Genomic DNA, 144,179 nt, shown 5'->3' with positions numbered 1-144,179 from the left:
GGGGATCGAAACGTCGTCGACAGTTTTAACAGTTCTGCAATATATCCATTGAGTTTATTTTTATTGCATTTACTGTTTGTCTAATCTTGCTTTACTATTTAACTATTTGCAAGGGACAGGTGGCTCCAATGTTTTTTGCCTGTTATTGTTTGTCTCTTCTATCTCTACTTTTCTTTACACTGTATGTTGGTTCACTCTAAGATAGGTACAGGCTTGTACCCTATCAAATGTTTAAATTTGGCCCTTCTCAAGGTCATCTAATTTTTCATTGTATTGAATAAAATCTCCTGACCCGGCTGGGTACAGGAATTGCAGATATAGTACTGATCTAAGTCTATAACTTCATTTTTGTGTTCAATCAAGTTAGCCTTAGGACCCTTGTTTTTTATAATAATTGCGTGCCCATGGTCCGAAGGTATCCATTGGGTTCCCTTGTTTAAATTAAAAAGATTTGAGCGCAAATGCTGGTGTGCAAGGGCTCCAAATAGTTCGAACCATCCTGGTTTGGGTCCCCCTAGTACTTCCTTTCCTTTCTTTTTTCATTTTTTCATTTTTTTCTTCTTTTGTTTATCTATAGAACTTCTTCGCTTTCACTCAAGAAACGCACCCAGTATGTCAGCCCTTGCACCTCTATACACAGATGACTACATAAAGCAATTGTGTTCTGGCCCTTCATTGTTGTCAGAAAACTCAGAAGTCCCCAGCCAAGCTAATACTACACTCCCCGAACAATTGGAAAAACTTAGGAAAAAACAGGTGCGCTTGCAACTAATGGTCCTGATGCTAACAAACTACCTGAAGGCTGATGTGATTTCTTTAGGCTTGCAGGTCCGAAATATACCAGGTATCTTTACAGACAATCCTAAGTACACATCTAACTTTAGTTATATAGGAACGACTTGTTCCCGTCATTGGTTAGCATTAGGCATTGACATCGCCACTTAGACATTGAAATCACTTGAAGTGGAGATCTCTGATATTTGTAAACAAATTCAGGACTCCGGCACATCCACAGAAACCAAAAAACTTTAAGAACAGGTGGACAAAACAATCGCAGATTTTCATAGGATTGAACAGAATATGAAGTCAAACAAGATTAAGAAAGACATAAAATCCTATAACATTGAAACAACGTACCCATACTTACACAAGGATTTTTATCCGAACAGGGCATATACCAATCCCCAGCAGTATAGACCTTGGGGCAGGTTTAATCGGCGCCAGAATCTGGTGGGGTTTTCAGATACCTCAGCGGAATCGTCAGACAATTCTGACGCAGGTGAGGGGAGTAGTACCAACAGACGGGGAGGCGCACATCAGAACTTTAACTCTTTTTTACAGAGAGGCCAACAAGAGACACCACAAAGGGGACGGGTAAAGAAAACCCAAAGATGGTTCAACCCCCCGGGAGAGCGGAGGACCAGGAACAACTATTACCAGTGGTAGGTACCCTTCCCACACAGGTAGAAACCATCCCTATCTTTAACCTTTCCAACTATTCACTGGCAGAGGATGAGTTGTCTCTGCTCAAAAAGGGACTGACATTCGTCCCCACAATTCCACCAAACTTCATGGAGATTCAGACCGAACTCATGAAGTTCTTTAGGCGTATTCGACTTAAAGCATTTTTTCAAATCCACCCCCCAACTGAGACCAAGGCCCTCACTCCATTTCGCCCCCCATCTACTTTCCTTCCATCTTCTAGCATGATCCCGCCAGAAATACTCACGTTTGAAAAATTGGTTTTGAAGGATCTCTAGGTCCTTCAACACAAAAAGAGGTTTACTCCTTACAACATCACACTTAAGGAGAAACAAGCTATAAATTCCTTGAAAACTAATGACTCCTTGGTCATTAAGAGTGCAGACAAAGGAGGAGGAATCGTTATACAAGCACTCGATTCCTATACTGCAGAAATCCAAAGGCAGTTAGACAATAAGGAACATTACTTAAGACTAGCATCCAACCCAACCAAAGATATCCAGGAACTAATACGCAAGGTTACATCTGATGCTATAACCGAGGGTTTTCTTACTAAAAAGGAATTTAATTGCCTAAATGTGAAAAGCCCAAGAACACCTGTGTTATACACGCTCCCGAAAGTCCATAAAAACCTGACTCTGCCACCTGGACGGCCAATTGTCTCTGCTTGTGGTTCGGTCTTGGAACCACTAGGGGCATTTGTAGGCTTTTTTGTCACGGAATTTGTACCATCCACTCCTTGCTACGTTCGAGACTCCATGTCCATGATTAATTTGATCGAACATCATCCCTTCGACCCCACAACCGATACCTTGTGCACTATGGACGTGGAGTCTTTGTATACAAATATCCCCCAGATTGCAGCCCTGCAGGTTATCCAAAAAACCCTTGACACACGTCCTCGCCCGCATGCCATACCCACTTCATTTATCCTACAGCTTCTTGAACTCTGTCTGACCCGAAATTTTTTCACATTCAATGGTCTCTTTTACCAGCAAATAAAGGGGACCTCCATGGGCGCAATTTTTGCCCCAAACTTGGCCATACTTTTCATGGACGAGATTGAGAGGCAAGTAATCCTAACATCGTCAAACCCTTTTTTCTCTGGGATCATCATGTGGCGTAGATACATTGATGATATCTTCATGTTATGGAGGTATGATACCAATGACCTACGCCACTTTCTGCACTGGATGAATAACAACTGCTCTGGCCTTAACCTTACACTCACATCTGACAAATCCTCCATAGATTTCCTGGACCTCACTATTTTCCATCAGGAAGGGGTACTTCTGACTCGGTTGTTTAGGAAACCCACTGAGCGAAATACACTCCTAGAATATTCGAGCAACCACCCCAGGGCCTTACATGATTCCATCCCCTTTTCCCAGTTCCTTAGAATTCGGAGAAACTGTTTGTGTAGGGAGGATTACTTCAGAGAAAGCGCCATTCTGGCCACCAAACTCAGAAACAGGGGCTATCCCAGAAGAATTGTTAAAAATGCTCTTAAGCGAGCATGGTATCGTCCACGTGAGACCTGGCTAACCCCTACCCCCAAGAAAGATCAAGACAGGATAGCCTGTGTGACCACATTTTCCCCATTGTCAAAACGAACTTCGGAAAATGATATTGCACCATTGGCCAATCATCAATGCTGGCACTGTGGAAATTGAGCGACCAATGTTCGCCTTCAAAAAAAGTAAAAACTTGAAGGATCATCTGGTCCGCGCAGCTCTCCCTAGCCCAACTCACCCCTCTACTCTTGAAGCTGTATGGGGTCTGTCCCCTATTGTTGGACATGTTAAATGTGGTTGCTGCAGCGTGTGCGACTTAACTATTGAAGGCAAATCTATGGTATTTAACAATGTTACCTTTAAAAGCAACACCTTGTCCAATTGTAATACAAGTAATGTTGTATATCTGATCCAGTGCCCGTGCAGTAAAGTCTATGTTGGGCAAACATCACAGAATGTTAAGACACGCATTTGCCAACATAGAAGCCGCATTAGGAGCCAAACTCCTAATGCACCGCTAGTGGAACACTTCGCTAATGCCAACCACAGCGAAGACGACATCCGATGGACTGTACTGAAAGCCCTGAAATTGCCACCAAGGGGTGGTAGCATGTCGCATTTACTGAATAAAGAAGAACTGAAATGTATAATCATGCTGGACTCAATTCAAAATGGACTACATCGCACAGAGGGCTGGACTGCCTGTCTCTGATTTCTATAAGGGACATTTTCTATCAAGTCCATAACACCCAGCAGGACTGAACTACTACGCCACGAGCAGGAATGTTCTATGCTCCTTGCACTTTCCCTTATATTGTAATGCCAATCATTTGTAGTTCTTAACTGTGTTTATTGTGTTTCAAGAGCAGAAAACTTTGTTTTTAAAAGTATATATATTACTGGCTCACTCATAAGCACGAAAACGGGTGGCACGGTGCCTTTTATTAGCACGACACTTTTCATTAACATAATTGTCACTATTATCACCATAGGGCTAGGTCTCTAATACAACCCCACTCCAAAATGGCCGCTGCATGCATCCCCGTCAATTCAAGTCCCCTTTCGCTTTCTACACTCCACCACTTGCTATTTTGCACACGGACTTCCGGCTCCACAGACTGCTCCAACGGAATCTCGTGGTGCCTTGGTGACGGACCATTGTGTCCAACAACGCTCGGCATATTGTCCGATTGTGGAGATTGTCCGTGTTCATGCTATCAAACTTAGAAAGGTAAGCAGACAATGGATTACCGTAGTTGAGAGCAAGACCGGCTCCTTGCCAACAGCTCTAGTTTAGAGCAAGATCGGCATTTTGACAACTGCTCTGTTTGAGAATCCCTTTATTGCTATTCTTTCAGTTAACCGCCGCCCAGCAGTGGCACCTGTAATCAAGTGGAGAACCATACTCCTACACGAAAAAACTCCCTTTATCAGGAGGACTCCCATCCGGTTTCAGTTCTCCTGGATCCCCATTTTAATATAGAAACCCTAACTCGAGGTAATTCCCTTTTCTTGCCGTGTCACATCTCCCAATTTGAAGACGAGCATGTTACTCAACTATTATTATTCTCTCTAGGTGCCAAACGAGTCGCTTTGAGCAAGCGCCAAGCGGCCAATACTCAGACAAGGCCTGGTCCACTCTTAATCCGGGACCTTGCCAGGTCAGCATACTAGCTCAAGCCCCAGCACTGCGCCGTTTCGGTAATTCACCACCTTTATGCGCACTCACCTTACAGTACTATATAAGGTGTCTCAATTCGCGATGTGGGATCTTATATACGTAGCATTATTGCCCACTGACCTATCTTGGTGCAAATCTATCACGCGCACGTTCACAACTCACGCATGAATCTTAATTTAAACCATTGCGACGTGCTCAAGCACCGCCCGATATCAACATGGCTTACATAACGCAACGAACTTCGCCACTAGCCCGTGCACTCTGAATTTTAATCACCGGCACTCAGCACAACGATGTGTCTTCCGCCACTGGTGCCAACAACTGTATATGCTGATTGGTAATGTTTTGCTAAGTGTTACTGTACGCAGAACGAGAGTTAAGCATGTGGTGCACTCAGGAATCTGGCTAGACACATGGAGCACGTTTTAAATAATCCTTGTAATTTGAGATTTTTATCTCATATTGTTGTTTCTTTTTCTCTCTCGTCCTTTATTTCTACAGGCGTGTTAACCTAAAACAGGCAACTAATTACAAAGTCCTGATGATGATCCCGGTTCATTAGGAGCCAGGGGATCGAAACGTCGTCGACAGTTTTAACAGTTCTGCAATATATCCATTGAGTTTATTTTTATTGCATTTACTGTTTGTCTAATCTTGCTTTACTATTTAACTATTTGCAAGGGACAGGTGGCTCCAATGTTTTTTGCCTGTTATTGTTTGTCTCTTCTATCTCTACTTTTCTTTACACTGTATGTTGGTTCACTCTAAGATAGGTACAGGCTTGTACCCTATCAAATGTTTAAATTTGGCCCTTCTCAAGGTCATCTAATTTTTCATTGTATTGAATAAAATCTCCTGACCCGGCTGGGTACAGGAATTGCAGATATAGTACTGATCTAAGTCTATAACTTCATTTTTGTTTTCAATCAAGTTAGCCTTAGGACCCTTGTTTTTTATAATAATTGCTTGCCCATGGTCCGAAGGTATCCATTGGGTTCCCTTGTTTAAATTAAAAAGATTTGAGCGCAAACGCTGGTTTGCAAGGGCTCCAAATAGTTCGAACCATCCTGGTTTGGGTCCCCCTAGTACTTCCTTTCCTTTCTTTTTTCATTTTTTCATTTTTTTCTTCTTTTGTTTATCTATAGAACTTCTTCTCTTTCACTCAAGAAACGCACCCAGTATGTCAGCCCTTGCACCTCTATACACAGATGACTACATAAAGCAACTGTGTTCTGGCCCTTCATTGTTGTCAGAAAACTCAGAAGTCCCCAGCCAAGCTAATACTACACTCCCCGAACAATTGGAAAAACTTAGGAAAAAACAGGTGCGCTTGCAACTAATGGTCCTGATGCTAACAAACTACCTGAAGGCTGATGTGATTTCTTTAGGCTTGCAGGTCCGAAATATACCAGGTATCTTTACAGACAATCCTAAGTACACATCTAACTTTAGTTATATAGGAACGACTTGTTCCCGTCATTGGTTAGCATTAGGCATTGACATCGCCACTTAGACATTGAAATCACTCGAAGTGGAGATCTCTGATATTTGTAAACAAATTCAGGACTCCGGCACATCCACAGAAACCAAAAAACTTTAAGAACAGGTGGACAAAACAATCGCAGATTTTCATAGGATTGAACAGAATATGAAGTCAAACAAGATTAAGAAAGACATAAAATCCTATAACATTGAAACAACGTACCCATACTTACACAAGGATTTTTATACGAACAGGGCATATACCAATCCCCAGCAGTATAGACCTTGGGGCAGGTTTAATCGGCGCCAGAATCTGGTGGGGTTTTCAGATACCTCAGCGGAATCGTCAGACAATTCTGATGCAGGTGAGGGGAGTAGTACCTCCAGACGGGGAGGCGCACATCAGAACTTTAACTCTTTTTTACAGAGAGGCCAACAAGAGACACCACAAAGGGGACGGGTAAAGAAAACCCAAAGATGGTTCAACCCCCCGGGAGAGCGGAGGACCAGGAACAACTATTACCAGTGGTAGGTACCCTTCCCACACAGGTAGAAACCATCCCTATCTTTAACCTTTCCAACTATTCACTGGCAGAGGATGAGTTGTCTCTGCTCAAAAAGGGACTGACATTCATCCCCACAATTCCACCAAACTTCATGGAGATTCAGACCGAACTCATGAAGTTCTTTAGGCGTATTTGACTTAAAGCATTTTTTCAAATCCACCCCCCGACTGAGACCAAGGCCCTCACTCCATTTCGCCCCCCCATCTACTTTCCTTCCATCTTCTGGCATGATCCCGCCAGAAATACTCACGTTTGAAAAACTGGTTTTGAAGGATCTCTAGGTCCTTCAACACAAAAAGAGGTTTACTCCTTACAACATCACACTTAAGGAGAAACAAGCTATAAATTCCTTGAAAACTAATGACTCCTTGGTCATTAAGAGTGCAGACAAGGGAGGAGGAATCGTTATACAAGCACTCGATTCCTATACTGCGGAAATCCAAAGGCAGTTAGACAATAAGGAACATTACTTAAGACTAGCATCCAACCCAACCAAAGATATCCAGGAACTAATACGCAAGGTTACATCTGATGCTATAACCGAGGGTTTTCTTACTAAAAAGGAATTTAATTGCCTAAATGTGAAAAGCCCAAGAACACCTGTGTTATACACGCTCCCGAAAGTCCATAAAAACCTGACTCTGCCACCTGGACGGCCAATTGTCTCTGCTTGTGGTTCGGTCTTGGAACCACTAGGGGCATTTGTAGGCTTTTTTGTCACGGAATTTGTACCATCCACTCCTTGCTACGTTCGAGACTCCATGTCCATGATTAATTTGATCGAACATCATCCCTTCGACCCCACAACCGATACCTTGTGCACTATGGACGTGGAGTCTTTGTATACAAATATCCCCCAGATTGCAGCCCTGCGGGTTATCCAAAAAACCCTTGACACACGTCCTCGCCCGCATGCCATACCCACTTCTTTTATCCTACAGCTTCTTGAACTCTGTCTGACCCGAAATTTTTTCACATTCAATGGTCTCTTTTACCAGCAAATAAAGGGGACCTCCATGGGCGCAATTTTTGCCCCAAACTTGGCCATACTTTTCATGGACGAGATTGAGAGGCAAGTAATCCTAACATCGTCAAACCCTTTTTTCTCTGGGATCATCATGTGGCGTAGATACATTGATGATATCTTCATGTTATGGAGGTATGATACCAATGACCTACGCCACTTTCTGCACTGGATGAATAACAACTGCTCTGGCCTTAACTTTACACTCACATCTGACAAATCCTCCATAGATTTCCTGGACCTCACTATTTTCCATCAGGAAGGGGTACTTCTGACTCGGTTGTTTAGGAAACCCACTGAGCGAAATACACTCCTAGAATATTCGAGCAACCACCCCAGGGCCTTACATGATTCCATCCCCTTTTCCCAGTTCCTTAGAATTCGGAGAAACTGTTTGTGTAGGGAGGATTACTTCAGAGAAAGCGCCATTCTGGCCACCAAACTCAGAAACAGGGGCTATCCCAGAAGAATTGTTAAAAATGCTCTTAAGCGAGCATGGTATCGTCCACGTGAGACCTGGCTAACCCCTACCCCCAAGAAAGATCAAGACAGGATAGCCTGTGTGACCACATTTTCCCCACTGTCAAAACGAACTTCGGAAAATGATATTGCACCATTGGCCAATCATCAATGCTGGCACTGTGGAAATTGAGCGACCAATGTTCGCCTTCAAAAAAAGTAAAAACTTGAATGATCATCTGGTCCGCGCAGCTCTCCCTAGCCCAACTCACCCCTCTACTCTTGAAGCTGTATGGGGTCTGTCCCCTATTGTTGGACATGTTAAATGTGGTTGCTGCAGCGTGTGCGACTTAACTATTGAAGGCAAATCTATGGTATTTAACAATGTTACCTTTAAAAGCAACACCTTGTCCAATTGTAATACAAGTAATGTTGTATATCTGATCCAGTGCCCGTGCAGTAAAGTCTATGTTGGGCAAACATCACAGAATGTTAAGACACGCATTTGCCAACATAGAAGCCGCATTAGGAGCCAAACTCCTAATGCACCGCTAGTGGAACACTTCGCTAATGCCAACCACAGCGAAGACGACATCCGATGGACTGTACTGAAAGCCCTGAAATTGCCACCAAGGGGTGGTAGCATGTCGCATTTACTGAATAAAGAAGAACTGAAATGTATAATCATGCTGGACTCAATTCAAAATGGACTACATCGCACAGAGGGCTGGACTGCCTGTCTCTGATTTCTATAAGGGACATTTTCTATCAAGTCCATAACACCCAGCAGGACTGAACTACTACGCCACGAGCAGGAATGTTCTATGCTCCTTGCACTTTCCCTTATATTGTAATGCCAATCATTTGTAGTTCTTAACTGTGTTTATTGTGTTTCAAGAGCAGAAAATTTTGTTTTTAAAAGTATATATATTACTGGCTCACTCATAAGCACGAAAACGGGTGGCACGGTGCCTTTTATTAGCACGACACTTTTCATTAACATAATTGTCACTATTATCACCATAGGGCTAGGTCTCTAATACAACCCCACTCCAAAATGGCCGCTGCATGCATCCCCGTCAATTCAAGTCCCCTTTCGCTTTCTACACTCCACCACTTGCTATTTTGCACACGGACTTCCGGCTCCACAGACTGCTCCAACGGAATCTCGTGGTGCCTTGGTGACGGACCATTGTGTCCAACAACGCTCGGCATATTGTCCGATTGTGGAGATTGTCCGTGTTCATGCTATCAAACTTAGAAAGGTAAGCAGACAATGGATTACCGTAGTTGAGAGCAAGACCGGCTCCTTGCCAACAGCTCTAGTTTAGAGCAAGATCGGCATTTTGACAACTGCTCTGTTTGAGAATCCCTTTATTGCTATTCTTTCAGTTAACCGCCGCCCAGCAGTGGCACCTGTAATCAAGTGGAGAACCATACTCCTACACGAAAAAACTCCCTTTATCAGGAGGACTCCCATCCGGTTTCAGATCTCCTGGATCCCCATTTTAATATAGAAACCCTAACTCGAGGTAATTCCCTTTTCTTGCCGTGTCACATCTCCCAATTTGAAGACGAGCATGTTACTCAACTATTATTATTCTCTCTAGGTGCCAAACGAGTCGCTTTGAGCAAGCGCCAAGCGGCCAATACTCAGAAAAGGCCTGGTCCACTCTTAATCCGGGACCTTGCCAGCTCAGCATACTAGCTCAAGCCCCAGCACTGCGCCGTTTCGGTAATTCACCACCTTTATGCGCACTCACCTTACAGTACTATATAAGGTGTCTCAATTCGCGATGTGGGATCTTATATACGTAGCATTATTGCCCACTGACCTATCTTGGTGCAAATCTATCACGCGCACGTTCACAACTCACGCATGAATCTTAATTTAAACCATTGCGACGTGTTCAAGCACCGCCCGATATCAACATGGCTTACATAACGCAACGAACTTCGCCACTAGCCCGTGCACTCTGAATTTTAATCACCGGCACTCAGCACAACGATGTGTCTTCCGCCACTGGTGCCAACAACTGTATATGCTGATTGGTAATGTTTTGCTAAGTGTTACTGTACGCAGAACGAGAGTTAAGCATGTGGTGCACTCAGGAATCTGGCTAGACACATGGAGCACGTTTTAAATAATCCTTGTAATTTGAGATTTTTATCTCATATTGTTGTTTCTTTTTCTCTCTCGTCCTTTATTTCTACAGGCGTGTTAACCTAAAACAGGCAACTAATTACAAAGTCCTGATGATGATCCCGGTTCATTAGGAGCCAGGGGATCGAAACGTCGTCGACAGTTTTAACAGTTCTGCAATATATCCATTGAGTTTATTTTTATTGCATTTACTGTTTGTCTAATCTTGCTTTACTATTTAACTATTTGCAAGGGACAGGTGGCTCCAATGTTTTTTGCCTGTTATTGTTTGTCTCTTCTATCTCTACTTTTCTTTACACTGTATGTTGGTTCACTCTAAGATAGGTACAGGCTTGTACCCTATCAAATGTTTAAATTTGGCCCTTCTCAAGGTCATCTAATTTTTCATTGTATTGAATAAAATCTCCTGACCCGGCTGGGTACAGGAATTGCAGATATAGTACTGATCTAAGTCTATAACTTCATTTTTGTTTTCAATCAAGTTAGCCTTAGGACCCTTGTTTTTTATAATAATTGCTTGCCCATGGTCCGAAGGTATCCATTGGGTTCCCTTGTTTAAATTAAAAAGATTTGAGCGCAAACGCTGGTTTGCAAGGGCTCCAAATAGTTCGAACCATCCTGGTTTGGGTCCCCCTAGTACTTCCTTTCCTTTCTTTTTTCATTTTTTCATTTTTTTCTTCTTTTGTTTATCTATAGAACTTCTTCTCTTTCACTCAAGAAACGCACCCAGTATGTCAGCCCTTGCACCTCTATACACAGATGACTACATAAAGCTATTGTGTTCTGGCCCTTCATTGTTGTCAGAAAACTCAGAAGTCCCCAGCCAAGCTAATACTACACTCCCCGAACAATTGGAAAAACTTAGGAAAAAACAGGTGCGCTTGCAACTAATGGTCCTGATGCTAACAAACTACCTGAAGGCTGATGTGATTTCTTTAGGCTTGCAGGTCCGAAATATACCAGGTATCTTTACAGACAATCCTAAGTACACATCTAACTTTAGTTATATAGGAACGACTTGTTCCCGTCATTGGTTAGCATTAGGCATTGACATCGCCACTTAGACATTGAAATCACTCGAAGTGGAGATCTCTGATATTTGTAAACAAATTCAGGACTCCGGCACATCCACAGAAACCAAAAAACTTTAAGAACAGGTGGACAAAACAATCGCAGATTTTCATAGGATTGAACAGAATATGAAGTCAAACAAGATTAAGAAAGACATAAAATCCTATAACATTGAAACAACGTACCCATACTTACACAAGGATTTTTATACGAACAGGGCATATACCAATCCCCAGCAGTATAGACCTTGGGGCAGGTTTAATCGGCGCCAGAATCTGGTGGGGTTTTCAGATACCTCAGCGGAATCGTCAGACAATTCTGATGCAGGTGAGGGGAGTAGTACCTCCAGACGGGGAGGCGCACATCAGAACTTTAACTCTTTTTTACAGAGAGGCCAACAAGAGACACCACAAAGGGGACGGGTAAAGAAAACCCAAAGATGGTTCAACCCCCCGGGAGAGCGGAGGACCAGGAACAACTATTACCAGTGGTAGGTACCCTTCCCACACAGGTAGAAACCATCCCTATCTTTAACCTTTCCAACTATTCACTGGCAGAGGATGAGTTGTCTCTGCTCAAAAAGGGACTGACATTCGTCCCCACAATTCCACCAAACTTCATGGAGATTCAGACCGAACTCATGAAGTTCTTTAGGCGTATTCGACTTAAAGCATTTTTTCAAATCCACCCCCCGACTGAGACCAAGGCCCTCACTCCATTTCGCCCCCCCATCTACTTTCCTTCCATCTTCTGGCATGATCCCGCCAGAAATACTCACGTTTGAAAAAATGGTTTTGAAGGATCTCTAGGTCCTTCAACACAAAAAGAGGTTTACTCCTTACAACATCACACTTAAGGAGAAACAAGCTATAAATTCCTTGAAAACTAATGACTCCTTGGTCATTAAGAGTGCAGACAAGGGAGGAGGAATCGTTATACAAGCACTCGATTCCTATACTGCGGAAATCCAAAGGCAGTTAGACAATAAGGAACATTACTTAAGACTAGCATCCAACCCAACCAAAGATATCCAGGAACTAATACGCAAGGTTACATCTGATGCTATAACCGAGGGTTTTCTTACTAAAAAGGAATTTAATTGCCTAAATGTGAAAAGCCCAAGGACACCTGTGTTATACACGCTCCCGAAAGTCCATAAAAACCTGACTCTGCCACCTGGACGGCCAATTGTCTCTGCTTGTGGTTCGGTCTTGGAACCACTAGGGGCATTTGTAGGCTTTTTTGTCAAGGAATTTGTACCATCCACTCCTTGCTACGTTCGAGACTCCATGTCCATGATTAATTTGATCGAACATCATCCCTTCGACCCCACAACCGATACCTTGTGCAGTATGGACGTGGAGTCTTTGTATACAAATATCCCCCAGATTGCAGCCCTGCGGGTTATCCAAAAAACCCTTGACACACGTCCTCGCCCGCATGCCATACCCACTTCATTTATCCTACAGCTTCTTGAACTCTGTCTGACCCGAAATTTTTTCACATTCAATGGTCTCTTTTACCAGCAAATAAAGGGGACCTCCATGGGCGCAATTTATGCCCCAAACTTGGCCATACTTTTCATGGACGAGATTGAGAGGCAAGTAATCCTAACATCGTCAAACCCTTTTTTCTCTGGGATCATCATGTGGCGTAGATACATTGATGATATCTTCATGTTATGGAGGTATGATACCAATGACCTACGCCACTTTCTGCACTGGATGAATAACAACTGCTCTGGCCTTAACTTTACACTCACATCTGACAAATCCTCCATAGATTTCCTGGACCTCACTATTTTCCATCAGGAAGGGGTACTTCTGACTCGGTTGTTTAGGAAACCCACTGAGCGAAATACACTCCTAGAATATTCGAGCAACCACCCCAGGGCCTTACATGATTCCATCCCCTTTTCCCAGTTCCTTAGAATTCGGAGAAACTGTTTGTGTAGGGAGGATTACTTCAGAGAAAGCGCCATTCTGGCCACCAAACTCAGAAACAGGGGCTATCCCAGAAGAATTGTTAAAAATGCTCTTAAGCGAGCATGGTATCGTCCACGTGAGACCTGGCTAACCCCTACCCCCAAGAAAGATCAAGACAGGATAGCCTGTGTGACCACATTTTCCCCATTGTCAAAACGAACTTCGGAAAATGATATTGCACCATTGGCCAATCATCAATGCTGGCACTGTGGAAATTGAGCGACCAATGTTCGCCTTAAAAAAAATGTAAAAACTTGAAGGATCATCTGGTCCGCGCAGCTCTCCCTAGCCCAACTCACCCCTCTACTCTTGAAGCTGTATGGGGTCTGTCCCCCATTGTTGGACATGTTAAATGTGGTTGCTGCAGCGTGTGCGACTTAACTATTGAAGGCAAATCTATGGTATTTAACAATGTTACCTTTAAAAGCAACACCTTGTCCAATTGTAATACAAGTAATGTTGTATATCTGATCCAGTGCCCGTGCAGTAAAGTCTATGTTGGGCAAACATCACAGAAAGTTAAGACACGCATTTGCCAACATAGAAGCCACATTAGGAGCCAAACTCCTAATGCACCGCTAGTGGAACACTTCGCTAATGCCAACCACAGCGAAGACGACATCCGATGGACTGTACTGAAAGCCCTGAAATTGCCACCAAGGGGTGGTAGCATGTCGCATTTACTGAATAAAGAAGAACTGAAATGTATAATCATGCTGGACTCAATTCAAAATGGACTACATCGCACAGAGGGCTGGACTGCCCGTCTCTGATTTCTATAAGGGACATTTTCTATCAAGTCCATAACACCCAGCAGGACTGAACTACTACGCCACGAGCGGGAATGTTCTATGCTCCTTGCACTTTCCCTTATATTGTAATGCCAATCATTTGTAGTTCTTAACTGTGTTTATTGTGTTTCAAGAGCAGAAAACTTTGTTTTTAAAAGTATATATATTACTGGCTCACTCATAAGCACGAAAACGGGTGGCACGGTGCCTTTTATTAGCACGACACTTTTCATTAACATAATTGTCACTATTATCACCATAGGGCTAGGTCTCTAATACAACCCCACTCCAAAATGGCCGCTGCATGCATCCCCGTCAATTCAAGTCCCCTTTCGCTTTCTACACTCCACCACTTGCTATTTTGCACACGGACTTCCGGCTCCACAGACTGCTCCAACGGAATCTCGTGGTGCCTTGGTGACGGACCATTGTGTCCAACAACGCTCGGCATATTGTCCGATTGTGGAGATTGTCCGTGTTCATGCTATCAAACTTAGAAAGGTAAGCAGACAATGGATTACCGTAGTTGAGAGCAAGACCGGCTCCTTGCCAACAGCTCTAGTTTAGAGCAAGATCGGCATTTTGACAACTGCTCTGTTTGAGAATCCCTTTATTGCTATTCTTTCAGTTAACCGCCGCCCAGCAGTGGCACCTGTAATCAAGTGGAGAACCATACTCCTACACGAAAAAACTCCCTTTATCAGGAGGAATCCCATCCGGTTTCAGATCTCCTGGATCCCCATTTTGATATAGAAACCGTAACTCGAGGTAATTCCCTTTTCTTGCCGTGTCACATCTCCCAATTTGAAGACGAGCATGTTACTCAACTATTATTATTCTCTCTAGGTGCCAAACGAGTCACTTTAAGCAAGCGCCAAGCAGCTCCTCGAAATACTCAGAAAAGGCCTGGTCCACTCTTAATCCGGGACCTTGCCAGGTCAGCATACTAGCTCAAGCCCCAGCACTGCGCCGTTTCGGTAATTCACCACTTTTATGCGCACTCACCTTACAGTACTATATAAGGTGTCTCAATTCGCGATGTGGGATCTTATATAAGTAGCATTATTGCCCACTGACCTATCTTGGTGCAAATCTATCACGCGCACGTTCACAACTCACGCATGAATCTTAATTTAAACCATTGCGACGTCTTCAAGCACCGCCCGATATCAACATGGCTCACGTAACGCAACGAACTTCGTCACTAGCCCGTGCACTCTGAATTTTAATCACCGGCGCTCAGCACAACGATGTGTCTTCTGCCACTGGTGCCAACAACTGTATATGCTGATTGGTAATGTTTTGCTAAGTGTTACTGTATGCAGAACGAGAGTTAAGCATGTGGTGCACTCAGGAATCTGGCTAGACACATGGAGCACGTTTTAAATAATCCTTGTAATTTGAGATTTTTTTCTCATATTGTTGTTCTTTTTCTCTCTCGTCCTTTATTTCTACAGGCGTGTTAACCTAAAACAGGCAACTAATTACAAAGTCCTGATGATGATCCCGGTTCATTAGGAGCCAGGGGATCGAAACGTCGTCGACAGTTTTAACAGTTCTGCGATATATCCATTGAGTTTATTTTTATTGCATTTACTGTTTGTCTAATCTTGCTTTACTATTTAACTATTTGCAAGGGACAGGTGGCTCCAATGTTTTTTGCCTGTTATTGTTTGTCTCTTCTATCTCTACTTTTCTTTACACTGTATGTTGGTTCACTCTAAGATAGGTACAGGCTTGTACCCTATCAAATGTTTAAATTTGGCCCTTCTCAAGGTCATCTAATTTTTCATTGTATTGAATAAAATCTCCTGACCCGGCTGGGTACAGGAATTGCAGATCTAGTACTGATCTAAGTCTATAACTTCATTTTTGTGTTCAATCAAGTTAGCCTTAGGACCCTTGTTTTTTTATAATAATTAACCATGTTGAGTCACGTGTGAGAGTGCTAAGAGAGTAGACTGGTGATAAAGTCTAAATATGTCTAACAGTAACCTATTAAGTGTTTATTGAGCTGGTATCTCTTGTCATGAATACAACGAATACAAATATGCAGTGGGGTAAGTGATACTGATCCATCACAGCTCAATGTGCTTTAAAACAGAGGATAACAATATTCCTTGACATTGGAAGGTCATGAATTATCTAGGCAATTCTTCAGGACCATATGAACCTAATCTACATGAGAATAAAACATGCATACGTGCCCAATCGTACAGTCACCCAACTAGGGTGGTGAAATTAACACATTACATAGGCTAGTTGTAAATAGACAGACTGACCCTAATGGGGCAAGACAATTGTACCTTAGGTGCTGTAGAGGGACCATGCTAGCTGCGGCATGTCCAGCATGGGAAAACTCTGGTGACCTACCCTGCACTGCAACACTGGAAGTGCTGAAACTTGACCAGAGTGGCCTTATGGCCATACCATCATTTCATGACCTCCTGCCTGGCTTCTAGATTTTCCTGGGCATTCCTCCATCTGGCTACGGACTGCCAGCATGTAGGTCAACAAGTACTGGGGGGACTTCTTGGGAGCTTGCTCCCAATCCTCCTTCACCAGACTGAGAGGACCTCCCATGGGGTGCCCCTACAGAGGTACAAAGGGGGTGAAGCCAACTCCCTTCTGTCTTCCCTGTGGTCGAACAACAGGCATGGTAGGAGGATGCCACTAAACTTCTGCCTTTACTTCTAAGGGATGAGACCATACCATCTTACAAGGGTTTCTTTAATGGGGGACTTCCTCAAACTGTCCCCCTTCTCTACGGAGAGTAGGGCATCCCTTCGCTCACTAGGGATATGCTTACGGAGGCTAGCCCTACAATCCTCCTCAGGGATTCTGCGCATCTGTAAAGCCACCCATAGTCTTTAAACCACTTTTCTATATTATCCCCCACAACAAAGTCAGGCACCAGACCTTTAGGAATATGAACCCTCTTGTCTCCAGAGGGCCCTGTAGACATGCTGCCACCAACATTGATGGGCTCTGACTGCCTGGTCTTGATGTCCAGCTCTTTAAGACTCAGTTTGAGAGCCAACAACATTTTTCTGTCCTCCATGGCCAGTTTTTCCTACTCTAAGGCTCTCGCAGCCCTGTTTTTAGGGCTGGTTTTAGGGCAGTGTGACCAGTACCACTGCACCAGGTGCTGACTTCAGGTGGGGGAACTGTGTTTGCAAGTATATTAGGGTTTTAAAAACATCTGCTGTTGCGTTCCCTGCCGACAGCAATATTTAGGCAACAATAAAAATATCAAGATAGATCTGGTGATTAATGTTCTTTCTGGAGAGAGATCATCAGAGATTTGTCTAGTAGAAGTTTTGATTCATCGTAAGGTGGCACAGAGGGTTAACATGCTTGCTGCAGAGAAGGTGCACCATGCAGACCACAATGTGCATATATTGTAAATAGGTTGGTGGGTTTCTGCTTTTGTCAGAGAAATCCTTTTGTTACTTGCAGTTACAATCCTAATATAGCACAGTGAGTTATTAACTGTCATCAAAGCGCTGTATGCAATCTGCAAGGTGTAGGCTAGAGCATTACGATTTCTTCTCCAGTCTTTCATTGTCCTCATTTTGAAAAAAGGGTTAATTTGGGTTGTAATCAATTCTTGTTATTAAAGAAAACTCCCAACCATGATGTTATGTTTAAAATTCTGAGTTGTTGATTTCTAGACCAATCATTCTTAAACTATAATGCCTATCGGTATGGATGACATGCTACTCCTACACCTTGTAGTCCTCTCTCTTATGTAACATTTTCTATACACTGATTTACGCATGCATGATTGATTGTCTCTGTGTAATGTGTGTGATGTAAAGTGCCCTGACACCCTACGCTGGTATGAGTGGCACTATAAAACTCATTAAATACATCTGCGAGAGACAAGTTATGGAGACTTGATGGGTATTGTTAATGGGTGGTTGTGAGGGAATCTGTGGCAGAGGTGGTCATTGGAGGTTGCCAACTAACATTGTTACACTGGATGCGAAACATCCATTAGAACGCAGTCATTACAATGACCTACCTTTACAACGGAACTGTTACACCGCATCTGCCTTTACATTGCATGCCATTACAATGCATGCCATTACAGCGCATGTCACTACAACGCATGCCATTACAACGCATGCCATTACAATGCATACCATTACAATGCATTATACGGTAGTAATGGAGATCTTTTTAGTATTAGGGTGGGTATGGGTTTTGGGGTACATGGGAATAGTAATTTTTACCCCTACACTACCCAACACTTACCCTACTGTTGCCCTAAAAGTATTATGTGTTGTAATATGTGTTGTAATGGTATGTGTTGTAATGGGATGCGTTGTAATGGTAGTTTTTTTAACACTTCTTGGGAGAGCAGAAGGACCCCAAAACAGAAAGTGGTGTCCCTGGAGATTCATGATTACAATTGCAAGCACATGGATAGGTGCAGCAGCACAGAGCAACAATACAAGCATCCTCTCTGAGAAAAAACCATATACAGCAAGGCCAGTGACAAGGCAGGAAAGGAGCATCTGCAGAAGCTAAAGGTTTCTGAAAAGGAAATGTACATCATCATTGAGGAATGCTGCAACAACCATGAACAGCTGTTTGGGAGGGCATCTCACATTGTCCCGGAAGTGGACAAATGCAAAATATGGCGAGAGATGCAGCAGCGCATTAATGCCCTGGGTGTGGCACACACGTCCCTGGATGACATTAAAAAAAGATCATGCGACCTGCGCTCCAGGGCCACGCAGAAGGGGGGCAACACGTGTGAGGTACTGGGTTTTTAAGAACCGGTACAGAACCGGTAACCCAGCGGTGTCAGGGTACACCCAGAGACCTCGAGTCCTTCCTGATTCAGACCACAGAAACTCAGAGTCTTCTAGGTGAAGTCAAGGATCGATTTTATTGGCTGCAACCAAGGTAACAAGTGTCCTAGAAGTACAACACACGGGAAGTATATTCTCAGGAGACTGCTCGAATTCACAAAACCAATCTTCTCTTTTTATACAAAATATTCAGCTTTAGGCAAACATTCTGGAATTTACAATATCCTATTAACATTTTCTCGTTACAAAGGAAAAGCAGAGTCATGATGACATGTCCATATTTCACTTCATCCAGCCCAAAATAAATTACCCGGCAAGGTCCGGTAGTTCCATCAGATATCAGTGGACCCCCAATAAAACCAGGCACCTCCCCATCATAAAGCAAGTGAGAGGAAAGATGTGAGCAAGATTCGGCAGGGTGTGTGTGCGATAAGAAGGTTTTATGGCTTGTGGAGCCTTGATGTTATCTTGTTCGGCCACTGGGAGGGAACTGACCTAACAGGTTCGGCCTCGGGCCATGGTTCCAACTTGCACAGGTCATAGGAAAGTCGATTAAGGTGTGCGTGTCCTTTTGGGATCGAATCTAGCTGGATTAAGGCCTATGTAAAGGGCAACTCACAAAATGGCTGCCATACATAAAATGGAAGCCGAGGGTTCAGAACGATAATGGCGATTTCGAGGTGAAATCGTCACTCGAATATGCTGAAAATAATTGTACATAGTGTACTCGTCATTTTCGGTCTTTTGATACCAAATTCGTTATGTTTCGACGAAGTTTAATTCTCGAGTCCAGAATTATTACACGAGTCCAGAATCATCAGAACCACAAACCCTCGTTTTGCCCTTACATAGGCAATTAATCTATCCTCATGCTAATCTGAGTCCAGATCTATATTCCTAAAGTCATTGAGATGTTGCTGTAACATCATTCTAGTACTTAGCTCGTCTCTTGATACAGGCTTCCTTACACATGATGTAACACAGAGGCCACATATTGCAGGAGCACACTGTACGCATAGACAGAACAGGAAAAGAATGGCTAAGACCATCCCAATGACCATCAGAATTTTCCATCCCCAGGCGGATATCAGTTCCCAGAACCATCCCATTAATGACCAATCTCCTTTATCCACATGAATAGATTCGGAAATCTTATGCAGTTTAGAGATGGCCTGGTACACTGTTGGAGCGTTATCAGGGATGAAAACACAGCAACTCGATTGGATCAATCTGCACACCCCACCTCTGTCTGCAAGTATGACATCTAAAGCGACCCTGTTCTGAAGGGTCATAAGTCGATCCGACTGGAGCTAAGCAGGCAAGTTACTAAGGGCACCAGCAGTTTCCATCACAGTGGATTCAACCACCCTTGTCAATTGCCTTATGTTCCTGTTGTTAGCCATCGGTCCCCAGAACGGCAGAAACCCCTTTACGAAGTCCCCAAATTCTTGTCCTGCAGTGTCTTCTTGACTCAAGGCACCTCTAACTATCCTCGTCTTGTGGTAATCTGCCGCTGCTGTGTAGGTGGAAGGCAACAGGAACGAAACAAAACATGAGCCCGAAAAGTCAGGGGGCAACCATGTATAGGCTCTATCATGGCAGATGAAATAGGTATCCTTAGCTGCTAAAAACGGAGGGGAAGTCTGGGCTGCAAAAACATACATTTTAGTGCAGATACTCTTCCCTAACTGAGCTCTGGGATTCGTGCCATTACCTTGCAGACACAGATGACCCTGATGGGGTACAATCCAAATCGGGGAAGATCTTTTAGCTTGCTGTTTCTCACTCAGAGTAGCTCCATATCCAGTCATGTTCCATCCTATGTATACTAGTGTCTCATCTCTCGGGATAGTCTCATAAGAAATACCTTCCTTAATCATGTCTACTATACCCTTGACTAGAGCACTTTTTCTAGGATTGTCTGTTACAGAGCGCAGGGGGTAGACTTCATGCGCATATATGAACATTGTTCTGTATGCCCACACAGAACCATTGTGGCTGAAAGGCAGGACCAGATAAGGGATACCTTTATCTGTTGTGTGAGGCATAAGACCACACACCCAGCAGTTAGTTGTGTTCATTACAAGTTGGTGTTGGTGCAGGAGCTGAACAAAGGAGTTATTAATGAACTCTAATCTCCTAGCTGATTCGTGTCCAGGAAGAGGTTGAAAAGAATGTGGGGAAACAGTAGAAGGGGGAGGTATAGGTGATGAAGTGGGTGTAAATGTTACTTGAAAAGAGAACAAAACATAACTTATTAGAAATATCATTACACTGAATAGCATGAAAATGCACAATATCAAAAAACTTTTCTTTGTCATGATATTGCAGATCCTTGTTTTAAAGTTCGTTTCCTTGGCAGGTCTCTCCATCTCGGAAAACTCCATCCTCTCTAAAGTGCTGCCCGCGACGGGAGGTTGATTCTGCTAAGGAATGCTTCTGTCAGTCCAGGGCAACTCGCTTAGACCAACCAGAACTGCTGACCTAACGTTGTCAGCTGCACTCAAAAGACTTTAAGCAATCGCGGCCCTAGCAGCGGAACCCGGATGGCGGTTCAAAAAACAAAAATAAGCACGTTTTCTTCAGATGGGAGAGCTGCACTTAAAAAAAGTACTTGGAAGGAAAAAGAATTACTTTATTTGTCCATAGGTCTCGGCCTCAAATTGTACCGTTGTTTTCCTGGTATGGTGTGATCCTGAAACAAGAGTTCAGGCTCTGTAGTGTTCAATCGCTTTGATGGTGATACTGCTGGTTGCAAAAGTTCATCGCTCTCTTGTTCAGTCAGTGTTCCTTTTACACGTGCGTCACTGAAGGGTAGGAAGCGTGGCACGGTCTCCGTTTCGGAGTCAGCGACACCCTTCTGGACCCACTGGTCATATGGCAGAGGCAGGGGGATCCGTTTGCAGTGGATCCCATGGATCCAGTTCGCCTTCCCCTCCACGCGAACGGCTGATCTTGTGGAAAGAAGGACGAGGTGCGGTCCCGTCCACCTGGGCTGGTCGTTCTTCGTTCTCTGGAAGTTCTTAACAAGAACCCAGGAACCAGGGTCAATGGCGTGACCCGGAGTCTCAGAGACCGGAGGCAGGGTGTCGTGAACCTGTTGATGCAAAACACGCAATTTAGCTGTCAATTCATACAGATAATCAAGCAAAACAGGGTGTTCAAGTTCGCTGAATTTGGTGGGTCTAGGCACTCCCCATATGTTGGCTGGCCGGCCAAAAACGATTTCGTAAGGGCTAAGTTTCACTCGTGAATGCACAGTCATTCTGGTGGACAGGAGTGCTAAGGGTAGAGCATCAGGCCATTTAAGACCTGTGCTCGCTTGAATTTTGGCCAGTTTTAACTTAAGCGTGCCATTGTAACATTCTACTAATCCAGCTGATTGGGGGTGATTTGCAGCGTGGAACCTCTGTTGGATGCCTAGCCCTTCACACACTCTTTTCATCACTCGACCCACAAATTCACTTCCATTGTCACTCCAGACCATTCTAGGCATTCCGAACCTGGGGTAGAACTCTTTCACAAGGGCTTTCGCTGTTGATAAGGCAGTGTTGTCTTTTAGGGGATAGGCTTCTACCCATCTTGAGAAGGCACAAACAACAACGAGTACGTATTTTAAATTGTTGCACCTCTCCATGTGAATGAAATCTAGCTGCAAAACCTCAAATGGATACGTAGGAGGTGCAAAATGACCAGCTGGAGTTGGGGTTCCCCTACCAGGATTGTGTTTCAGACACACCATGCAATTCTTGACGACATTCTCTGCACACTTGGGAATCCCTGAATTCTGCCATACTGGAGCCAACAACTTGCAAATCCCTTTCACGCCATGAGCCATTGTCACCACTGCCAGCACATATGCATCGGGTAACAACCATCTCTGATGCGCTGACAATTCAACCCAACAACCATTTGCATCCATTTTACCCGTACTTTCTCTCCACGTGCTCAACTCTTTCTCTGTGGCCTCAGCTTGAATGGACTTCACACTCTCTATCGTGTCTTCACACATTCCAACATCAACAACCCATCTTGCCGGACCTGCAACATACATTCGGCTCATTACATTCCTTGCCGTTTCTTTCGCGATCTCATCAGCAAATGCATTTCCACGACCAACATCATCAGTCACCTTCTTATGAGCACTACATTTCACAATCGCCATTTGCAGAGGCAAGGTCAGTGATTCAAGAAGCTCATTCACCAACTGACCATGCTGAATCTTAGCTCCATGCGAAGTCAGGAATCCACGTTCTCTCCACAATCGTCCAAAACTGTGAGCCACACCAAATGCATACTGACTATCAGTGTAGATAGTCACTTTCATTCCTTCAGACAACACACATGCTCTCGTGAGTGCAATTAATTCTGCTGCTTGAGCTGAATTATGTGGGACACGTGCAGCCTCAACAATTGTATGCAAAGTCGTGACAGCATATGCTGCAGTCGTGTCACCATTCGGGAGCTTGAAGCATGAACCATCCACCCACAATGTACCATCACATTCAGCAAGAGGAGTATCGGACAGATCTACTCTCCCTTTCGTCTCTTCCTCTGTTCTAAGAAAACAATCGTGCTGTTCTGAAACACCTGATTCCTCTACAATTGGCAACAATGTGGCTAGGTTTAAAGTATTGCACCTTTTTATGTGCACATGATTCGCTAACAATGTTAATTCGTAACCTGACAATCGAGCACTAGTTAAGTGCTGTGTCTTGGTTCTATTTAACAACGTGTCTACTGCATGTGGGACCATCACGACTAGTGTATTATTCATTACTAGACCAGCAGACTGTCGAATAGAAACAGCTGCTGCCGCTGCGGCTCTTAAACAACTTGGCAATGCTCTAGCTACCAGATCCAAAGTCGACGAAAAATAGGCGCATGGACGCTGCCTACCTCCAAACAACTGAGTCAACACTGACAATGCACAACCCTCTTTCTCGTGGACATACAATGTGAAAGGCTTACTGTAGTTGGGGGTACCTAACAGAGGAGCCGAACATAATGCTGTGCGTAATTCAGAAAAACTTTTTTGACACTCTTCAGACCAAGGAATGGGATTGGGTGTATTTTTACACGTTAATGCCACCAAAGGTTTGGCTAATAACGAAAAATTCGGAATCCAGTGTCTACAGTACGATGTAATGCCCAAGAAAGCACGCACTGCTCTCTGTGTTCTTGGCACACTCAATTTCGCTATTGCCTGAATTCTTTCTGGGGTCAGTTTCCTTCCCTCCTTCGATAAGAGGTGACCTAAGTAGGTCACTTCTTGTCGGCAATATTGCAGTTTGGAAAGTGACACCTTGTGATGCAAATCACACAGATGACGCAACAATGACAATGTGGCTTCTTTGCAGATTTCCTCAGTATCCGCAGCAATGAGCAAATCATCCACATACTGAATAAGGGCAGCACCTTCAGGTAAAACAATTGTATCAAGCTGTGTTTTTAGAGCTTGACTATATAATGACGGACTTTCACAGTAGCCCTGAGGAGCGCGTTTAAAGCGGAAGCTGCGTCCTCCTAAACTGAAGGAAAAAATATCCCTGCTCTCCTCAGCTATCGGGATGCTGAAGAAAGCATTCTTCAGATCGATTACCGAAAACCAGGTGGCAGAAGCTGGAATCATAGTCAATAAAGCAGTAATGTCGGGGACAACTGGAAATTGTGGCACAACTATTTTATTCACAAATCGGTACACAGGTGGCTGAGAGGGATCAATTCGCTTTAAAACAGGCAGAACAGGACTATTGCAAACGTTGCCTCGTGTTTCTTCAATGACATCTTTTCCAATTAGATCGTAAACGATCGCTAGCAAAGCCTTTTCACCTTCACTAGAGATTTTGTATTGGGGAATTCGTGGCATTTTAACATTGGCTTTCAATGTTACAACATATGGTGGTATTTCTAAAAGACCCACATCATTAGGACCAGTAGCCCAAAGAATATCAGGCAGAGATGATAATTCGGTTGGAAGGTTGTCCCGTGACAAATACATTGGAGAAACCACTTTCTTACCCAGTGTAAGCTGTACTCCAGAAGGAGAACAATACAAAGTCACATACAACCTTTTTAACAGATCTAATCCCAGCAAGTTTTCACCACAACCTGTTCTCAGAATAAAGGGTGCTTCGAATTCACAAGGACCAACAGAAAGAGACAACCGGGGTGCCAGAAAAACCTACAGAAACATTAATTTCGCCAGACAAAGGTGCGCCAGGGAGTTTGGAGTGCATAATAGAACTCTTTGTAGCACCAGTATCCAACAGAAAAGGTTCTGACACACCTGATGTAATCACCTCAACGTATGGTCCATTCTGATCTACTGGAACTGAAACAACTCCCTCTCTTTGTCTATGGCTGTCCTAGCAATCATTACCTTCCCAATGCTCATCTTCTGTATAGTAATCATCCGCATAGTACTGAGCTGTCCTACCAGCTGCGTTATTCTGCTGATCGAATCTATTCATAGAATTTTGAGGTGGAAGGGGACGTGCGTTTTGGGGACGTTTCCACGTCCTCTACCTCTAGATGCTTGCTGAACACCACGACCTCTTACACCAGAAGCACCATTTGCACGCTGTAGCAAAATAGGGCAACTATACTTGAAATGACCCTCTTCCTTGCAATACGAACACTGGTTGGGGCCTACAGGGACACGGGGTTGAGTATACTCGACTCTTTGTGAGTTCCTCTGATACTGTTGAGGCTGCTGATAATTATTTTGATAGTTATTTTGGCTACCATTATTCTGACCACCACCACCACGTGGCGGATATGCTTGCTGCAACAAAACCTTCGTTTTCAGCTCTTTTGTTTTCTTTTCTGCTCTATCTTTCTCGTCTTTGTCTCTATTTTCGTAATATTGTGCAGTAGCCAATAACTGTGCTGAAGACGAAACTGCCCAAGAACTCTCCGAATCTTTTAACTTTTTACACAACTCTGGAAGCAGATTGTGCACGAATTTATCGACGAACAAACGCTGACCACCTTCTGTGCTCATATCCTGACCACTGTGGTCGACAAATGTTTCTTCAAAACTGGTGAAGAAATCTGACACTGTTTCATCTTTCTTCTGCTTACATGCAGACAACTTGTCCCAATTTACACGTATTGCAGGCATTATCGTTTTCATGTAATCGATTATTTTACCAGGCAGTTCAGCTACTAGAGGCTCAGGTTTAGCACCACCAACTTGTCGGGCATCCGCAGCGGTAATATTAGCCCATGAGCCACCTAACTCCTGATCATGATCTGTATGACGAATTTTACCCCATAAAGGCTGTGGAACAACGTTCCCAAATAACATGTCGATATCGGCCAAATTCATGATACATGACCCAGCAGTCTGTGACAACTCTTTGTAATACCCTGCAGGATTTTTACGGGGATCAGGTAATGTCTGTTTAAGGGCTAAAACTTCAGCTCGTCTCCATGGGACATGTACCCACACACGCTGAAAGTGTGGCAGAATAGGTGGGTCAGCAGTTGTGTCACCCTCTCTCCATTGTGGAGGAACCTCTCTCATGGGATACTGTCGCGCCTTTTTCCTACCTTGCTCAAATAGCGACTGAGAAGGGCCCCCCTTACTCCGATATGACAACAATATCTCAACTGCTCTCTCGACATCGCGAACTACAATCATGCCCTCTGCGAAATTGAACCACACACCACACAACTCTTGCGGGTTATATTCCAGATCATTGTCTTCCAAATCCTCACAGAGAAAAACACACATTTGTTCAAAAACGTATCTCTGTGTTGGTGCTTCCCATTGACGGAAGACCTCCATGACAGACTCTACATCATACTTTACGGTGTCCATAACCCATTTATGCGCTAAACGATTCAGTGAATCTCTCTCTTGATAGTCAGGCAGTTGACTTCGCAACTGTCTTCGTCCCATGTTAGGGGTCGTTTTAGGCGACCCGAAAAGAGGTGAGAAAATATTAGTAACAGTGTTGGCCATTCTCTGTCGAACGGAAGGAGAAACTGACGGGAGACCGGGTGCAAAAACAGGGTGAGATAAGGCAGGGGCAGAGACAATAGCAGAGGAAGCATCAGGAGAAATAGAAGGTGCACTAGGCAAAGTCGTAGAGGGAACATTAGGAGAAGTAGAAAGTAAACTAGGCAAAATCGTAGAAAGTACAGGTGAAGCAGATGTGGTCGGTGGGCCTGGAGGAGGCTGCACCGAAGGAGCAGGAGCCAGCAGAAGAACAGCTGGTGGGTGCTGTGGAGGAACAGGAGGCACAGCAATCACAGGTTGCGCAACTAAAGGTTGCGGGGGTGCCGTAGCATTTTGCGCATAGGGAGGTGGTGAACTTAATAAATGCGACATTAAGGGATCTTTATCAGGCCCTTTTGCTGCATCTTGCTGAGTAGGTGGCAAAATTGGATAGCATTTATCTATTACCATTTTACGTTGCCTGTGCAACTGCTCACTCATCTGTTCTTCTTCATTGTCTTTAAACTGCATAGCAGCTTGCATTACTGAAATTCCCCCTTCTCTCTTATTTTTCTTTGCTAATTTGATTTCCTTTTGTTTGGCCTCCTTACGCCATAGGCGGAAAGAGTCAAACATCGCCGGCCGGGCTTTCTTTTTAAAGAGTTTTACTTCGAGGTTATCTAGGATTCTGGTATCAAAGCTACCATATAGGGGCCATTTTAAAACACCATCTTTTCTTGTGTATTTGATCCACACTTCATTGTATGTGATGGGGCCTACCCCATGTTTCACATATAGCTCGTAAGTTGGAGTTCCAACCGGAGGAACCGGACATGAGTCCTCCAATCGGGAGTCCCTATTATTACAACCAAGACAAAACAGATTTCCAAGTCTAAGACCAGGCATCTTCGCTCTCTAGTCTAGCTCCAAACTTCAAAGGATTATCGATTACGATATTTCTCGTGAATACACGAGTCCTTCGGCTTTGGCGCTTGCAAGCTCCAAAAATTATCCCAAAGGATACCCAAAACGAAGGACCAACTAAAGACTGGGAGACGCTCCACTTATAATTAACTGAGATATCGATGACGTCACCAGAAGACTCGTCTTAATGTTTCGCTCTACCAAACTTCAAGGGTCCAAATCAGGGCGATAGCCAGGGCAGCAGACCTTCGTAGCCGTCGGGAAGCGGGGAACGTCGCAGCAAAGACCTTTGGACCACGTCAACATGCAGGGGTCGATGAGGTGGTTGGCCGTCCTCCGGAATTTTCACACGAAGCTCCTCACGAACCTCTGGCTGGGCTGGTACCACTGGAATCGAGCCCCACGTTGGGCGCCAGCTGAGGTACTGGGTTTTTAAGAACCGGTACAGAACCGGTAACCCAGCGGTGTCAGGGTACACCCAGAGACCTCGAGTCCTTCCTGATTCAGACTACAGAAACTCAGAGTCTTCTAGGTGAAGTCAAGGATCGATTTTATTGGCTGCAACCAAGGTAACAAGTGTCCTAGAAGTACAACACACGGGAAGTATATTCTCAGGAGACTGCTCGAATTCACAAAACCAAGATTCTCTTTTTATACAAAATATTCAGCTTTAGGCAAACATTCTGGAATTTACAATATCCTATTAACATTTTCTCGTTACAAAGGAAAAGCAGAGTCACGATGACATGTCCATATTTCACTTCATCCAGCCCAAAATAAATTACCCGGCAAGGTCCGGTAGTTCCATCAGATATCAGTGGACCCCCAATAAAACCAGGCACCTCCCCATCATAAAGCAAGTGAGAGGAAAGATGTGAGCAAGATTCGGCAGGGTGTGTGTGCGATAAGAAGGTTTTATGGCTTGTGGAGCCTTGATGTTATCTTGTTCGGCCACTGGGAGGGAACTGACCTAACAGGTTCGGCCTGGGGCCATGGTTCCAACTTGCACAGGTCATAGGAAAGTCGATTAAGGTGTGCGTGTCCTTTTGGGATCGAATCTAGCTGGATTAAGGCCTATGTAAAGGGCAACTCACAAAATGGCTGCCATACATAAAATGGAAGCCGAGGGTTCAGAACGATAATGGCGATTTCGAGGTGAAATCGTCACTCGAATATGCTGAAAATACTTGTACATAGTGTACTCGTCATTTTTGGTCTTTTGATACCAAATTCGTCATGTTTCGACGAAGTTTAATTCTCGAGTCCAGAATTATTACACGAGTCCAGAAACTTCAGAACCACACGTGTGCGTGAAGTCCAAGGGACAGGAGGATCCAATGTATTGGTACCATCTACAGCAGAGGCTATGGTGGAAAGTACCCTGGAGAGGAAGGCTGTGGTTGGATTTGGGAGCCTCAATACATCTCAACCTCCACCAAACCCTAGTAAGTGTGAAATGTGTAAGGTATTTTCAGGTTCACCTCCAAAGCCTGCTCTCCGCATGCATGCAAAACATCCACATACAAATCGTCCATCCACACAAAACAAAAATCACAGATGGTGCATTATCGGAAAGTTATTCAGTGATGTAAACAGTGTAGTTATGGACTGATATGAGCTGAAAAGCAATGCAACACCACTGAGATAGTGACTCACATAATTTTTTTTCTATTTACATTTTGCCACAAAGAAACACCTCTCGGGGAGAGCAAAGTGCAGATGACACTGAAGAAATCCTGGATCAGGTCCAGATGGAAGAAGGGCAGGATGATGACCATCAAGTGTGCTTAGTTGTTCTGAAGTCCCGGCTACTGCTGCATCGATGTCAACACAGGCTTGTGTTAGTGAAATACCAGCACCACAGCAGCCAGCACCATAACGACATACTCCCCTAACCAGGGTCTGGCTGGTGTGCCCAACTCAGCAATCAGGATGGCGGATGCAAGCAAGCCTGCACACTACCCCCCACTCCCCACCCCCATTGGAGTAGCCAATCAGGTGGTGTTTGGTGGCCTGGAACAGGCGATGTTGAGGATTCAGTGCCTGCAACAAAAACAAGTCTGGTTGATGAACCTCAAGCTGAGCCAGGGATTCACATACATAACACAACAGACGGCTGAGAACCAGTGCCACATTGAGCAAAAAATTGATGCCCTTACAGGGGCTATTGGGGCACTGTGCAAAGAATTATCTGAGGAGCGAGGGCAGCAAAGGCGTTTGGAGCACAGCAGGGGACACAGGATGGATGCTCTGACCAGGGCAATTGGGAGGCTAGTGCAGGCAACCACTCAACACACTAAGCGCTCCCTGGGTCTTCAGGTGGAGATAGACCACTACAGTGGTGATAGGGCATGAGGGCTGCAACAGATCACAGCAACAGTGGAGACAATGCAAACTAACATGTTTGCCAGTGCGGGGTCAACAGTGGGCACAGATAGCGAGGTTTCCAGCTGCAGTCGTATGTCTCCTGCGGACACACCAATGTTGCGGAGAAGCAGCAGCCGCCAGGCCAGAATTCCAACTCACAGGTCCACCCATGCTGACCGTTTAGGTAGGAAGTGACTTGTTGGCACTAACATGAAATTCAGTGGCCCAACTTCTGTGCTAATTTTGTTGTGCTGCAATCACATAACATTCATACTTTTGTTCAGTTCTGCGTTAGGAGATGGACATGCTGTCCAGATTTTGTTTGTGAAAGCTTGCATAATAAAGCTAAAGATTCATAGTTGAAATCACATTTTGTATTGTCATTTGTAGGGGGCAGTGTGAAAGTGGTTTGGGCATACCTTGCAAAATAATTGTTGGCTATCTGGTCCCTGCTCCTTCTACCATCTGCTGCAGAGCTTCCCTCCCTTTGCTGTTGAGAAGTGGTCCTAGGTCATCCTCCTCCGAATCTGAATCAGACACATCCATGGGCAAGCCACCCCTGCAGGCCATGTTGTGGAGCATGGCACATGTTGTCACTATATTGCAGACAGTCTCAGGTGCATACTGCAAGGCTCCACCACTTATTGTGAAGGCACCGGAAGCGCGATATCAGAATGCCAAATGTGCACTCAACGGAACTGGTGTGCCTATGTGCCATTTTGTACGGCCTCTCATTTGGGTTGTTTGGGGACAGGTACGGTGTGATTATCCATGGCCGCAGGGCATATGCACTGTCACCTGGTAAGGTAAATATGATGTTGAGACAACATGCAGACAGACATGAAAGTGCCAATACATTTCAGTGTGGACATGAAATATGAGTACCTAGGGGGTATCCTTCATCAAAGTCACCTCTTTCTAATTTATGTTATATGCCACTGTGCATGAAGATGTATGAGTCATGGGTGCTCCCAGGATATTTGGTCACAATGTACGTGGTGATGTTGTTTGCATCACAGACAACTTGAATGTTGAGGGAATGTGTGCTTTTTCTATTACAGAATATGTATTCAATGCGAGATAGAGGACATGTGGACACATGGGTACCATCTATGCACCCAATGACCAGTGGAAACCTCGCTATTCTGTAGAATTGCAGTTTTGTTTTTTCGGGTTCCACATAATCCCTGGGCAGGTAGATATGTTGATGTATGTGGTGGAGCATGGCATCTAGGAAATTGTGGAAGAAACATGAATGCACACTCTGCGACACACCTCCAGCCACTGCAATTACATCTTGGTAGCTACCAGTGGCCAATAGGGTGAGGGAGCATTACACTTGCACATGTGTGGGGATTGTATTGCAGTGCTGGGATCTGCTTTCCAGTTGTGCCTTCAAGTTGTCTATTGGATCTAGGATAACAGTGCTACTCATCTAGTCCTACTCATATATCTCTTCCTCTGCCTTATCAAATAAGGTTAGCCTGACTCTGAATATCCTCTCCTGTCTCCGCTGCTGAGCAGCCAGTATCCACATCCTCCCCGCTATCACCTACAGGGCAGCCAATGTGGAAAGATTTCTGATGCATTCTGGGCCTGTTTTTACAAGTTGGGCCTGGTTACCACCTGTTTCTTATTCATGGTAACTTGCATGCGCAAATGGGCCATCTTGCGCATGGTTGCTATTTGCGACTGGTCTGTACATTGTGATTAGCGAGTCGCAACTTGCGTGCCGCTAATTTGGAGACACAAATATTGGTTGCTTTTATTGGTAGTCGATATTCAGTGGCATCGAAAATTTGGTTTTGAGAGTGCCTGTCGCACATTGTGTACGGCCGATTTTGCATGCGTAAATCAGTTTGCACCGATTTTGCACTTGCAAATTGGCTGTACTGATAGAGCGTGGGCTCACCTGCTCATTTTACCATGCTCACCTGGGCCCATAAAAAAACATATACACTTTGAACAGGTAAACTTACGCTTAACCAGATTTTAACCTTTTAGGACCTATACCTTTGACTTACCAAATCCTAGTCACCAGTACCTAGAGTCCTAAGGGATCAAGCGAGTTAGCAAGAAAATAGGTAGTAAATAACAATCCTTGTATAAAATAAACACAGTCTCGGGAGAGGTTTAAACACTTTCTCTATGTAAATTCTTAAATGTCAGAGTCCATACTAATTTAGTCAAAACTTGTTCAATTAGAAAGAATATGATTAAAGCAAATTATGTGAAAATATTACGAGTCTTTCTTTAAGCACTGAAACACAGGAAGGGTAAAAAAAAGGAAACAGTACAATGACATACCCACACTATTTCATATTTACCTAGAATGGTGTGAAGACCAACCCTGGCCACGGGCTGGGAAAAAGGACAGAACCCCGATAGTGCAGGTGCCAGCAGGATAGCACAGGTGCAAACCAGAATCAAGACAGTTATGGACCAAATTGAAATCAGGACAGGACCACCGCAGGTCAGGCCGGCACCCAGAGCTAAAGTGCAACGCCAGCGTCACACCCCTCTCTGCAGTTAAAAGTCGGACCTTGATTGGGTTATCGGATTCCTCCCGGAACCCCGATTGGATTATCGAATCTTCTGACAGAGTGCTCCACCAGCACCTCTGCTATCAATCCCTATTGAGTGCGTTGGGTCAGTGACAGGTCAGCTATTCAGACAAGTCGGACAATCTAGCTAGCTACGCCTACCTTAGATATACCATTTTCCAGGGCAGTGTACCACCCCCCAGTGTTGCAAATTCGTGTATTCACGCAATTTGATTGGAAAAAAGAAAAGGAGAGGTCGTCACACCATACCAGTTATGAGTTCATTTGATTCATTATTCAGATTTACGTTCCCTCCCATAATTTTATTTTCCCATGCACTTTTATTCCACCCGGCAGTGAATGTATCAATATCAATAACATTGTATTATACATTTGTACAGTCCGGCTTCCTCTTGTGGGTTGAGAGGTCAGTCTCCCAGGCACATCTTCTAGCAAGTTAAGACTTGGCTGGATTTCAATGTCAATGATTCAGGGATTTGAGCTTTTCTGCACAGGCACAGTTCCTCCAAAGATGGAGTTCAGAAGTACATGTCAGGCCCAAAGTACGATACATGCAAAGTAGAAGAGAAACAGTTTTAGAACAAGAAATAAATTAATGCACTCTATACCACTTATCTCTACTCTATTCCCATTACTTCATTTTAACTATGGCATTAGTTATTAAGCAGAACGAACAACTTAGTAAAAGCAATAGTGCAAGCGTTAGCACATTAACACACAGAGTAGCCATCTTAGTTCTAGTGCGCAGAAGCAAGAATTCCCCACCAAGCAGAGAGAATACGTCATGTCACGTGAGTGTGACTGACGCATGCACAGAACGTTCCCACGTTGTGGTGACCATTTTAATGCATTTGGATTACAGTTAGTAAAAGCACATAGGAAAGTTTCCCCTATATGCTAAAAATGTTGTGTGGTGCAATTATTAGCAAACGAAACATATAGTGTGCATACCGGGTGCGAGTCGCCCTCCCATAAAAGACATGAAACAAGTTGTTGTAATAATTCTTTTCTGGTCTGCTGCCGCCGGAGCTGTGGGAGAAGACAAAGAGGGTTAGTTGTGCCTCCCCCGAGGTTTTATACCCTCGGGGGAGGGAAGGACGACCCTGCCTTACTGACGACTCGGAGCCCCCGTGATAGGCTCACTTGCACAAACTTTACTGGCTCCTCCCTGTCCTGTTGCTGCCTAGAGGGCATCCCAGCTGGCTCCCAACCCGGATGCCCTCTAAGGGCGCCACGCCCCTAGGAGCGGGTGGCGCCGTCATTGGTTAGCATATTATATGCTATTCTGAGAGGATTGAATCCAGGCAAGTCGCTTTACGTGCGCAACCTTGCTCCATCAGTACACCTGGCCCTTAGTCTTTTTCTGAGTGTGTTAATATGCTTTAAAAGCGGATGCAACAGTGTCAAATCTTTTCAGCAATGCTGTTAAAGAGATTATAATCTCTGGACTCATCTTTGTGAAATAAAATGGTGAAACCGCTATGGCATAAACTTTCACAGGGATTTGTGGTGAAGAAAAGGATGAGGGCAGGGTGGTTATAGTCTTTCAAAAGTGACATTTTCTTAAAAATGTCACTTTACTTTTATTGAAGCTTCCTAAAATAAATCATTAGCCCTATACGTGCCATATGCTCGACTCTGTACCAGTCAACAGTAAATCTGGAATGGTATGGATGGAGCCAGGCAATAGAGACCTAAAATATAACTAGCTTTTCAGTTACTCTAATTCATGAAAGTTTAAACGGAGACAGCACGCAATCTGAATTCAGGCTAAAGGTGAAAGATGAAATGAAATCCGAAAGAGCCACCGTAAAGTTCTGAGCTCGTCCAAGTGAATCACTAGCAGCCTGGAGCCTGATGGAATGAATGATAGGCCCGAAGATGAGGACACTGCGAGTCTGAGTGAAACGCACACCTCACTGCACAGTGATGAAAAGTCATCGAAGCACTGCACAGAATGCAGGCTGGCCGCCACCTTCTACAGCCCCAGCGATGGAATGGCGGCAAGGCAGGTACAAAAGAGATTCACGATATACAATCAGTACTAAAATTTAGTTTTATATTACAATCCTTGCTAAATATAGAAATCAATTTTTTCATATAAGTAGGCGACATTTTTGTAAATCATAGCAATATCTATTCAGTATTTTATATTATCATCTTTCTAGATAAAAATGTTCAATTAAATATTTGTAAGGCGATTAGCACAGTTGTAAGTTCGAATTGCGCTAAATAACAGGTAAAGTACTCGATTCAAACTCATTACTTGGAAATCATACCAGATGTCAAGAACGAGTTTTTAACCGAGCTATCTTGCCTTTTTCCTTTCCTGGTTTATTGTTGCAGAGCACTGCAACGCTTTGAAATGTAGGGTTTTAAAAAGCTCAGGGACGCTCCAGATGTCAGGGCACCCGAAAGCACGAGTCAATGGTGCAGGAGACTGGTATTTGAAACACTTCATCTCCTCGTTCTTCTGACAAAAGTACTTTCAGATTCTTTCTTGTTTACTATTTTCTTTTCTGCTGTCCGTGTGGTCTTTATGCGACATGGCATGAATACGTCCACTACTTTATATGTATTCTATTGCATTGCAACATTTACACAGTGTTTACTACCCCCTATGAAGGACGCTGAAGCTCTTGCCTACATAAGTATGCGCGCTACCCCGTGTAGGGGGTGTGGTTGTAAGTGTGTTGTCTTTGTTTTGATCCTGTGTGGGAAGCTTTTCCATGTTGTGCATGATGACCACCGAAGTGTGGTTATCTTGTTATGAGAAGGCACTTAGGGGCAGATGTATCAAGATTCCATTTTGCGATTTCTAAATAGCGATTTTTAAGGAATCGCTATTTAGAAATCGCAAAATGGAATGTATGTAGAAAATCGCTATTTTTTTGCGATTTCTTAGTCTTCCTGAGGAATAATTTCCCATGCATTCCTATGGGCCAGGCCCATAGGAATGATTGTGAAATAATTCTTAATTTGCGATTCACAATTTGCTAATCGCAAATTGAGAATAATTTCAAGGGTGCAGGGGTGTCTCAAGGACACCCTGCTGCACCCCTGAAATGTACATGTGTGTGCATGTGGCGCACATACATGCCCTATGGGAATGTGTGTGCGTCACATGCCACCTTAAAAAATGCCAAATTGTGCATTTTTAAAAGAATTCGCAAATTAACATCAACTACAAGTTGGTGGTAATTTGTGATTTCTTAACCAAAATTCGCAATTGGAAAATGCTACATACATAGCATTTAAGGAATCGCAAAATTGCGATTCCTTAAATGCTATGGCAAAATAAGGAATCGCAAATTTTAGCGATTCCTTAATTTGCGAATTGTTGATGCATGCCAAAACATGCAAATAGACCGTTTACGAGTCGCAAAGGCCGAAATTCTGAGAATTTCGGCCTTTGCGATTCGCAAATGGCTTGATACATCTAGGCCTTAGTGTGATGGATGAAGACGTGTGAGAGAGAGAGAAAGAGGCCCACAGTTTTAGTTTTTAGGTTGAGCAGACCTAAAAAGCATGCGAAGCATGCTTTGTCTGCGAAGACAACTATTGCTGGCGTGTCTGGGGGAATGTGAGACAGCGATCGCCCACGCGCCTCGCTGTTTCAGATTCCTCCTCGAGGGCGCGCACGTCGCCGTGCCTCATATTCCCATTCGCAAACAAAGCCACTCTCACGCATGCGCACATACACACACTGCATACACACACGCACCCCCCCTTAAACAGACACACGCTGCATACACACACGCACCCCCCCTTAAACAGACACACGCACGCACAGACACACTCAAACAGACACACGCGCGTACACCCCCACCCTCAACCCCACTCACCGGGCTCCTCTCCCCTTACGCATGGGAAGGCACTGTGGAGCTCTGTGCCAGAAGGAGCGCTGTTTGAAATCACCGCCGCCTCCCAAAGCGGCATTGTAGGGAAAATCAAAGTTGCCTCCCCGTAAACACCGCCGCAGCCCGGGAACCTCGGGAGCCTCAGAAATCCCGAGTGCAGCTCCTCTGACGTCAGACGAGGAGCCGCGCTGGGATTGGTGCCGGTGGGGCCGTTGCCTAGAAACGGAAGACTCGTCGACGCCGGGCGGGAGGGGCTTCTTCGCTCCTCACCCGGGCAGCGCCTGCTTTTTTTTATCAAGCTACTAGATTTCTCTGCGATTATTTCATGATGGCGCATGGCTGGGAAACGCTTGCTGCTTGGCTTTTTTCTCATGTGTTCAGGCACGTTTTTTTAATCAGAACGAGTGGAAGTTGCGCAGTTGATATTTAAACCGCTGCCCGTTTAACGTCAGTGAAAGCGAGCATCCGTTGAGTTGAATCTCTGCGATATGGCGGACACTTGTTTTTATTACCCATTGCGGCCATGTATTATATTTACAAAATGCGGGGCTTGCTCAACTAAGACGTGCGTTGTGCCTGTTCTCAGCTGCCTGGAGTTCTCAGCTGGAGATCGCTTGCGACTTTTCCAGCCGGCCGTTTGCTGTCTCCTCACCAATTCCGACCTCTCTGGGTATATGTGGCTGGAAGCAAGCAGGCTCTTGGCAGGTGGGGGGTTGCTACACTTTTCTAGAAACCATTCGCAGGAGAAGGAGAAGGAAGAGAGCTACACAGCACTGCAAAATCAAACACCACCAGCCTGCTGGGCCACTGCCAACAAAGGCTGCTTTCTGTTCGGGAATGTCCTTTTAACACTGTTCCTTTTCTTCACTAGGCATTATTTCCAATCATTTTAAGTTACACTTTTTCTAATACCGCTCTTGCTGGAAGGCTGTCATATACATTCATCACATGTTTTTTGGTGACGGATTCCAGCGGTAATACCCAGTCTTGTGACTACCTTTCCACAATTTGCGATCTAGTTTGAGAAGTATCAGTAAACAAATGCGTTCCATCACTCTACGATCCTTGGTGTCTTCTCAGATCTGTTACTCACTACTTTGTAACTATTATGGCATGGACAGATTTTTTCTCAGTGTTGTACTACTTTTTTCTTTTTTATATTTTGTCTACTGCAGAGACTGACGTATGTCACAACTTCAGACAGAGATCAATAATTCAGTGGGTATTTATTGTCCATGGTTTTCGCCATTTTTTTATGTGCTGTGCATTATTATGAGGACTAAATGCACATGAAGCCTACATCTATTAGTCCATCCCCCTTGAGCCCTGGCTGTCTTATGTACACATGCTGTTATGCCAGCTACATGTGCGTTTTATGGGATTTTGTATGCCTACGTGTGCATTCTCGAACCACCAGTAGGTCTGTTTTTGCAGGTGAATACTTCTCCCATGGGTGGCTGTGTACATGAGTGCCCGTGGGCCTTTCTGCTAGTGTCTGTGCTGTGGTCTGTGTGCTGGCATGCCCTGCAGCTATGTTTCTCTGTGTGTGCTGTATTAGTATGAATGTCTGTATTACTCGCTGGACATTTGTGTGATCTAAGGCTTGGATGTAGTGTGTCATCACAGTGCGCACCCATTACAAAATCAAAACCTGTAGATTTTGTCAACGCTTCTTGGTATACTGCATGCACAAAATAAACGGACAGAACTCGATTTTACATATTAAAGGGGTTGGGAAATTCATGTTTTCATAAAACATCGCCACGGCGGCTAAACATCCCTAGGAAAGTGCGACATCATCTTTGATGTTTTTGTTACCACGGCAAGACTATGCATTATGTCGAAATTTATTTTCGGTTTTAAAGCTCGGAGGGACAACCCTAAAGAAGTAAAATATTGTGTCAGCGTGTTTTTAAACATTACCATATGTCCAAGAAGTCAAAAGCACAGAAAGTTGGAAAGGGGAAGGCAAGAGAGCATAGAATTTCACTTCCACGTTAGTGCCTTTGGCTGAATAGCCAGCACCAAACATAGTTAGGTATCAAAATAAATATGCTTTGGCAAAGCTAACAGATTCTTTTTTTTCTTTATTATGGGAAGGAAAATGTCCAGCTAACGTTCTGGTAATCCCATTTCTCCAATTTTCTCCTCCTTGTATAGCTCTTTAATCTTTGGCCTGCACAGCACCCAGGGTAATGTACTTCATGGCTCTTTCTCACTCACTCTTTCTGCTCCTCTATCTCCAGTTCTTCCGTCACTTCCTGCACAAACTATCTATCCCTCTCTAGCTTCCTTTGTATCTATTCTGTGCAGCTCTCACCCCTATCTATTCACCGTACACATAATTTCACTACACAAATACACTTAACATCACACAATTCGAACCCACACAATTTCACAACTAACAATTCCAATACAACTCACATAATTCCACTCCACACCACATACGTCCTCTACACTGCCAACCAAAAGAAATAGGTAAAACACATTGTCATATACAAAGCCAATAGCTCTAAGTCTCGCAAATGCGAGACCTATTGCATTGCAAATGCTTGTTTAGTAGGCTGGCAGCTTTGAGTACCTCTGCAGGTCCCCTTGTGGTATTTCTTATTTTTATAGTCCACTTAAAAAGAGAAATGGAGAGATCAGCTGGAATAGACTTTGTTAATTTAATTTCATATCTGATTGTCACTGTTTTAAAAAAATATGTTTTTTTGGATACCGCAGACGGCGGTACGTTCGCGGGTCCTAAAATATAAACGGGACCACAAGTACTCTAAGGTTATTGACTGCAATCACGTGATCACTATGCATCTGTGATTTGCAACAAGGCTTTGCTGAAATTCCAAGCATTTATTTTAAATATGTGCAGCCCTCTACTTTCATTAATGATATCAGTGTGCACATATTTATATATATTTGGGAGTCTATATCTGGTGTTCAAGAAAGTTATTCAGTTTACGAGTTTAGCATGTTTGCAAATCTACAAACTGGAATAGCAAACTTGCTCGATGACACACCCAAACCTTGCCTTTTCATTGGGCACATTAGAACCCCACCCATGGACATGTATACCACATCCAAAAACAAATATTTCTACAGAGAACTCTGTAGAAAGAGGATTGAGAAGCATTGGTGTTCTGTTTATTTAACATTTTTGTGAATAATTTATACACATTATGGCTGAAGATTGATCTTCCGCTCAGGAGGAATATACAGAACCTATTGAGCATGAGGAGGGAGAAACACCACGTGCAAGAAAACAAAGTGATGTGTGGAAGCATTTAATAATACCTTGCAATGCAGTATTTGTGGCAAGCAGTTATCCAGCGGAGCACTCCAAAGAAGTATTCACATGAGACAAGTTCCATGTGGAAACACTTAAAAACGATTCAAGAAATGGTATACAACCGGATGATGTGGGAGAAAGCAGGTGCACCAGGACAGTACACCTCTAGAGCACCCTTGGGAGAATCATCCTCACCTGCAGTCATTACCTTACCAGCTGCCTGCAAAGAAAAAATGCCACATGCTTCGTCGCTGTAGAAATGTCTTCTGTGGGTGCATTCTTGGATACAGTGAAGAAGCATCCCTGTTAGTTTTTCTTTTGCTTCTAGTTGCCACTTAATGTTTTTGAACACTGAGGCCAATTGATTCTTTGCATTTCCCTTCCCCTTTATAGTCCTGGCTCCTTGATGTACTTCAATCAAAAAATTGTTGTCTAGAGATTTCCATTTTTGATTTACTATTCCAACACCAGTCTACGTACAGTAGGGAAGGTGTTGGAATAGTAACTCACACTATTCCTTAGGTTAGAGCGCTATCTAGCGCAAATAATACCCACGATGTAAAGGCATTGCGATGCAATGCCCACGTGGTAATGGATGTCTCCCCCATTGCCGACCCCATGGCCCCTGGGGACCACCACCTCCCTGGGGGTAAAGTTGACATTGGAGGGGGGCTATGTGGCCCCCCTCCTGGAGCCCTAGATGGCTCTGGACTGGCTCCAGAGCCGGGTCCAGCAAAGTCCCGGGATGAACACCCTCAGGACATTGCAGTTTGCTATGGCTAGGTGGGAGCACCACTCCCGCCAAGTCTTAGAAAACCTGCTCTGCTTTCAGCAAGTGAGAGCAGAAAAGGCTCTCTCTTGTTGAAAGTGGAGCATTTCTGGTTTCCTGCCTACTGTCAAGCAAGCAGGGGAACAGACAAATTGCTTTGCGATCCAGGGTAGCTGCATATTAGCAGCTCTCTGGGTCTGAAAGCAATGCTGGCTCCTGCAGGAGGCGGGACGCCAGCATGGACCGCGGTGCTTTCAGGCTCCCCCCACAGTCACCAACATTGAAAATGTGGGTGCCCTTGGTGGGACCAGGGTGCCTACACTACAGGCTGGGCCCCAGGAGATGGGGTCCCTGCGGCCAGAATTGGCCAGGAGGGGGACCACACAGCCTCCTTCCCTTCTCTTGTTTTAAAAAAAAATAGTAAATAATAGGGGCAGGTCCCAGGGGATAGCGTTCCGGGGCTGAAAATGGCCCGGATGGGGGCTGCACATCCCCCCTCTTGTTAAAAAAAAAAAGAATTTAAAACAGGGGCAGGCACCATGGGATGAGGATCCCGGGCCACAAATGGCCCTGGAGGAGCCCTCCTCCCATTCTATCATATAAAATAAAATATAAGATTGGTTAAAGATTATAGAGATGTTAGTTAGGCTCAGGTTTCACTCATACAAAACAGAGAAATTCAGCACTTATATGTAGCTGAATTAACTATAATTTGTGCCCTTGCAATGCACTACGTATGACCTCACATATAACATCACTCATGACATGGTCAGTGGCATCACTGATGACATCATGAATGACATCACTGGTGACATCATTCACAGAATCTCAGATGTACCCACTCACACCCCAATATAACCTTTCATACACCCACTCCAACTTCCGCACTACCATTCTTAAATCCATTGGTGTACCCATGCCAGTACTGACACGCCCACTCACCTATTCATAGGTCTACACTAACCCTGGGCCTAGTGGGCGTAGTGGGGCTACGCAAAGCACCACAAAGTGGGGGGGACTCTACGCACACCCACACACTTTGCGTAGCCCCACTACGCGCCACCCGCCTCCTTCCCGCTGATAAAGATCAATTTACAATGGTCAGGCGGTTTCAGTAGTTGCTTCCTAAGTTAAATTTGCCCGGCGTGAAAACGCCTCTAATACCATACGAAGGTATTCAATAAAGAGGCAGGCGCTGGAGACTGGAAGACAGGAAACAAGTTTTATTCCGTCGGAGTGGAACACGTCAGATCGGACAACAAGGTATCGTCTCGAGGTGCTCTCTCAACCTCTCTGAGACCTGGTCTTTTATACACTGGTTTATGACATGTGAACGTCCTTTATTACAACAGGGACATTGTAGAGCATGAGAATGACATCAGAACGATATCTCCGACACCCCCCCCAGTTCCAACCCCTTCCAACACATGACAACAGTAGAGACCCTTTCCCCTCATATGATTGGGAGGGGCTATCACGCAGCTGAGTGTTCTGCCGATCTCTTTGGAATGTGTGCGCCTGATCGAATCTCCGGGGGCGGGGATGTCATGATCAATAGTGGCCTCTTTCAGGAGAGGCGAGGGCGTACGGTAATGGGCAATAAACTGTATCTTCGGGCTAAAGGATGACCAGCAGTCAGTGCTGACGTTCAGGCTCAGAGGAAGGGGTCATCAAAGGAGGGGTATTCATGGACGGAAAGGACTGGTGTGGACAATCGAGCGTGGTGGAAGGGTTTATCCACAGAGGGGTATTCATGGACGGGAAGGAGGTGTTGGTCAGGCGCGGGGTGTGATTCCCTGAGACAGAGTCATGGGGGGTTTCATGGCTTGTGCATGTGAGCGCGGGGGCAGCCAGGGTGCGCGGGGAAGGCTTGCATGGTCAGGGAAATGTGCTGACGGGCGATCGTGAACAGGGAGACCATGGTACCTAAAATGGCTGTCGTGTATTCTCATACGTGAGTCTGCAAGATGGCGTAGATAATGTTCAGTACACAAACTAAATTTCCACAGTCCTCCATTTAACATGTCTCGCCAGCTTATCAGTTCGGATCGATCCCCATGAGACCACACACCTCTACCTCGTATAGGGGACTCATGTGCTCAGGTTTAAAGTTCAAAGTCTTCGGGCACATACAGTTGGAAATGAGTGCATATAAAGATGGTAAACATTGAATACCTAAGCAACACCCACATAGTATCATGATTGGTATCAATAAAAACGTTAACACTCTCCATCCCCAGTTCTGTAAAGTGTCCCAGAACCAGCCTCCAAGCGACCATCCTTCCTGTTCCTGGTGAACCTCCGAGGACAGTCTGTGGAGGTGTTCGATTGCTTTGTAGACTGAAGGTGAGTTATCTGGCACGTAGGTGCAACAGCTGGAGCCGATGATGCGGCATGCACCTCCACGGTCGGCCAGAACCACATCTAGAACAAGACGGTTTTGAAGAGCCACCAGGCGGACTGCCTGAAGCTCAGCCGTGTTGTTGGCGAGGACGCCAGCGGTGATGTTAATGGTTGTTTCTAATGCCTGAGTCAGGTGTCGGATAGCGCGGCTATTTGCCATTGGTCCCCACAGAGGAACAAGTCCCTTTGCTGCATCTAGGAACTGTGCTCCGGTGGAGTCGGCTTGTTCAACATCTCCAGCGCGCTTTTGCCGGTGGTGGTTGGCTGGAGCCACATACGTGGGAGGAAGAATGAAGGCGATGTAGCACGTACCCTTCCAGCCTTTTGGGAGCCACGTGTAAGCTTTGGTGCCACAAACAAAGTACATATTCGGGGAAGCAACAAAGGAGGGGGTGTTGGCTGAGGCCAATGTTTTGGTGATGCGGCAAGAGCTGTGACCCACCAGCTGCGTTCCTTGTCCTTCGAGGCATACGAGTCCTGTGACATTGATGACAGACAGGGCCGCAGTCAGGGTGGCAGCCGTTTGTTTCCGCAGGTGGGAGAAGGTGGATCTGGCTGGATTTTGGAGCACCTGCATTTCGACCCTTTCGTTGGCAGGGATGTTCGTAAGGAAGGTTGAACCTGAAATTGCGGGACAAAAGGGCTTTCCTGTGTTGTTCGGCCAGAACCCATAGTAGAAGTGCGACACTGTCTGACCAGAAGTGGCGTTGTCCTTGTGGCTTTCCTGCATGAGGATCAACCAGGCGAGGCAAGAGCCGTGAACTGAGAAAGGTGAAGGAATAAAGGGGATGGAGTGTCCGGTAGCATGTGGGAGCAACCCACAGATCCAGCAGTTTGTGGCATTTGCAGCAAGGTTGTGCTGGTGCAACAGTTGTACAAAGGAATTGTTCCAGAATTCCCTACGCCTTTCTCGAAGCTGAGGTGAAAGGGTGATCAGGTGGTGCTCTTTCACAGTTGTTGGCTGGACAGTTGTTGGCAACATCTGGTGAGCGGGCGTGCTTTCCTCCAGGATCCAGAAGGAAGTCATGAGGAGGAGGCAGAACAGGGAGATAATGAAGAAAGCAATTGTCTTTGATTTGTGCAAATTGTCAGTTTTTGGATTCCTATAGTGGGTATTTCCTGTTGCTTTCGACGTCTTCTTATCTGGCGCTTCCATCATCTTCTTATCTGGCGCTTCCATCATCTTCATCTTCAAGGTGCTCGGTAGTGGGCAGAACCACAGACTTAGTTTAGCTTCTCTCCAGGTAACCCTTGGTTGCTTTGGGTCACCGTTCTGAGATTTTTAACTTAGTCAGTGGCCTACTTAGCCGAAGCTCCCTCCTTTCGACGCAGGAAATACCCTTCTCGAGATGGCACAGTGGGATCAGAGTGTTTTGCAAGTTCAAGTGCCTCGGTATCAGGATAGCAGTTCAGTGATGGTCGGTCTTTGTTCAGGAGCTCTTCCTGGGTGCTGACGTTGTCTGTCGTGGCCAGGGTCGAGGAAATCTTTTTGCAGTGATGGGCGTGCAGCCAGTGCTTCTTCCCCTCCACTCGAAGAGCCGTCCGAGTGGTGATCAGTACTTGCCAGGGGCCCGTCCACCGGGGTTCCAGACTCTTCGCTCGTTGAAAGTTCCGGATCAAGATATAGTCACCCGGTTGGATATCGTGACCGGGACCCCTGGAAGTATCGGGGATGGCCTGCTGCACCTGTTGATGAATGACAGACAATGTCTTAGTTAACTTGTACAAATAATCTGACAGAAGGACGTCGGGGACGTCATGAATGGAGGTTGGTTTGGGGGCAGTCCAGAGGTTCATAGGCCGTCCAAACACAACCTCGTAGGGGGTCAAGTGATGCTTAGTGGGGGTGGAGCGCATCGATAGCAATGCCAGTGGAAGGGCATCTGGCCACTTAAGTCCTGTGGTGGCCACTATTTTTGACAGTTTCAGTTTCAGTGTAGCGTTGTGTCGTTCAACCAGGCCAGCGGATTGGGGGTGGAAGACCGCATGGAACCTTTGTTTGACCCCCAACCCCTTCAGGATGAGTTGGATAACTTCAGCTATGAAGTGGGGGCCATTGTCGCTCCATAAAATTCGACAAAGGCCGTAGTGGGGAAAAAACTCCTTCAGTAGTACTTTGGCAGTAGTCATGGCAGTGTTATCACGGGTCGGATAGGCTTCCACCCATTTGCTGAAGGCACATACAATGACTAATACGTACTTCAAGCCTTGGCACCTCTCTAATTGGATGTAATCCATCTGGAGGACCTCAAAGGGGTGGTCGGGGATCCCAAACCCTCCCCGGGGTACTACAGTTCCTTTCCCGGGGTTGTGTTGTAAGCAGATAAGGCACTGTTGGACTAGGCGTTTGGCTGAGTCGGGGATCTTGCCGTTGTGCCAGACTTTGGAAATGAGTTCAATCATGGGGGCAGAACCTATGTGTGCAGGGGAATGTGCCATTGTCAGTATGGGGATCAAGTATGCATCAGGCAGCAACCATTTGTTTGTGTCCTTTGTCTGCCAGCAGCCTTCATCGTCCCTTAGACCCACCCGTGCCCACTCAGTCAGTTCGTGTGGTGTGCTGGTCGATTGGATATCCCTGATCGTTTCCCTAGCGTTGGTCCATTTTTCTGCTTGTGACCTGGTCACATACATGCGTGTCGTGGCCCTATTCTCAGCTGTGGTTCGGGCAGTGATGTCGGCTAGTGCGTTTCCCTGTCCAACTAAATCTGTCACCTTCTTGTGTGCCTGACATTTGATCACTGCTAATCGTGTGGGGAGAAGGACTGCTTCAATCAGGGCGGAGACTAAGTCTCCGTGAAGGATGGGTGTACCATGGGACGTCAGGAATCCCCTTTCCCTCCACAGGATCCCAAAATGATGAACTACCCCGAAGGCGTACTGGCTGTCCGTGTAAATGTTTGCCGTGGTTCCTGCTGCTATGATACATGCTTGTGTGAGGGCAATTAGTTCTGCTGCCTGTGCGGATCGTTGTGTGATGCAAGCTGTTTCAACTACTGTTCGAGCAGTCGTTACCGCATAGGCAGCAGAAGTGGTGCCGTCTGGGAGTTTGATGCAAGAGCCATCTACCCATAGTTCTCCGTCAGGGTCTGTGAAAGCAATGTCTCGGAGGTCAACTCTACTCCTAGTCTGTTCGTCCGTGAGGGTCACACAGTCGTGTATAGGGGGCACATCGGGGTCATTTTCAGGCAAGGGTAACAGTGTGGCAGGATTCAATGTCGTGCATCTCTTCAGGGTGATGTGGGGCGCAAGCAAAGTCAATTCGTATCCTGTCAGTCGTGCACTAGTCAGGTGTTGAGTCTTTGTCTGGTTCAAAAGCGTGTCAACTGCATGGGGTACTAATACTGTGAGGGAGTTCGAAAGTACAATTCCCTCACTCTGTCGGATAGAGACAGCAGCAGCGGCTACCGCTCGAAGGCAGGCTGGTAGAGCTCTGGCGACTGGATCAAGAGTGGCAGAAAAGTAGGCACAAGGGCGCTGTTTGGCGCCGATGGGCTGAGTCAGAACAGACAATGCGCATCCCTCCCTTTCGTGAGTGTAGAGGGAGAAGGGCTTGGAGTAATCTGGTGTTCCTAGAACGGGTGCCGAGCAAAGGGCATCCCGCAACTCCTTAAAGGATGCTTGGCATTCGGGGGTCCACGGGAGTGGGAACGGAACATCTTTGGTCAACAGGGAAAGTAGGGGTTTTATAATGAGACTGAAATTTGGTAGCCATTGTCGGCAGAAAGAAGTAAGGCCTAATAATGAACGGACTTGCTTCTGTGTTTTTGGAATAGGGGTGTCTAGGATGGTTTGGATTCGGTCGGGTGTAAGTTTTCTCCCTTCTTTGGACAGGAGATGACCCAGGTATGTTACTTGGGACTGACAGAACTGCAGTTTCTTTTTGGAGACTTTGTGGCCATTCTCCGCGAGAAAGTGCAAGAGTTGGATAGTGGCTGTGATTGCAAGTGGAGTGGTGTCGGCCGCCAAAAGGATATCATCGACATATTGGATCAACACCACTCCATCTGGTAGCTGGACGGTGTCCAGCTGCCTTTTTAGGGCCTGGCTGTAAATGCTGGGACTTTCAGTGTAGCCCTGGGGAGCTCTACAAAATCGGTATGAACGGTTTTTTAAAGTAAAACCGAAGAGATAACGGCTGTCTGGATGGATGGGGATAGAGAAAAATGCATTTTTAAGATCTATAACGGTGAAGGTGGTGGCAGTGGACGGGACGAGAGTCAGAATGGTGGCGATGTCTGAGACTACGGGGTACTGTGGCACCACCACTTTGTTGACTTCTCGCAGGTCGATGATGAAGCGGTACGCTTTCTCATCCCCTCACCTTGCTTCTTAACAATGGGTAGGATAGGACTATTGCAGACATTACTAACCACTTCCTCTACCACTCCTGCATTTACCAAGGACTGAATAATCGCTACCAACGCCTTCTCGCCTTCGGGCGATATCCGGTACTGTGGGAGTTTCGGGAGTATTGCATCTGGTCGAACAGTTATGTGTACAGGATCGATCATCATTCGTCCCACATCCGAGTCGTTTCTGGCCCATAGGTGCAGGGGTAGCGAATCGAGCAAGGATAGGTCAACATCTGTTAAAGTGCACATATGTCGTGCGGGGTAGGGTCCGGTCAAGTTCGGGTTGTCGTACAGGATGACTCGGACTCCTTCCGGGGAACACCTAATAGTAGCTCGGAAATGTTTCAGTAAATCAATACCCATAATAGCGTCAGGGGAGTTGGAGGAGAGCAGAAACGTTGTGTCAGTGGGATTGTTTCCTAGGTCAAAGGAGATAGGTACCGATAGGGGATTAGTGGAGGGCGTCCCATCGAAACCTATCGAGGTAATGTGCAAGCCAGACAAGGGTGCCCTTGGAATCAGTCGTTTTGATAACACACTACGTGTCGCTCCAGTGTCTACCAAAAATGGAGACTTTGTACCCAGGACCTTAGCAGTGACATAAGGACCTTGCTGGTCAACACAGAGCTCGACTGGATCCCTCCCTTGCCCCTGGCAGTCCTATGCAGAGTCGTGATCATTGTAGCCATCGGACTGTTGGCACTGATTCTGTCGGGGGCGGTCAAATGTGTTTGGTTTACCAGATCGGTCATTGGTGGTGTCGTGGGTCTGTCCTCGTCCCTGCCCTCCAGTTTTGGGGCCATTTGCCATGTCCCTTGTCTCCTTATTTTTAATCAGTTCCCGAAGGGCTAGGCATTGAGACTTCCAATGTCCAAATTCTTTACAAAATGCACATTGGTTCTCATCAAGGTCGGTTCGTGGAGCGCCAGGGGTGGGGTTGCGGTCTCTAGGGGTCGAATTCCTAGGGGTATTTGACTGGTAATTTCCCCTATACCATTCCCTCCCTGTGGTCACTCCCTGTAGTTGTGCAATCATTACTCGTTCCTTTAGGTCCTTTTTCTTTTTCTCAGTTGCCCTTTCGTTCTCGTTCTTTTGGTGTTCGTAATACTGAGCCATCTGAAGGATAGCTGTAGGTTTAGAGGCTCCCCAACTACTTTCGCTAGTCTGTAACTTTTGGGAGACCTCTTGCGATAGCCCCTTTACGTAGTTCTGCACGAATAGGTGTTGTCCGGGTGCGGTGGTCATGTCTTGGCCACTGTAGTCGGAGAACACTGTTTCAAATCGTGAGAAGTATTCTGATATGTCCTCTTGAGGTTTCTGGCGGCAGGCTGTGACTATCGACCAGTCTACCTTCTTTTCTGGGATCAACGTTTTTAGCTTCTGCACTATTTTGTCGGGGAGTTCCAATATGTCTTTTACAGGTTTCTTTCCGGGCTCTCGCTGCCTATCTAGTTCATCGAGTTTTGTCCAGGTGTGTCCGAACAGATCTGTGTGGTCGGCTCTCCGGATTTGCTTCCACACATCAGCCGGCAGACACAACCCGAAAAACAAATCCATGTCCGCTAGAGTCATTGTGGTTGAGCCCAAGGCTGTGCCTAATTCGGTATAGAATGCTGTAGGGTTCTTTCTTAAATCGGGCAGGGTTTGTCTAAAAGTTAAAATATCTTGCCGATCCCATGGTAGGTAAACCCAGTTGTACACAACCCTCCCTTTGGCATCTACATGGTTGATATCATCGTTCGTTCCCTGACCTCTTGGGGGAACCCAATAGGGGGCGGCTTCTCGGATAGGCATCATGGTGTTGGCTGCTTCTAATGAGGGCCCAATCGTCTCGGGGACTGTGATCTTGACTTCTGGTTTCTGTTCCGCGAGGTGGCGGAAGACCTCAAGCGTTTGCAAGAAGAGGTCCGTCACATCGCTTTCAGCCCCATCTCCGACATCGACCCTTCTATATAGAGCCGTCACTTTAGCAGGACCCTTAGTCTGGTACCTATCCTCATACGCGTTCAGAGTGTGGTAGCTGAACCGTAAAATAAAATGCCGTCTGTGACTACCGGCATGCGAGTTGTGCATATTCATCGTATATTCTTCGCTCTCTTTTCGTTCTACCAGGGTTTTTGCTATTTGGTCGATTCCATCCCGCTCATCTTTGCTCAACCTGTTTGGTCTAGCTGTTAGATGCCTGTTGGTCTCATGCTCATCTGCTGTTGTTACCAACGCGGCTGGTGCGAAGGCCGTAAGAGCCGGGGCACTAGCGCTATGGTCACCCATGCCTGCATTTTGAACTGGTGAGTGTTGTGCTAGAGGTTGGCTGGGAGCATAAGGAGGAGGCATGTAGATAATTGGAGGACCGAGCAGTAATTCGTCATTTGCCCGCTGTTTGGAGGGAATCTCCGGGTAGAGCGCAGAGGTGGTCCTGACAGGGCATTGACCTGTCAGTCCTGGTTCTTGCGTTTGTTTAACTTCCTCTCTTCTTCTTATTTCTTCATCTAGTTCTTTTGCAGCTAGATGGGCTGCTTTTCGTAATTCTTTCACTGTTTTTGCTTCTTCCTTTTTTTTGAGATGGTCTACTTCTTTGCGCCACATGCCAATACTAACAAGCATAGTGGGCGTTACCTTATTTATTTTTACAGCTGCTTCTAGTGTTTTTATTTTATTTTCATCAAAAGAACCTATCAGTGGCCACTGGTTTTTAGGATTCCTTTTTGTATATTTATGCCATAACTTACTATAAGCTATAGCGACTAGTCCTTGTTTAGTAAACATGTCCTTATTAGGGGTGCCCTCCAGTGGAGCTGGATGGTTCATCTCTAATAAGCGGTCCGGGTTGACCCAACTATGAGCCAATGGGGAGAAGATAGGCATGACGGATTACAATGGGGGGCAAAAGCCTGCACTACCTATCTTTTCACTATTTGCAAAGACTGGACAGAATATTCTATTCTGCGCTATTTGCAAACAGGGAATACCTCCAGAAAGAACCAATTCCCAAAACAGTCAATGTTTGGGCAAACAATCAATCAATGAAGGAGTGGAATAGGTACGACGTGTTAAAGTTTTGCGTTACCTACCCTTCACTATCGGCAAAGGGAGAGAGAATATTCCTATTCTTCCCCGTTTGTAGACAGAGAAGATCCTTAAGAGAACCAACTTCGAACAATTCAATGCTCGATTCAATCAATCAATCAATGGGGAGAAAAAAAGAATAGGCACGACGTGTTAAAGTTTTGCGTTGCCTACCCTTCACTATCTGCAAAGACTAAACAGAGTATGGCGATTCTGTGTTTGTTTGCAAATAGAGAATTTCTCAGAAACGGTCAATAAGTAATACTAGTATTTTCAAACAATCAATCAATCAATTTCGCAATTTGTCGTGTGTCACGACCTTACCCGGACCGCATGGACAGTTTCTCGTCTTCCGCCTCCAGCGCCCGATCGTCCTCTATTCTCTGTTGCTATCGCGGCACTCCTGGTGGTTCCCAGTCAGGACCGTAGATCACTCGGGAGAGGTCTGCTCGGAATCAGTGAAGTTCAGATGATCGGCTGTCAGACGAGGGTCTATCGGACAGGAGCTCTTCCGATCGTTGCAGTCGTTCACTCTGTCGTCGGGACCTCTCCCACTGGATCCACGTGTCGCTGATGGGCCCCGCGTTTGGGATGCCAATTGATAAAGATCAATTTACAATGGTCAGGCGGTTTCAGTAGTTGCTTCCTAAGTTAAATTTGCCCGGCGTGAAAACGCCTCTAATACCATACAAAGGTATTCAATAAAGAGGCAGGCGCTGGAGACTGGAAGACAGGAAACAAGTTTTATTCCGTCGGAGTGGAACACGTCAGATCGGACAACAAGGTATCGTCTCGAGGTGCTCTCTCAACCTCTCTGAGACCTGGTCTTTTATACACTGGTTTATGACATGTGAACGTCCTTTATTACAACAGGGACATTGTAGAGCATGAGAATGACATCAGAACGATATCTCCGACACCCCCCCAGTTCCAACCCCTTCCAACACATGACAACAGTAGAGACCCTTTCCCCTCATATGATTGGGAGGGGCTATCACGCAGCTGAGTGTTCTGCCGATCTCTTTGGAATGTGTGCGCCTGATCGAATCTCCGGGGGCGGGGATGTCATGATCAATAGTGGCCTCTTTCAGGAGAGGCGAGGGCGTACGGTAATGGGCAATAAACTGTATCTTCGGGCTAAAGGATGACCAGCAGTCAGTGCTGACGTTCAGGCTCAGAGGAAGGGGTCATCAAAGGAGGGGTATTCATGGACGGAAAGGACTGGTGTGGACAATCGAGCGTGGTGGAAGGGTTTATCCACAGAGGGGTATTCATGGACGGGAAGGAGGTGTTGGTCAGGCGCGGGGTGTGATTCCCTGAGACAGAGTCATGGGGGGTTTCATGGCTTGTGCATGTGAGCGCGGGGGCAGCCAGGGTGCGCGGGGAAGGCTTGCATGGTCAGGGAAATGTGCTGACGGGCGATCGTGAACAGGGAGACCATGGTACCTAAAATGGCTGTCGTGTATTCTCATACGTGAGTCTGCAAGATGGCGTAGATAATGTTCAGTACACGAACTAAATTTCCACACCCGCCCTCTTCTAAATGCCCTTAATATAATTTTAAAACATTCTAAAACTAGAAAACGACTTACCTGCGATGCGGCGTCCCGCGGCTCCCTCTTCCTGGTATCTTGCCGACTTCTTCCTCTCAAATGCGCATGAGCAGGCGCCCACACATTTCTCGCAAGAAATGCGCATGTGCGGGCACCCGCGCATGAGCATTTGTGAAGAGGAAGTCGGCAAGATCCCAGGTAAGTCGTTTTCTAGTTTTAGAATGTTTTAAAATTATATTAAGGGCATTTAGAAGAGGGCGAGAGGGAGGCGGGTGGCAGGCAACTTCGCTCCTCCATGGTGTGTGCGTAGTGTTGCCTACTACGCATACTTTGCGAATCGCGAAGTAGGCAACACTACGCACACTCCGTGGACGGAGCGGAGTACCTCACCCACCCCTAGTCTACACACACATTCACTCAGTCACCCAAACACAACCCACTCACTAATACAGCCACTAATATAGCCACTCATATACCCACTCACACACTGTCAGTCACCCATAAAGCTACTCACCAGTACAGTTATACACACACATACTCACTTACTCATGCAGATACTAACACATATTCACGCACCTATACAGTCACTGACACAAGTACACACTCACCAATACAGCCACTCTTACAGTCACTCACTCACACATACAGTCACTCATATACTTCAATACTCACCTATACTGCCTTTCGCTTATGCAGTTACTCACCCATTCACCACTGACACATCCATTCACTCACTGGCACAGCCATACACACAGTCACCCATACAGCCCTTTACAGACACATTCATCATTCCATACAGCCACATACTTATCTACTCACTCATCAATGCAGGCAGTCACAGACCCCCCACCCACCCACACAGACACTCATACACCCATACAGATACTCGAACAACCAGTCAATCACCCATACAGACACTCACATACCCAATCACCAACTGATAAAGCCACGTAGACACCAACAGACAGACTGATACAGTCACTGAGACATCTGATCACTCACTTATACAGTCAGTCTAGCATCTACTGAATAATCCATGAGGGCACTCATACACCCACTGATTCATCAGTACAGCTAGGTGTATATATAAAACACTCATAAATATTTTAGAAACACTCACAGTCATTGGACAATGTCATCAGTGATGTCATTTGAGATATCATCAGTGATGTCACTAACCATGTCATGAGTGATTTAATATGTGAGGTCACAAGCAATGCATTGCGGGGGAATGAGTTACATTTAGCTCAGCTAGCTGTAACTGCTTAATTTCCCTGGTATTGTACGGGTGAAACCTGAGCCTAACTATAACATCCCTGTGGGGGTGGAGCTTGCTGCAAACCAAGATGGCAGTGTAGGAGAGAAGCTCTGTGAGCCATTAGTGCCATACAAGACATATCCTGTTAACTAACCCGCAATATTAGGCTCCAAGGGAGGAGAATTGCTCCTCGGTTGCCACACTACCGATCTCAGTGATTGGGGCCCAATAGAGCGGCTACACGGGTGGAAACGAGAGTCGAGTCCTGACCGCGGAGTGAAGTGGGTGGTGGCGGAAGCATGCCTCGCGGCTCAGTGCTGAAGATCTGCCTATAGCCCAGAGCTCGAGACCTGGCCGCCTGCCCAGACACAGCGCTGCTCCTACATCGAAATTAAGGAATGACTGCCGCACCTGCTCCGCATTGAGACCCGCTGCGTGGTAGGTGTTTTGAAATCGGCTGAGCCTGGCCCTCGCACACAGTGGTCCCACATCGACATATAGTGAGTACGACTTGCGCCTGTTGCCCCTTTCCCGCTGCATGACCAGAACGACTGCACAGGGAAAAATGAGAGCTGAGGCGGGTGGAGTGGAGTGAATGGCGATGATCGCACGCCTCGTGGTCCCTCATTAAGGACTTGCTTACGCTCCGGGCTCGAGTCCTGATTTCCTGCCTGAAAATAGCATTGCACCTGGTTTGGAATCGAGGAGCAATGGGCGCAACTGGTCAATGCTGAGATCTGCTGTGAGGTAGAAGCTGAGGAGCTATAAACAACAGCAAGAGGGTATTAAGTATGCGGGAAGTAATGGCGCTCAATCAGAATTTGCGTATATATTCAAATTTGGAAAACAAACAGTAGTCACTGGTGCAAGCAGGGGGGGGAGACCCTACACAAAACCCCTCAATTTTAAATGTAAAAAGGATTTTACACTTAAGACTCATACAACAAAGTCCCGCGCACACAGATTTAAGTTTCAACAAGTACAGTACTCATATATGTAATTTACGAAAAAACAATGATCCAACGTCGATTCTTTAAATTTTGATGTGTCACTTCTTTTATTAGATGTTCACACCAATAGAAATTGACAGCCAGCCGACACGTGTTTCGTTATAGGTCAATACAATCATAGACACTATAACTCTTCAGGGCTCAATGGCTGAATCTTTATCTTTTAAGGGCCCAAGTCCGGTGATAATTCCAACCCGGCAGGGTAACCAATATTATCGCGATGACGACAAAACGATGCCGTAAGTATCCAAATGCCCTTTAAAGTACTTTGAAGTACTTCCGGGTCGGGGACGCCTGCTACAACGAGGGTGATTGTACCCAGAAACTGGAAACCACACGTACCCATGTGGTATTCCGTCACGAATGTGATCTGAGAATATATATTTTGGACCCATATACTATTGTTCTTTGGATAGCACTAATGTGCATTACCTGAGCGTCCCCTATTTAAAGGGCATTTGGATACTTACGGCATCGTTTTGTCGTCATCGCGATAATATTGGTTACCCTGCCGGGTTGGAATTATCACCGGACTTGGGCCCTTAAAAGATAAAGATTCAGCCATTGAGCCCTGAAGAGTTATAGTGTCTATGATTGTATTGACCTATAACGAAACACGTGTCGGCTGGCTGTCAATTTCTATTGGTGTGAACATCTAATAAAAGAAGTGACACATCAAAATTTAAAGAATCGACGTTGGATCATTGTTTTTTCGTAAATTACATATATGAGTACTGTACTTGTTGAAACTTAAATCTGTGTGCGCGGGACTTTGTTGTAGAAGCTGAGGAGCTGGTGGAGCCTGGTCCTCGTACGCTGCAGGGTGCAATACAGCATAGAACAAAAGATTTCAATGTCCAATTTATATCTTCCACAAGAGCCATTCTTCGTACAAGTAATCAGCTGGAAGCGGACGGTTTGCATCTGCATCCCCTTTCCTGGCGCACAGCCTGACTCCCGCGTATGCGGCCTCGCCACGAGTGCTCCTTGGACGGCCGTAGAGTCCGAGATCTCCCGGAGGCGCGGGTTGCGGGGGAAGCCCTGGGGCATGGTGCGGCTGTCTTGGGTGGAGCTGTGCACAGTACCCTCTGACGTCGGCCTGCTGGGCTGACTAGATGCCTGGTTCTTGGCCTTTCTGCTAGCTGTGTGACCCCTGGGGAAAAAATGGAGCATTCCTCTGCGGCGGTGGAACAGTGACACCTCCGCTTGCATGACGTCTAGTGGGAAGCGCTGAGGAAGACATCCTTCTGGAGTGCTGGGCCTGCTTCCCTGATGTGGCGGTGGCGATGAGCCCCAGCTATTTTCAGTTCATTATTTGGCACCTGCCTGTGCATATGAGAAGGTTTGGGAGTCGGACACGCAACCTGGGGGTCATATGAAGAACCACCAGAGTCCATACGTCTGACCCTCAGAATACCACCTCTAGCCCAGGATTTTGATGGTGGGGAGGCCTTGAGCGCTCTGTAAACACGGCACATGGGGGAAAGGTATCATAGCTGGCCTCTTTTACTGACAGATAGGGAGCGATTGGGACTTCACCAACCGTGTGACTGCTACTGCCCCAAGGCCTGGGCTGCGATTTGTCACCTTGCGGGAGCTTCATCCGGCAACATGTGCAGGGTGGACAAAGCGCAAACTAAACTGCCATTTGACACTAAAAAAAACACACAAGATGATGGAAGGAATGTTGCACAATGGCAAAACATTCACCCCAGTCATAGATCTGTGTTCAATTGATCGTTATTTTGCTCACCAAGCCACCCCAGCTCGAACATGGCCATATGCAAATCAGTCTTGACCCTGTGCCTCATGGAAAGAGTCCAGCCCGAACTGCCAAGCCATGTCTTCCCTGGATGGGAATCAAGCATCTTAGGACCGGTTTCTGGCTATCAGCTGTCTTCAGCTAGGTTAGCTTGACTCCAGTGGCTTAGTGAGCAAGGGACCCACGTCTGGGCATACCCTTCCCACATAGGGTGAACAGCAAAACACACAAGATGATGGACGGAATGTTGCACAATGGCAAAACATTCACCTTCAGTCACAGATCTGGGTTTAATCCATTGTTGTTTTGCTCACCAAGCCACCCAATTCAAACATGGCCATATGCAAATCAGTCTTGACCCTGTGCCTCATGGGAACAGTCCAGCCCGGACTGCCAAGCCATGTCTTCCCTGGACGGAAATCAAGCATCCTAGGACCGGCTTCTGGCTATCAGCCGTCTTCAGCCAGGATAGCTTGACTCCAGAGGCTTAGTGAGCAAGGGACCCACGTCTGGGCATACCCTTCCCACATAGTGTGAACAGCAAAACACACAAGATGATGGACGGAATGTTGCACAATGGTTAAACATTCACCCCCAGTCACAGATCTGTGTTTAATCCATCGTTATTTTGCTCACCAATCCACCCCAGTTCAAACATGGCCATATGCAAATCAGTCTAGACCCTGTGCCTCATGGGAACAGTCCAGCCCAAACTTCCAAGCCATGTCTTCCCTGGACGGGAATCAAGCATCCTAGGACCGGTTTCTGGCTATCAGCCGTCTTCAGCCAGGATAGCTTGACTCCAGAGGCTTAGTGAGCAAGGGACCCACATCTGGGCATACCCTTCCCACATAGGGTGAACAGCAAAGCATATAAGATGATGGACGGAATGTTGCACAATGGCAAAACATTCACCCCCAGTCATTTGACACTAAAGCCACCAGGCATAAGGAAATGGAACAGACTCGATCCGCAGACACCAGGGCAGACGCCCCGGAGGGGGAGATTGGAGATGTAAAGCAAATGCTTGCCACTATACAAAAAAGCCTGATGACGATGGATGGGAAATCAACTCCCTGGTCTATCGTATGGACAGGATGACGGAGAGGCTCGACAAACAAATGGAATGCACAGACATGGGGGAGAGGCAGATCAGGGAGGTTGAAGAGCCACAAACTGAAATGGACCAGGCACAGCGGCAAACCGCCAAATCCATTATGGAGCTACACAATAAGACCGAAGATTTAGATGCCCGTTCACGCCACAGCAATTTATGCATAACAGTACTTCTGGAATCAACCTCAATGGGTAATGTAGAGCAATTCATCGAAAAGCTTCTGACCTCTTTGCTCAGTCGTGAGTCCTTCTCAGACATTTTTGTGGTAGAAAGAGCTCACCAATCGATGGGGCCTGCCCCAGGTGCCCCACCGCGGCCGATAATTGCGAAACTCTTAAATTACCGGGGCCGGGACTCTGCCTTGAGACGTGCCAGAGAAGTAGGTGAACTCCGATATGAGGGCTCTGCCATCTCCCTCTACCCAGACTTTATGGCACGAGTACAGGAAGCCCGTCGCCAATTCACCCCCCTAAAACGGCAACTCCGAAACCACAACATCACGTACGCCATGCTCTATCCGGCTAAGTTGAGGGTTCACATGAATGGCACTACACGTATCTTCGCAGACCTGAAATCACTGCAAAAGTCACTGAAAGACTTAATCAAGAAGGCGAGACAGGAGTCGAAGCAGGATGGTGCAACGGCGGTTGAGGCAGATGCACAAGGGAGTTCCCTAGAAGATAATGATTAGAACGTTTTTGGTTGTGTATCTTTATCACCCTACATTAGGGAACTTCTTACGAAATTCCCCCTGAGATGTATCAGTTGACCAGCACATTTGGCACAATGGCACCACTCACCCCAACTGTCGTTAGTGTGTTGCTGTAAGGACTATGGATGCCAGATTCCATCAACTCAAACCGCAAGTAAAAGTGCCCTCAAATATTATAGGGCTGGAATAGCTTAAGATATTAGATCATTGTGTCAGTTTCTATAAGAGGGGAAGTTAATCCTGCGGAAGGCTATCCAGAATAGAGGGAGGGGGTAGCTCTTCTATGTTTGGTTCTAATGTGATAATTAGTTCAAAGTTTCTAAGGGTTAGTTGACATGACACGTTGCGGATACATATGTAGACTGCCGCTGTAATCAATCAGGGAATGATTGAAGCAATTAGAACAAACTTTGGGAGGACTGGAAAGAGCGTCACTGGCTGATGATGATCCCTCTTCACACGCCGCGCTGAAAAGCACATTAGAAGAATACCATTCCGAGGCAGATAGGGAGGTAAAGCTCCTGGGCAAATAAGCAGTGGCAAGGGTTTATGGGGAGGGGAGCGCCCAGGCGCTGCCCTTGCCAATCTAATGAAAGGACGCAGAGCGTCCTCACATCCCATAGAATTGATGACTGATAATGGGGAGGTGCTGGCACATGCAGATGCCGTGGCGGAATGTTTTCGATCGTATTATTCCGATCATTATCAGTCCAGGTCCACCATTACACAAACAGATATACTGGAATATCTAGAATATATTAAGTTACCCTGGCTGTTAGATGGTCATAGGGAATATTTGATGCGCCCGATGGAAGCGTGGGAAATAAGATCAGCACTCTCTGCAATGCGCTCTGGTGGTGCGCCGGGACAGGATGGGCTTACAGTGGGATTTTACAAAGAATTTCAGGAATTCCTAGTACCACATTTGCTTACCCTTTTTGAAGACATGGCTGAGGAGGGTGCGATGCTGCCCACACTGAGGGAAGCGTTGCTGATGGTTGTAATGAAACCTGGTAAACCTCCGAATTGTTGTTCCTCCTACCGACCGCTCTCCTTATTAAATGTGGACACAAAGATCTTCGCCATGGTTTTAGCAAATTGACTCACCCCATTTATGCCAACCCTGGTAGGTGTAGAACAGGCGGGATTTCTACTGGGACACACCCTCACATATAATCTTCGAATAGTCTTTGGGGCCATACAGCATACTACCCCTACCATTAAGGTGGCGGCAATATCTTTAGATGCTGAAAAAGCATTTGACTCGGGGGAATGGAAATTCATGATGACGGCTCTGGAACGCATGGGGATGGGGAGTGTCTTTTTCAGTCTCATTAGCGCACTATATGCGAATCCCACAGCTAGGGTGTGGATGGGCGATGTGTTCACTGCTCCCCTAGGAATATCCAGAGGCACCAGGCAGAGCTGCCCCCTTTCCCAACGGCTGTATGGCCTGGTCGCGAGCCATTGTTATGTGCTCTACGTGAATATCATAGCAATAGAGTGATTAGATTTCCGGGCTATAACCTAATCGTCTCCTCTTACGCAGATGATACTCTCCTGTATATTAGAGACCCGGCTGTTAATGTGGCACCTGTGTTGCATGAAATAGTGCGATTCGGTGAGCTATCAGGCCTCAAGATAAATTGGACGAAATCACTGATATTCCTCCTCACTCAGGCGACAGCCCCTGTGGACTTGTCTTGCCACTGCAATGGTCCACTGACACAGTGCGCTATCTCGGCATCCAAATACATACAGACCCGGACCTGGTGTTCTGGGAAAATTATGGTAGTGCCATCACAAAATTGGAGGACAACATCGCTCGTTGAATTCGTCTCTCCCTCCCCCTTCTGGGCAGGATCTCATTGATGAAAATGGTTGTTCTTCCATACTTTCTTTTCCTTTTTCTCAATATACCTATGGTCTTGCCAGTTCAATTTTTCAAACATCTTCGCCCATTGCTCATTAAGTTGGCCTGGGCCAACAAATAACCCCGGGTGAGCTGGAGCTTCCTGGTACTGCCCTATTCCATGGGGGGGCTGGGTGCACTGGACTTTGACCTTTACTACCGGGCAGCACAAGCTTCACATGCATAATTTTGGCTGCACCAGCAGACCACCGCCACATGTCCTTATAGAGCGCATTACACAAGCCCCAGCCCATTTGGTGACTGTTCTGTTTCATCCGTCAAGTAGGTACACTACCACTCTAGATTCGATCAATTCCACGATTCATGCTTGGCATAACCTGCTAAATAGACAAACAGTAGCTATCCTGTACTCACCTGCTACTCCAATAGAGTGGTGCAGATGGTTGCCGACTCTAATATCTCCAGATATGCTGCCAGCACTGAGTACTTTGGGATTGGACACAATAGGAGACTTCTTTAATGATGGTAGAGGTAGAGACTGGACAGACCACCTGCAGAGGGATCCACAACACTCGCCACTGGCTACATTTCATTACTTCAGAGCCCGGAGTGCATTAAGAGGTATGCTAGGAGACGACATGCTGGAGCCCCTGGAGGTACACTCATTCACCACATCGCTTCACCGTATCTCGCGGAATTATGTAACAAAAAATAAGTGTTTCTTGAGTTAATGGCCCATCTAGGGCATGATCAGGAGAATTGGAGCAATATTGCATATGCACTATTTGAGCGAAGCCTCTGGCCCTTACTGGGTTGGATCACTGTATTTCAAACATGGGTATTTACCGGTTTGAAGTTACGTAGAATATGACAGAAATGTATTTGTGCATTGATGAATTCTCTTACTATGTATTTGTGAAAAACACGTTACAAAATGGCACCACTTTTTCCTATAGATCGCTGATCTCTTCTTTGTGCCAGTAACTCTGGCCGATGATGTGAATAAAAATTGCTGTTGTCGGCGTGCCCATTCACCATCGAGAAAGGCGACTACCGAAACGCGTCTGGTGTTGTAATCAGGAAATAAACGAATATCCTGATTTATTCCCCATGAGTGCTTGGCTTTTGTACAAGGAAGGAAGGTACGAGGTGTGCAGCATTAATATATGCAGCGGCACCTCCGGCGCAAGCACCCGTAAGTGAGTGAGCAGAGCTGGTGCAGAGTAGAAGCGGATATATATATATATATATATATATATATATATATTGACTTAAAAAAACATAGGTTTCACACATGTTATAGTTAGGAATTAGCATTTAAAAAAACTTACAAATTAATTGAAAAAACCATAGGTTTCACACATGTTATAGTTAGCTGGACATTTCACTCATACAAAACCATTGAAATTTCCCCTTTATAGTTAGTTCAACTTACTATAATTTGTGCGCCCGCAATGCACTGCTGATGACGTCACATATTACATCACTCATGACATGGTCAGTGACATCACTCATGACATCACTGATGTCATATTAAATGACATCACTGATGACATCACTGATGACATCATCCAGTGAATGTGTGTCTTTCTGAAAAATAAATATTTTTCATATATATATATCTAAAGGTCGATAGAAGAATCAATGGGTAAATAAGTGTTTAAATGGATGTTTTTTTTGTAAAAATTATTGCATAACTGACTTATGAAGTGTATCCTAGTGAATGCATGTATTAGCGAGTAATGTTTAAATATGTAAATATCTGTATCAGTGTCTCACTTTGTCTATAAGTGGCTGCAAGGGTTGGTGAGTAGCTACATGAGTGTCTATATGGGTTATTGGTTTTTTGAGTATCAGTATGAGTGTCTGTATGGCTCGGTGGGGGGTATTACTTAGCGCATAGATGCATGAATGACTGACTCACTGTTTGTATGTGTTTTGAAGACAGCATGTGTGCAGGACTGCATGGGTTGATGAGTGTGTGTATGGTGTGTTAGTGAGTGAATGGCTGTCTCAATAGTGTCTTTATGATTAAATACATATGTTTTAATCTACTATATGTGAGTATTGATCTATATAAGTGATTATATGTGAGAGTGAGAGATTGGAAGAGTTCCTGTATAAATAAGTATGTGTTTCTATAAGTGATTGTTTAAGAGAGTAAGTATGTGTACGTTTCTGTAAAAGTAAGTGTAGTGATGTGTGTATAGCTATATGAAAATAAATGAATGTTTGATAGTTTATTTGGGAAACATCCTTTACAGCGCAACTTTTACCACGCAGTGCCTTTACGACGCAACTTTTACAACGCAAACCATTACAACGCATTGCGCTGGGGGGCGCTCTAGGATAGGGAATAAGTTTAATTTACTATCCAACACCTTCCCTAGTGTCCACGGGGACTGGAGTTGGAATAGTAAATTAAACTATTCACTATCCAGCACCCCAAAGCGCTATGCGTTGTAAAGGTTTGCGTTGTAAAAACCACGTTCTAAAGGCATGCATGGTAAAAGCATGCGTTGTAATGTCATACATCCAGTTTATTTGCATGAGTATGTGTGTGAGTAACTCTATGGATGAGTGTTGGTGTGTAACAGGATGTATAGGTGTATGAGTAAATATGATGAGTGAGTGCATGTTCAAGTGACTATATAGAACTGTTGGTGAATGAGTGGATGTGTATGTAGATGTTGGAATTACTGTATAGGTTGTTGTAACTGGTATTGGTATCTCCATTTTTAAAAAAATGTTAGTTTCTATTTTTGAATGTGTGTATCAAAGGTTATATTAGGGTGAGAGGAGGTCTGCCAGTCTTTCACAAGGATAATGTCATCAGTGATGTCATTAGTTATGTCATTTGAGATGTCATCAGTGATGTCATGAGTGATGTCACTGACCATGTCATGAGTGATGTAATATGTGACGTCATCAGCACTGCATTGCGGGCGCGCGAGTTATAGTTAGTTGAACTAACTATAACAGGGAAATTTCAATGGTTTTGTATGAGTGAAATGTCCAGCTAACTATAACATGTGTGAAACCTATGGTTTTTTCAATGAATTTCTAAGGTTTTTTGAATGCTAATTCCTAACTATAACATGTGTGAAATCTATGGTTTTTTCAGTGAATTTCTAAGGTTTTTTAAATGCTAATTCTTAACTATAATGTGGCTGAAACCTATGGTTTTTTCAGTGAATTTCAAAGGTTTTGTACATTATAATTTTTAAATGTATTAATTACTATATTTATTTCTTTTTATAGGAATTTCCAACATTTGTATAATAATTATTTTAGTTATTTCATTTTTTAAGTTACATTACACATTTTTAATATAAAATAATAAAAAAACAAAATTCAAATATTATTTTTTTATTAATTTTCCCCCAATATATTAAAATTAAATTCTATATATTTTCTTTTTGAATTTTCTTTCAGTACTCGTACGGTACGTGTACGGTGATTGCACCATCCTTCGTACGGGTAATCGTACTGTGCGCTCAATCACGCATATGTTGCGAATACGTTTTCACGTTCCGCGTCGCATTGACGCTTCCGCGTGATGTCATGTACGTTTGTACGGCGCACTGTACGCATACCGCGAAAGTTTCTTACAGGCACATGCATCAATATTGCTTTTTGCGATTCCTTAATTGCGAAAAATAAGGAATCGCAATTAAGGAATTGCAAAATGCAATGCATGATGAAATCGCTAAATAAATTGCGATTTCTTAATATTCCTTAATTGCGACTCGCAAATTGCGAGTCGCAATTAAGGAATACCTCCCCATTCATTCCTATGGGCCTAGAGGCCCATAGGAATGAATGGGAAGACATTCTCAATTTGTGATTAGCAATTAGCGAATCGCAAATTGAGAATGCGATTTCAAGGGTGCAAGGGTGTCCAAAGGACACCTTGTAGCACCCCTGAAATCAATCTGTGCACATATGTTGTGCACACACATGCCCTAAGGGCATGTGTGTGCACAACATGAAACTTTGAAAAATGCACAAAAGTGCATTTTTCAAAGTTTTCGCAAATTACCATGAGGTTCAACCTCAAGGTAATTTGCTCCCCCTAATTACGAAATCACAATTTTTTAAAGTTTCATGCATTGCATTTAAGGAATCGCAAAATGCGATTCCTTAAATGCAATCGCAATTTGAGAATTCGCAAATATTTGCGAATTCTCAAGTAACGAGGGCCTTCACCCTTCATGCATTCCAAAAGCAGATTTTGCGATCGCAAACGGCCGATTTTTGCAATTCGCACCGTTTGCGATCGCAAAATCCTTTGATGCATGTGCCTGTTAATGTTTAAAAAGATATATCTATGTATTTAATGTAAATATTAAGGGAAGACATTATCTAGGATAATTATTAAAATAATATTTATTAACTTTTAGTAAGCGTATGTTACTTTTAAAAGCAATTACGCAAATGGCGGCGTATGTCGTCCATTCAGGCACCGTATGCCACCCTACGCATACGCTATGTAATTTTAAAACAAAAGATTTGATTGGGTCATAACACTTCCAATTCCAACTGTTGAAAGACCCCACCCATTTTAATCATTCTTCTTTGACTTTCTCAGAAGAACCATTTCTTGTCGGGAGCTCCTGTCATTTGACAAAACAATTTTAATATGGCTGCATTTCTGGAATCCACTTCAGAACATTCTTCAGAGGAGGAATTTATAGCTGAGGAGTCACAGGGAAGAAGAAAAGAGGCACTAATCTGGAATTTTTTCGCCTTTCCAGAAGGACAGAAAAAGGTAAATGGTGCAAAGGTCACCTGCAAAATCTGTGACACCACACTGTCAAAAGGAGATCCGAGCAAGAAGTACTCATTTGGGACAGCAAGCATGGTTTGCCATGTGAAACACCGCCATCCTCGCAATTATACAAGAGCTTGCTCTGATAGGCTATGGGACAATCCATCACCTGCTGTTCCCAGCACTTCAAGCACACCAACCACACAGCCATGGACTCTGCATCCAAATATCGAACCGGATTTCGCTAACTTAATCATTCATTGCAAATTTTGCAATGAGATGCTCTGCTACGGGGAGCAGTCAATTAATTCAATTAAACGGCGCAAACAGGAGCACCGTTGCTCACGACGCTAATCTTTTTTTGTTTATTTGTTCCTGTTGGACACTGTTTTGGTTCCAGTTTATTTTTTTACGTTAAAAAAAGAGAAAAAAAACAGTTATTTTCAGAACTAACTTCACTGGTCAAAAAAAGAGCTATATTTCTATGATAGTATGTAAAACTTTACATGAATGTGTAGTGAATTTACACCTGGTGTGCTCCTCAATTGTCCACGAGTACACCTCAGAGATTGTTTGTTTCCGTTTTTTTTCTGCACCAGTTGTAGTCTATACACATGCGCAGCCTTGTTTCCAAGACCATGCTTCTTTCTTTTTCTTCAAGTTCGCCAAGTAACCCTCTCCTCATTTCAGGTATTAAATTGCCGCTTTGTTCTCCCAGGCCGTGTGCCTCATCCGCTGCTACACTTTTCTAATATATTAATATTAATAATCATATTCTATCTATATTTATTTGAAACGTATTGCCTGGGGCGCCAAACCTTGATTACATACTCCGTCCTCCGCCATTTTAGTAGTTTTCCTATGTCATTTTTATTATACCTGCCACTTTCATTTTTATTTTACCTCCCGCCTACCTTCTCTGTGAGTTATGAGATTTCCTGCCACAGACACCACAGTGGCCTCCGATTTTATCAGACTTGGTCACACGCATACCTAAAAACTAATTTGAAGCACGTAAGCCACAGCCATTACAACCCGTGACAGTCACCACAAACCAATTACCACGCTTATGCCTTTATCATGCGTGGTAAATGCATACTCGTCTTAAAAGCATGCGTGGTAAAGGCATGTGTGGTAAAGCCATATGCGTGCTAATGGCTTCGCGGTGACGGTCACGCTTGGTTATGACAGCGTTGTAATGGCTGTTTCCCCCCCAGGAATACTGCAGGAACCAGGTCTAGGCGTGGCGGTCTCCAGGGCTCTCGAGGGCACCAGGCGGAGGACCACGCAGCCCCCCTCACACAATATAGAAATCTCCGGGGGTGGTTGTTTCCGTGGTTTGAGGGGCGTCATTGAGGCCCACACACTTTTAATTGTGTAGGGGGGTGGCTTTGCACGCGAAAGTGGCGCAAGGGTTTGTAAATCTGGTACACATTGTTTTGTTTTACTTTGATTTCCTTGCTGTCTTGTAGAGGATCCAGAGTAAATATAACTTATTGTACAGCCAGTACTTTCAACCCTACTCTCAAACGGCTTACCATAGTTCTTCAAATTATAAATATTATTTCTATTGTGGACCGCCAGCCCCCAATAAAAAGACGTATACAGTTTTTTAATTAACTTTTATTAAAACAACAATAACTGGAAACGTAACTTAAAGATAACAATATAATAAAGAACTAGAAAAATAACTTTAATAAAACAATATTATAAACAAATTGTGATCTGGACTCCAATAGACGTACGATAGGTAATCTGCAAAACAAAAAAGAAAATTAGTGTTTAAAATTATGTTGATGTGACTAAATAGGGTCAAACATTACAAGTCAAGGTAACACTACGATTTTGCGTGTGCAGTGTGCCTGGTACATTTCACTTCTGTTATAGTCCCGGTTCAAGTGGTATCTATATGGAAGTGCCTACTGCGTTACTGACACAAAAGTGGAGCAACCGGATTGTAAATATGCCGATTTATTTTGAATGCATTTAATTGGAGGCATTATATATCTAGGCCGCTGTGCTCACCTTGTATAAACAATGCGGCCAACAGAATTCACAACTTGAATTTAACTCTGCTTCTCCACGTCAAAGTAGACAGCAGTGTCTATAACTCTAAAAGAGAAAGAGAAATGATGTCACAGAGAGTTAGAGAGAGAAATAGAGGGAAAACAACATTAAAACTGTGAGAGAAAGTTATAGATGTAGCAGTTAATACAGGAGAAAATACTCATAGCTCACCTTTTGCCTCCGTTGTGTGTCAACAGATGTGCTGCTTCAGAGTGCACCCTCAACTTGCTCGATATGTAACATCCTACATAACAAAATCAGAAAAGACAGAATTGAAAGAAATGTGGGCAGAGATTTCCCATGAGAAGAGTCTGACTAAGAAATTATATACTTACAGTTTGAAGATGTTATCTCATCGAGAAATTGGAGCGTATGAATGCTCGGATCGCTTATCAACTGCAAGTCTGTACTCCAAATCTAGAAGAATGATTTGGGTGAGTCTAGGTCTTGCTGCAACACGTAATCGAGTACTTAAATCTGTACAAAATATTGAATATTTACCTGAAAAAGAGTCAGAAAGTACAGATATTGTGAAAACAAATATGTTGGATACATATTAATCAAATAGAAGTCATCATCTTGAGAACATTTGTCTCTATGAAGTGCTGCAAAACTATATTTTTAAACAGAATATTACAGAAAACATCAATAATGGTATATATCCCGTGATTTGTTCTGAAGGATGTTTGATGAAGCAAAGAAAAGGACATTTGATTAATCACCGTAAACTGAGTTGCGAAGCTCCTGACAAAAGGGAATTATACATTTCTACACAGTCAAGCTGCTGCACACTACCAACTCTCTCCTTTCACAGATAATTTGTTGTTGTTTCGGAAACAAGTTTCTTTGCTCACCTAGTGCCGTTAGCGTGATTCAAAGAAGGTGCTCTACGTGTCGAAGCAGGCTTCACTGTAACCAAGAGAGTTCACCACTTCAACTCAGATAAGGTTCTATACAGCGGACTGGAGACAGCAGCGTCCAAAACTTTAAAAAAGAATGAGAAACGATGTGAAAGAGAGTAAGAAAGAGAAAGAGAGAAAAAAGGACATTAAAATGTGGGAGAGACACACACGATGGGGTGGGGGGGTGGTGGGGGGCTGAAGCCAGAGGCACAACCAGAGTCACAAATATCGGGGGGAGCAATAATTTTTTTTCGGGGGGGCTGAACTTCAAGCAAAAGGCAGAGTGGAGCTGCAGGGGCTCTAAGCAATGGGGAAATCAAAGCCTCATTAACAAGCAAAAGGTCTTTAAAAGACCTGTGAAGTACTCGGGTGCGACTGTGTGTGGGCCCGGCAAGCTTCTTTGCTCACCTTGTGCCATTGCCTTCTTTCAAACAGGGAGCACTAGGTGTCGAAGCAGGCTTCTCAGTCGTTGTTGCAATGGCCACGCATCATCGCAGAATACACAAACGTATAGCTTTGTAGCTTTCTTTTGGTGGGGGGGGGGGTGTTGTCAATTTGTAAAATACAACCTGTAAGATAAAAAGGAAGTTAACATTGTGTGTAATTTTTTTATGAAAGGAGAGAGGAAATGAGAGAGTGACTGAAAACAATATTCGTAGCTCACCTTTCTTTCACCGTTGTTTTTCACCACGTGCCTGAGATAATGCACCCTGAAGTTCTACATCTAAAAGATAGTAAAAGAAAGATGTTATGATTGGTAATTGTTACTATCTTAATGTGAAGTTGGATAACATCGCGCTTTCATACACGTTCCTTCTCACATTCAAATTAACTATTTGTATAGGTTATATTCTGGACGTTTGAGCGATTATAAAAACGTTCCTGCTATTGGGAAAAAAATATATACATGTAATTTGATACACTATATAGGAGTGGGTTTGTCTAAATCGCTGTGTCGCCTTTTTGTATCTAGTCTGCTACAGCCCTTTGACTCCCTCCGATGGGTACCCAGGCCTCACTGCTCACCTTTTCATGGAAAAGACACCTTCTGCATCATGTAGTCCCGATCTGCAACAAAGAAGTCTCATATATGGTGCCGAGTCTTAATATCTCTATGGCTAATGACATACTCGTGCTCCCATCTTCATCATCGCAGGTTCTTCACCCGCTCAGTGCTTCGGGTACCACTAACTCAGTGACCAAAGAGGCCACGCATGTGGTAGTGGACCCCCTTGTTCTGTAGTTTGGGAACAACTTTAAAATGGCGTACAACACGTGCGCTCCATCTCGATTATAGATAGGGTCACATGTGTAGTGACGGATGCGCTGGATGGGTGTGATGTGGGTGTATACCAGCCATGAGGGAGTGTGTGTGCCGATCTAACAACTAGACCTGCTACTAAGAAATCACTACAATGGAAATCTGGGCCATGTAGTGTTGTTCTGTTTTCCGGGTAGCGTAAGCACAGTGGGCTGTACTAACGTATGCAGTCTCGATTAATTTACCACCACCCCCGGGGCTTTTAAATGTTGGGAGGGGGGGCGCGCGACTCCAGGACACTGCATGAGCTGGTCTTGGGGCATGGCAGTCTCCAGGGCCTTCGAGGGCTCTGGTCATAGGGTCACGCAGTCTGCCACACACAATACACTAAAAAAGAAGAGAAAGTGATGAGAGATGATTTCTGACGTTTTTAGGCTTGAGAGCCTGGATAATCATTAAATGGGGTCTGGCAGTGAAGTGCGTACTTATTCTGGAAGAAGCCTTTCGGAGTCTTGCGAAAGCAAGTCATCTTTAATAATTGCCTCTCGCTGCGTGTACATGCAAACCTATCTAATTAGCTCGTATGTTAAAAACAGAAACTTTCAACACCTCTTTTTGATTGGTTGTGAAGCATTGTAACAAAAATTATTAGCGACCAATCCCTTTCCTTGCGCAGATTTTGAAAAACATTTGATTGGCTGTTGTGTACTTACGTCTACCTTCCTGATGCTAATTTTGATTGGCTTTCTTTTTTCTATGTGACGTTACGATATAGTCACCATGTATGTAGCCCATTTTGTGACACACTATATTTTACTATGCGTTTCAAAAACTAGTTGTGGTAGGGTGTTTTTAAGTTAAACTGTGTACTCTGCTTACGAGTTTGTTGACTGTAAAAGTACTTAAAACATCATTCTATTTTCTATTCTCTCATAATTGTGCTGACTTTTCTCCTTTAGCGTGCAGTACTATGTTCTTTTATAAAATGTATAACTCTTCAAACCATCCTTGAAAGAAAAACGCTCATGTTTTCAAAATATTTTTATTGAGTCTTTTATATTCATCATATGGGTGAAATGCAAAAATTATTTTACATTCATTGGTATCACGCGTTCAACCACATTTATTTTATTTTATCATAAGCACTCATTCTTATGTTTACATTATATAAGTGTTGCCCCATCATCTTTTTATAAATGTTTGGGCTTCTTTTACTTTCAGATAAAGTAGAATAGAAGTGCTACGACAAACACTCCCTCACTACTTCATCTTTCTTTTTTTATGTACATTTCATGTTATTATTATATTTAACAATCATAAAATTTTAAACCACAATTATATTACTTTTGTTCAAAATGTGCTTGCGAAGATAATCCTCCTATTCTTTGCATGTGAAAATTGCAAAAAGCACTACTTAATATAAATACTTTTAGCCCAATTTCACACTAGAAGATAAAGAGTTTTGTTTTTAGTACATTTTTCAATCATAAAGAAATACCTGCATACTAAAAAAAAAAGAAATTGTCGGTTGTAAGTCAATCAACTCCAGTTGAAGGATCATACAGTTTAATATAAATTAAAATATACATTTCATGACATGACATGGAAATTCACAAGGGCATATTATCAAGCCTATTATCGCTGCTTTAGCGGCAGTTTCCTGCCGATAAAAGCAGCGATAATGTATCTCCCTTTCTTGATACTATGGCCCTCAGAGATTCTGTGTATATTAAAGAATTTAAGGCCATATTATCAAGCAAGGGCGATACATTATCGCTGCTTTTATCGGCAGGAAACTGCCGCTAAATCAGCGATAATGGGCTTGATAATATCCCTTGTGAATTCCCATAGAACCCAGGCTAACACCAGAACCTGGGCTTCTATGGGAATACACCAAACACGTTTCGGGCGGTGAGCCCTTGATCACTGGTGCAAACTGAGACACAGCGGCAGTGGCTATGTCAGCAAACCATTTTGTTTAGATTGAGGTCCCGTCCCAATGGGCGTAAACAGGCATTGCATTGTGGTAGATGCAGTCCATATGCTTGTTGAAGACCCCAGGTTTGTCCAAGGTACACCCAAGTGGGTGTCGCTGCCCCATTACAAGTATAAAAATGGGCTTGATACAGTTCCTTAGGCATCGATATCCCCGAAAGATGAGGCCTCCTCACTTCCACACGGTGCTGTATTAGAACACCAGCATCTGCTGTGATTAGCTGTAGGACATCTCCGCGACCGTGCTGGCCGCGTAACATCAAAGAAGAGAATGTTGCCCCGAAAGGAGATGTCACTCAGTGAAGAGTTACCGCACTCACATCCCCGGCAGTGACAAAGATGCCTGTGATCAAGGACTATTTGTTTGAAACGCGTAAGACACAGAAATTCAACGTGGAATCTGCAATTTGCTTGGCAGCCTGATAAAATGCTGATGGTGAGTGCGTCCTATGTCAAGGACAGTGTGGAACGTTAATACTTACACGGCGGACCAGCCGTGAGGTCGCAACCCTGAGTGACTGGCGCGGGCCGGGGGCCTTGTACTCTTGAGGCCCTGAGCGGACCATCAGCATGGCGTATGATTGAAAATTGCCATGCTCTGAGCTTTTCTTCGTTTGCCCACTAATGGCTGGATGAATTAATATAGGAGTTGAAGCTGCAAACGATAATATTGAATTGTTGGGACTTGTAAATGACGGAGTGCAACCCACGATTGGACTGCTGATCCCAGAATGCATTAGTTATCATGTGACCCACGAGAGGCCAATAAAAGACATAGGTGTTACGAATCAGCAGTCTGTGTTATTTTGACGGTGAGACTCTGCCTGTGATCAAGGACTATTTGTTTGAAACGTGTAAGGCACAGAAATTTAACGTGGAATCTGCAATTTGCTTGGCAGCCTGATAAAATGCTGATGGTGAGTGCGTCCTATGTCAAGGACAGTGTGGAACGTTAGTACTTACATGGTGGTCCAGCCGTGAGATCGCACCCCTGCGTGACTGGCGCAGCCGAGGCCTTGTACTCTTGAGGTCCTGAGCGGACCATCAGCATGTCTTATGATTGAAAATTGCCATGCTTTGAGCTTTTCTTCGTTTGCCCACTAATAACTGGATGAATTAATATAGGAGTTGAAACTGCAAAAGATATTATTGAATTGTTGGGACTTGTTAATGACGGTATGTAACCCAAGATTGGACTGCTGATACCAGAATGCATTAGTTATCATGTGACCCACGAGAGGACAATAAAAGACATAGGTGTTACGAATCAGCAGTCTGTGTTATTTTGGCGGTGAGACTCTGCCTGTGATCAATGAATATTTGTTTGAAACGCGTAAGGCACAGAAATTTAACGTGGAATCTGCAATTTGCTTGGCAGCCTGATAAAATGCTGATGGTGAGTGCGTCGTATGTCAAGGACAGTGTGGAACGTTAATACTTACACGGCGGTCCAGCCCTGAGGTCACACCCCTGCGTGACTGGCGCGGGCCGGGGGCCTTGTACTCTTTTTTTTGGTTTTTAAAAGACCTTTATTGCACAGGAAATGGTTATCATACATTTCACAATCTACGTCTCACAATGACTGCGTGTACGTATAGCAGTTTGTCAGGTTCTGTACAGGATGACACAGCCATTCAGCCGACAACCCGGAGGTCCAGCGGCGAATTCCATGTGATAACTTGTATAATCATCTGTTGACTCATGTTATAAGTATTAGATCTCATGGTTTTGCATTTTATCATCAAAGTCCGTTTCGCAATGCTCACCCAGCAGTTGCGCCATGAATGTTACCTCCCAAGTTCCCGTGAGTCGCGTGAGAGTCAGCCGTGGTTTGTCAAAAAAATGGGTAGGGGAGTCGGCTATAGATGTGTCGCCAATGCCAAGTCAGTGTTGCTGTCCGTGGATGGCAATATGTGTATTAGTATAGCTCACTGAGGCACAGGAGCAAGCAGGTGTGCTCAGCAGGGTTAGTCTGCAGCCATGTTGGGCAAGGCTCAAATATCTAGCAGTAGGGTGCCTGTGTGGCATCCCAGTTACATCGCTGGAAGGGCGCTAGGGACATGACAGCGTCTAATGAACAGAGCATCAAATCCGTGTCTAACACTCATGTGTCCAAGTGTCTGTGTGTACCTCGTGCAGTGCGTGGGTGACATCGCGTCTCCGCAATCCGCAGGTAGCATGAGGTCCTCGAGGGATTGCCTCCTGTTAGTGACGTGTTATCTCTAGTGTCTTCATGTAAAGCAAGGAAAAGGGTCTGGTCGGGGAACTTGACCAGCAAACAAACTGTTCCCTACGCCCATACAACGGCTGGGAAAACTGGGGGGTAGGGCAAGTGTGAAAGACAGGGGAGGTAAAGGGGGGAGGGGGGAGATCAGTGCGGGTTCCGATGTGGAGCATCTATTGTAAAGTGGGGTCCAGCAAGACTGCATGTAGTGTATAGGGTCAGTCGGGGGGGGGCATGAGTCCCCCGTCTTAGTCAAGGCCCGATGGGCGGTTTCCGCAGTGCAGGGTCATGGTGTATGTCTGCAGTGCGCAGGGTGGTGGTGCAGGCCATCCATGTGCTAATCATTCCTCTGTGGGGGGACGGGAGGGGGCGGGGGGCAGCATCCCCACTTCTTGGGGTATCTGCAGTTGGCGTAGGCGTGTCAGGGCCAGGGTGTCTGCGCGCGCTCAGTGTCCCAAAGGTGTCCAGTGTAGAGCAGAGATGCGGTATTATCTTTATCCAGGGGTGCATGTCTTGTAACGGCGAGAGGCGAGTGGGCGGGGGAGAGAGAGGTGCGGGGCTGTATCTGCCCTCAGCACCGGTTGGCATTGCCACGGCGATGATGCCCCTTGCCTCAAGTGATCCCCCGTTCCTGGCAGGCGTGCTGGAATGTTTTCAGTCGGTCGTTCCAAAGTTGAGCAATAGGGAATTTGCGAAGTCCCGCTGTTTCCTTACGAAGAAGGACCGTGCCCTCCGCTCGTGCCCAATTAGTGAAGGAAGCGCGCCAGTGTCGTACGTGGGGGGGGTTCGCTGCCTTCCAATGTTTGGTAATCAGGCGTTTGGCCGTTTTGAGCCCCATGTCCCAGAAGCGTGTCCGCACTTTGTTGAGCTTTGTGCGTTTATACAGCCCTAGAACACACGCTTCCCACGTGTGTGGTATCTGCTCGTCAATGCTGCGTGAGAGGAGAGTCACGACCTCGTCCCAATATTCGTGTATATCAGGACAACTCCACAGCATATGTAATAGGTCTGCTCCAGTCAGAGAGCAGCGCGGGCAGGTGGCATCTGTGGTGGCAAAGTATTTGTTTATCTTGTCAGGTGTAAGGTAAGCGCGGTGTAGGATATAAAATTGGATGATTTTGAAGCGGGGGCTGCGCGGGATATATGTCGGTCCAGCTAGTATCACTGCCCACTCTTTGTCAGTCCAGGCCCGTCCCCTGTCCGTCGCCCACTTGTCTCGCAGTTGTAATGTGGATGGTTGTGAGTGTGTCTGCAGAGCCTGCGCCAACCAATGGATGACGTGCGAGCCATTCCCCATAACATGGAGGTATTGCATAAAGCTATGCATCGGTAGTTCCTCCGCCACATCGCCCCAGGAGGCAGTGAGCGTGCGCAAGAGGGTCGCATGCAACAGGAACTGTCCAGCCGGGAGTTCTGTGGTAGCAGCCAGGTCCGCAAAGGTGAGCAGCGCCCCCTCAGCGTACAGGTCACCCAGGGTTTCCACCCCCGCTTGTGTCCAGCTAGTCAGACGAGTCACGGTTAGTGCTCCCGCTGGGCTCGGGGTGCCTAGAATGGGCATGATCGGAGCGTACGGTGTTGTAGCCCGGGTGAGTCTCAAACAGCGTAGGAAGCACTTGCGTGCCACTGCCAAGTGTAGCTGCAGGGGGCAGGAGGTTCGGGTTAGCGGGTGGAACAGTGTATTGATTTGTGTTTGCGTCCAGGCTGCAGCGTCCGAGGCAGTATCGTCAAGATGTTTGCCGCTGAGCCACCCCGTCACCCATTGCATCTGTGCCGAGAGGTAGTATAGCTCCATGTTGGGAACTGCCAGGCCTCCCAGTTCCGTTGGCATGTAGAGCTTGGTCAGCGCTACTCTGGGTCGACCCTTATTCCAGATGAGGCTTCGCAGTAGGATCTCCAGGTCTCGGAAAATTTTATTCGGCACATAAGTCGGTATATTAGCGAAATAGTACAGTAGTCTAGGCAGCACTATCATCTTGGTAAGTGCTATCTGGCTCGGCACATTGAGGGGTAGGGTGTTCCAGAACGTGACCTGCACCCGAACTGAGGCGATTGCCCGCAGGAGGTTGCCCTCCAGGACATCCAGCGGAGTCCGATAGATTCGTATCCCCAGGTAGCGAAACGTGGTGGGATACCACTGTAGTCTGCCTCCGCCCAGGTGCACCTCGCACTCGGGCGTGTCCGGGTGGAAGGAATAAGCCCCCGATTTGGACCAGTTGACCCGCAGTCCCGACATCTCCTCGAAGGTTCGGAAGACGTCAGCCAGGGAGGCCGGGATGTTGGTTATATCCCTGACATATAGTAGCAAATCATCTGCGTACAGTGACACTGCGTGGAGTCCATCCGCTAGAGGAATGCCCCAGTCAGCCCCCTGTGCCCTAAGTATCGTGGCTAGGGGCTCCATGGCCAAAGAGAACAATAGAGGCGACAGGGGGCAGCCCTGCCTGGTGCCCCTGCGGACCCGGATGGTGTCCGAGAGCAGTGCGCCCGTGCGGACCCGCACAGTCGGTTTGCCATAAAGCAAGTCCACCATGGCCTCGTATCCCCCCCCCAATTGGAACTTTTCCATTACCGCTCCCAGGTACGGCCATTCCACCGAGTCGAATGCCTTCTCCAGGTCCAGTATCAAGCACCCTGCCCTAGGCCACTGTTGGGTGGCATACTCTTGTACCCGGAAAAGGCGACGGATATTGTGGGAGGTGTGGCGTGTTGGAACAAAGCCGTTTTGATCCTGGTGCACCAATCGGGGCACATAAGGGGCCAATCTCCGAGCTAGAGTAGAGGCCAGTATTTTGTAGTCTGTATTGAGCAGCGCTAGTGGGCGGTAAGAGCCCACCTGTGTGCAGTCTTTGTCAGGTTTGGGAATGGAGATCAGGGTCGCTTCATTTAACATCGGGGGTAAGGCAGCCGCCTCCAAGGCTGCAGTATACATCTTCAGAAGTTCAGGAATGAGTATATCCGAGCCTGCTTTATAAAATTCAGCTGGAAGCCCATCCGGACCCGGGGATTTGCTATTAGACAAGTGAAAGATAGCGTCGCGAATTTCTTCAGGGTCAAGTAGGGCCCCCAGTTCGTCCTGCTGCGCAGTAGTCAGCTGTGGCATTGGCAGGGGAGCAAGGTAGCCAGAAATGTCAGGGTGTGGGTGTGGTAATCGGGAGCAATATAGTGCGGTATAGTGTGCGGTGAATGCGTCGTGAATCTGGCGCTGCGAGTATAATAGTCCCCTCCCTTCCACGTGTATCGCTACCACTGGGGTCGAGCGCTTCTCCTGTGATATCAGCCAGGCCAGTAACTTGCCCGGTCTGTCACTCATGTGATGCGTCCTCGCTGAGTGTGCTGCGTAGTTAATGTCGCGAAGTCTCTCTAAGAGGCCCGCGTGGTCTGCGCGCGCCTCCCATAGCGAGTCAGCGCTACCCTCAGCAGCCTCCCCCTCCTTTTCAAGTAGAGTGGTCTCTAATCTGGTGAGTTCACCCTCTAGTTGTTGTCTCATGTGGCCCTGTGTCCTCAAGCAGTGGCCCCGAATCACCGCTTTGTAAGCATCCCACTCTACCTGCGGGGAGGACGCTGTGCCCGCGTTGTCTTCAAAATATTGAGCAGTGCGTGTGAGCATGGACTCGCGGAAAGCCGCGTCTAGTAGCATCGTTGGTTGTAGTCTCCAGGTGGGAATGGGAGGGTGTGGTTGGTCCCAAGCCATGGTTAGGAAGTGTGGATTGTGGTCAGAGTGTGTGCGGCCCATGTATAGTGCGTCAGTCACAAGGGGTAGGAGATCAGTGGATGCCATGAATCGGTCTAGGCGGACATGTAAGTCGTGGGCGCCTGAGTAATAGGAGTAGACCCGTGTCCCAGGGTTGTGTGATCTCCAAACGTCATGGAGGTCCCATTGCTCGGCCCACTCCAGCAGTGCCTTCGTGGCTCCGCGTGTCGGTGCGCCAGCAGGGGGTGGGGAGGAGCGATCTAATGCTGTATCTAGCGTGCAATTGTAATCTCCACCCAGTAGCCAGGGGGTCGCGTGCCAGGTTGCCATCATCGTAGAGAGGCGCGCCAGGAAGCTGCCCTGGTCAGTGTTTGGAGCATACAGCGATACCAGTACCATCTGGTGCCCATCCAGTCTGCCTTGTAGTGCAACAAACCTACCCTCCTGGTCTATCGTAGTGTCCGTAACCGTCCAGGGGATCCCAGGGCGGACCCATATCAGTGCGCCGCGGGCATATGAGGAATAGGATGTGGCATAGAGTTGTCCGCGCCATTTGCGGTGTAGCGCCCGGACTTCCGCCTTGTTCAAGTGTGTTTCCTGAAGTAGCGCTATGCCTATCTTGTGTCACTTCAAGTACAAGTAAATCTGATAGCGCCTAGCTGGCGTGTGCATCCCCCTGATGTTCCAAGTGCATATTCTCGTGTCAGTCATTGGTCCTTTGGGTATAAGTTCCCCCAACCCCCCCATCCAGTAGATACTCAGGCAGTGTTTCTCGCTTGGTCCAGGGTCTCCTCCCCAGTACAAAAGTGCCCCAAAGTCTCAGTACAGAGAGTGGTGATCTCCGAGTAGGTAGAAGGGTAGGGAAAGGGATGGAAATGCGTGGCCTCAACATGGCAACATAACCTAAAATGCCAAAAGGTCGGCTACAAAACATGTTGCCGTCCAAACGCTCGTATGAGCTCGTAAACTATACAGTTCTAAGGGGTTCTATGTGGCTTGAGTTATAACAGTACAAATAACAGTGTAGTCTAAGGTGAGTGCAACATCCCTCCAAGGTAGGGTCAGAAGGCCGTTGCCGTCTGGCGGTTGCCCAGGTCCTGCCGCTCTGCGCGACTATAGCAGCCCACCAAGCATCCAGGTGTAAGAGTAAGGTTTTCAGGGGGGGATCTCTCACCTCAGATAGTCTAGTTGTCGCCAGTCGGCGCGTTGGATGCTGCCAATTAGGTAATCAGTTCTCAACAGTAAGTGGCTGGGCCATGAGTACACAACAAGCACAATACCTGGTCGGAGTCCAATGTCCCAAGGCAGTCAGGGCCTTGCAATGTGTAGCTGCTTAGATCTCTTCTCACAATGAGGGCTTACAAAGCCTTTGCGCAGACACGCCGTGTCCGTTGCATGGGAGCATGAGTTTGTGTGGGTCACTCAGCCAAACAGGTCTACAGTCTGTGGCGTGACGTCCGGGAGATCATCAGTGTGCTGGGAGTCTTGCAGACCATATATTGCTTCCTCATCGCTCGGTAGAGGCGTTGGGCTGGCGTCCGGGGCAGGGGACGGAGTTGGGGAGCTGCTGATTTCCACTACCTTGCGGAGGGCGTCTTGTTGTTCCTGCATCATCTCGCTTGCAGTTGGGGAGCGTGCTGGTGATTCTCGTGTTCTGGGAGGCGTGGGAACCCTGCGGCGGCGGCGCCATCGCGCCCCTCTCGTGCGTTCTGTGGTAGCAGTTCCGTGCGCTCGCCTAGGGACATCAGGCATATTCTCATCTAGCCAGGCCTCAACTTCGTCAGGGTCCGTAAAAAAGTGTGTTCTATCTTTTGCTACCACCCGTAGCTTGGCAGGGAAGAGCAGCGAGTACTTGAGTCCAGCTTGTCGCAATCGTCGTTTCACTTCCAGAAAGGAGTGTCTTTGCCTTTGGACCTGCACAGTATAGTCCGGAAAGAACATCACTGTGGTGTTCTCGATCCGGATCTCGCCTAGTTTCCTGGCTTCCCGCAAGATCGTGTCGCGGTCTCTGTAGTTGAGGACTCGAAGGATTATTGGTCTGGGGTTCGAGCCAGTGGCTAGGGGTTTCATGGGCACACGGTGGGCACGTTCCACCACAAAGTGAGGCGACAGCACGCCCTCTGGCAGCAGTTCACGTAACCAGTCCTCCACTCTCTGCGTGGGGTCCATCCCTTCCCATTTCTCCGGAATGCCCACTAAGCGGATATTGTTCCTTCTTGCCCGCCCTTCTGCATCCTCCGCGCGGTCCTCTAGAAATTCCACCCTGTTGAGAAGATTCTGTATTTGTTTGTCTGACTGCGACACCTTCGGTTCCATCGTTGTCACCGCACCTTCCAGCACAGCGGTGCGATCCTGCAGTTTCTTGTGATCGGCCCTGAGGTGGGTCAGATCAATCGCCACACTGTCTATTCTGGTTTCCAGAGAAGTGCGTGTCTGGCCTGATACTCGCCGAAATCCGGCTGCCCCCGGCCCGCCGACACCCCCATCAAGCCCCTCCAGAGCTGGGCGTATGGGATCAGAGGCCGTGGCGTCTCGGGGATCAGCACATCTGCCGCCGCCTGTGTCTGCCAGGTCGTTTCCAGCAGGCCGCGGCGTGCGGCCTAGCGGTTCTCAAGGGGCCGCGGCCTCGCGTGATTCCAGTCCCAGCGTCGTTGCAGCCAGGCCGGCCGCCACGACGTACTATGCCCCGGTGCGGAGCTCCTCGGCCGATCCTGCCAGGAATCGTTTCTCGTGTGGGCAAGAGTTGCGGGCAGGTCCGCCAGCAGTTTAAGGCCAATCAGAGCAAGTTTGGTCGGAGAAATGACCCGGGGTAGGGGAGCTCAGGCAGGAGCTCTACCCAGGCACGTCTTCCTCCATTGCGCGCTAAGCCACGCCCCCCCCCGGGGGCCTTGTACTCTTGAGGCCCTGAGCGAACCATCAGCATGGCGTATGATTGAAAATTGCCATGCTCTGAGCTGTTCTTCGTTTGCCCACTAATGGCTGGATGAATTAATATAGAAGTTGAAACTGCAAACGATAATATTGAATTGTTGGGACTTGTAAATGACGGAGTGCATCCCACGATTGGACTGCTGATACCAGAATGTGTGATGTATTCCTATAGGTTCTGTATCGATCCCCCTATTCCTGACCCTATTCTGGTTAACAAATTAACTAGCAGCCATCCCATGATGCAGAAACCGTTATCTGATTAAGCCAGACCACGGCACAGGAGCGCGTTATCTGATTAGGTCATAACGCTTGCCATCTAATTAGGCAAGCAATATTCCTCCAGCCCCTGATAAGGCATACGGAGTTCTCAAAACAAATCAAACCTATGACAACCTGGGAAAATCCCTGCGGCCATTGTTTTGATTTCTCAAAGAACTTCAGTAAAAGAATGTGCTAACGACCAGCTCGTATGACATCCTTATTGACGTATCTATGTCCATCCTTACGTCAATCTCGGCACCTTACAGGTATAAATATTACCGACATTGCCTTAAGCAAACACACGCGGTGGTGACGAGATCGGAGCAGCGAGACTTGCCGAAGCCCAGCAGAGAGCGAAGCCCACTGGCGCTGCCCCGCCTTCCTGACGCGCTGAGAACGAGACGCTGCCTTTCTCCTGCCGAGAAATCCAGCTCCGGCGCTTCCGAGCAGCCCTTGCAGGCAGCTTGGAATATCGAGACCACAGACGAGAGATACCATCCCTCAACCATCCTAGATCTCAGGTACAGAACTGAATAACCCCTTGCAGAGAATTCTTGAGTCAGTCACTTGGCAAAACAAACTTAACTCAAACTGCTACTTTCTACTCCAGCCCACGTATTAGGCTTAGGGCAGGTACACCGGGGTAGGCGTGGTTAGAAGCACCAGTTGAGTACGATTAGTCGAATGTATATGTGTATGTATATATTTTATCCATTTTAAATAGCATATGGCTTAGCAACCATATCAATGCTTTTACTGTATTATTTTATACTTCTGCTTTTATTGTATGCACTTTACTTAACCATAAGTATTGCAATAATATCGATTAATTTCTCTTGTACGAGAAAAGAGACTGATCAATAAATAACATCTTTTATTGAACACGCCCGTCTCTTCCTTTTCTCTACAATCTGGTGAAACTAAGAATGCACGTACTGACTGAGTAAAATAAGTTGTCTTTTGTTTTCACACGACTCTAGAGATACACTCTTGATTAGGGGAGAGCAAAGTTGTCATGTTCTATGGTTGTCAGAAACTAAATCCCTTCTTGTCTATCCAGGGAGGTTCAACTCCTCCTTGCCTATTCGAGAAAGTTTCTAGTGAACTCTGAGCTAGCTGGCAAACCCAAAACTTTAAGTCTAATATCGACAGTAGAAGACCTAGTTAACGTCTGGTCTAGGTCTATACTATTGGAGGTATTATTCCAATGCGCAGAGCCTATTGGGATAATAGGAACTACACTACATGGCGCCCAACGTTTGGAAAGGCGATAAAACTAACGCAAGACTTTAGAGTAACTCAGTCGTGCTCTTTCACTCAGACCCTTTTTTCCCATAATACTCCAAAGACGTCTGGAGTGGGTGAGAGGTAAAATCTGCCAAACCTCGCAGGAGGGAACTCCTATGTATGGTTCTTGGTTCAATCAACATTGAAGGATACACTGTTCCAAAATATTGTGCATCTAATCTTTGTTTCCATAAGAAACCTGATCTGCAAACAAACAGAATAACCTTCCTGACAGTAAAATTTCAGAAAGTGACGATGAAAGAGAGAGAGTTAGATTAGCAGCTGAACTAATAGAAGCTGATAATACTCTGCAGGAAAATGACCCGGATATAAAACTCATCCCGGTCAACATAAGAAGATCTATAACGTTAAAACTTATAGAAAATGGACTGACACCAAGAGGTGGTACAGTCATATTCGTAATAGAGGCACACGAATATCGGCATACAGAGGTATTCTATTCATGGATAAACTTTCCAGCAGCAAATGCTGTAACAAAGGACTTCCACTATTATAAAATAGAGGAACCTCCTAATGAGTACACTCCTTTCGAGGAGGTGGAAGTACCACTAAAATTTCAAGAGCACCTGCTCTTGTTTAATGGCGCCCTAAAACACAACAAACACATCACCAGGCTCGGTCCACTAGGTAGACCAGGAGCAACGTGGCCGGTCCTAGCCGGATACACACCACATCCAGACATTGAAGAAATGCCTGCACCAGAACTTTTAGTACAACTAAAACAATTAATCAAAATATATAGACAATTAGTCCAATATGTAATGCAGACTTCAACAATCCAACCAGCAATTAAAATTCCACAGCTGACCCCTCATCAGGGGAACACAAATAAAATTACACCACAGAACATACAGTCCTGCCTAGGTAAAGTACCAGCTAAACGGGAACAAATACCATTCTGGTTAGCACAAAAAATCACCCAAATAGAGGCGGTATTTCCAGATACCACCCCGGTAGAAAAACACAGGATTCTGACTATCTGTCTTCCAATGGGAATCGCACCACACGTGGAGGACTGTGACACTTGGGGTACAGTCTTTGCTTCCATTTACACAAAAACACATGGAGTTCCATCCATGTCAGTAATACCAGATGTGCTAAAACAAATTGAAGACGAATACGGTCCAGAACCCGCTTTAACTCTCGGTATGAAATTACTAAAAGACTTCAAGCAGGTCTCGGCAATATTACTAGCCAACATAAAAGGAGAAGCAGCGAATGTGGCGATCCGCCAGAGGTTAAAAGAGACAGATATAGCAGACCAACCAGCTGAAATTGCCAGAATTATAGAGAAATCCTATGAAGAACTAGGTAGAGATAGTTTGGGTGGAATATCAGTGAAGCCCCAACTAATTGAAAGTCCTGAAAAAATATTTATTAAAAATAATCTAAACAGTCAAAAGAAGAACTGGGATGGAAACAAACAATCCAATCCAAAAGAAAAAAGATTCCAGTCCAGAGGAAGGTCTCCTCGGCGGAGAGAAAGATCTCCGGACCAAGGACCCAAGTCTCCCCAAAGGGAGCCCTCTGTGAAAAGATACAACCTTAGAAATAGGGATAACATAAAGAAACCTGATAGATATCAAGATTTTGATACACGTCCCTCTCAATCTTTTCAGACTTCCTCGCAGAAATCGGAAAGAAGAGGACGATCGGAACCCAGGGAAGGGCACGTCAAGTCCAAAGACAAGGAACCTGCTCATCCAAATAAAAAATTACAGTTTCCAAAGAAGAAGGTAGCCAGTATTAAAGTATTCAACAATGCCGAGAATACTGAGGACACAGCTGAAAAACGGAGAGTGGGCTCAGACAATGCTAGACAGCGCAGCAGAAGTGAGCATAGCACACAAAGTCCTTATGAATCATCTGGAGACAGTGGACACGAATGAATACATTCAAGTGGAAACTGCAGACACCAGAGTTAGCAAACCTCACAAAATATATGAAATAACTTTACGTATAGAAGGGGATAAGACTAGGAAAATAAGGGGCATTTTTTGGGATAATCTCTCCAAGGGCTATGACATCCTTCTAGCTGAAAAAGATTGGCCACCAGAGTTTGTCAGGGAGTGCCCACATGGCGAAGAAATAATTATGCCTGCCTTCTCAAATCATATTCCAATTCATAAAAAATATACACTTGCAAGAAAGTGGGCAGTAGCTCAAGCTCCTGCTTTATATAAAAATCATGTGGGATGGGACGAGGAATCTCCTCCACACAAAATCCAGTTAAAATAACAACCTACTGCACAAAGGCAGTATCCGATTAAGCAAGAAGCTAAAAAACAGGTAAAAGAAATTCTAGATCAACTAGAATACCAGGGGGTGATTGAAACTTGCACCTCACAAATGAACAACCCTTTGTTTCCTGTCTCCAAACCAGACAATTCATATCGTCTAGTTTTGGATTACAGACACCTTAACTCATGTTGCAAAACTTTTGCAGTGCAAAACTCGCATAGTGCTGCACTAATGAATAACATAGTGCGCAAAAAATATAAAACAACATTAGACATCTCTAATGGATTCTTTTGTCAAAATATAGCACCAGAGAGCAGATACTTGTCAGCGTTCTCAATAAATGGCGCTCAAAAGGAATTCTGTCGGTTACCCCAGGGGTACAAGAACAGCCCAGGATTATTCTCAGCGAGAGTAACAGAGTTACTACAAACATATGATGACGAAGCATTATCTTATGTCGATGACATATACCTAACAGATGATGACTTGGATACTCACTTGAAGAGAGTGAACACCATAATACTTGGGTTCGCAGCAGAGGGTTACAAATTCAACTTTAAAAAATCTAGAATTGCCCATCTAACAGTCCTGTTCCTAGGATATGAATTATCAAGTGAAGGCAAAAGCCTGGCTGACAATTTCCTAGAGAAATGTGCCATACTCCAAGCACCTAGAACACTAAAAAACCTACAGTCAATTCTAGGCTTCCTAAATTTCGGAAGAACATACATTGCAAATTACGCAGAAAGGGTCAAACCCCTTTATGATCTAATAAAACCAGATTTAAAAAAAAACAATTGGACTCAAATACACACAGAAATTCTGAGATCCTTACAAACAGATATGTTAATTAAAACAAAATTAGAAACACGTGATAACACACGCAACCTTGTGATTCGAGTCATCCCAGGAAGATGCGGATTCACTTACCTGACCTCTAACGAGGGAGAAAAGGTACCAATTGCATTCAAATCACACTTGTACACAGAAGCTGAAAAGAAATTCAGCATTAAAGAAAACAATGTTCATGCAGTTCAAACCGCAATAGCTAGAGAAAAAGATAAAGCTGACGGTAGACACATCACAGTCAGAACAGCAGAATCAGCCTTTGAGGCATTAACAACCCCGTGTAATTTACCAACAACAGCATTGAATCCGGAATGGATACAATGGGTGAATTCCATTACAATGGACAAAGTAAAATACTACTTTGATCCGGAACTAAAGGAACTAAAATATCTAGAATATGAAAGAACATTCCCTCTGCCAATCGACATTCTGCCATTACGACAGTACGCTTGTGTAATCTATACAGACGGACATGCTCAACCCTCCGTTTGGGGAGAACAAGCATACAACCCCACATGTGAGATTACAAAAGAAGTGTGGCGCGGAGGTATACTAAGACCTCTATTAACAAAAACACACTCAGTAGAAACTAATTCAGAACAACAGACTGAAATAATAGCATTGAAAATGGCGCTAGATAATGCAGATCGCGAATTCCCGACACTTATAGTGTCCGATTCATATTACTGCGTCAAATCATATAACAACGATTTGCAGAAATGGATTCAAAACGGTTACAAAGATGACACAGGTGCAACAATAAAGCAAAAACTGCTTTGGGAACAAATAGTTCTGTTAAAAAGAGAACTACCAAAGACTCACGTGATACACTCACTGAGTCATCAGCGTGATGGCGTTCACGTTGCAGGGAATTCATTGGCTGAGAAAGCCACAACGGTAGCAACTGAATCGGCTTCCGTAGCTAGAAAAAAGCGTGCAGTAAAATACATTGACGGTGAAACAATGCTGGCGGTGAAAACGTCATCAAAAGGCGACTGCTCAGCGTTACCGATCAGTTACCCACTCAAATATACATACATAATCGATGCAAACTCCGTTCCTTTTGCTCGAATCCCTGGAGTGGGGGATAGAGTAATTCCAAACATGGACAGGAGAGGCTTGTTAATAGCAGACGCACATATGGGCGAGGGTCTAAGACACCTCAAATTAAAAGATTCTCTGGAAGAATTACAATCAGTGTACTGGTGGCCAGGCATGGGCCTGCATCATACCATTTTTGTAAAAAACTGCCCAAACTGTAACAGAAATCGCAGTGGTGAAAGAAACGGTATATTACCTTGGCGTTTCACACCAGAAAGGATCAACAATAAAAAATAATCCCAATATGAAAAATGCGTCGTATTAACATACAGAGACTAGTTTTCACTTATAATGTAGACCCCAACTTTCGGCTGACGCCAGAACTGTTATATCAAGATTTGCAAGTCTATAATGGCATATACGCTAGAAGCATGCTACGTACTGACCAATATCTTTCCATTGCCTCTCGGGTTTGTGGGGAGTGCTTGGCCAGAATGAGCATTGCATTTGCGGGAATCTTCTCACTTCCTTCCTGAGGGATACGGGATGGTGTAAAGAAAAAACCAAAGGCAGAGAGCGATCTATAACAGCAAAGGTATTAGGTTCGGGAGCTGGGTGGGTCAAACATCTAATAAGTGTCCAACGTAGTCTAAACAACCTGCCAAGAAATTCTCTGAAGGGATTCAGTCCGTACGAATTATTGTTTGGGACTAGGATGTTAGTCTTAGATCTTGACAGTCAGACTTCAGTGGTGAAAGAAAAAGCTTTGATATCAAAGATCGTTTGGCTATTTTGGAGGACTTAATCGAAACAAGAAAAGACCTGAGTAACATAAAGTTGAAACAACAGCCAACAACCACTGAAGAAACACCACCTGTCCCAGCAAGACCTGTCTGGATTCCAAAAATCGGGGATCTAGTCAGAGAAAAGATTGCGGTAAAGAAGGAATTTGGGCCTTCTTACAGAAAAGCAGTTCCTGTCTTGTCCATAAACGGGACAAGATCAGTTGTACTACCGCCGCTTGCTGGTAAAAAGGAGAACCGAGTTGTGTCCATCGACCTGGTAAAACCACAATCATGTGGCCGATAACAAACAGTAGGCCAAGTGGACTCCCGATAAGTAGTAGAACACCGAGGTTTGCTACAAGTACAGAGGTGCTAACTAAAAGGCTAATCACATTCGAAACGCCTACAGAACAACAACAAGGACTATGCAACAATGCAATGGAACTCACACCTCTGAAAACCCAAATAAAAACGCTTAGTAGAGACACACCAACCTACAATGAAGTAACAAATGAATATGCAAGAAACAGTAATCCTGAAACAATTGGAACAATTGATAGAACAGCATCCGGCTACTTCATAAACTTCAATGATTCCTCTGAAGACCTCAGTGAATCAAAGACACAGCCATCAACAAAAACCCTTAAAGACAAAGCTAAGGAACTTTTGAAACAACTGAAAGAAACCTATCTGATTTCCCCATGGATTGAATTTTGGGTGTCCTTTGGTGTATTTATCCTCATACTTTGGCTCATCATGGTACTATGCTTGGGACGCTTCATTGAGGGAAAATATGCAAAAATGGACACAGCAAGCCAGAAAATCAACTTGATCCTCAAGCCACACACGTCTTCACACGTCGAGAAAAGAGAACTTTCTTCAGTCAACTTCACAGCCAATCCTATACCGGGTGGGGTAGCATGGGACAATACTGACTATGAAATTTATGGTCCGGTTGAAATCCTCAAATATCCACACCAAATCAAGATCTCGTTGAGTGACTTTGTAAAACCAACCTCATTTGCTGATGATTGGGACTTTGAAAGTATTAATGACATGTTGTCTGACCTAGTGATGTCTGCTAAATTTACCAAATATGATTCTTTGCAGGGTTCGTCTAATTATGATAATATGTACTGCTACAACCACTATGGTAACCATTTTCTACATAAATCTGCACAACCTAGAAATGTTTTAAATTATAATCAATGGGAACATTGTGCAACCCCTCCAAAAGGAAGCTCAAGAACCTTTTATGACAAATATTCATATTTTTCAGGGTTCAATACAAGTAAAGCTGAAACATTTTATTTTAAATTGTCAAATAAGACAGGAACAAAAACCATGCTTACAAACACAAAATTGATATATTCGGACTCATTTTTTGAACAAATGAATACATTTGGTTTTGATTATTGGGACAAAAATGTGGAAGTGAAAAGTGTTTGGGGTACAAGAGAATGGCAAGTTCAGGGTGTAGAATCATTGTTTCGAGCCTGCATGATCCCAGAACAAATTATATTCTTGAATGACACTATTCAACAAACTACCTGTCTTGGATTAGCCAAAATCAAAGACTTAAATAAACCGTCTATTCCAAAACCAACAATGAATAGCAATAGCTCTGCAGATGAAGAGACAGACGTAAACTATGTATTAAACCAAAACAGAACAAATCCTGATTGGAAACAATGGTTAATCTGGCCCACAGATACTAATAACTGTCAAGACAGATTCCTGAACAAAACACAGGGGTTCACATTGACCAGGCCAGACCCTAGATATTCCCAAAGACAACACCCAGGGATAATCACCACCTACAGTGTGGGCAAACTCTGCCTTCAATGGCTACAAACTTCAACACTGACAGAAATTAAGCAACACCTAACTTCACTTACTGATGGTGCTGACTTGCGTGATTTCATTATGGGACCGCGCAAACAGCGTCAAAAACGCTTCATAGCAGCCTCTATATATGCAGCTTACAACGAGGCCTGGAAGATAACTCAAATTGAGACAGCAGAAAGTATACGGGAAATTGACCGTCTTAATTTGGAAAAATCGCTTTCTGTAGTGGACAATGGGTTAATGACTCTGTCCTCCAGAATTTTTTCATTGGACAGCATTGTGTCTTCAGCAATCGACATAATATCGCAAGACTTACTGTTGTTACAACACGGCCAGTCGCAATTGCGTTCTATTGTACAGCTTGGATGGACGTTACAAAATCTGCGTTCAGGCTATGTGCCGTGGCGTTTAATCAACACAACGTCACTATTCAATATCTTTAACCTTACTGATAAACAAATCAGTATGGCACAAAAGGGTGCTGATTATACAATCCTAAGCATTGAGAAACTCGAGAGATTACCATTGACAATGTCAGAACGACCTGTCATTGAATGGATAATACATGGGATAATTAATATTCCGATATCTGCTTTCAGGTTTCAATACTGCCAAAAATATATACAGGCTGGCATGTACGAAAAATTAGGAAAAGGGTACATTAAGTCAACATGGAACTTGCCCTATTCACATGCATGTGTCAGTAATAAAGGACAGAAAGTGTTTCTTAGTGGCAATAATTGTGCAATGTCACTAAGCGGTACACTTCTGTGTAATGGAATTAGTTTGCATGGAGCCTGTGAAGGGAACTCAAATAACCTTTCATGTCACCAGCTAAGCACACCTGCATCACAGATAGAACCATTCTTTAAAAGACTCTATAACGGGAGTTACATCCTAATTGTGGATCGCAGATGTTGTAGTCTACAGCCCGGGGTTCCTTATCTCATAAGTACGACTGCGAAGGTCATGTGCTGTGGACGCTTATTGTTCCCCAGCTCCTTTCCAGACAGGGAGGCAAGGACATGGCCTAACTTGAAAATTACTTCTATTCGAATTGATACTTTAAGCAGAATGAAAACAGTGCTTCTTCAGACGCCGACCAGGCTCACGTCATCAAAAGAAACATATGATCTCCTAGTCGCAAGGACGACTGCAGAGATTCACTCATTGTTATCAACTAATTCCCCCATACATTTCGCAGAAATCCTGAATGAAATCTTAAATATTTCTGATACCAGTGGAGTCTCAAATGTATTTAAGACATTGTTTTCAGGGGCATTAACACCATTCAAAGCCATACTGGGTATTTTTCCAGACCTCGTCCATTCGATTTTTGGAGGAGTTCCCCTCATTTTGGGACTGATTGCAGGAATCCTATTCTTGGTCCTTATATTTCGTTATGGCAAACCATGTCACAGACAAAACACCTGCGACAAGGGAAGAAACAATCCGAGCCATTGGATACCGGGACCGGATATCAAAAATCCTGGGACTAACCCGGCTTAGAGACCTGAACATGACTTGGTTTCTTTCATTTCGACCGATATGGCAAAGATGTGTTTTACCTGTATTAAGGTGCATGCTGTGCGGAGAAGAATGCGTGTTGGACACCTGTCTGACGCTACAATCGGATGCGCCAATGGATGCAGAAACATTGTTGGGTCCGGTAACGGCTCATGCATTGTGCTGCCCTCAACGGCTGCCAATCCTGATGACGGCATTCGTGGAAACTTTACCACTACGATTGAGGGGTAGTGAAGTTCAAGATGAAAGCAGCATCGATCAGGTACGACCTTCTGTCAGCAATACTAATCAAAACGTCAATGGAGACAATCATGCACATGAATGCATGGTTACATCTTATTCCGAGTTAGTGGAACTCTCACAGGAAGCTGTTGACAGCTTTTTCGGCAGTCTCAATGATATGATGTTCTCACCAGAGCAGAAATAACGACTCTTGAGCAAGCTAGCACACGGCGTTCCCGACACCTTGAATTTGGCCTTCAACTTTAATAATAAAGTAGCAAGAACAATTTTTTCCTCCAGTTCACGGACAGCAATTTTTTTAGCAGCCCCAAAAATATTTTTATAATTTTTTCGGGACACTTATCTTCTGCTTAAAGTAAGAACTATTCTTAGAGAACTAATTTCTATTTTTAAAAACTTCATAGACATTAGCTGCCCGCTGGTATGCTCATAAATATTTTTGAACTGTGATGAAGTGGTCTCGAACTTTTCTTCTGTATTAAGAGCCATTTCATGTGTAATTCTCATATTCAATTACTAATAATGTATACATATGCGTGATTATTTTAGCATTGTTCTACTGCTTGAGTGCATATAGTACATGTGACTATTTTTTTTCCGTATGTTACATAATTTCAAAATGCATTATGTGTATTTTGGGGTGGTAAGGTATACACGATACTCTACAGTATGTTTTCCTATGCCTAGATTCGTAAATATGGCCATAGTTAGCGTGGAGTGGGTGTGATGTATTCCTATAGGTTCTGTATCGATCCCCCTATTCCTGACCCTATTCTGGTTAACAAATTAACTAGCAGCCATCCCATGATGCAGAAACCGTTATCTGATTAAGCCAGACCACGGCACAGGAGCGCGTTATCTGATTAGGTCATAACGCTTGCCATCTAATTAGGCAAGCAATATTCCTCCAGCCCCTGATAAGGCATACGGAGTTCTCAAAACAAATCAAACCTATGACAACCTGGGAAAATCCCTGCGGCCATTGTTTTGATTTCTCAAAGAACTTCAGTAAAAGAATGTGCTAACGACCAGCTCGTATGACATCCTTATTGACGTATCTATGTCCATCCTTACGTCAATCTCGGCACCTTACAGGTATAAATATTACCGACATTGCCTTAAGCAAACACACGCGGTGGTGACGAGATCGGAGCAGCGAGACTTGCCGAAGCCCAGCAGAGAGCGAAGCCCACTGGCGCTGCCCCGCCTTCCTGACGCGCTGAGAACGAGACGCTGCCTTTCTCCTGCCGAGAAATCCAGCTCCGGCGCTTCCGAGCAGCCCTTGCAGGCAGCTTGGAATATCGAGACCACAGACGAGAGATACCATCCCTCAACCATCCTAGATCTCAGGTACAGAACTGAATAACCCCTTGCAGAGAATTCTTGAGTCAGTCACTTGGCAAAACAAACTTAACTCAAACTGCTACTTTCTACTCCAGCCCACGTATTAGGCTTAGGTCAGGTACACCGGGGTAGGCGTGGTTAGAAGCACCAGTTGAGTACGATTAGTCGAATGTATATGTGTATGTATATATTTTATCCATTTTAAATAGCATATGGCTTAGCAACCATATCAATGCTTTTACTGTATTATTTTATACTTCTGCTTTTATTGTATGCACTTTACTTAACCATAAGTATTGCAATAATATCGATTAATTTCTCTTGTACGAGAAAAGAGACTGATCAATAAATAACATCTTTTATTGAACACGCCCGTCTCTTCCTTTTCTCTACAATCTGGTGAAACTAAGAATGCACGTACTGACTGAGTAAAATAAGTTGTCTTTTGTTTTCACACGACTCTAGAGATACACTCTTGATTAGGGGAGAGCAAAGTTGTCATGTTCTATGGTTGTCAGAAACTAAATCCCTTCTTGTCTATCCAGGGAGGTTCAACTCCTCCTTGCCTATTCGAGAAAGTTTCTAGTGAACTCTGAGCTAGCTGGCAAACCCAAAACTTTAAGTCTAATATCGACAGTAGAAGACCTAGTTAACGTCTGGTCTAGGTCTATACTTTTGGAGGTATTATTCCAATGCGCAGAGCCTATTGGGATAATAGGAACTACACTACAAATGCATTAGTTATCATGTAACCCACGAGAGGCCAATAAAAGCCGAGTTAGGCGCTGACACTCTCGGACCTCACCTCGGCCCTCGGAACAGAACAGCGGTCATCTTGGGGGTAGGCTACACATCTGCGCTCTAGTCTCCAGCGCATAAAAGAGCTTCATTGGCAAGTGCGAGCCCTTGCTGTATGTTGTGTCCTCCTGAGGCGGAAGCCGGGAGGTTGTGCTGTGTGCCTTGAGTGTGTGTGTGGACCTCCCTACAGCGCTTCTATTCTCCTCTTTTAAAATCGGCATGATATTATTGCTTTTAAAAAAGTGACTTTTAACTTATTTGTTATTCTTACCTTGACCTCTGGACAGTTGTTGGCCCACTCCCCGCAATTCCTGGTGATATTCCGGTGTTCAGCCGAGTTAGGCGCTGACACTCTCGGACCTCACCTCGGCCCTCGGAACAGAACAGCGGCCATCTTGGGGGTAGGCTACACCTCTGCGCACTAGACTCCAGTGCATAAAAGAGACGGGTATGCCTCCGCGCAGCGGACGCGTTCAGCGGACGCGCCGTCTCAGCGCCGGAGTCACGCCTGAGTCCAGCCCGTCTGCGCCCGTCAGCGCCAAGGAAGGGCCAGGGGACAGGACAGCTGGACATATAGACAGCTATGCCCATGACAGTCCCCTATATTCCTTACGGATGCTACTCTCATTGAAACCCCCAGGAAAGTTATGTCACTACAGGCTCACTCCAGATAAGCTACTGGATCCTCCCGAGTGTCAGTGTTTTGGAAGAGGGACTGGTTCCCTCCTCTATGCCTCTTGCCATAAACGAACCAGGTAGGGAAGCACCAGCCTCCCCGGCAGCCAAATGAGACCGGGATTCTTATAAATGCGCGGTCCCTAGTTAAAAACAACTTTGCTTTCAGGGATTTTATCTTGGACAGAAACCCCGCTTGGTCATTTATCACTGAGACCTGGGCCTCCGATGTCTCAGAGCCGGAGCTCCTGAATGCTACCCCTGAGGGCTACTCACTGGCCAGAATGGATAGAGAGAGACGGAGGGGTGGTGGGCTGGGAATTCTACACAGAACCTCCATAAAATGTTGCATCGAGCATCTGCCTTCTGACTCCTTCCAGGCCATGTATTTTGCCCTTAACCCTGCTCCCACGGTTTCCTTTGTGGGCATCCTGATCTACAGGCCTCCTGGGCCCAGGTCTGCCTTCAGCCTTGACCTGCTAAAAGTGCTGGAACCCTACATGGATAGACCGAACCTGACTGTTCTGGGAGACTTTAACTTTCATTTGGAGAATGACACTTCTGCAGACTCTATCCAACTGTTGGATTCCATGGCCTCCTGTGGGCTTACTCAAATAGTGACAGGGCCTACCCACTCTGCTGGGCACACGTTGGATGGTGTCTTCTCCAACGACCCCAGAATAAGGCTAGGGACCCCCCTTCCTCTGTCCTGGTCTGACCATATGGCTGTTCCTTTTGACTTCACACCCCTTTATCCCTCTGCTGCGCCTGTAGACCCTAGCAGATGGGAACTAAAAAAAACTACCGGGGGATAAATAATGATTTCCCAGCTCCACTAATATCCAGCTCTATGCCTATTTCACCTAGGGGCCCTGACTCTGCTGCTCTTGACCTCCATAACGCCATCTTGAAGGCCGTTGACACTCTGGCCCGCTTAAGCAGCATTATTCCGCAAGGAAACGCCCTACAGCACCCTGGTACTCTGATACTCTGAGGTTGCTTAGGCAGGGCTGCAGGAAGCAGGAGAGGCTTTGGAGACTTCACCTTGGCCCTCATGAAAAAGATAAACACAAGAGCCTTCTCAAGGAGTATAAAGCCGCAGTGCTGGTGGAAAAGAAATCCCACTTCACCAAAGTAACTACCTCCCTTAGCTCTCCTAGGGAACTATTCAAAATTGTGGATTCTCTGTGTGCCCTTCAATCTCCTGACCCTATTGTTGCCTCACAGGATCTCTGTGACCAAATTTCCTCCTTTTTTCATCTCAAAATCATGGACATTTACTCGGTCTTGAAGCTCTCAACCGAGACCTAGGGCCCCCCGACTCAGCAGCATCCCCCTTGAATATGATTCCTGTTAGATCTCAGGGTGGCTATTTTACCAACTTCCCTCTGTTAACCTCAGAGCAATTAAATTTGCTCTTGGATGCCCTCAAATCGGGATCTCCTCTTGACCCCAGCCCTCTTAGGATTCTTAAGGAGTGCAGGGACGTCTTACTCCCGCCCCTCCTGGAGGTCATCAATCTGGCTATCCATGAGGGTGTCTACCCGAAGCCATGGAAATTGGCTATTGTTAAGCCCCTCCTTAAGAAGTCCACACTAGACCCAGGGACCTAAAAAACTTTCACCCTATCTCCCTGCTCCCTGCCCCTGCCAAAATGTTAGAAGCCCATCTAAACACTCATCTGAGTGCCTTTTTAGAGCACTCCAGTCTACTTGAGCCGTCCCAACACGGCTTTCGGAAAACACACAGCACCGAGAACGCCCTGACAGTTGTCACTAATAACATACGCGCTAGGGTCGACAGTGGTCAGGCTACTTTGCTGGTCCTGCTCGACCTAACAGCCGCCTTTGACTCCCTGTCCCCTTCCATATTGGCCATGCGCCTTAGGGAGATAGGAGTGGATGGACCGGCGCTTAGCCTTTTAACATCTTTCCTGGTCCAGCGCGAACAGAGGGTTAAGCTAGGTGACCATCTTTCCCCTGTCAAGCCTGTGCAGTGTGGGGTCCCTCAGGGCTCGTCCTTGAGCCCCATGCTCTTTAATATTTACGTGACACCGTTACCCAGGCTTGTCAGATCTTTTGGTCTGGAAGTCTTATCATATGCTGACGACACCCAGATCATGGTCTCCCTCTCTCAATCCATTAACATCACCGCCCTAAATTTTAGAACCTGCATGGAAGCAGTTGCGAACTGGAAGGTGAGAAATTACCTCAAATTAAATGGGGATAAAACGGAGGTGCTCATCTTCGGAGGTAAGCAGGAGATCTGGTCTATGGACTGGTGGCCTCCTGCTCTCGGCACCTGCCCCACGCCCTCTCAGTCAGCCCGGAATCTAGGTGTAATCTTTGACACCTCTCTTTCCTTCGACAGACAGGTCAGCAGGACTGCCTCAACTTGTTGTGGAGTCCTGCGAATCTTGAGGAAAATATCACACTATCTGTCTTTCGAAGCTCGTAAACAGGTCACGGTTGCCCTTATATCCTCTAGGCTAGATTATTGCAATGTGTTTTATCTAGGAATCAACAAGCAACTCGTTCAGCGCCTCCAAACAGTGCAAAACGCGGCCGCAAGGTTCGTTGTTGACGCGCCAAGGCGCTCATCGGGCTCCTTTATTAGGAAAAATCTGCACTGGCTCCCCATGCAAGCCAGGATTGAGTTTAAGGCCCTCTGCCTGACCCATCGTGCCCTACATGGATCGGGGGCAGAAGACATCAGATCCTTTGTATCCCTCTATGTCCCTGGCAGGGCACTCCGCTCAACAAATAAAAATCTTCTTGCTGTACCCAGAATCTCTATGGCAAGGTGGGGCGGGAGGGCCTTTTTCTCCCTTGTTCCAAGGATTTGGAACTCCCTTCCAGCGGAGCTCAAGGATCAAACCTCCTTTCCCCTCTTTCGGAAGGCCTTGAAGACCTGGCTTTTTAGGGAAGCCTACCTATAGCCGGCGCACCTCCTCCCCTCTCCACACATATCTGTCCATCTGCAGCGCCTTGACGCCCACAGGCAAAGTTGCGCTATATAAGGCTCAAATCATTCATTCATTCATTAATTCATTCATTCATTCAAGACATAGGTGTTATGAATCAGCAGTCTGTGTTGTTTTGGCGGTGAGACTCTGCCTGTGATCAAGTACTATTTGTTTGAAAGGCGTAAGGCACAGAAATGTAACGTGGAATCTGCAATTTGCTTGGCAGCCTGATAAAATGCTGATGGTGAGTGCGTCCTATGTCAAGGACAGTGTGGAACGTTAATACTTACACGGCGGTCCAGCCCTGGGGTCGTACCCCTGCGTGACTGGCGCGGGCCGGGGGCCTTGTACTCTTGAGGCCCTGAGCGGACCATCAGCATGGCATATGATTGAAAATTGCCATGCTCAGAGCTTTTCTTCGTTTGACTACTAATGGCTGGATGAATTAATATAGAAGTTGAAACTGCAAATGATAATATTGAATTGTTGTGACTTGTAAATGACGGAGTTTATCCCACGATTGGACTGCTGATACCAGAATGCATTAGTTATCATGTAACCCACGAGAGGCCAATAAAAGACATAGGTGTTACGAATCAGCAGTCTGCGTTGTTTTGGCGGTGAGACTCTGCCTGTGATCAAGTACTATTTGTTTGAAATGCGTAAGGCACAGAAATGTAACGTGGAATCTGCAATTTGCTTGGCAGCCTGATAAAATGCTGATGGTGAGTGCGTCCTATGTCAAGGACAGTGTGGAACGTTAATACTTACACGGCGGTCCAGCCCTGAGGTCGCACCCCTGCGTGACTGGCGCGGGCCGGGGGCCTTGTACTCTTGAGGCCCTGAGCGGACCATCAGCATGGCATATGATTGAAAATTGCCATGCTCTGAGCTTTTCTTCGTTTGCCCACTAATGGCTGGATGAATTAATATAGAAGTTGAAACTGCAAACGATAATATTGAATTGTTGTGACTTGTAAATGACGGAGTGCATCCCACGATTGGACTGCTGATACCAGAATGCATTAGTTATCATGTAACCCACGAGAGGCCAATAAAAGAAATAGGTGTTACGAATCAGCAGTCTGCGTTGTTTTGGCGGTGAGACTCTGCCTGTGATCAAGTACTATTTGTTTGAAATGCGTAAGGCACAGAAATGTAACGTGGAATCTGCAATTTGCTTGGCATTCTGATAAAATGCTGATGGTGAGTGCGTCCTATGTCAAGGACAGTGTGGAACGTTAATACTTACACGGCGGTCCAGCCCTGAGATCGCACCCCTGCGTGACTGGCGCAGCCGGGGGCCTTGTACTCTTGAGGCCCTGAGCGGACAATCAGCATGGCGTATGATTGAAAATTGCCATGCTCTGAGCTTTTCTTCGTTTGCCCACTAATGGCTGGATGAATTAATATAGGAGTTGAAACTGCAAACGATAATATTGAATTGTTGGGACTTGTAAATGACGGAGTGTAACCCAAGATTGGACTGCTGATACCAGAATGCATTAGTTATCATGTGACCCACGAGAGGCCAATAAAAGACATAGGTGTTACGAATCAGCAGTCTGTGTTATGTTGGCGGTGAGACTCTGCCTGTGATCAAGGGCTATTTGTTTGAAACGCGTAAGGCACAGAAATTTAACGTGGAATCTGCAATTTGCTTGGCAGCCTGATAAAATTCTGATGGTGAGGACGTCCTATGTCAACGACAGTGTGGAACGTTAATATATATATTATCACTGAAAAAAACATAGGTTTTAAAGACATTATAGTTAGGAATTAGCATTTAAAAAACCTTTGAAATTCACTAAAAAACATGGGTTTCAGGAATGTTATAGTTAGTTGGACATTTGACTCATATAAAACTAGAGACATTCGCCTGTTATAGTTAGTTGAGCTACTATAACACGCGGACCCGCAATGCACTGCTGATGATGTCACATATTACATTACTCATGACATGGTCAGTGACATCACTCATGACATCACTGATGACATCTCAAATGACAACACTGATGACATCCCTGATGACTTCATCAAGAGAATGTGTGTTTCTGTAAAGTTTAAATATTTTTCATATATATCTATGCCAAGGTGTATTGAAGAATGAATGCATTAACAAGTGCCTGAAGGGATTATTTAGTAGGCGCATGACTGACTGTATAAGTGAGGGATTGAACGTGTCTTACTAAATGCATGGGTTAGTGACTAAACTGTGTGAAAGTCTGTATTAGTCTCAGTTGGTGTGTAAGCAACTGCATGGGTTGCTGAATAACTACATGAGTGTCTACATGGGGACAAGGAAGAAATTGTCAAATCTAGAAAGGCCTATAGTAAGGCCCTAAAAGCCCGCAAGGTAGAACTAAAAAATGATCTATGGGATCAACTCCACAAAAGTTGCTCTAGGAAAGATAGCGTTAGCTTTTGGAGAGTTGTTAAAACTCCTTTCCTCTTGGGTGCGAAAGCGCATCCCAAGATAGACGTAGCTGTCGATGACACTACATGGGTTATTCCCAGATATTTAGCTCGGATTTACAGGAATATCCCGAGCAAACTAAAATAGTTGGGCGGGCATCATCTTCAACGCATACAGTCTATCCAATTCCACTTATATTCACGCACCTGGAAGTGGTAAATGCTTTACTAGCTGGCAAGGGTGGGAAAGCACCGGGCCCAGATGGGGTCTTGGTTGATCTTTTTAAGCACAATTTGGAACTGTGGTCCCCTATTCTAACAAATGTACTTGAAGCTGCCTGTGCTGTAGGATTAGTTACATCATAGTCAGCTTCAATTCTTGTTTCTTTTTTTAAAAAGGGCAATCGCCACAGTCCATCGTGCTATCGCCCTATTTCCCTCCTAGACTCCCTCGGCAAGGTGGCTGGTCGTATTCTTCTGGAACGTCTCCAGAGCTGGGTAGACGATCACAATATAATCTCTGACCTGCAGTATGGGTTTAGAGAGGGACTAGGCACCATGGAGCAAGCCCTTAATCTGTCTCTATTAATGGGGAAATACGTTGGAGCAATGGGTGGGCACACATACATGGCTTACGTCGATTTGACATCGGCCTTCGATTGTGTAAGTCACTTTAAATTATGGTTGATCCTCTTGGAAATGGGTGTGGACTTACCCTTGGTGAACTTTCTTCGCAAACTCTACTCTGGCGCTACGGCAAGAGTATGGTATGGTCTGAGGGGAGAACTCACGGCATCATTTGGAGGGGAGAAGGGGTCAGGAAGGGCTGTGTCCTGGCCCCTTTCCTTTTTACCTTGTATACCAACAGGCTGGAAACAGCTATGCTGGAAGGGGGTCAGGACCTGCCCTTCATTGGCTCTCGTCCAATACTGACCCTCCTGTACGCCGATGATGCCGTGATATTAGCTAGAACTCCAGTGGAGCTCCAACGAGTCGTAGAAAGATATCGCAGTTTTATGGCTAGCTTGAATCTTAGAATCAATATTAAAAAAACTTTCGTAATGCATTCAGGAATAAGATCCAAGGGATAGTTTTATTGACAGTATTAAGTTGGAGAGAACAAACACTTACCCCTATCTAGGGATTTTAATAGACAATAAGTCTTCATGGACGAGGCGAGAAACTTATTATTTCTCAGGGCAACTACTGCCCTTGTAGCATTCGCACAAAGGATAGGTAAAAGGCCACCAACTGAAATGATTAAGATATATGAAGCGAAATGCATCAGCGTAGCATGCGACGGAGCTGGGGTTTGGGAACACGGAAACGTGGACACCCTTCAGAAAGTCGAGAATAGCTTTTTGAGATATCTGCTTGCTGTCCCACAGAGCTCCTCGACCTACTGTTGCCATTTTGAACTGGGTATGGTATATATATCAGACACCATTAAACTTCAACCAATCCTCTTATGGCACCGTGTCTGGTCGACTGCACAGAGCAAATTATCCCGAAGCCTTCTGCGCGAATGCCTTTCGCTTGAAAATGTGCGTAAGATTAGTTGGCTTGCTTATGTTAAAAAATTCTTTAACGACCTAGGCTTGGAAAAATATTATTATTCCCCGTTAACCATATCGGAGATATCAAGAAAAGAATTAAAAAAGCTATGTATGTCACATTTAGAGCAGCTACGACTAACTAGCGAGGTCGGAAAATGCTCAGTACAGCATATTTTATCTATCCAGACCACCTTTACAATGCAGTCCTATCTAACTTATAAGCTGAACTCCTATGAGAAATTCCTACTGACCCGTTTTAGGTTTAATATCTTTCATCGTTTGGTGACTTTTCCAGAACCAGATGATTGGTCTAAGAACCTCTCTGTCTGTCCCTGTGACGATGTATCTTTTCAATCTCTGATTCATATAGTTTTATTTAGTAAATTTTACAAAGAGCCTAAGAAACATTGGATTATACCAATTTTAAAAACGTTGGGACTGCTTAGCTGTCGCCCTGCTTTTCTGATCCTCCAATTTCTGGAAGCAGAAACTTATGCAAAAAATATTGCCTGTTTCCTAAATTTTTGCGTAACCATCGATCAAACCTTGGTTAAACCTATGCCTGGTCAAATTCTCTTAACAACCCAGTACTATTTTACAACTTATCTGTCTAGACCTTTTTATTGTATTTTAATGCCGCCAATTTTAAATATTTTTAGAACATTGTAATGTGATGATTTAAATATAATTGATTGTATGTGTTTTTAGGTGTACGTTTATGGTTTTCTATGAAATTCTGGAAACCGAATAAAGGAATTTGAATTTGTCTACATGGGTTATTGATTTGTTGTCTGAGTATCTGTATGGGTCCCTGAGTGTCTGTGTGGGTGGGTGGGGGTGTATGACTCTGTGCATAGATGCCTGAGTGGGTGATTCACTGGTTGTATGGATTCAAACGTGCATCTGGGAAGGGCTGTATGGGTGAGTTAGTGTGTGTATGGGTGTGTTGGTGAGTGAATGAATTTCTCAGTGGTATATCTGTGACTAACTACCTATGTTTTAAGGCACTATATGTGAGTGTTGGAGTATATAAATGACTATACATGAGAGTAAGTTATTTGAAGAGTGAGTGTATAAATAAGTGTCTGCTTCTATCAGTGATTGTATAAGACAGTAAATATATGTTAGTATCTGTATAAATAAGAGATGTGGTGTGTCTATAAATAACAGAGTTGGTGTGTATAACTCTATACATGAGTAAATGGGTATGTGATTGATTCTTTGCATTACTGACTAGGTGTGTGAGTAACTCTATGGATGAGTGGCAGAGTGTTACTACATGTATAAATGTATGAGTGCATATTATAGTACTGTATTGATAAGTAACTACATGTATAAGTGACTGGATATGTGTGTTGACCTAGAAAATAGTGAGTAGTATGTAGTAATTCAAAGTTTATATTAGGGCATCAACATGTGCATCAGATTATCACGTGAATGATGTCATCGGTGATGTCATTTGAGATGTCATCAGTGATGTCATGAGTGATGTAATGTGACATCATCAGCAGTGCATTGCGGGCGCGTGAGTTATAGTTAGCTCAACTAACTATAACAGGCGAATTTCTCTGGTTTTATATGAGTCAAATGACCAACTAACTATAACATCCCTGAAACCAAAAGGTTTTTTAAATGCTATTTCCTAACTATAACGTCTGTAAAACCTATGGTTTTTTCAGTGAATTTCGAAGGTTTTTTAAATGTTAATTTCATATTTTAATATTTATAAAAACTATATTTTTCTAATTTTCTTTGTAATATTTTGGAACTCTATTCTTTTTTTAACTTTAAAAATTATGTCATGTTTTATATCTTCCCTCAAAAATATGTATATATATTTTTTTTTTTAGAAAACTGCTGTCCCATACCGGTAGTGTACCAAGCTCCATCACCACGCAAATCCTATCTGTCATATTGTTAAACTCGTAAATGATGCGCATTTCGTATCTGACGGGTTCATGGCACCGTGTCCAGCAGAACATCATATACGTATGAGGTTGCGCCAGCTGCTACATTGGTATCCGACGGGCACACAGTACCAAGCCACGCGTTACGTCATGTACTTATGGGGTCGTGCCCGCTGCGCATTGCGTATTCGATGAGTGCACGCTGCCGGGCCCTGTGTTACATCATAGACCTATGGTGTCGTGTCGGGAACACCATTCCCTCATTTATTTTTATGTCTCAAAACTATATCTAAATAACTTTAAAGTGTATATGAGAGCAAGCGATAATCTTAAATATTTTAAACATTTCTATATTTCTAACTGTAATAAACTTATATTATGGTAAATATATTTTCTCAAAATCGCGTTGGGTGCGGACTCCTTGCGTGCTCGATGCGCGAATGCCATGTGACCTTAAAAGAAAGCATTTGATTAGTTCATAACATTTCCCATTGTAACAGTTGGAGGACCCCACCCATTTTAGTCATTCTCTCTACAGCGTTTGATGAGACACACCTCTTCTCCTTAGAGAGCTTTTTTTAAAAGTTTTTTGCTGTGTACATGTCTCTTATACTACACACAACATGCAACGATCATCTTGATCAATATTCATGGTCTCTACATTAGCCTTCCACGTGTGATGGAAATGCATCTGAATCGTTACATCAAGAAACAAATGTTTGTTACACGTTGCCCCTGGTGTTTGTGTGTGCACATTATTGTACTGCCTTTCGGCCTGGGTATTGGTGGCCCGCAAGGGGTATCATCAGCCACGGGCCGAGTGCACATCCTAGATCACATGTGACAAACAGTAAAGAGTAATGTGTAGATTTGTGTTATAGTCTGCTCTGTTGTCAGGCTTTACCAGTATAGTTGTGTGTCATATGTGAGACTTTCAGATTCACATTTGACATGCATTGCTTGACTGTAAAGAGCGTTATCACTATGTATGACGTAGCCTCACTGCTGATCCTCCCTCCATCCAAGCACAGTCACATGTGTGCGCTTCGCGATAGCAACACTTTCAGTAATTCCACACACCATTGACATGCGTGTCTGTGCAATTCCACAACCTTGACAACGACATGTGATGTTGCCCATTCAATGTTTTCAAACAACATCTCATTAGCGATAGTTGCCTCCCTCCCAATACATTCTACATTAATGTAAATTGTGCATTCTGCGACGTCAAAACTGCAACAGAAACACACATAAGTACACTTCCTGGCCAGGCAGGAACTGAACAACGCCCAGGTCCCCGGAATAATTATTCACAACCCTACGCTGGCCTAGTGTACGTAAGCTCAGCCCACTTTGCGTACGTATGAATAGGATAACGACGACGCCACATGCCCCAGTTCTTCCACACTGCCTCAGGTGATATGGCCCCATCCACCTCGCATATCACAATGCGCAATAAAAAAGGGATAACATGTAAACATTGGCATAACATTTTATTATTTAACCTTGTGTATTCTCGTGCACTCCAACTCCTCTTTGAACCACCATTACCACTAACAGTTGGTAGATCGTACTTCAAGAAGGACGGATGCACTCAACTGGTGTTCTCTATTAAGCTTGAAATAAACCTTCATTTATCTCAAGACGTGTCCAGCATTATATTATTTCTCCCTTTTCAGACACTGAACTGCTTGAGCCATAATGGGCGGAGCTGGTGCTCAGCCCGTGACAATGCCCTGGGCATTCTGATGCCTTCCATCATGGTATCAAGACACTGTCCCCGACCGGATACCTGATGTGCTACCCTGACGGAGGCACCCCAGAGTCAGAGCTTGCACCGGCACGTTGTTGGACACACCGGTGGTGGCAGAAGAGCAGTGAAGCCTCGGTGCGCAGGAGATGCAATCGAGCACAGTGCGAGGGATGGGGCTGGGGTGCAGCAGCCTGGGTGCACAGGATCAGGCAAGCGATGCCGCCGTAGATAATAATGTAATCTCTGGCCTCATTCATATCTGCTTCATTTTAAGGACTTGCTGGACCGCACTCTTTCTCGGAGGTAAACAGTGAGGGCTGGGTTCAGTAGGCCGACGCTCTGTCTACTCCTCCCTCTGTTCTTTTGACTCTCCCTCCCCTTCTCCCTTCCACCCACTCCCTCTCTGTCCCATTGTCACTATCCAACTTTCATTCTGACTACCTTTCTTTTTCTCTTGGACATGGCACACATACTTATGTTTCTTTTTTTGTATTGCAGGTTTTGTACGCTGCTTCCAAAGGAGTCCCACCCACTTATATCATGTTATACTGTTGTTTGTTCAAATAAAATTGTGTTTCCATTTATTTGTGTTGTTTTAATAAAGATTATTTTTTTACCAATAAATGAGTGCATGGGTTTTCTTTTTCTGACAACACTTGTCTGTAGTTTATTTTGAAAATCGGCTGTTTATAGGAGGTTATGAAGGAAAACATTTGTAATTTTGCAGTGCACTTACCAAATATAAACAAACAGACTATTACATAAATGAAGCCTTTGTAATTCTACAACTGCAAGGGTTCTATGAGTGTATCACTTTATAACACCATGAGTACTGCCCGTGTGATTACAGAACCAATAAGGCACTGACTAGGGCCACCGAGGCATCAGGGACTGCGAGGCCCACTCTGCATATTCAAATAAAGCCCCATAGGATGGCGATCCCTGGACTTGAGTTGTCCTCGAAGCCCCCCGAACAATTAGTAAGCAATACCCGGGGACATGGCGATCCCCTAGTCTGCAAAACGTCTCTGTGCCCTCCCGCGCCTAATTTACATGTGAGATTAAGGTCCCCAGTGCTGCAGAGACACTGCAATATAATAATAGGATTGGCCTCGGAACTTTACCCTCCAAGGGGCTCATTTAAATGAACGGGTGAGACCCAGCGTCACTTTTTTTCTTCCATTTCTTCCATCCGGATCCGCTCTATTAAAGCGATACGAGGTTTTCCTCCTCACGCTTCAACGAGGCAAACAAGGATTTGCTATCACAGGGTGGCAGCCATGCACCTGCCTTCTAATAGCAAACATAAATGTCTCACAGATACACACCCCAGGACATTGCATGAGCTGCGCCTGGGAGGTGGCGCTCCCTGGGACCATAATGCATTGGTTACTGCATAACTACAGAAATAGTATAAACACATACTAACACTACTTGCACATGTGTAGTACAGCAACTAGAGTGTACTGAAGAGGCAGGGGAAGCCCAAAATCTAAAAATATAAATCCTACCAGAGGTTGAATGACATAGTTCAATGAGCCGACGACCCTGGGATGAGTAAAAACAGCTTCAGGAAGAAATCGGGTCTTCAGCGCAACGCAAGCAAGCTCAAAATATTGGTGAATGCTGCCTTCTTTTTACCTTTCCCGCTCGTCGCCAAATTTATGTAGTGAAGAGGCAGATAACAGTGGATCTGATAAGTAGATTTTCTTTTCTTCCATTTCTTCCATCCGGATCCGCTCTATTAAAGCGATACGAGGTTTTCCTCCTCTCGCTTCAACGAGGCAAACAAGGATTTGCTATCACAGGGTGGCAGCCATGCACCTGCCTTCTAATAGCAAACATAAATGTCCCACAGATACACACCCCAGGACATTACATGAGCTGCGCCTGGGAGGTGGCGCTCCCTAGGACCATAATGCATTGGTTACTGCATAACTACAGAAATAGTATAAACACATACTAACACTACTTGCACACGTGTAGTACAACAACTAGAGTGTATTGAAGAGGCAGAGGAAGCCCAAAATCTAAAAATATAAATCCTATCAGAGGTTGGATGACATAGTTCAATGAGCCGACGACCCTGGAATGAGTAAAAACAGCTTCACGAAGAAAACAAGTCTTCAGCGCAACGCAAGCAAGCTCGAAATATTGGTGAATGCTGCATTCTTTTTACCTTCTCCCGCTCGTCGCCAAATTTATGTAGTGAAGAGGCAGATAACAGTGGATCCGATAAGTAGATTTATTGCAGGAAAACAAGACAGCTTAAAGTGGAGAAGTGTGGCTCAGGGGTTAGAGGCAGCAGACCCGGAAGCTGAGATCGGTCCTGGACCAGGGTTCCATTCCCCGCCTCGGCGGGTCTTGGGCTAAAAATTCCACGGACTCGATAATTCTCGCCCCGGTGCCTCCTCGACTCACGGGTTCACACTCTGCGACTCTGGGCAATAGCTTGCTTAATCTCCACAACGGCCCCTCGCGGCGGGATGCCTGACTTTCACCTTGTGGATACCCTGCTATCTCACAGGGGAATACCAGGAAGGGTTCCCTAAGCAAGCGCCGGGAAACCCACTGCGGGTAGCTGTGCGCTATATAAGCTCAACTACATTTACATTTACATTTTAAACAGCCACCAACAGGAGCAGACAGCAAGGCAACCGTCTTCTCCAGCACCGTGCACAAACCCCCCAAGATTCCCCTCATGGCAGTCCTACATTTTAACATTACATACTTACATTCTACTAGCATTACATACTAACATTTTACTATGACTTATATTAGAATACTACACAGAGCACATGACTTTACAGCAATGAGATCATGGTTTCATTCACGAGTCTTGAGACCAGTAGGGGTGAGTAGTTTGCTTCCCACTCCCTGTATAGTATAAACACATAATAACACTACTTACACAGTTATACTACAGTGGCCAGTATGCTATAGCGCCCAGAGCCCATCACTTTACAGTAATCAACTCGGTTTGAATACCGAGTCTTCACACCGATAGGCGTGAGTACTTCACTTCCGGTATAGTATAAATGCACTGTAGCGGTCAGAAGTTCGCTTCCCACTCCCTATATGGTATAAACGCCTACTAACACTACTTGCACACATATGCTACAAAGACCAGAGCACATCACGTTACAGCAATGAGCTCACGGCTTAGGCTCTCAGTTTTATACCTGAGTGTAGCAGCATCTCATCTCAGCACCATGTCACTCTGAGCAGGATGTACGATGTAACAACGCGTGTTATTACAACGCGTGCTGTTACATCGCAGTCGTTACAACGACTGCATGTTACAACGCTATACCTTGACAATGCAAGTCTTTACATCGACTTGCGCTAGGTGGCGTGCTAACATTAAAAAAGTGTAATTTACTATTCCAACTCCAGTCCACTTATCAGTAGGGAAGTTTTTGGGATAGTAAACTACACTATTTTTAATGTTAGCACGCCATCTAGCACAAGTCAATGTAAAGACTTGCGTTGTAAAGGCATAGCGTTGTTACATGCGGTCGTTGTAACGACCGCGATGTAACAGCACTGCGATGTACGGACCGCGTTGAAAAGGATGTTTCCCCTCTGAGCAACACCACACTTTCAGACCGGTAGGAGTGACTACTTCGGTTCGCACTCCCCCACAGAGGTTACAGTGCTCCTATCATCCTCTTTCCTATTCTAATTGCCCTTTTTCCCCCTTACTCATTTCAACGAAATCACAAAATGGCAGCCAACACTTCCTAGTTGCAACCGCTCGTAGCGCTCGCAACCAATAAGCAGCAAGCTCATGCTCGTAACGCCTCAGCCAATCAGATGGCAGAATACCCAAATATCGATATCTGTAAATTTCGATATATCTCCAAAACTACTGAACGGACTTACACCAAATAAACAAAAGCATGCTTTCTAGACCAAGACCCTTCTCCCTGCCAAATGTGGTTTGATTCCGTTCAATCGTTCGACCTGTAGCCTTGTCTAAAGTTTCCTATGGAAATTGCATGGAAAAAACACGTTTTGGGACCCTCTTTTTCCTCGGCCCCCCGTTGACAAATCACCCCCAAACTTTCAACTTAGGAGCTGATATGAACAAAGAATTAGTTTTGAAAAGTTCATGAAGATTCATCAAATGACGTCAAAGTTATAACCAAAACAATAAATTCTCCTCCTATGGAAACTTGGTCCTAACTATAACTACCTACTGGCGTCCGCCAGTTTGTAATATATATATATATATATATATATATATATATTTTCTCACTCCTCAGGAGCACTGAAACGCGTTGATCGTTTGTTTGTTTTCATGCTGAAACAGAACTAAATAAATGGAATTGTGGAAAACCAGAGCGAGTGCGCCCATTACTTTCGTGATCACGGAGGAGTGAGAAATTATTAACAGCGAGGTTCCGCCGTAGGGCACGCACCCACACTGAGCGCTCGCAGGTTGGGAAACCAGGAACCGGCGTGTGAAGATATATATATATATATATATATATATATATATATATATATATATATATATATATATATATATATATATATATATATATATATATATATATATATATATGTGTCAGGGGTTGCTTTTACTCATTTCAGTTTGGCTTGAGTTGGTATTTTACCAATTCAAAGCTGTTATACTGTGCCTGGAGTGATAAATGGCTTTTGTCAGTTTACAGCTCGGCATGGACAGCACTATGCTAGTCATATGCTTAAATACTTTGCTGTAGAAATGGCAAAAGACTCTGCCCTTTTCTATCTCAGTATGGATGGCACTGTGCTAATTCTATGCTTAAAAACTTTGATAGAAAAACAGACATTTGAGGTGAGCAGATCTAGAGTGTCGCTGGTGTTGAGAGTGCTCTAACAGGAGCTGCTTTCCACCTCAACTGGAGAACTACCCAGAGTTCTCTCCTTTTTTTGCATATGAATTATGTATATATATATATATATATATATATATATATATATATATATATATATATATATATACCGCCGATGTAATGTGATTCTAAACGTCTAAGCTTCTGAATTCTATCGCCGCCTCTGGGGCTGACTGGTACATGATGTACACAAAAATACATTAACAGATCCCTGTCACGATTATGTACTTTGTTGTAATGTCTAGCCACAGGGTATGAATCATCATTATTGCGATTAACAATACGCCCAGAGGCGGCGATAGGATTCAGAACCTTAGACGTTTAGAATCACGTTACATCATCGATCTGCAATGTAAGAGTCCACAGGGTTTGAACAGCAGTGAGGAACTTTCAGTACATCTGGGGTGAGAACGCTATTTAGCTAGGATGTCACGAACATTTTATGCTGTGATCTGGTATTTTCCTCTTTTTTGATTATTAACTGAATGAAATGAATAATGTTCTATTGAGGAGCTGGTAAATATATAAATGTACATGCAATGTACACTGGTTTGAAGGATGGAATAGAGATTAGCCCATTGGTGGGCATTAGTTTTGACAGTCAGAAGACAATGAAATGACTGAGGATAATTTCTCTTGCTGATACACGGCTGTATAATGCACTTAGACACGTTTGTGAAGTGAATGTATTAATTGCAATGTCTCGCTTTTATGCATTTGTGCATTCATCTTTAGATATTCAAAGATGGCGGCTACAAAGACTGTCGTATTTGAGATTGGTCTGTTTTCCCTTTCCATACCGGAATACACACACAGGAAATATAAATGTATACATGGCTGCGGCGTTTTGTGTGCAGAAATTCACAAAGACTAAGCGCCGAAACGCGTCTTTTGTTTGCCCCGCTTGACGTGCACCCGTCCCTGAGTGCAACTGGCTGGTGGTTTGGAGCAGATATATATATATATATATATATATATATATATATATATATATATATATATATTACCTACTGGCGGTTGCCAGTAGGTATATATAGTTAGGATTTTTTCCCTATGGGTTTTTTGAAAATTCTATGTCTAATAACTTTGGCGTTTGTGGACGGAATTGGCTGAAATTTTCAGGAAAATGGCACATTTTGTTTCTGAGCAGCCCCTGAAAATTTGGGGGGGTTTCGTCAAGGGGGGGCCGAGAAAAAAGGGGGGTCCCAAAACGTGTTTTTAACATTGATTTTTCCATAGGGCGGTTAGCCTCACTTTTAGCCCGAACGGCTGAATAGATTTGCACGAAACTTGGCAAAATTGTAGGGACTGGTAGCCCGATGTGCCTTTTGTAGGTCTCAATATATGTGCTCCAGTGGATTTTGAGAAATTAACGTTTAAAAAAAGATATATATCTGTAGCAGCGGACCGGGAAGCGCTCTAGGACGCGTACTTTTCGCGCAACGGAGCTTTGTGAAGCGAAGCTGATTGGTTCTCTGGCGTCTGTCAACATTCCAAAAAGTCCGTAGCTGCCGCCATCTTGTCTCTCGGTAGGATCGAGAGGCAAGAGGAGGCCAAAACAAAGGGGCAAATAACCATAAGGGGGCATAGTAGATCCTCTCTGACCCCCTAGGTTTAATGTGGAGGCTTTAAAACGGCCCCGCGGGGCAAAAAAAAATATTTTTTTTTTTGTTTTTTTGCGTGGGTAGCGCCCGGTCCGGGAACCGGGAAGCTTTCTGGGCAGCGTACTGCAATGAAAAATGTATGATAGACTTTTATTTTTTAAGGATTGTTTATTGTGTTTAATAATTTATTAAACTTTCTAACGCGGCGCGTCATATGACGCATTACGCGACAACGCAGGTCCAGAATATAGTGAAAATGTCTCCACCAACCAGCGGACGGCACACAACCCCTTTCAGCAGGCTAAATAGTTCTGTTAAATGACAACAGAAGGGACAGGCAACAAGAACCATCAGTCAAAGAGGGGAGGGCAAGTTCTTCTCTACCGGGTCACGTTGGAGCGCTACCGGAACTGATCGAATTGGTAGTCTACAGTGTTTCTGGATGTTTCAGACTGAAGCTGGCGTTAGCATGAGAGCACCACCATTTCGTAGCTCCGTCGTGGCCATTCCACGAGCAATCATGCTAGGCGCTCCCCACCAGAAGCCTGCGGGAGTCGGGGGCCCCCCAAGACTTTTGTAGAATCTTCAAGGATGAGGGGACGCTTTCGAGAATGGAGCCCAAGCTCTAGCAGACAAGCGTCCGAGTTCCAAGGTGTCGCAGGCCCATTTTAGTGGACCACGCCCAAATCTGAAGAGATGGCCGCCATTTTGAGAGTCCTGTGGCAGCCGCCTATCGCTGCGCCGCAAGAGCGGGAGCAACTCAAGTACATGGTGAGCGAGACGCTGTAGTCGAAAGAGCGGGCGGTAAACAGCTGAATAGCGGAAGAGGCACAGTGTAGCAAAAGCGGGCTGAATGGCAAATGAAACGGAAAAGGGGTGCCCCACTACAGCGTGTCTTTAGGTGAAACGGATTGTGGGACAAGGTGAAGAATGGAAGAGTCACCAAAAGGAAAAAAGTTCCGCTTGACCCCGGGAGCCGGCCACCTATGTCGGGGGCGATCTCAGGCCACACCAGGGCAACACGACTTGGGGAGGGGGACGGAGCCAAGCGCCCCCTCCGAGTCCGCGACATGACACCGTCCCTCGGGGGCCTCCGTCAAGCGGTTCAGGGTGGCACCGCATCACAACAGCCCCCACTTACTTTAAGAATAGTGAAGATGAAGCAATTGCAAATAGGCTTCAGACAATGTTACAAGCACTCCTCAAAACTTTGAACTTTCAGAGTGCATGAGTTGGGACAGCGAGGGGTGATTTGGTTTCTCGGATTTGGTTTCTCGGACTGTTTTTCTGGTCTCTCACCACTGGCATAGTTTAACGTTTTCTTGTTTCTAGGACATTAATAGGTTTTATCATTACGTTATGTTATCGTTTCTTTGTTTGTTGTTTAATAAAAGTTCATGTTCATCAGTGGCCTACTGATTTTCGTTTTCCTATTTTTTTCTTTCCAGGTTGTTTCATGGTAAAGTTTCTGTTAACAGGATACAGTGATCACTTCGTTATTATTGCATATGTCCTTTTCACTAGGGGTGCTCTCTGGTCGGGCCAGATGACGTATCTCTAGTAAATGGTCCGGGTGAAAAAGGTGCATCAATCAGTGGGGAGTAGATAGGCATGACAGATTACAACGGGGGAGAAAGGTCCGCATTACGTACCCTTTCACTACTTGCAAAGATTTTCCTACGTTTATATGCAAACAGGGAATACCTCCAAAAATAACTAATTCCCAAACAGTCAATGTTCGGACAATCAATCAATCAATGAGGAATGAAATAGGTACGACGTGTTAAAGGCTTGCGTTACCTACCCTTCACTATCTGCAAAGGGAGAGAGAATATTCCTATTCTTCCTCGTTTGCAGGTAGAGAAGATCCTTAAGAGAATTAACTTCGAACAATTCAATGCTCGATTGAAACAATCAACAAGGGGTACTGTGAACACAAATGAACGCCGCTTATGTACATACGCATTGCTATTTTCAACAGGTTGTTCCTAATGTTTCTATTTTAGCGAGGTCAAAAAGAGATCCCATTAGTGGCCTACTGATTTTGCTCGATTCCTTTTGTTTTTTTACACGATTTTTCGCTATCTGCAAAGACTAAACAGAGTATTGCGACTCTGTGCTTGTTTGTAAATAGAGAATGAACCAAAGAGAACAATCAATCAAATGGAGAGAGAAGCAGGCACGACGTATTACAAAGGGGGCAAAGGGCTGCGTTAACTACCCTTCACTATCTGCAAAGAGAGAGTACTCCTAATAGAAATGAGGGGTGGGGGGCAGTATTCAAAGCAGATCAGTGTGCATAAACACGAAAATGTTTTTACTTACCACGTACTTGACATTCGACAGCTTATGATATTTGCTATTAAAAAACCATTGAAATTCACTGAAAAAACCATAGGTTATAGACTATATATAGTTAGGAATTAGCATTTACAAAACCTTGAAAATTCACTGAAAAAACCATAGGTTATACACCATATATAGTTAGGAATTAGCATTTAAAAAACCTTATTTTACTCACACAAAACCATTGAAATTCCATATATAGTTAGTTGCACTAACTATATATCGCGCACCCGCAATCCACTGCTGATCATGTCACATATTACATCATTCATGACATGGTCAGTGACATCACTGATGACATCACTGATGACATCTCAAATGACATCACTGATGACATCACTGATGACATCTCATTTGACATCATTCTTGTGCTAATACGATAAACCTCTTCAGACTCTAATATAACCTTAGATACACTCAGTGTAAACAGACACTCACACACTGCCACTCATCCATGGAGTTACTCACACACCCAGTCAGTCATGCAAAGAAACAATCTCACCTCCATTTCTTCAACTATACAGTTAAACACACCTTACTTATTGAAACATATACTAACACATATTTACTCTCTTATACAATCCCTGATACAAGTTGACAATGATCGATACAACCACTCACTCATTCAGTGGCTCTCATGCACAGTTATTTATATATGCCAACTCTCACATGTACTGTGTTTTACATATGTACTTACTATGACATGTAGCATTGAGATATCCATTCACTCATCAATACACTCATGCACACAGTCAACTGCCCATGTAGCTGTTTCCACATGCACTCTTGAACTCATACACCTAGTGAATAAACTGCTCACACATCTATGCATAGAGTCACACACCTTGCAGCCACCCCCACACAAACTCAATCTCCCATAGAAATACTTGGACAACCAATTAATAACACATATAGCCTCTCGTATAGCTAATGATCAACACATGCAGCAGTTTACAGAACAACAGACATAATGATGCACAAATTAAGACAGTTTAGTCACTAACCCATGCATTCAGTGAGACACATTTAATCACTCACTCATACAGTCAGTCATGCACCTACTAAATCCTTCATCCAGACACTTATACATCCACTCAAGACATATTTTAACTTTACAGAAAAATACAGTCACTGGATGTTGTCATCAGTGATGTCATTTGAGATGTCATCAGTGATGTCATCAGTGATGTCACTGACCATGTCATGAATGATGTAATATGTGACATGATCAGCAGTGGATTGCGGGTGCGCGATATATAGTTAGTGCAACTAACTATATATGGAATTTCAATGGTTTTGTGTGAGTAAAATAAGGTTTTTTAAATGCTAATTCCTAACTATATATGGTGTATAACCTATGGTTTTTTCAGTGAATATATATATATATATATATATATATATATATATATATATATATATTCACTCAAAAAACCATAGGTTTGACACCAGTTATAGTTAGCTGGAAATTTTACTGACATAAAACCATTGAAATTCCCACGGTATAGTTAGTTGGACTCACTATAACTTGCGCGCCTGCAATGCACTGCAGATGACGTCACATATTACATCACTCATGACATGGTCAGTGACATCACTCATGACATCACTAATGACACCATCCAGTGAATGTGTGTCTTTCTGAAAAATAAATATGTTTTATATATGTATATGTAAAGGTCGATGGAAGAATAAATGTTTAAATAAGTGTCTTAATGGATGTTTTTTTTTTTTAAATGATTGGTTAACTGGCTTATTAAGTGTATCTTAGTGAATACATATATTAGCGAGTATTGTTTAAATATTTAAATGTTTGTATCAGTGTTTCACTTTGTGTATAAGTGGCTGCATGGGTTGGTGAGTAGCTACATGTGTGTGTATATGGGTTATTAGGTGTTTTTTTTAGTATCAGTATGAGTGTCTGTATGGTTTGGTGGGGGTGTTACTTAGCACATAGATGCATCAATGACTGACTCACTGTTTGTATGTGTTTTGAAGACAGCATATGTGCAGGACTGTATGGGTGGATGAGTGTGTATATGTGTGTGTTAGTGAGTGAATGACTGTCTCACTAGTGTCTTTATCAGTAACTACATATGTTTTAATCTAGTATATGTGAGTATTGATGTATATAAGTGAGTATATGTGAGAGTGAGAGATTGAAAGAGTTCTTGTTTAAATAAGTATGTGTTTCTATAAGTGATTGTTTAAGAGAGTAAGTATGTGTAAGTTTCCTTAGAAGTAAGGTGGTAGTGTGTGTATAGCTGTATGTGCAAATAAATGGATGTTCAATAGTTTATTTGCATGTGTGATTATGTGTGTGAGTAACTTTTGGATGACTGTCGGTGTGTAACAGGATGTATAGGTGTTTCACTACATATGATGAGTGAATATATGTATGAGTGACAATATAGAACTGTTGGTGAATGAGTGGGTGTGTATATAGATGGTGGTATTACAGAATTGGTTGTTGTAACTGGTATGGGTATCTCTATTTTTTTGAAAATTTTAGTTTCTATTTTTGAATATGTGTTTCAAGGGTTACATTACACTGAAAGGAGGTCTGTCACTCTGTCACAAGGATGGTGTCATCAGTGATGTCATGAGTGATGTCACTGACCATGTCATGAGTGATGTAATATGTGACGTCATCAGCAGTGCATTGCAGGCGCGCAAGTTATAGTGAGTCCAACTAACTATAACGTGGGAATTTCAATGGTTTTATGTCAGTAAAATTTCCAGCTAACTATAACTGGTGTCAAACCTATGGTTTTTTCAGTGAATTTAATAGGTTTTTTAAATGCTAATTCCTAACTGTAACTGGTGTGAAACCTATGGTTTTTTCAGTGAATTTCATAGGTTTTTTAAATGCTAATTCCTAACTATATAAGGCCTGAAACCTCTGTTTTTTTCAGTGAATTTCAAAGGTATTTTTAATGCGAATTCCTAACTATATAAGACCTGAAAGCCCACCAGGAATCTCCAGTATGCGCCAGGGGACTGCATTGCAGAGAGGTGTAATGAAGCCACACCCCTTTTTACACCTCTCTGCACCGCAGCCCCGTGCATGTTTGAAGAGGGGGAACTAATTCCCCTTGCATACTGGGGGCCCCTGGGGGCCAACTAGCCCACCTGGAACCTCCAGTATGCGCCAGGGGGCTGCATTGCAGAGGTGTAATGAGGCTATGCCCCTTTGTTACACCTCTCTGCAACGCAGCCCCCTGCCGCGTTTGCAGAGGGGGAACTAATTCCCCTTGCATACTGGGGTCCCTGGGGGCCAACTAGCCCACCAGGAGCCTCCAGTATGCGCCAGGGGGCTGCATTGCAGAGAGGTGTAATGAGGGCACACCCTTTTTTACACCTCTCTGCACCGCAGCCCCCGTGCATGTTTGAAGAGGGGGAACTAATTCCCCTTGCATACTAGGGGTCCCTGGGGGCCAACTAGCCCACCTGGAACCTCCAGTATGCGCCAAGGGGCTGCATTGCACAGAGGTGTAATGAGGCTATGCCCCTTTTTACACCTCTCTGCAACGCAGGCCACTGGCGCGTTTGCAGAGGGGGGACTAATTCCCCTTGCATACTGGGGGTCCCTGGGTCATATCTTCCCAAACACCGATATTCCGAACGATTGAAAATGACTATTCTTGAGAAACATTTGGATTTGGATTATCATGTCCTATACTTTGGAATTTTTGAAAGACTGACTTTGAGGATGCTATAAATTACTCAAGTCTGCCCGAATTGTGTGGATAAAATTGATACCTAGTCACTTTGAATAAGAATGTACTTACGTCTCGTCTAACATTTGGAAGAAATAACTAGTTATATGACAACAGGATACCGACATAACTTGAAGGAAATAGGAACGCCCTGAAGAAGTTCTGTTGTACAGAACGAAACGTTTCGGCTGGCTGTGGTACATAAACTTAAGGAAAATAAAAGCATTTGAATATACACCAAGATTCAGCGCTTCAATAAGGACTCTAAGTGATATGATTTGATTGGACTTATTGTGCAAGTGGTGCTGTGCCAAACTTTGGAATATTCTCCACTACTCTCTACTACTTACTCTCTCCTACTCCACTACTCTCAAATACTCACTCTCTACTACTCATTCTCTACTACTCTACTACTCTCTTCTACTCTCTCTCTACTATTCACTCCCTACTACTCACTATCTACTACTCTCTACTACTCACTCTCTACTACTCTCTCTCTACTAGTCTCTACTACTCACTCTACTACTCACTCTCTACTACTCTCTACTATTCTCTCTCTCACTCTCTACTACTCTCTACTACTCACTCTCTACTACTCACTCTCTACTACTCCTACTACTCACTCTTTACTACTCTCTACTATTCACTCTCTACTGCTCTCTACTACTCACTCTCTACTACTCTCTACTACTCACTCTCTACTACTCACTCTCTACTACTCTCTACTACTCACTCTACTATTCACTCTACTACTCTCTACTACTCACTCTCTGCTACTCTCTCTACTGCTCTCTACTACTCTCTACTACTCACTCTCTACTCTCTATTACTCACTCTCTACTCTCTACCTCTCTACCTCTCTCTACTTCTCTCTCTACTAGTCTCTACCTCTCTACCGCTACCTCTCTACCTCTACCTCTCTACCTCTACACCTCTACCTCTCTACCTCTCTCTACACGCACACATATACACATATAAATATATGCATATATATGCATATGTATATATATATGTATGTGTATGTATATACATACATATATAAACATATATAATCTGTATATCTATATAAAAACAGAATGGCTTTAACTTAAACGAGGGCGAGATCTATTGCATTTTCAATGCTTGTTTACTTTGGTTCCATCAAGAAGGCATTCAGATGTGTCACACATTTGCCATAAATTCTGAATGTTTGCAATCTAGTTGCTCATTAGATCACTGTAGTAAAGCTACTGCTCACCAGGGAAGTCTACTGCTGGTATTCAAAGTGCATGTTTCAGTCTGCATGTCAGAATTTCTTTAATGAAATTGAAGAGGATTTGAGAAGTCACTCAAAATGTGCCCTAATTTTTCTTTCTGCAGCACTAATCCTACTTTCTATGGCAAAATATACCCCCTCATTTTGTTCCTTTTTAAATTAAATGTTTTAAGAGTTACCACTTTATTCCCATCACGATGGCTTCAGGTGTGCTATACCTTTGTAATAAGTAGGACTGTTAGAGCTCTAGTTGTTCTTTAGAACACTCTAGGAGGCTGCAGTAGAACACAAAGGAATCAACTGACAGTCTCTGTCCTTGTTGGATGTACATGTTTTACTGAGAATGTCAGACTTCATTCTCACATGACTGAGGGTGGAGAAGTGTGGCTCACTGGTTAGAGGAGGCAGACCTGGAAGCAGAGGTCAGCCCGGGACCAGGGTTCAATTCCCGGCTCGGCGGGGTCTTGAGTCCTAAAATGTCCATGGACTCGACAATTCTCGCTCCGGTGCCTACTCGATTCACGGGTTCACACTCTGCGACTCTGGGCAATAGCTTGCTTAATCTCCACAACGGCCCCTCGCGGCGGGATGCCTGGCTTTCACCTTGCGGATACCCTGCCGGGGTTATCTCACAGGGGAATACCAGGACGGGTTCCCTAAGCAAGCGCTTAGAAACCGCTTGGTGATTTGCGCTATATAAATTCCTGTACATTTACATTTACATTACATTTACAAAGATAATGTGAATTTACAGAAAATATGCTTTCAGTTTAGCTTATAGATCCCCTTCCAAACCACTGTGGGAAAATCATGAGATATTAGTTTTCTTTCAAACATGATTCATGATATCACAGCAGAAGGCTTTTTCACATGGTAAAATCACCTTAGAACACACCACAATTCCTAAAATGAGTATGGTACCATCAACAAATGATTTATAATGTAACTAAAGTCCTAAAACCCTCTATTAACTACAATGCTTTTTAATGAGGTGCTATCATGTATATTGGTCCCAAGATGGCTGCCAACACTTCTTGGATGAAGTGCTGACAGCCAATCAGATCAGATGTGTGGTTAGGCTCCGCCCATATATATATATATATATTTGAACCTAAATTACTCAAAATCCACTGGAGCACATATCTTGAGACTTAGCAAAGGCACATCGGGCTACCAGTCCCTACAATTTTGGCAAGTTTTGTGGAAATGCATTCAGCCGTTCGGGCTAAAAGTGAGTCCAACCGCCCTATGGAAATTAACATGGGGAAAACACGTTTTGGGACACCCCTTTTATCTCGGCCCCCGCTTGACGAATCCCCCCCAAACTTTCAGGGAAGGAGCAGAGCGGAGCGGGCCATCTTCGTTGAGAAACTTGCGAAGATTCGTCCACCGGCGCCAAAGTTATTCCCAATAGAATGTTGCAGATTTCCTATGGAAATCAATCCTAACTATAACTACCTACTGGCAACCGCCAGTATATATATATACATATATATATATATATATATATATATATATATATATATATATATATATATATATATATATATATATATATATATATATATATATATATATATATATATATATATATATAAATATATATATATATTATCAACCAGCTATATATACTTATATATGTTTTAACTTTATGGTTTTACCTCAAATAACATTTTATATACGGTCGTAAAATTGGTTTTATTGTTGTTTTAAATGAAAAACATACGGTTGACAACAATTTTTATAGAGGAGCCTATTTGGCAAAAGTTATTCTCATAATATAAAATAAGCAAACAACACATTAAGAATACATGTATATAGATTGTGCAATACTCTCAAGAATTGTCTTTTATCTCGATCAGTGCTTTAAATCTCGTTAATATGTATATAAACAGCTAAAAAGAATTTCTATCTTTATTTAACTGGCAGCTGAATATGTTGGTTTTAAAAAACTAAAATGTGTTATGACTACAAGGCATTTAAGCATATAGTATGTCTTCTCTGTTGATCACCCACTGTGCACTTTAAAAATGGTGGCCAGGCCCCATGACTGCGTCATGTGAACAAGGCTTTTGGTAGCCGAAACGCGTCGTGGCAGACTGGTGTTGGGCGCAATAAAACCTTAAACACCAAAAATTGGGTCTCGTCTCGTCTTTTACCTTCATTGGTTGCCAGGTGTACTGCTGTACTGCTGCTGCTGAGGACGTTACATACCACAAGTATATCCAGGATTGCTTCCCTGGAGCTGACGAGACCCCTCCACGTTTGGGCAAGAGCGGCTTGAAGCTACGGCTCCATTTGCTTGGAGCAATTTTGAAAACTCTGTGTAGGAGACGCCGCCGGAGCCCCAGGAGAGGCGGAGACTGTTCGGTGACGACGACGGGAAGAACGGAAGCTGTTCCGGGTCGGAGGTCGGCGTCGATCGACTGAGAACTGGAGCGGCACCGGGAGTACTATCGCCAGCGCCGGAGTCCCGCAGTAAGTCCTGTGTGGAGTGGAGCAGAGGGTCGACTGCCCAGCATTGTCGGGTAGGAGCTACAGACCTACGATCCTTGTGCAATAACAATTCTGCCCTCATTTAGACTCACCATGTCTGCTGACGCAGTGAGGGGCCATGTAGAGGCTTCTAAGGGAATGTTTACGGACTCCCCGGCCGGGGAGTCAGTTACAGTTACTAATGCAGTCTCGGTAACGGAACCAAACAAAACCATTAAGGACTTGTACAGGGCATTAGAAAAATTTTATAAAGGCGAGCAGGCTAAATGGTGGGAGCACAGCTCCCTATCTGGCTATCTGGAGGTGGGAAGGGTGCCTCGAGGATTGCGTTTGATGCTAGCACCATCCTATGAGGATCCTGATCCCCAAATGTTAACGGACTGGGCACTTTGCAATCTTGACTCTTCCAAACGCCTCATGCAGATTCTGGTACAATATGCAGAAAGCGATAGAGAGAAATTGATTACTAAAATTGAAGTACTTGAAGCTGAAATAGCCAAAATCCCTTGTACACCGATCACTATCAAATATCGGGAGGAGATGCAAGCGCGTTTGAAACATGAGGAGGAAATTATCAAACGGCGTAAAGCATACAAATTCCAACGGGATAGGCTCGACTACGAGCATGGACAGATTTTCACCTTTGCCCGTAAATTTGATTATTTGAAACAACAACAACAAACTAACGGCAATGATAACACTCCAACACCAACAACAAGTCAGCTCAATACCAATAGCCTCTTGGAAGTGTCATCCGTATCATGCAATAGCTCGCAAGTGGATAGCGAATCAGATAATGAAGCCACGCGCACAAGAAGAGTGGGGTTTCGCAAATTCACTCCTGCCCAGGAAATGGCAGCTGTACAACAGGACCGCAAGCAAACGCTTCGATCTGGTACTCAAGGGACAAGCGCAAACAAATCAATGCCAAACGCGCAGAAAGGAGGAAATGCTCAAAGAGGAAGGGGCACAGGAGGACGACAGAGGAGGCAGAGGTCCAAGTGGCAACGCAATCAATCAACCAACTAAGCGACACCAAAAATGTGGTTAATCTGAGCGATACAAAGTTAACAAACAGCGAAATTGCCATACTATCAATGGGACTTTCTTTCAGCCCTAAAAGCAACTTTGACTATGCCAGTACCCGCATTGATCTGTTTAGATATGTACGCTCAAGAAGTGTCATAATTCATGCAGATCAAATACTACAACTACCTTAATCACTCCAAACTCGCCCCCCACTGATCCACCTCAACTGGGGGTATCCTGGACCCAGGAGTTACTTGAATTACAACAAGAGGAAGAAGTCACCTCACAACAACTCCTGGGCGGAGAACCTGTGCCTCCTACGCCTATGACTTCGTTCAAACCAAAATCTAAGTTTTGTCCCATCTTACTGAAGGACAATCTTGATATTTTTCATGACAGAGTCTCAAATGGATTAAAAGAACTACAGATCAAAAATGCAAAAGTGACAAAGAAAAAGAAAAAATATAATCATCGTGACAGTCAATATCACAAACTAATAAAAAAATTGAGAGGACAAAAACAAATGATTATCATACAGTCCGACAATGGCGGAAACATTGTTCTCTGGCCAAGAAGGATGTATATGGAAGAGGCTCTGAAACAACTGAATGACAGGGATTGTTACAGGAGAACCAATGCCCAGGATGTACTAACAGCAAAAAATTAGTATTATTCAAAGTTGATGGCCTGGAGGAGCAAAGGTTTGCTATCCTGGGACGAATTTAAGTTTCTTAAAAATGAACACCCTGTTACCCCTGTCATTTATTTTATCCCTAAGATTCACAAGAATCAACAGCAACCACCAGGGAGACCGATTATTTCGGCCAAGATTTTGTTAGGACCCTACCATCCTTCATACTTGACACAGGGGATCTTTTGAACAAAATCTCTAACTTTATATGGCAACCGAGTTATCTTCTAGTATCACTAGATGTCACATCCCTGTACACAAGTATCCATCACAGGGATGGTATAAAGGCAGTTAAACATTACCTCACTAAAAGAACTGGTGATTGTAAAGAACACTCCAATATGTTGGTGGAAATGATCTTAGCCTGCCTTGAGAACAATGTTTTCCTATTTTCTAATCAGCTCTATCTGCAAACTAGAGGCGTTGCAATGGGGGCCTGCTTCTCCCCCAGCTATGCCTGCCTCCACATGGGCTTTTGGGAGGAGCAGGTCCTCATGGTCAATTTTGCAGACACAATGAATTCTAAGATCAAAGCCTGGTGGAGGTACATTGATGATCTCTTTATGATTTGGGAGGGCTCTGAGGTTGATGTCGGTGCATTTATTGATCTTTTGAATTCCAACAATCTAAACTTGCATTTTACTAGCACTGTAAGTGCGAAATCGATTGTGTTTCTAGATAAATTACATACCAAACTCCATAGAAAACCAACAGCAGGCAACACATTACTGCATGCTTTTAGCCACCATCCACCACATCTGATAAAGAGCATCCCCTACGGGGAGATGCTCCGCATCAGACGCATTTGCAGCAATGATTCTGATTGCCTTAATGCACAAGAAGAGTGCAGATCTAGATTTCTGGCTAGAGGTTATGATCTGCACATCATCAACTCTGCACAAAAGAGAGCCAACTCTTTTGATTGACAGAGAATGTTAATCCCCATCCAGTCCAAAAGTAAGATGTCTCGCAGCGAATCCAATAACGAAATGAGACTTATCATGACCTTCAGTAACCAACAGAAGACTATCCATAACATAGTAAAGAACAATTGGTTCCTCATAAGAAGTGACCCGATTATTGGTAACTTGGTAACTATCAGGCCCAGCATCACTTATAGGAAAGCAAGATCAATGGAAAATAGTCTTGTCTCCAGCAGCCCTGAAATGGCCACGGGCTCGTGGTTAGCAGGGAGCAAAGGGTTTTTGAGATGCGCCACCTGCAAGGCTTGCAAAAATGGTATCAGCAGATCTGAGTATACCATACCCTTCTCTCCAGTTCCCATAAAGATAGGAGAGAAACTCAATTGCAAAACAGAATTTGCTGTATACGTCTTGCAATGCCCTGGCAGGCTCAGATATGTAGGGAGCACACGGCCCCAGGTACATAAAAGAATTTTGCAACACCTTAGGGCCATAACCAACGCAGACCCCACTTATCCTGTGGCCAGGCATTTTGAAATAGCACACAACAAGAACCCTCAAGGCCTTACCTACTTTGTTATATATTGTGTTCCTCCACAACGTAGGGGAGGTGATAGGGAAGGGCTTCTCTGTAAACTCGAGACACGCTATATCATCTTGCTGGACAGCAAGATGCCCAATGGGCTCAATAAGAGTGAAGATTGCCATACATACCTGTAATAATATCACAACATGAGTACCCCCATCCTGTACCTATTCTGCATGAATACTTGATCTTTTCATTTAGTAACTACCCTCTCAATAAGAAATTCCCTTATCCTCTACACTAAACCATTATGTTGACCATTTTGATATTTTATTACTTTTTTATCTTTGGGCACTAGCTTTTTTAACACACATAGGCATCACTTTAGGATCTTATTGCGTGATTTTGCACATTTAACCAACTTGCACTGAACTATTAGCGACTTTTGCACAAGTGAATGTATTGCCCACATGGGCATTATCAACTAGCTATATATACTTATATATGTTTTAACTTTATGGTTTTACCTCAAATAACATTTTATATACTGTGGTAAAATTGGTTTTATTGTTGTTTTAAATGAAAAACATACGGTTGACAACAATTTTTATAGAGGAGCCTATTTGGCAAAAGTTATTCTCATAATATAAAATAAGCAAACAACACATTAAGAATACATGTATATAGATTGTGCAATACTCTCAAGAATTGTCTTTTATCTCGATCAGTGCTTTAAATCTCGTTAATATGTATATAAACAGCTAAAAAGAATTTCTATCTGTATTTAACTGGCAACTGAATATGTTGGTTTTAAAAAACTAAAATGTGTTATGACTACAAGGCATTTAAGCATATAGTATGTCTTCTCTGTTGATCACGCACTGTGCACTTTAAAAATGGTGGCCAGGCCCCATAACTGCGTCATGTGAACAAGGCTTTTGGTAGCCGAAACGCGTCGTGGCAGACTGGTGTTGGGCGCAATAAAACCTTAAACACCAAAAATTGGGTCTCGTCTCGTCTTTTACCTTCATTGGTTGCCAGGTGTACTGCTGTACTGCTGCTGCTGAGGACGTTACATACCGCATATATATATTACCTACTGGCAGTCGCCAGTAGGTATATATAGTTAGGATTTTTTTGAATAGGGATTTCTGAAAATTCTATGTTGAATAACTTTGGCGCTGATGGACGGAATTGGCTGAAATTTCAGGAAAATGGCACATTTTGTTTCTGAGCGTCCCCTGAAAGTTTGGGGGGGTTTCGTCAAGCGGGGGCCGAGAAAAAAGGGGGGTCCCAAAACGTGTTTTTAACATTGAGTTTTCCATAGGGCGGTTGGACTCACTTTTAGCTCGAACGGCTGAATGGATTTCCAAAAAACTTGGCAAAATTGTAGGGACTGGTAGCCCGATGTGCCTTTGCTATGTCTCAAGATATATGCTCCAGTGGTTTTTACGAAAATTAACTTTGAAAAATATATATTGGGCTACATTGGGCTTTATATATGTTAGAGCCCAAATGCAGCCCAATGTAGCCCAATGTAGCCCAATGTAGCCCAAAGATGGCATCCAGAGACAAAAAAAACAAATGTAGCCCAAATATCAGCCAGATGTAGCCCAACTATAACCCAGTGACAGAATGTCCCACAGTGTTCTAAAGAACAACTAGAGCACTAACAGTCTTACTTATGACAAAAGTATGGCCCACCTGAAGTCATCTTGATTGGAATAAAGTGTTAATACTTAAAACATTTAATTTGCAAAGGAACAAAATGAGGGGGTTCATTTTGCCATAGAAATTATGATTAGTGCTGAAGAAAGAAAAATTAGGGCACATTTTGAGTGACTTCTCAAATCCTCTTATATTTCATTAAAAAAATTCTGATATGCAGTCTCCCAAGATGGCCACCAGAGACAAAAGAGCCCAAATGTAGCCCAAATATCAGCCAGATGTAGCCCAACTATAGCCCAATGACAGAATGTCCCAGAGTGTTCTAAAGAACAACTAGAACGCTAACAGTCTTACTTATGACAAAAGTATGGCACACCTGAAGTCATCTTGATTGGAATAAAGTGGTAACACTTAATACATTTAATTTGAAAAGGAACAAAATGAGGGGTTTCATTTTGCCATAGAAATGTTATATACATATATATATATATATATATATATATATATATATATATATATATATATATATATTACCTACTGGCGGTCGCCAGTAGGTATATATAGTTAGGATTTTTTTGAATAGGGATTTCTGAAAATTCTATGTTGAATAACTTTGGCGTTGATGGACTGAATTGGCTGACAATTTCAGGAAAACGGCACATTTTGTTTCTGAGCGTCCCCTGTAAGTTTGGGGGGGTTTCGTCAAGCGGGGGCCGAGAAAAAAGGGGGGTCCCAAAACGTGTTTTTAACATTGAGTTTTCCATAGAGCGGTTGGACTCACTTTTAGCTCGAACGGCTGAATGGACATTGAGTTTTCCATAGGGCGGTTGGACTCACTTTTAGCTCGAACGGCTGAATGGATTTCTATGAAACTTGGGAAAATTGTAGAGACTGTTTGCCCGATGTGCCTTTGCTAGGTCTCAAGATATGTGCTCCAGTGGATTTTGAGAAATTAACGTTCAAAAAAATATATATATCTGTGACAGCGTCCCGGTTAGCGCCCCGGTTCGCGTACCAGACGCGTAACGGAACTTCGCGAGGAGAAGCGGATTGGCTCTCCGGTGACTGTCAACATTCTAAACAGTCAGGAGCGGCCGCCATCTTGTCTCTCGGTAGGATCGAGAGACAAGAGTTGGAAATAAACGAAGGGGGAAATGAATGAAAGGGGGCAAGGTAGACCCCTCCTGACCCCCTAGGATTGATGTGGGGGCTATTAAAGGGCACCGCGGGGCAAAAAAAAAATATTTTTTTTCGATTTTTCGCGGTGGAAGCGCTACCCGGTACGCGAACCGGGTAGCTCACCGGTAGCGTAACGGGAGTCCGCCATCTTGTGTTTCGGACAAATTTAGTCACAAGATGGAGGATAAACAATGTTGGGAATGGGTATAAGGGGGCACGGGAGACATATCCTGACCCCCTAGGTTTTCTGAGGGTGGATGAGGAGGCCCATATATGTATTCAAATTTTTGCACGGTTAGCGCCCGGTCCGCGCACCGGGTAGCGTTCAGGAAAGCGTAACAAGGGGAAAACCAAGGGAAATAATAAAATAATATTTTAGAGTGCTTTGAGGTAGGGTAGCTCTGAATAGAGCTGTTGTGTTGTGTGGGTGATGTAAGTACCAACATGTAGGTACCAATGAAGAGTCTAAAATTCAATGTACACCGTCTCCTCTGTAGATATTTTGTATGTTCTAATATGGGTTATTTAAATGTAAATGTGTGGAAAAGCACTTCATGCTTTAAAGCAATTGTATTTTTGAACTGATTGTTCTTTCCTCTTAGTCCTCCTCTTTGGTTTTTTTTCCCCAAACTCTTCTTCAGCATGATAGTTGATAAATTCGTTCCCTCAAAAAATTTATATACATAAAAAAATTATATTAAATACATATAAAATATATTTTTCCTTTAAAAGAAGAATACATTTTACAGCTTTTGATATTTGCTATTAAAAAACCATTGAAATTCACTGAAAAAACCATAGGTTATAGACCATATATAGTTAGGAATTAGCATTTACAAAACCTTGACAATTCACTGAAAAAAACATAGGTTATAGACCATATATAGTTAGGAATTAGCATTTACAAAACCTTATTTTACTCACACAAAACCATTGAAATTCGCATATATAGTTAGTTGCACTAACTATATATCGCGCACCCGCAATCCACTGCTGATCATGTCACATATTACATCATTCATGACATGGTCAGTGACATCACTGATGACATCACTGATGACATCTCAAATGACATCACTGATGACATCACTGATGACAACATCCAGTGACCGTATGTTTCTGTAAAGTTAAAATATGTCTTACATATTGAAGAATGAGTGGATGTATAAGTGTCTGTATGAAGGATTTAGTAGGTGCATGACTGACTGTATGAGTGAGTGATTAAATGTGTCTCACTGAGTGCATGGGTTAGTGACTAAACTGTCTTAATTTGTGCATCATTATGTCTGTTGTTCTGTAAACTGCTGCATGTGTTGATCAGTAGCTATATGAGTAACTATATGGGTTATTGATTGGTTGCCCAAGTATTTGTATGGGAGACTGAGTGTGTGTGTGGGTGGCTGGGAGGTGTATGACTCTGTGCATAGATGTGTGAGCAGTTGATTCACTAAATGTATGGGTTCAAAAGTGCATGTGGAAACAGCTGTATGGGCGGTTGACTGTGTGCATGAGTGTATTGGTGAGTGAATGGATATCTCAGTGCTACATGTCAAAGTAAGTGCATATGTAAAACACAGTAGATGTGAGAATTGACATATATAAATAACTGTGCATAAGAGCCAGTGAATGTGTGAGTGGCTGTATGGATCATTGTGAACTTGTACCAGGGATTGTATAAGAGAGTAAATATGTGTTAGTATATGTTTGAATAAGTAAGGTGTGTATAACTGTATAGTTGAGGAAATGGAGGTGTGATTGATTCTTTGCATGACTGACTAGGTGTGTGAGTAACTCATGGATGAGTGACAGTCTGTGAGTGTCTGTTTACACTGAGTGTATCTAAGGTTATATTAGAGTCTGAAGAGGTTCATCGTATTATCACATGAATGATGTCATCAGTGATGTGATCAGTAATGTCAAATGAGATGTCATCAGTGATGTCATCAGTGATGTCATTTGAGATGTCATCAGTGATGTCATCAGTGATGTCATCAGTGATGTCATTTGAGATGTCATCAGTGATGTCATCAGTGATGTCATCAGTGATGTCATCAGTGATGTCATTTGAGATGTCATCAGTGATGTCATCAGTGATGTCATTTGAGATGTCATCAGTGATGTCATCAGTGATGTCATTTGAGATGTCATAAGTGATGTCATCAGTGATGTCACTGACCATGTCATGAATGATGTAATATGTGACATGATCAGCAGTGGATTGCGGGTGTGCGATATATAGTTAGTGCAACTAACTATATATGCGAATTTCAATGGTTTTGTGTGAGTAAAATAAGGTTTTGTAAATGCTAATTCCTAACTATATATGGTCTATAACCTATGGTTTTTTCAGTGAATTTTCAAGGTTTTGTAAATGCTAATTCCTAACTATATATGGTCTATAACCTATGGTTTTTTCAGTGAATATATATATATATATAGGCGCCCATCTTCCTTGGGTAGTACAAGATGGCTTGCTCAGTGGCTGCACAGCTGACACTGCTGGATTTTCAAAAAGCATCATGAGTAAAGATTCCATTTGGAATGCAGAATCAAATCAGCCCTGAGATCATCTTAAGATATGTAGTAATCAGGCGGTATTGTCAGTGATGTTTAGTCCATCTGGATGAATTGATTTGAAACTGTACATCCAGAAGTTTTCTGTGATTTCTAGTAGTTCTTCATTTAAGACATGTTCCACAGGGAAAACCTTCAATTCTGGTAGTAAAGGGTCCAGAAAGTTAAAATGATTGGCTACTGGTCAAGTTTCTTATTAATTATTGATGATTTGTGGCTCCTGAATCGTGCACAGAGGTCATTCATTGTTTCACATGCATATTGTTGTTTACAGCTTTGGCACTGAGTCACATAAATAATATATGTTGAGCGGCCTGTAAGATGCTGTCTTATTCCATAGGTCCTTCCCATAACAGAGCTGGGTAATGATGATGTTTGTAAAAGGTATTCACAAGTGATGCACCTTTTAGAATCACAGCAATGAACACCTGCGTCTGTTACATCCTGTTTGATTCCAGCCCTCACAATAAGCGATTGTAGACAAAGATTAAAGTAACATTAAAGTTAGGTGAATTTGACAACATTAACTTTTTGAGCTAAAAGAACCACAGAGATTCACCAGTTATAGTTTGCAGAGCTAATTTTAACTTGCACCCCTGTCATGCACTTCTTGTGAACTCACATATCACATAACTCATGACCTGTTCTGTGACATAATTTATGACATCTCAAATGACATAATTGATGACATCACCCGATGAGTGTGTTAATTTGTTTTATAATTTACAAAGTGGTAGGTAACTAACATATTATTTTCAACCAAATTTTGTAGAGCCTGTGTTTAGCAAATGGGTGTTAGTGTTTACAAAATGCGTGTGCTCCTGATGCATTATAGGTGTGTAGAGGTATAGAACACATTATAAATCTTTATATTGAGAACTCCCCCTCTACAACGCAAGTGCATCGAGGTTATGACCACTGTGGCCAAGATACCTGCCCTCCCATTAGCTTCTAAGTCCTTCCTACTGGGCATTCGTCCTCGAGCCACGGGTGATAAATACCTTCAACACTCTATTGATTTAGCATTTGTCCTCTTCAAATGGCAGATTGTGATGCAGTGGAAAGCCCCGATGTTTCTCGAAACTGGCAAGTGGCTGAACACGTTATTACAATGCGCTTGAGTGGAATCAAGTGTGCTGGGCACTTATGTGCCAAAGGTAGGGCAAGAGTAGGAGACTTGATCTGGGATGTATGAGTTACAAATATTGAAGCCAAGAATGACACATGCTTGCCCTGAAGTGGATGCCTGAGACCTGCTGATGACCACCTGAACACAGATGGTCATGTGTGGGTCATGCTTACCTACCACTTGAGTGTAACCAAGCCTGGGGGATTCATGGGTGACCCATGTCTGCACTTACACATTTAGATCTTTTTCGCCACCACATCCACCTACTGACTGTCAGACACCACCTGCACCTCACTGACCCCCCCAACCCCTTGAATTATACTGTTTCGTTTTGCCATGTCACTTTATGTTGATCTATGTATTGCTGTAGTGATAATTATGCGTATGTGTGGTACCATATCAGTCGTACACAATGTGTCACATATTTGGCTTCACTTGTTATTGCAAACTAATAAAACAGATTAAAAAAAACAATACATCTTTAATTTGAAGATTAACTGTGTGCAGGTGACAGTTGACGACTTATGTTTAACACGTTTCTCACATGTTTTTGACTCTGCAGATAAAGTTTCCAACAGGACAAAGATTCTACGTAAAACATATTAAGCATTGTAAGCAGCCTTGAGTTATTAGAAAGATTTGTCTCACCATGACAATTTCTACATAACATCGAAGACTGTTTGCATTAGGTACTAAACTATGTACTTGTGATAGTTTTGCTTCAGAAGATATGTTATCTGAAAAGTTTTCACTACAGTATAAAAGCTATAGGTAGTATGATCTTTAGCACCTTCAGTCCTTTGTTATATTAAGTGAATAGTCACTCTTTGGACAAGCTTTGTACAGAGTGTATACTGTTCTTAGTAGATACTTTTTAATACTCTGTGGTGTGTTTCTCATGAGGGGTTCACTGTCTGCAAACAGTGTGGCACAGAGTAAACTCTCTCCATAGAGTAAGCAGTGTTAACAGTATCCACTTTTCTACTCATATCCGCTTAATTTCTCAGTGTAGAATCAGTGACTGCTAGGGACTTGATACAGGTACAGATTATCCGTAGTAAGACATTAGTTATGTAACAGGTCTACTTGAATTTACATGTATAACCTGATGTGATGCTAATACCTTTTAAACCGTTTTGCTATGCCAGGAAAATGTGACCATGCTAACTAGGCCTACTTAGGCCTCGATGCTATATTGTTCAAAATGGAACTCTCACCCTGCACATTCAATATTTATTATTTCAGCTACACTCAGGAAAGCAAAGTTGTGGTTATTTATTTCCAGATGACGTTGTTCTCTAAGAAGAATTTCTAAGATAGGCTCAATAATGTTAAAAAAATAAAGGTTTCTTCCACCAGAATGCTGTATGTACTGCATTCATTCACAATAGTTCACTGTTGTTTTGTGACTACTTTGATCTGCCATCACCGGATGACTCAAGTCCTCTCTGGCTGGATTAATATTCATGTTTTGGGATAGTGCTTAGGTGGTAAAGCAATATGATGTCTATTAAATCCACAATTTTAATGATAGTCTACAAGAAGAGTTCCTATTTAAACTCTGAAATTTGGGGGTGAGTGAGGTGACTTTCTGATGCTACTGGGGGCGCTGTCCCATTTCTTACTGATTTTGCTGCTCATTGGGACTTAACATTGTTCAGATTTTGGCCATAATTCTGTATTGCTCTTCTGTTGAGAGATTATTCACTTCATGTATCTCCTGTGTTCAATTTCTATATTGTACTTTTTAAAGCTTTTGTAATAAATATCTTCTAGGCTTCTAATTCATCCCTAGAACCCACTAATTGAGTCATTTCTTATTTAGTTGACTTTATGTTCGTGTTATGTCTTATCTCGAGACACATTGCCTCATAAAAGTGAGGCTTAACACCCGAGGGCAATTGGTTGAGGTGTCCTTTCGGGGTGTAAAAATGTAAGGGTTTCCCACGCCAACACTGGTATGTTCAACACATTTCCGACAAGATTGCTCTTGTTAAGATATAAGCAGTTTAACTGCCTACAGATGAACACGTGCATAATTAACAAAAACGTAAACCCTAGGACGAGTCAGCACGCTTCAAATTCAATAAGTATATTGAAAACGACAACCAAGATCATTTCAACCTCTCTCTTGGGTTGTAATTTGTCTTTTACGAATCGGATATTTTCAAAAAAGAGTAATACTAGTATATATATATATTTCTTTTTTTCTGGTGCTTTTGCTATAATCAAGTATAACTTGGTAACGTTTGGTTTACTAATACAACACAGTACAGCTAATCATGAATACTTTGACAACGGCATGCAGGAAAGAGCACGATTAACATTATTTAATATTTACACACCTCAGGCAAGGAAAATAAAATAAATATTGAATGAGGTTATGCTAATTTAAATGAAGCAGTCTAATTACCCTAATGCAATCCTAATGCAAGCTGGCAACTTTAATGTGAAAGGTATACATTAAATTAATAAGGAACATGGTCTCCATGATAGAATGATTCCAAGTTGGGTAGCATCTAGTCATATTTCCAAACACCAAAATGTTATGTGATGTTTACTTGTAAAAAAAAAAAAAACCTCTATGTGAGTACCTTAAACGAATTAATCATAAGGAATATTGTGGACATATAATGTTGAATCAGAGCTAATACGTTTTCGCTGCTCCACTATGTAATTTCTAGTACAAAAGCATTCTCAAGCAGTACTTCACTTGAAAAAGTTTTCAGAATTAGATTGTTGTATGGTGAATGTGGATAGCAGCTGAATGCGGTAATACAGCATCCTTATAAAACCCCAGACAGTGAGTCCACTGCCCACATTTTATCTCGTCAAGGAGGGAATTGAAGCAAATGGTGCTGCAGGAAGAAAAGTGATATAAAGAGAAATAACGGATAATACTCCATAAAGCGTTTCTCAAAAACAATGTGAATGTTTTCCGCAGGGGCATTTCCCATTCAAAGGGAATAGAGCAAAGGATTACAGGATGTACAGTTAATAAAGAAACATGGCTTAGGTACATTTCTGTACCTTATTGTGAGAAATATGGGGCAGAGGGCCTCTGGGCAATCAGCATTTAGTGAGTATCATCTTTGACAGCTGTGGTCGCTTGCTGCTTGTGTCCAGTGCCCCAACTACTGCAAACTAGCTGCTGTGCCTTGTTTAGCAATGCCTTTCAGGGTAGCGAAGCCAAGTCTGCCTCTGGGAGACGCCGTGAGCTCGAAAGTCAGAAACTCAACATTTAACACCTAGCAAATCAATGTCCAGCCAGCGCCTTTTCTTTAAAAAGTAAAAGTGTATTACTCCAAGCAAAACTAAATACTATGCACACGGTTGGAAACAGGAAAACAATGAGATGTGTTAAAAAACAATAGGAACACAATGTAAAGTGCCTCTCACAAAGTACTTAGAGCACACACCAACAGAAGGCCACTGATAAAAAAACAATACCACCATATGCGCCCCTTTAGCAATTCATGTGGTACATAGTTACAAAAAGTCAGGTCTAATGCATTTACCACTAAGCGCTCACGAGTTCAACAGTAAAACAATAGACTCTTTTGTGCATACAGATTTGTCACTAATATGGACATATCTCACATTATAGAATACTAGCAGCCCGTCCCGACCTTGTCCGGGAGCAATCAGGCTTCCCCGACCCCCGCCTGCCCCGACATTGTCCAGCATTTCGGGCCCCCGCCTGCCCCGTCCCCCGCCTGCCCCGACCTCCGCCTGCCCCGACATTGTCCCCCGGAGCCTTAAAAAGGCGACATATGATAGTCACAGCAGAGCACTATAATGTAAAACCGTCTCACTGTATTGCAGCTATTACTCCGGCCTTCGCCTGGAAATTACCATTTCCATGTGTTTAGAGTGGGGATAAACCAAACCAGATTTCCTGGCTTTCCTTCGGGCTGCTTGCTTTCCCCGTCCCCGCACGCCCCGTCCCCCGCCTGCCCCGACCCCCGCCTGCCCCGACCCCCGCCTGCATCGAGATTGTCCCCTTTAGCCTTTAAAATGCGACATATGATAGTCACAGCAGTGCGCTTCGGGCTGTTTGCTTTCCCCGTCCACATGAAAAGTACCACGAAAAGAGGGCACATTTAAACACGGCTCCGAGGTTGACGGATAACTTTCGCCTGTGGGGTCTCTTTGAGCGGGGTTTCCCCTTGACGGAGCTCGGCGTGCCGAGATTCCAGCATGGTAACATAATGCCCGCGTGTCAACCTAATGACCCTTAACGCTGAAACGCTGGCGCTCTGCAGTTCAACTTCCTGAGCTGTGTTTGAGGTAAAACTAATGAGCGTGATCGTGGTAGTTTGGAGCCTTACATCACCCCGTCCCCCGCCTGCCCCGACCCCCGCTGCCTTACCTCAGCCGCCGCTCCTCAGTCCACCGCTCCTCGCCGCTCATCACCGCTCCTCCCCCGTGCCATGTCCGCCGCTCCTGGACGCCACTCCTTCCCGTGCTCCTTACATCAGCACGCAGGTCGCGGCCGGCGCTCCTTCGAGGGGACTACTTTTCTTATAATGTAAACTTTTTAAATATAACGTATTTTTTAACTTTATATAGCCTATGTCCATCTGCACACCCTGAGGATTCCAACAATGTATCGGGTGTGTGGATTGGCGCTGTGGTTCCCGAGTTTACCCGCCTCAAAGCCTCAAAGTTCTTCCTTTATAATAGTAGTATAGATTGAAAAGCTAGACCCGGACTTTGACTTACTCTTAATGGAGAACAGTGCACAACTGTGGAAACATCAAAGAAATACCTCATGTTTACTGTTACATCTTGCTGCCTAGCACATCATTAGGACCCAGAACACAATGAGTTGATCTCTCTCTCTCTCCTTCCCCTCTACCTCTCTCAATCTCTTTCTCTCACTCTCTTTCTCCTTTTTCCTCTCTCATTTCCTCCTCCACTGTAATGGCCCTACCATTGCTCCTCGGTGGACCCCAAATCTCAAATCTCAAAACTAGGCTCTGTGGTTCTCAGGTCCCGTAGGAAGTAAGATGCACATTTACCAGTCCCATGCAGGAAGTTGTAGGTTGTTACTCCAGGACATAGTGTTTCTTTTGATGCTGTTGCCGTGGGCCAGTAAGTATTTAACTTTTCCTTTTAAAAGAAAAAGAGTTTTCTTCCTGCGACTTGTTGGGGCGTCTGCATGCCTCAGGCAATATAGTGCTTTTCAAACTCTTTTATCCTATGTGCCCGTACTCTGTCTGGCGCTCTTCACTAGCTGCTGGTCAGGTCAGGCCACTTTCGCTCTCCTGGCACGGCTGACTCTACCTGCAAGGGACAGGCAATGAGTTCAGTGGTGCCTGGTGGCACTCAGGTGCCCCTTCTCCTCATGGGCGATGGTGGTCCGGCTCAGAGGCTCCCTGAGCCAGAAGTATAGAATTGGTGATCCTCAACATTTAAGCAGGAGGGTACCTTCAAAAATAGCACAAAATCACTTCTGGTCTCTCTCCTTGGGGACACAACACATTCAGACTCCCAAAGAAAACAAGCATTTGCAATGCAATAGATCTCGCATTAGGAAAGTTTGAGCTATTGGTATTGTAAATGACATCTTTTTTATTTATGTGTTCGATTTGAAAATAGCGAAATTAATAGCTTTGTCATTTACAATGCCAATAGTTATAATGTTTGCAAATGTGACACCTATAGCATTTGTAATGCAATATGTGTTGTATTTACGTGACTTAGATGTATTGATATTACAAATAACAATGGCTTTTAATTTTTTCAAATAATTAATACTTAAATAAAAGTTATTGTAATTTTTAATGGCAATAGCTTAAACTTTTGTAAATAACTTTTGTGAAGATTATGTTCAGTGTATTTTATTGTGACGAAAATCCAAGAACAGAAGTGAAAAATTAACATCTTTTTGTGACATTTGTAATAAAGCTTGAAACATTGAGAGAACATATTTAAAACAGTTGTTGTTAAATGGTTGCACAGATTGATGCTGTGGTGGCGCTGAGGGATGTTGTTGTGGTGACGAGTGTTGCTGTGGCATTCAGTGATGCTGTGGTAGCTCATAGTGACGTTGTGGTGCCCCTGAGTTATGCTGTGGTGGTTCTGACTGATGCTGTGGTGATGCGATAGAGTGAGTGCGATAGATAGATAGAGTGAGGGCGATAGATAGATAGATAGAGGGAGGGCAATAGATAAAGTGAGGGCGATAGTGAGAGCGATAGATAGTGTGAGGGCGATAGATAGAGTGAGGGCGATAGATAAACAGATAGATAGAGAGAGGGCGATAGATAAATAGATAGATAGGTAGAGTGAGGGCGATAGATAGAGTGAGGGCGATAGATAGCTAGATTGATAGAGTGAGGGGCGATAGAGTGAGGGCGATAGATAGATAGCGTGAGGGCGATAGATAGATAAATAGAGTGAGGGCAGTGGATAGATAGATAGATAGATAGATAGATAGATAGATAGATAGATAGATAGATAGATAGATAGATAGATAGATAGATAGATAGAGTGAGGCGATAGATAGATAGATAGAGTGATGGCGATAGATAGATAGAGTGAGGGCAATCGATAGATAGATAGAGTTTTGGCGATAGAGTGAATGCGATAGACAGATAGAGTGAGGGCGATAGATAGATAGATGGATAGATAGATAGATAGAACAGCACATGCGTGGTCTCAGACGAGACCTAAAAACTCCTTAACCCATTACTAACGTGAATATTTTTGTTCCTTTTGGTAATGCAAATGGTACCTTTAACTTACATTGTAACCGTCTGTTGGTTTAATGTGTACGAGTTCACAAAGACACACACGGTACCCATTTGACGTGGTGTGCTATGTGAAATGCAGAAATTACAGCTACAAATGTGTTCCATAAACATAAAATATAGCCTTACAAAAGAGGCCTGTCAGAGTAAGCTACTTAGGGCATGTTTTAGTTCTATCTCATTGTCAGGTGGCTACTGTTTAAGAAATGTGGCAAGGGTCAGAGCTGCCAAATTTGGAACTGGGGAACTAGGTTCGAGCCTAAGCCTGGGCTCAACATCCTGTGCAAATCACTGAATCTCCAGTGACTACCCAAAAAAATAAATGTATCCTTGTGCAATTGAACTGGTGCTCATGTAAAGTTCCCCAATACGTTTGAGTCGAGTTATAGCTATATAAAAATGCAAACAAAAGAAGAGCAAATTAGGGAGGTTGTAAGCAATAAAAATATGAATAATGATACCACTAACGAATACTGCATCAATCCCAGACTGACAGGGGTCGTAGTTAAAATAATAGGCGTTAATCCCTTACATTGGCAGTAGTGTAGGATGAAAGGTTAAATCGGTCTCAGGATTCAAACCTGCAGGAAACTAACACACGTATAACCCACTGAGCTATCTCATTTGCTTCCCTCCAGCTGTGTCCAGAGCTCGCTAAAGAATGTTAAGGTAGAAAAACCCACAACAGCTGGACAGGCTGTGAAATGCGAAGGAGTGAATCTTTATTTTGGGAGGGCGGTTAGAGGTTTTTGGCGCCTGGTACATCCAGCTTCACAATGTGAATCGTGCCCTTGGCTACACGTGGTTTTGTTTACCGCGTTATCGGTGACCTCTGACCCCATCGTTTTAGAGTATCCACCAGTGCCAGGAGCCCGGGCCAAGAATCTGCCGCACAGCAACAATAAATGTGATTTTTGGTTCACCAATCATGCTATTTTACTACAGTTCATGGAACCAGACGGGCTAAAGGCAGCAGCAAGGGCCGGACGGGGCTAGGGTAGGATGTGGCGCTGGCGGCTGATGTTGAGAAGGTCCCTGAAAAAAAAGTAAATTAATAAAAGTCCACTGCGATTGCTGCTCGTTGCTGTTTGGAAGGTGGGAGGGGAGCTACGGCGGGCGATCGCTGCTCGAAGCTGTTTGCGAGGTGGGAGGGGTGTTCTTTCCAGGCTAGCATTACAGGCACTCTATTACATAAATAACAAGCTGTACAAATGATAACCCGATCCCGGCCACGGAGTCAGACCCTTAAAGGAAACTTATAAAACAAGTAGTTGTATTTATGGGGTGTATATAGTGTGTAAGGGAAGAATGCACTCGACTGGTACTGCCTGAGGAGGCCTGCATTGTGTTGTGAAAAGCTTGCTCCCCGCCTCGTTGGATTGTGATGCACAGCACAGGTGAGGGCTGTATGTGTTTTGAAAAGCCTGTGCCCCTGCCACCTTTGGATGGTGATGCAGTCACCTAGTCAGGGGCGCAAGGTTCGGTTCATGTCTGAGGGAAAACGCAGTCACGCAGGCGGCCAGCCTCTCCAGAGGATGTCATCACTGGCTTGTAGGCTGCTCTGCAGGGTTGCAATTTTGCTGCAATGCAAATATGGTTCTAAAACCGGTTCTTTACCTTCAGACCCAAAGGCAGCCCCGGCCCGACCTCCGGTTTTTGGACATGAGAAGGATGGCTGCTGAGAATGGCAAGGGGCTCCGAGCCTGGGCGGTCATGTTCTCACCTGAGGTGCCAACATGACCAGTATGGGCTTTGGGAAGTCCCCGGCAGTGCAGGGAGTTGAAATGATGCCCGCCCTCCCCGTGGGCCGACAACCGCCCTCTGCTGAAACTGCATTCCCCAAATGCCTTTCCCAGAACCCAGAAGACAAATAGAGCATTTCTGTGCCTTGACAGACTGCGGGATGGAAGAGGCAGGGAACTGACGGGAGAGCACGAGCTTGCATCAGGGGGCAGGGGTGCGAGGCCAAGCAGCTGGCAAGAGGCGGGGCTAAAAATACCAATGATGGACGGAGCAGGGAATGCCCAGGAGAGCTGGCAGTGCGGCCTGCAGAAGATAACAAGCTCTTGGCATTGCTGTGGGGAGGGGGGAGGAGAAATGCGAGACACGGCCTGGCGGCCATGAAGTGTGGAGCAGGGGGCTTATCCCTTTGAAGTGAAGCTCTCGGAGGCAGGCGGCTCGGGATCAAATGGTAAGCTCGTGCACGAGCACATGCACTCGTCTAAATCCGACGCCTGGTTTAGCTTTCCTGATCCAACCCTATAATTCTCGACATATTCATTCCTTGCAGAATGGAATAGTCGAGACCTAAAAATCGCACACATGATTTGGCAGTCTTGGCCTGGTGGGTGCCTCAGGACCTCAGTATGACTGCCATACTCTGTACTGATTATCCCAGTTCTTTTGGGCTTAGTGTAATGTGATGTTTTGCTTACTCTTCCTTGTGGCACACTCCAAATATAAGGATTGCCCCCATTCTTAGATATTGGTTCTTTGTGCTTTTTAGAGCCCTTGACACTGTTAACGTCCTCTTCTGCAAAATCAGCTTGTTATATGAACCTGGCCCTTCGTTCAAGTCCAGACGAGATAGTCTCCTGATCGGGGTGTCCTTGGCAGCAACGCCCCAAAGCACTCAAGACATACTGCTTTTCATATCTGCATGCGCTAAACACCCACAGGCATTCAGCCACTTGTGGCTGACTTATGTATCTAGCAGGACTCTCTTTGTACCCTTTCCTAGTCTACCCACAAACAGGACTAGTCCCCAGAAGTTCATGGAATCTATTCCCTCAGCTTCCCAAGTGAGTCCAACAAATGATTCAAGTACAAGTGCAGAGTGGCTCTCTACAACCCTGACAAAGGTCTATCCGCCTTGCAGGACCATCCTCCTTCCTCTACTCTTCTATTTTCAATAGTTCTAACCTATGCGGGGATTGAAAAATGGTGGTAGAGAGTTTTAGAAGGTGGTCGTCCCCCATCCTATGCAGAAATGCCACATCACTCCTCCATGCCTAACTGCTAATTCCAGGGATCAGCCTATTGGGCTGTTCAGCCCTTCTACACCGTATTCTGAAAAGAACGAAAATAACAGCTTGAAGTAGAACTGTGAAACCTCTCTCGCACTGAGCTTTGCCTGTGGTTTCTTCCTGAAAAAGCTTCAAAGAAACCCTGCAGTTGTGGCTGGAGCCAGTGGTCTGCCTGTCTTCTATGTGTCCCACATGGGCATATTCTGCAAGTACTTGTCATGGATGTGCAATTCATCAGCTGATGGACATTTCACCGACCTCTTCCTCAACTGGGAGAAGAGTAATTTAGCAGAATGGGTCTGTTGTTCCAGGGGACAATTTCAACTGGCAGATGGCCAGGAGACAGACGAACTGGCTCAGGAGGGTGGCTCAAAGCATGAATTCCATTAAAGCTGGCTCAGTGAACTATGCAAAAATTAAATAAGCTCACAAGAAAACTCATATAGAGTAAATGTGTCTATTAATATGAGTTCTGTATCCAGCGACATATGGGAAAAGGCTAGCCAATTGCTGTTCTACCGTGTGCCCATCAAAAGTTGCACTTGAGTCACACTTTATCGGAAGTGTAAATTCAATTTTAACAATACAGATTTTTAGACTTCAGCAAAAAAGCAAAGTTTGTTTTTGGATCCGTCTTTGAGTTTTTAAGGCTTTTAAAGTCCACATCCAATTTGATATGGGTCCCATCTGCCACAGTGTTATCTGCATGCAGATCCCAGGCAGAGCCAGAGAAGTAGTGCTTCTGCTATCCTTTATACTTTTGCACATGTATGAGCATGTATCATGCTCAGTCTGATATTGTCTCTCATCCCAGAAATCCACGGCAACTCCATTGTTAACAGTAGTTTACAGTGAGATTGACTTCATTAGGGAGATTCACTCACATCAGAGGTTGAAAAAACACAGAGGCACAGCAACAATACATGTGGGGGTGTCGGTGATGAGGATCTGCCTTTCTGCACTTATCACCAAAAGTTTCCAGGAACATGGACTGTGATTTCGATAGGAAATTTAAATCACATTACATTATTAGTAAGAAAATCCATTTATAGATCAATGAGTTTGCTGACCAACTATAGAAAGATCAGGGTATTTAATAGTTTTAGCTAATCTATTTTCTGTTCAAGTATCTGGTGGTTATCTAGAGTCTCAAACAAGCTGATATTGGACATCAAACTGAGCCTACTCTTTGGTGAGTGTTTGAAAATTAGGATCAATACTAAAATCATGGAATGGCATGGGATGGCATCATCATCATCCCGATGTAAAGAAGCATAAAACTAGATATGAGGTGATCACATTTACATTCATTGTATTCATGAGCTGAAAAACTGAATGGCAATATTATTTGGTTTTCAAAGTAAAACAAACTGGGAATATAGAACAGTTGCCTGCTTTGGTTAGCTATCTGTGGCCTTTAGATGAATTTTGCTATACATATAAAGATACTTATTGCATGCTGGTAAATCTGATTTAACATTCTAGTTGGCCTTGTGGACAAAACAGTATTTAGAATGAAACACCAAAAATGGGACCTCCACAAACTGAGTCTTAACAGTTAATGTCACACCAAATGCAAATGCAGGGCCACAAGTCTAGATGAGTGAAAAGGGTAAAAAGGTAAATTAACAATAAAAGCTGAAACACCAAATGGCTTGAAGCAAGGTAGCATACTTTCCTGCATCCTATTTTCAAAATATATAGATAGATGCAAGTAAAAGAAGCAAGGGTGATTCCCTAAAATAGCTTGATAAGGATTTCAGTTGTAAACCCATTGATTCAGCATTATACTACATTATACTACAGGTTGTAACTCCAAATGCGTTGCAGAATTCACTGACAACTCTTCAAACTTTTTTTCAAGATCGTTTCCTATAATCAAATCTTAGGACGACAAGGTAAGAGTCTTGAATAAAACAGTCAAACAATGTGAAGAGCCTCTAGTATGGACCACTCAAAAAGAAAGGTATGTGATTACAGTGTGCTTGGTATTTGCACAAAATGTAGAACAAAAATATTGTGATCTAAAAATATTGTGTCAAGAATATCAGGATGTCAAAACTATTGTCGACAGGAATGTCGAAGTTAAGAATATTTTTTTGCGTTGATTTTAATGTTGAATTAAAATCAATTTAGAAGATATTGTTGTATATAATATTGTTTGTAAGAGTTATTTTGTAAGTATTTTATTGGCGTGCATTTGATGTTAGGTTTTTAGGGGTAAAGGCAGGAAGAACTTTAAAAAGTGAATATTTTAATTTAATTGTAATGTCAAATAATTTAATGGTATGCAAATTAATATCGTAAAATGTATTCATTTATTTGGTCATATTAAGACATTTTCTAAGGAAGAGTTTATAATTACTTTCAATGTATATATACATTATATTAGAAGTAAAACAATATTTTGTAAATATTAAAATAATTATTTAAATTATGGAAAAGTTGGTGAAATTTAAAATATATAAAAAAATATGTTATTAATGTAAAATATTTGTAAATACATTTTAATAAAACAATATTTTAAAGATTCTTTTCAAGATATACAATGATAATTTCATTGTTGGAAAAAGTTTGAATTTTTATATTTACATTTATTTTAAACGTTTTTGAAATGTTTAATTAGATGATGAAAATCGAACAAGTATTTAATATTTATGATGTACCTATTTATATTCTGTTGTATATTTATTTGGTATAAAATTATTTATGAACCATATATTTAACACAAATTTTATTGTAACATTTGTAATATGTTTATTATTGGAATAAATTCTGTTATGAAATATTTAATTAGAATTTTTTATTTTTTTTAGCTTTCATGATTTTCTTTTTTTGGAGTATGCATTTCTATTTTTGTGTTATAAAGTTAAAGAACGTATTATTTTTTCCAAAAACCTTTATTGAACAAATTTGCACAGCAAGGTTACAAGATTGCACTGTATCAAGACATTCTATACAATCATACAGTATTATGTAGCAGAGGTTACCTCAGACATGTAGCACATGAAATCGATACAAAGGAGACGTGGCAGCACTGGGAAAGTTAAGGAACATTAGTAAATAATAATAAAAATGTATTAATTATTAATATATGTTAATGGTTATTTACAAATATATACCTTTTTATGTTAGTTTATTGTGTTTTTTTAAAGCAATTTTTATTTTATTTTGGAGTATTGATTGGGTATATAAAATGTTGTGTCCAGCACCTTGCAGAAAATGTTTCGGATTGCAGTGGAATCAGTAAATGTCACCCCTTTAGCGCTTAAAACCTTCCGCAAAATTGTTTAGTTTGGAGTGGGAATAGCATTTTCTAAGCTCCACCGGAGAGACTAGCGGTGGGTTGTTTTAAGTTGCAGTGAAGCCTGTTTCAGGTGACCAGTGCATTTTTGCATTTATCAGGTGATTATCAGACATTACTTTCGGTATGTGGTTGGAACGAGATTGCTAAATAAAATGCTTCACCAGTACACTTTACCCTGGCGACCCACTAGATTACAGCGGGCTATTGTAGGTCACATCGGCTGAAGGCTGCAGAGTACGTTCCAGTCTTTCAGTCCGTTATGCACAAGAGCCGAAGTAATAAAGGGTAACCGATCCTAGCTGACAGATCAGTGGTTATCACCAAGTTTGGCATCCATGACTTTGGCAGAGATAAGATGGGTTCCATCTTGCAACTAATTGTGATAAATAGTTGGCATTTAGTTAGATTTTTTATACAGAGGGGTTATGATCCTCTGAAACTTGAACTTATGGTTTAAACCTAGTACAGGAAATGAGCAACATCGCTGAGTGCCCATTAGAGTGAGGCTAGTGTAACCACAAGGCAGTCCACCAGGTTTCAGAGGCTTTTCTTTGCTATTTTGAGAGACTTTTATTGAATACGCATAAAGACTGGGGCAATTACATAAATCATCCCGGTAATAGCAATGGTGGCTCCGACTGAGGAAATACATTTTCTTACAGGGTGGGGTCTCCTGTATACCTGAGTTGTTGCCAGGTGAGGTGAGGCCACTACCTCATAGAGGACAGGTGAGTGGATCTGTCCTTGTAAATTATAGAAATAGTAGATGAATGCATTTTCTGTTTTTTTTGTTCACTTTATTCGTTATGTGCCATTTATCCCTACAGGTGTGAAGATCACCCTGCCTGTATGGAGGTATTTGTTTAATCATTATATGTCCATTCACAATGTGCAGTAGCTTAAATACGATAAGGTCCTGAAGAAAGCCAGGGCGAGTGGCCCTATGTGGCTGAAACTAGTAGACCAATTAGAACAGCGGCATATTTGATAGAAGCCGTTCCTGCACTTTTTTATTAGGTTTGGGAGCAATACGTGAATAAAAATGTTTGTTTACTTCCATATCCTTTTCAATCTTCACATTTTTCTGCACTGCACTCTTTTATTTCCATTGACTAGTTTGAACATATGTCAGTAGTGTTTTCTGTCCAGTTTGGCGAACCACTTGGTTACTGCTGCCTGACTAGTATGTCATCCAATCCACAATGGCACCCCTCTTGGTTGTGAGGTGCAGTGGTAGGCACGCAGGAATTCCAGATGATGACACTGGCCACGAAGGGCAGTTGATGGATATCCTACAGCCTCTTTTGCTGTGATATGAGTAGTTCATTTGTTTGAGTAGTTACTGGATGTAACACATGTTTTTGTGACTGTATACACAGAATTTGGATTTTTTCTTTTTTTACTATAGTTAGTTGACTACCAGATTCTACTTTTGTTTGTAATAGCAAATGTTACCCATTTAGTATCCAGCACCTTCCCCAAATTGGTTTCAATTGGAGTGGGAATACCAAATGTTACCCCTTTAGTGTCCAATATCTTCCCCAAATTGTTATAGATTGGAGTGGGAATAGTAAATATCACCCATTTAGCGCCCAACACCTTCCTCAAATTGGTTTAGATTTGAGTGGGAATAGTAAATGTCACCCCTTTAGTGTCTAACACATTTTTAGTTATTTTTCCATTTATTTCCATGGGGAGATAGTCTTTTTCTAATTTAGCTGCCACATTTTTTTTTACCACTACCTTCTATTTTGTAGGCTATTTATCTCATTTCTAGTATATTTTTGGGATCGAGGTCACAGGAAGGTGCTGCTGTTTGTCGGAGCAGGTAAGTCCTTT

This window comes from Lissotriton helveticus, chromosome 1_1, assembly GCF_964261635.1.
Source record: "Lissotriton helveticus chromosome 1_1, aLisHel1.1, whole genome shotgun sequence".
Classification (NCBI taxonomy): Eukaryota; Metazoa; Chordata; class Amphibia; order Caudata; family Salamandridae; genus Lissotriton; species Lissotriton helveticus.
The sequence above is the reverse complement of the archived record's forward strand: the minus strand, read 5'-3'. Positions refer to the sequence as shown.